Here is a 144179-nt window from a genome sequence, read left to right as displayed (position 1 = left end):
CCTATATTCCAATATTCAGGAGTCCTATGAGAATTAGATTACAAATTAGTCAAAATGAGCTTTTAAAAAGCTTTTAATGAATGACCAAGGATTGTTAAGAGACAGTACACTGCATTAAACCTGGATGCCGGTCCAGCTTTTAACGAAGTCTCTGTGTACAACTGAGAAATGGCCTTTAATTAACAGGTCTTGTCACCAGTGAAGTCCCAGGGCGCCTGTAGGACAGCAGATCTCATTTCTTCCAGTTAAATCACGAGGTGACTCTTACCTCGGGCTGGTCTCACATCTAAACTGACAATTCATCACAGAAAGGACTCCCCAAGCTCGACTAATGAAAATCTGCCTAAAACCAGTACACACATTTAAATGAGCGATCAGTACTGTTTTTCTCCTCTCCGTCTGTGGAGAGTCAAAGTTGGCTTTGGTCATACCTTTGGCTCCTCCTCCTCTATTCCACCATTCACCAAATTGGCAACACTCTTCTACTCCTACAACATTATTCTTCTTGCTCCACTATGTTCGCAAGCTACTTGCTAACACAACTCTCTGAAACGGTGGATGATGCAGTTTGTTGACAAGAAAAACATTTCGCTAAAACCCTCCATAGACCACAGACTGATATTTGTAGGGCGACCTGGCAGTTATGGAACACATTAGAAGATGGAGGCTCGTCCAGGGTGCCCTATTAAAAGTGAGCAGGCCTGGACCCAAAATACCCATCCATGTCACTGTGTGTGTTATGGTGCCTAATGTCATCAAACCTAATATAGATGCAGTATTTGTGTGACCATAATAACTCTTACTCAAAGGCAAACATACTGTAAACTCACAGACTGTAAACTCCAATGTTGTTTGCTTTTGGAGCCATATTCAACTCACTGTACATTCTGTATGATCTTATTTCCAAAGTTGGGAAGTCGTTCTTCGGACTTCAGTGTATGTTTATGTGCTATGAACTCAATGTGGAAAAAAACATGGCCGCCATTAACAAAATGTGTTGTATTTATGTATTTAGAGTGTTTAAACAACATATTGACAAATCCTTCCAATTTTTGCATAATAACAGAGGGAAAAGAAAAGATGTAACGGGCATAAATATTGACAAGTATGCAGATTCAATAAAAAAAATGGGTATATTGGCAAAACAGTTTGGCTTTAGGTGCTTGTGAGAGATGGACATGCAGATTGCAAGTGATGTGATGATCTTCGCAGCGGAACTAATACGGTACGTCCTGCTGCTGCACCAACCATCACCTGAACGCTGCAGAGATTTCTGTGTTGTTGTGAACAAGAGTGGACAATCTCCTGCTGCGTTGTGGGAAAGGTAAACTCCAGACCCAACTCTCCACACATCCTCCAGAGGTCATGTCTGAAAAAGGCTATAGATTGACCCTTGTTATTGGTTGATTTATTTGTCTGACCTCTCACTCAGCATCCTTTTGTCATAATTATCAATATAGATGTTCTTCTCCATTCTTATGCAGATGACACATGATTTTATGTAGAAATGTCAATGACAGACACTTTACATACAATATGGCAGCTAAATGACCCTGATCCTTTATTTGAGACACCAACACATAAATGAAAAACCTCTTCACTCTTGACGCAGGTTGCAGTTTTCATCCAGCATTTCCTCTCTGACAATCACATAAAAAAAAAAAAAGCTAAAATCCAAAACAAGCACTTTTTTTTCTCCCTTCCATCTGGAAAGCATCTCCAGGATTACGCATTTTGTCTTCTTCACTGACCCAGAAAAATATCATCCAGTGCAAGTACGAGTTTCTGGCTCAGCTTTCCTCTGTGTCAGAAATGTCAAATTCTAGTCAAGATTTAATAGCATTGCGATATTACGCCACAGCTCAGGAAACATGAACACATTTCTCTCCCGTCTCTGCCTTAAGAACTATTTAATCCGAGGGGGACAACAAACAATCCTCCTTGTCTTCCGCCTTCACCTGGCAACAGCAGCCCCGTGTCTGGTTCCCTTCTGTCTTCTCTTCTTTCCTCTCCTCTTCTCTTCTCTTCTCTTCTCTTCTCTTCTCTTCTCTTCTCTTCTCTTCTCTTCTCTTCTCTTCTCTTCTCTTCTCTTCTCTTCTCTTATGTCTGGTGGCTTCAGCAGATCAAAACGACATATTCCGCAATAAACAGAGTTTGAGACAAAGTGGCAAAACTCGCAATTTAAATGCTAATTCATGAACGTTCAGCAGGACACCGGATTAGTTTGACAACTGTGAGCCAACATTGCTTTTTTTTTAAAAATTTAAATCAAGAGCGTAAAGCTTTATCCTTATTTGCCCTTTTAACTGGGATTCAACATGGTGGTGCCGACCCATTAAAAAAAACAAAAGCATCTCATTGGCTTTGTTCGTGGGAAGGAAATGTTTAAAGAGGCACCCTGAAGATTTTTCTTGCCATCACATAAGGTAATGTTTACATTCACTAGAGGACCCCGCAGAAATGTTGAATAGAGTTCGATGCTCATAAAGGATTTGCAACAGGAGATTTTGTACATATTTTGGAACCAATTTTGTTTACGTCTGTGATTATTAGCTGGCAGACCTCTTCTTCCTCTCTTGCTATGTTACCTCCACCAACCAATGTAAAAGCAGGAAACCATTAAATTGTCAACAAAATGGAACACACACTTAAACATTGCTCCAACATTGCTTATAGTAAATAATTTAATTTAAATCTCTCCAAAATACCCTGTTTCAACTCTAGTTTGTCTGTAGAGTTCATGGACAAGGAAAGATGGAACAAATCACTCCTGTGTTTACATGGACGACAATATGGCCTTATTTTGAAAATGACATTACTCTGATGTTTACATAAGTTGCAAATTGAATATTGCATTAATATTCTTGTTTTCCATGCTACAGGGTATAGTCTGATTGTGACTCATGTCAACATAACGTCCTGTAGTTGGTAACTGACGTATGTCCCAAAATGGTGTGACAACTCCACATGTCTAAATTCAATTATTGCTTATTCCGTTCAGGTTATTCAGAAAATACTGTTTACATGACAGTGTCTTATTCAGATTGTTGTTTTTCATGTATACACGTCTAACTGTGAAGGTGTTAGTTTAGGAAGGACTAGAGGTTTTAAAGTATCCAATAAACACAACTGGTAACAAGTGTACAATATGAACAGGCAAATACAACTACAATCTCTGGGTTCAGAAACAGACAAAGGTCGCAGGGATCCACTTTTCAGAATCCAAACTGATTACAAATGCAGGAGAAGCAGAAATCCAGACAGAGGGAGGAGCGTGGCGGTATTTTCCAGAGTAAGGGTGTGATACTGTGCACATATAAACAAGGCAGGTTTTAGCAAGAGAGTCTAGCTAAACAAAGTGTTTCATCAGTGACGTGGCTGCAGCATGTGTTGACCACAGAGTGTTACTGACAATGTGGTGGAGCCTTGATGAATGAGCCGGGGCTTTTATACTGTAGGAGGTTGATTTCTGAATGTGGCTCAGGTGAGTTGGAGGGAAGCCCCGCCCAGTCAGCCCTACACACACACACACACACACACACACACACACACACACACACACACACACACACACACACACACACACACACACACACACACACACACACACACACACACACACACAGGAGAAGCAGGTGGGAAATCCAAACAGTTACCATCCATTTGCTTTCTGGGGCAGCTGTGACTCTAACTGAGTTGTAGTCTAACCACAAGGTCAGCAGGTCAATCCCAGTCCTCCCCATTCTGCATGCCAAAGTGTCCTGTAATTTGTTTTGACTGGTCATTGAGACTAGATAAGAGCTATTTCTTATTTTATGTACTGTTTCTGCGTCTGTAAAAAGATTTTAAACAACCTAAAAGCATAATGTTCTGTATTTTACTAAAGACTACTAGGAGAAGCTACAAAAACGTTAACCCGACTGTAAAAATCCCTGTGCATTCCCCTCTTCCTCACAAGGTCCCATTTCCTGAGTTGTGAAGTCGTTGTTCCGCCTACGATGTGTTCATGTGCTTTGAAGCCTGAATGTGGTAACAAACACTGACGCTGTGAACAAAATGTGTGGCGTTTATGTGTTTAGAGCATTTAAACAACTCCCGACACTTCTGTACAAAAGTTGCTTGATAACGAAAAGCAAAGAAAAAGGATCAGATATTTAAAAATCTACCGAATGTTAATCATAAAGAAAGAAAGACTTTCGCGTGAATCTTCCTAATCAGAAACTGATTTCCCTGATTATTCCGACACATTCCACACGAACACACTCCCAGCACAGACGTGTAACATTTGTGAATGCTGCTATATATTTACTCTGTGTGCTGAATGTGATCCAAGTGGAAATATCAACATTATTATTGAACAGAAGAATCCAATGGGAGTAAGACAAATGTGCGTGATTGAAATAGCTTATAGAGGAGAACAAAAAAAAGTGATTCCATCAGGTCTCAGGCCTCTGGAAAAGTAAGTGAACTATTGACTTTGGCTCCTGTGGAGAAACTGTCGTACCAAAATGTCTGGGTTCTTATTTTACTAATGGCTTTTTCTTCCGTCTAAAAATACATGAAAGTGTTATTAAAAGGAGCGAGACTGGCTACTTTGGAATGTTTGAAAAGATTTCAAATGGCGTCTGAATAATCTGTCACTGACACGACGTGGAGCTCTCTGTGATTGTGTTTGCTCAGAGGAATCATGGGGAAAGTTCCCCCTGAGGTTCGACGCAGTCACTAAATGTAAAAGCGATCTCCTCCGTCTGTCTCCATGAGGTTTGAAGTTCAAAATGCAGATTTTAGCTGGTGTTTGAATTCACTTTTCACTATCACAGGAAACTAAAGCCAGATGTGTGACTCTCCCCTATTTCTCGTCTCCTACACGATAAAGCAGCCGGGTGTCAGCCCGAGTCAGAGATTACGTCTTAAATCTAAGGACTACCAAAACATCATTTGATTGTGAGCTGACGCTGAGAATAACAGAGCACCTAAAGGTGCCACACAGATCAGGGCAGATTAGCCTGAGCTGGGAGATCCGTGACCCTGCCTTTGTAGTGAAACCGTCCAGCAGGGGAAAACAATGAGGGGATTTGGATTTAAGGGGAATAAAGCCAAGATTTGGTTTTATTTTTATTCACAACACAGAGAATCAAGAGCAATTGTCTGTGGGTCGGCTGGATCGTTTCGCTTTGAGTTTCGTGTCCTCACAAGATCTTTTTATAGAAAAACGTAGAGTTACAGACACACACACCAGGACTGTGTTGTACTGTATGTGGGTGGGCTCGGGGATGTGATCTTCATGGCTGGACTGAGGTAATCTGATTAAAGTCGGCGATTAGCTGCTAAATTGATCCACTCAAAGCTGTTTTAAACACTTTGGGATAGAAGAGAAAGGAGTCATGTGCCAGAGTTTGACTCGTGGTGGGAGAAGCTCTGGTGGAACTAATGACATTCATGATCCCTCTGTTCCATTAGGTGTCCCAGTAAGTCATAGCACTGAGTCATCATGCATAATGTGGAGATGGATTGTTGCCATTGTAATAGTATTAGTTTCACCAAATGTCCACCCTGAAAGGCGTATTTGTTCTATTGTCGCAATGCAACTTGTATTGACTATCTATCTGTACTGTGTAAGAATTAACACCTTTTTTAGGGCGGCACATTGGAGCCGTGGGCTGGAGCTGTTGCTGCACAGCAAGTTGGTTTGCAGTTTGGATCCTGGTTCACCCAGGGTTGTTCTGTGTGAAGTTTGGACGTTCTCACAGTGGCTATACATCCATACTACTACATTTTAGTCTGAAAACACATCATCTCTGCTATGGATACACCTGAAGTCCGCACTACACCAGAGTTTTAGAGCTGCTTAAACAGAACAGTTCTAAAACACTGCTGGTCCCGTTTTAGCTTGAAAACTTCGGGGCTGCATTGTTGCCTGGACGGGCAGAAACAGAGATGTTTGGAAACGATGACATAGACACTCACAACCGCTGAAGGCTCCTATCAAATGACCCCCTTCCCAAAAAAACAACTGTCATGAGCCTTGGCTACTAATGTTGAACACAGCATGGATAATCAATTACAAGCGTTGCTGACCCTGTTGTATTTGCTAACAGCTGTTGTGCAGTTAAATTCTGTGATTAAAAATGATAAAACTGCTTATATGCATTGGACACAAGCAATTTGCGACAATTATATCTAGTGGGACACGCATGCTTGAAATGACTGTCTCCGATTGGCAGGGACGGAACAATGACACCTGGGTTAACCCGCTAATTTGTTCCTCTTCTTTATTTTTCAGAAGTTGATGGTCATTGAACTTCCAAGCGTAAATAGCAATGAACATTTGTGTAGTTGTTGTTTTTTTAAATCATGGTAACAACATAGAACAGCAATTGTTTTCTTTTTTCTTTGTCTCTTGCAAGATGTGATAATGGCAAGACAGCGCAGTGAGAGAGCTTCTCAGTTTCCGACACGTTCATGGCTGGTATTTGTGTCTAGAGGTGTTTAAAAACCTGCATATACCTGCTGATTTTAGTGTAAAAGAGGTGTATGATGGCTCTGAGATACCCTCAAAGGGTCATCGATAATGGATGGATACTCATTTTTGTTCGAATGATACGATATGGGTTGTATCTTTTTTCCCACAGATATAACTGTGTTTTGTTTGCGGAGGTGTTCTGGAGCGGTCTCACCACGGTCCTCTATTTGTTTGTAATGTTTTGCAGCTGTGAGCAGCTCCTCCATTTCTTAGCTTTTTTTTTTCTTTTCAGACACCCACTTAAACCTGCATTAACTGATTTTGTGGCCGCATTGGGAGCAACAAAAACACGCCATCTGCATTTTTAAGTTGGTACATAGTGAGTTTGTTAGTCGCTTACTTCCACATTCAGCTGACATGGAGAGAACGAGTATTCATTCTGAGTCTTGTTTCTCTCAGCTGTGGAAGTCTAATACTGATTTTATATTTCTCTTTTTAGCTCTTTATTTGCTAAATGCTCCATCAGGTACGTTGTCTGCAGCATACAGCTGTTTTGGGGGATTTTTACTGAAAACAGCTGCCTGCTGCCACATTGGTAAACAACAGTGGGGAGTGTGATGGTGAACCATAGACAGTACACTATGTAAAGATGAGTGACATGATAGCACCCCAAAAGTGAGGCCAAAGCATCTCTTTTGCCCCCTGGTGGCGGACTGCAGTATAGGTCATAAATCCTGCCTCCTCCATGTTAGCCGATGGAACATGGACCAAATTCAAAAGTAAAAGTACATGGTGAAACTGACTCACAATTGATTAAGCGCGTTTATCGTCTAGACCTCGCTACGTGGCTCCACTCCCCCAATCATTACTAAGCAGACTCTGGCTCCATATGCGCAAGATGGCGGCATTCACATCTGGAGTAATTTGACTTCATTTTAAGATAGTGGGAGGAAGTGGAGACATGTCGTCCATCTTTATATAAAGTCTAAGTGGATGTTGTGAACAAAAATACAGGAGAAGAGGAAAGTAAAAACAAAACAATGAGCTGAAAGACTGAGAACTATACCCAACATATTGATTTAAAGATTAGGCATCCTATGACTTTGAGTATACTTTTATTTAGTCACATTTTCATTATAAACATACTACATATTCCTATTCTGTTGAGAATGTAGTGTGGAACTTGAAATATACACAGTTGTTTGTCCCATCAGATTTCAACTGAGCTGGGACATGAGAAAAATACAGAAAAAACATCAAAATAGACAAAAATACAATCAAATTAAAAATAAAATATAATAATAATAATAGCTTGCATTTATAAACGCGCCTTTCAAGAGTCAGTCATAGAAAATAGAAAAGACACATTGGTGAATTGATAAGCTTTGAGATGTAATATGGAAATGAACTTTGGTTAAATCTTATTTCAACACCAACCAAAGGTTCGGATTTCACTATATGACTTGTATTTGGTTCTGTTGTCCTGCTTTAGTCGACAAACATTATTTGAAGTATTTTAGTTTTCTTTACATGAAACAGGATGGTAGTTGAGTCTCTGTCTCCAAGCTTATGTGTGAGGCGCAAATTCCAGTCCAGGTGGGGCGTGTAACTGGGTTAGGGGAAACTCATGTCATCCTTCACTGGTCACCCCCCCACACACACACACACACACACTTTTTCACGATCTCAGCAGAGATCGCAGACAGGTCTCACGCTGCAGACCAGAGTTTACATGGCCGTTCTTTCTCTCTTGCAACTTATTTACAGTGCAGTCGTCTAGCAACCACCACAACACTCACCATCTCCTCCTCCTCTCTGTCTCATTGGTAGTTAACCCTTTTGCACAAAGCCACATCTGCAGCGCACTGATGGTCACATGTTTTGGGATGTTCGAGAACGATTGGTAATTCAGGGCAGCGACATATGTAGAAAGAAAGAAATAGAAATGCGGATCCAATTTTCCACAGGCTGTGGGGTCATTTGGTGGATAAACTGTGGTGGGAGTTCAATGACAAACAGGCTGTGACTCATAAAAACCTTCCCACACCACTAATCAGAGGGAGATAGCTTTGCTTTAAGCGTCGAATACACAGTGTCGTCTGGGAACTTATCGTCAACGCTTTGACTCCTGCTCTCTTGTCTGCATTGAGTGTTTTCTGGAGAAAAAGAGAGGGGATCAGAGTCCAGTGCCTGCAGTCTGCCATGACATCATCCCTGCACACATCTGGAAACGCTAGAGCGAGTGTGTGTGTGTGTGTGTGTGTGTGTGTGTGTGTGTGTCAGAAGGGGGAGCAGCAGAGGAATAGGGGGGCTGGTGACACATCAGCAATATGAAGGAAAGAAATGGGGGAAGAGCAAAAGAAAGAAGAGGAAATACAACTGTTTATCTTAGAAACATAGACAACGTTGAGATGTATAACCAAATAGCGTAAACACCTTTTCGTCCAGAGCACTAATAAATCAGCTATCACAACCTATGCAAAGACAAGCACAGAGTTTTTCTCTTCGAGGAAATACCTCAAGGGGTTTTAAAATAAAAATGTAGTTCCAATCTGAATCAGTTTTTTTAAGATTTGCACTCAAGTAACATGTTGCTACAAACCAAAGAGTGACACCGACATATTTATGCCTCTGTTTTAAATTTATTTCATTATTTGCATTTTGCCTGTTATCTGTTTACATGTTTTGCTTCTGGAAGTTGTGTGATAGGGTGAGAAACAATTAAGGTTTTGGCGGTGTCATGATTTTGTTTCTCATTCTCACCACTAGAGGGAGCAGCGTTTTATTCTCCAGGTTCTTAGTTCCAGTCCTGGGATGTGAGATCAGTTGAGTCAAATCGTGAGAACTGGAACCTTTTCATGACTTTTTCAAAACGGCTATAAGAGAGATATTAAACTAATACTTATCCGACTTCCCAATTCGTGCTGTCGTCGTGTCGTCTTTTGATGAGTGCATTTAATGGATCTAGCACATCCGTTCGGATGAAGGCAAATAAAAAGGGGAGTAGCCCAAAGTACAGCACATGTGCACGGTTCAGCAATATCTTAACTTCCACTCCACTTTTATACAGAGCTGCAGAGATGTGAAATGTTGAGGGAAAAAAAGGAAATGCGAGAAAGAGAAGATGGAGAGGTTAGTGGTTGGAGGGATGAGGGGGAAAGCTGTGAGCCAGATGTTTGTTACAGCTCTGCAACAAGTTCCCGACAAACAAAATTTGAGCCTCATTTAGTTTTTCATGATCAACTTTGACCCTCCCTTGAAGAAAATCAACCGTACAGACTCCAAACTTGCAAGTTAATAGTCAAAAACAGGACTTTTCTCATTTCTTCACCCTGTTGTCTGGCTTTATGCTGTGTTTTCATGACACGACAGGAAGGGAGAGAATTTACAGTAAGGAGGAAAAGACAAAAAGCTCAGTTGATGTGAGAAAGGGGGGAAAAGGAACAAGTTGTAGGAGGGTGTCCAAATGTGTTTCACAAGAAAACGTGAAATGGACGGAGAAACAAAAAGGAGGGAGGGAGGGAGAGCATGTTGGATAAAAAGTCATCTCCAGAGCCCACGTGTGCTGTGAGTTCACTAACATGGTGAACTCTCATTTGGAGCAGTGCTAGTGTGACCCACTGATCCAGCCACGGGAGCCTGTTCCCGTTGTCGTCTCCAGCGGGGCCTGCGGAGCACAGCGGACCACAGCGGTGCTCTCCAGTCAGAACCCTGATCCTGAACTCTGCAGAGTGAGGATGTGTTACCACCACAGAAACAGACACTACTCCGCCACATGACTAGTCTATCACTCCCTCTTTCTCCTCTTCCTCCTCCTCCGCTTCTCCTTTCTCCACCTCCCTCCTGTCTTGTTTGGGGTACCACTGCTTTAACCGAACATCATGACTAACTCGTCTACGATGTTCACGTGGAGCGTTGTACTACATCTTTCTTTCCATGAACATCATCCACCACACTTGATTGTATGACTCCTCGCCCCCAACCCCCCGTCCAACAGTCGGAACAAGGCCTCCACCCCCACAGGGTTATCCTTCCTCCAGTCTGGAAGAGTGGAAAAGGGTCTGACTCACACAAGGTGATAAATTCCTTTCCTATGTTGGAGGATTCCCCAAGGAAACCATTACTGGCATGAGTTAACACAAAGTCGCAACAACTTATGAGTTTAAATAAATAAAACCTGGCTTTCATGCTACAATTAAATAATCAGCCATTGCCAGCTAATGATTAATTTGCTCTGGGCATTTTGAGCATGATGAAAAATGTTGTTCGATTTGGCTCTCAAGCTTGTGCCGTTATTTTGTTTATCGTTTGCTTGAGATTCTGAGACTGTCTCATATTTTCCATGTTATTGGATTTTATTCTTGTTGAATTATTACTCTTCTTCAGTCTGTGCCGTTGGCTGTTAAACTGATGTTGCATCAGAGCTTGGCTTCAGCTGAGGCTTTACACTGTTGTGTCATGCTAGGCAAGATCCTTCATGTAACACTGCTTGAGCTTTTACTTAGTGCTACAGGTAGTTGATGGCAATTTACCGGCACTGACAGCGACACCTTGCATTATTAATGCCCAGCAAATTGGTTTTTGTACTTGTCCTTTTTCAAACGCTGAAACAAGTAATTTCCCAGACATGTTCTGTCTGGGCAAAATGAATATTTTCTAATGGCGGTGGATTTATACACACAGCTGTGAGTTTATAAATCATCTGAGAGTATTAGGAAAGACGGTGGAACAAAATAAATTCTCAGCTGCAGTCCTGACTCAGCCGTACCTTCCCTTGTCCTCAGAACATCACAGTAATGAAGACCAACAAGCTGTTTTCAATCAAACAACACGATCCGCACCTTGCCTTTCACCTTTTTCCACTCCTCCATTCGTATGGGGTTGATCAAAGTTGTAAAAACTGCATTTCTGTTATTGACGGAGGGAGGAAATGGGCAGAGAGCGTCTGGTGTTGACTGTTGAGTCATGCCCAAGTTCAGTGCCACGGGAGAGCGGTCTGCTAAGACTCGCAAGGTGACGCAATCAGCTTTGGCAGAGGGAACTCTATGAGTGAAGGTCCATTACCGCTGTTTGGACAAATAACAGAACCTCTAAATCAAGAATGAGGATGTTTTTAACACATGAGCATTGGACATTGTAGGATCTTTTTCTATGCTACTAGAAACTTTTTCTTTTTCGTTTGCTTTGTCTTGTGCTGTTCTGCTTGCTTGACATTGGGTTGAGTTGTCGCCTATAGAGGTTTAGCAAGTTAGCCAAACAATTCAATGTGATATGATACAACCGATAACTGCATCGGCTACTTGCTCGCTGGTTTTGCTTGTTAGCTTGTATGCTACCGTTCCACTGAGATGAGTGCAGTTAAGGTGAAAACGTTTACTCTCCGACCAAAAAACCTTGTCAGTCGACATGGTTCTTTGGTTTCTGACGTTGCCAGTATTCTCTCCATCTGCTTGTCAACAAATTTCTGTACAGCTGTGTACACAAGGAGGCTCAGACTGCTACTCATATTTATAACAGTGCATTACGCATCCCACCTGTAGGGGGAGCCAGAGTAAAGCCGAGAGTGATTATGTCGCTTCAAAATTTTACCCAAAGAAATGGGCGACTCAGTTTTTAACAAATTGCAACAATTGGCAATAAACAGTGGTTGTCTTTATGTAATTTTGAGTTTTAGACTTGTCAATGATGTAATCAATTGACAGATCTCATAACGCAATTACTACCTTATCTATAACTCCTGTCTGGATTTTGAAGGAACATGCTCCACGGACCACATTGGTTGGACGTGCACTTTATTTCATTATAAATGAGCTAATAGTACATCCAAGTACATTGTGGCCGAGACAGGAGCCGACATTGGTGGTAAAAAGCTAAAAGCGAGCTCTGGGTTTGACTGACTCTCCCTGAAATAATTGCTTTTTTTCCCTAAAGGCACAATTAAACTTTCCTGTTAATGAGCTAATCCATCTTATTCAGCTGCTGTCTTCAAGAAGCAAAAGTTTTTGGTTGACTCTACACTCTAAAAGGCTGAGTCTCACTGTCCAAGACAATGTCCCACAGAAAAGTCAGTATCAACAGTCAGTGACCACAAACTGGAGCCACTGTGTCCACTCTCTTGACCATTGGTTTTCCGTCCTGGTGCTCAGAGCCCTGTGGTTTTTTATTACATGTCTAACATCAGGAGCTGATTTGGACTTAGGATATATAGAACAACAGAAAGCAGCAGTATTCAGGATTTCAATAACAGGGATTGTTGATGTACCAGGAATTAATCTGCTGTCTGGGCCAATTGATGCCATCACAGGAAAAGAGGGAGAGGAACTTGGATATTGAAACTGCCTGAATTCATTTTTTGTTAAGTCAGAAGTCAAAAGATATTTCACATTGTCTGCAGATAAATTCACTTCAATTGTGTTAATGGGTATGTACTGTAGATTTCAGCGTCATCAGCATACAAGTGAAACTGATGTCTTATCTTTAATGCATTCTGGCAAGAGGAGGCATAGAAATATAAAAATATCGAAAGGCCACTCTTTGAATCTTTGACAATCTAATTAGAAGACAACCAAAATCTGACTCCAGAGAAAAACATTTATGGTTTTAATGGGTATGTACAGTAGAATTCAGTGTCATCAGAATAGAGGCAAAGCTGATGTCTTGGAAAACCAAAATCTGACTTCAGACTTAACGAATATCCACTTATTCACTTTCTGCTGGATAGTAAAATGAGAGGGTCCATACCACTTTCAGGTCTGTACCTTAAGTGTGAAGCTACAGCAAGTTGCTCGTTAGCTTAGCTTAGCATAAAGTCTGTCCAACAGTAGTAAAATCGGTCTACTAGCACCTCTGCTCACTAATGAACATGTTATAATTTGTTTAATCTTATTTTTGCTGAGCTAAAAAGTAGTTTGCAGTATATGGTAGGATAGGCGATGGTTTAAGTTCTAGCTGGAGCATTCAAATATGGCAACAATTATCAATCAACAAACATGTGGAGGAGTCCTGTCGACAGCCAAAGCTTTAGAAAATAACCCTTCTCCGATGTTTCCGTGACTTTTTGTTTTTCTTTCCTACACTTTCCCGCAAATCTGTGCTACCTCTCAGCTCCGAGACATCCGAGCCAATGTTTTGGGCCTTTTTCAAGCGCCACTTTTGTTGAGTCTTTTCTGTTGGATTTCATTTCTTTTGAAAATAAACAAAAGCACAATATAACTACTCTTCAAGGAGAACTACCGTTTTACTTTCCTCGTTGTCCTCCAATCCCAGGTCGCTTGTGTAACTTTAAACAGCTTCGGTCGGTAGTTAGATGTGTGTCATTCAACTTGTGTGTGTGTGTTTGTGTGTGTGTGTGTGTGTACAGCAAAATGATGAAGTATGTGTTTGTATGAGTGGGTTTACGCCTGAGGGTAGATTATAAAGATATAAAAGTATACTCACTTTCTTTTGACGGAGATAAAAGCCAGAGGAAGGATTTCAGTGCTTTCTCATTACATGCTGATTGGTAAATGCATGTTATTCACTCCATCCTGACGTTACCCTCAGCCTTCCCCATTTCACTTGACAGCACAAATCCCTGACCTCTTGCAGTCTGGGACCTCAGGCAAAAACAAATGAGCTCACCCCCCTTTCCCACTTTACTACATGTCTGAGGTTGTGTAAAGAGAGATTTCAGTTTCCGCAGATATCAGTCAGGGAATCCGAACCACGCTAAATAAGTCTAAACACCCCACACACACACACACACACACACACACACACACACACACACACACACACACACACACACACACACACCTCTTCCTCCGGACTCCTCAAAGTCTGGTTAAACCCACTATATGTCGACTCACATCCTCTTGTTCTTCACTGAGGTGTGTGTGAATTTCATTGACCGCCTTTGGGGATGATCAGCTTCTTCATGTTGATGTATCAATTACTCAAATGTGGTGTCACGGCTTAGTTTCTGTGTTGCCACATCACGGATTCATGACCCACTTGTCCAGGCCAAAAACTTAATCAGAACCATTTCAGTAAAATCTCGAATGGACAGCAGAACAAGAGGTGTTTTTATTTCCCCCCCCCACTGTTTCACGGAGTTTATGGTTCCCTAACCCTTGCACGCAGCAGCTTTTGGATCGCCTCTCTTGAGCATTAGTCAGTGTCTGTTCATACTGGTGATTACTGGGAGGGTGATGGAGTGTTTAAACCCACAATGAGGGAAATGTCTCCATAAGCACACTATGAGTCACTCCTGTGGCACAGAGCGTCTCTATTCGCCGTCTCATGATGGCTTTAATTCTGTCGTTCCTACAGTTGTGTGTGCGCTGACACGACAGACGGGGAGATAGCGTACTCCTAATAAAGTAAACAAAGCAGCCGAGCAGACTCTTCAGATGTTTAAAGATGTTAGCAACAGAGATGCTTAACACTCTCCAGACCTTAATTATTGCTCAGCTGTAAGAGGATTTGTGAGCTCATTTGTTAAAATAGCTGCTTTCAGACTTGCAGGCCTGGAACGCTGGATAATCTCCTAACATTCTCCAGAGGTGTAGGCTGTATGTGAAAACGCAACTGTCCGAGTGAGATGCTCCTAAGTTTCTCCTACTAGGCCCCTTGTAAAAGCTCCGGGTAATGTCCAAAGGAGCCCAAGTGAGAACAGGCGCAAAACTGAATAAAACTAAAAAAACAAAATATTTCAGGCTAAAAGAGCGTAACCATACTCGTAGAAGACAGATGAAGAAGGGTTGGGCTGATGAGATGAGGATGAGGAAGAGGGATTTGGGGATACAGGTCAACGCCAGTGTCAATGTGTTGTAAACAAAGACATGTGATGTCCTGCCTCCACATGCTGAGCCACCCCTCACCTGAACGCTCAAAGATCTCTATGTTGTTATGTCTGAGCGGAGAATCTCCTGCTCCATTGTTCATATGTGAAAGGCAAACTCCAGAGAAAGTCCAGACCCCATTGTCCACATTTTCTCTGAGGCTCACGTCATAAAACGGACTGTGTGTGACGGTGTTTGAGAGAAAGAAAAAAAACACATGTTTTTCCAGACGTCTGCATTTATTGCAACCGAAAGAGCATTCCCCATCTCCTCATCCATCCCTCAGTCTTTCCATTCTGACCATATCTATCTCTTCCACTCCCCCTCCTCCTCTTGATGCTGTGTCTTGTGTTATAGCTGGCAGACATAAATCAAGTGTCTGGAATGGAAACATTCACGTTACTGCTGTGCCACATGTGTTTATATTTAAAACCTTTTCCTCTTTTTTAAAAAAAAAACTCTTTTGCTGAAGGCACCTGAAAAACACAGGAGGGGGAAACCGCTGGAAAGTGTGATTCAAACGAAAATGTCGCCCCCTCCCCAACCCTCACATCTGAGGCTCCCACTCCCACGGCAGCTTAGCAGCGTCCGATCAGTGTATTAACCAGGAGAGAAGGAGAGAGAGGGGGGGACAGAGGAGAGGAGGTATGGTTCTGCTTGACCCGTGAGGCCGACAGAGGTGGAAAGAATGTGCTGTCCAGCCGGTGAACACGTTAACATAGGAGGGGGGGAGAAAAACTTCCTACAAGCAGCTTTCCCACCGTCCCAAACCCCCTCACCAGACCTTTACACATGGAGAGGAGGAGGAGGAAGGGAGAGAGGAGGAGGAGGAATAAAGAGGATGAGGAGGAGGGGAGTGAAAACGGAATGGAAAAGGTATTGGGTGGCAAAAAAAACAACAGAGGAGGAAGAATTTGGTAACACTTTAAAAGAGTAGATTTTAAGAAACTATTCACTTCTCCTATCTGTTAGCTTAGCTTAGCTTTAAGTCTAAATAAAAGATGATGGAAAAAAGCTTTTGGCAAGAAAACAACTACCTCAATGTCACATTATTCATTTGGACAAAAGAATTTTTCAACCATGTTTTTGTTATTATCAAATCACATGAACATTTTTTTTAGATTTCATTCCAAATACATATCTTTGAAAATGAAGATGCATCACAAATTGAACCTTATCTAAAAAGCGCCCACTATGTACACAACAGAGCCTGATTCCTGGAGTGAGGAATCGGGATCTGCTCCTCAGTACGAGCAACCGCTCTGCAGCTGCAAAATGTGCATTATTCAGGCCTAAGTGATATATAATGATATATGGGGATTTATTGCAAAGTCAAACTGAAAAATGAAGCAGGCTGGAGGAAACTTTCTGCTTGGAGAAGGGGCCTCTTGGAGATGGACAAATATGCGCCTGCCAGTGCTTTAAAGGAGCACTGAGGCTTTGAGAGCTCAGCTCCAGCAGACGGGGGAACACCGTTTCTGGAAAGGCACGTCGATTTTTTTTTTTTAAATGTGGCTCGTCAAAGATTTGAGCAGGATGAATTTTCCAAATTCCATTGACCTTTTTGTAGAGGGACAGGCAGGAATCTCAGCAGCAGATAGCTCAAAGCGTCAGTAGATAAAACTGAAACATGTGCACGTGTGAAATAATGTTATTTGCAATTTAGGTAAGTTCTGTGTGAGGTTAAAGCAAATAGAGAAGACAGACGGTGAACTGAAGACACAGAAACAAATAATCAGAATGCTGAAATGGTGACAGCCATGATGTTTCCTGTTGTTTCAGTAAACAGGCCCACCCAGCCAGCCTGTGTCGTGTGAGTGCCTTCAGTTACACACACACACATGTGTAGGTGTCAGGCCTCCACTGGGGGTCCCTCGCCCTGTTAGAGCCAATTTATGGGGAACAGACCCACACCTGTTTGCCTGTCTGCTGTTTCCAGCAGGAGCCAATGGTCGTCCTCCACCTCCAGGACAGGAGACCCTCTCAAGTTTCACGTTGCCAACTTCTTACCGGGGCGGGGGGATTGACTTGTTGTCATGATTTGGGACGACCTCCCAGGAGGGGGGATATCCAGTGTATCAGCGAGGAATCACTTTGGACAGTGTAAATCAGAAGCAGGGAGGGCACCCGGGGGAGAGCCAGGGAAGGGTCAGAGGGGCCGAGCCTGACCAGGGTACGGCCCTCCCTGCTTGGGATGACTCAACTGCAAAGCATCCCTGTCCAGGCAAAGCATCCACGTCAGCACTCTCCAAAAAGCCCACTGGGATTTTTAATTACAGTCTAAACTAAATGTTCCTTATCTGCATGATTCATTAAATCCAACATATATCTAGGAATTTTGTTTCTGGCAAAAATGTACCAATGTGTCGTTAGTGAGAGAGTTTAATCTGAGTTGGTATGACTGAGATTATGCACGAGCTGTGCTGGAGGCACTGTTAGCTGAGGGGAGAGGGCTCTAATGTCTTTAGCAGACTGTGGAAACGAGGCCTTTCAGCCCCCTGATCCTCTCAGCTCTGCAATCCACAACCAGCTTCCTGTCCTCCTGCGGGACCCTCTGCCCCGCTCTCTTATAATCCATCTTGTGCTTGACCCCCAGACATCCCCACTTCTATTTGTATTATGTTTGCTGCTTTCATGAGATCTTTCTTTTTATGACAAACTCCCGCTGACCCTCAAATGATGGCTACTTTGTGCTGCCAAGGATCTTCATATTTCCACCGATCAATCAATGTTTCTCTGTAGTCACACAAAGCAGAATTGTCTCCATTCAAAAAGACACGTCCCTGCAGTGGGAACAAATCAAAAGTGCTGGTCCCATTTTGTAGTATTTCTCTCTGTGAAAAAGTTTCTATGCCTAATACATATCCCGAGAGGGGATTTTACAATTCTGGAAGCTACCTCGGCTGCAGTTACTTCATGTTTGGCCACGAACGTCACAAGATAGATATAGAGATACAGTGTTAGCATTACAATTTCACTTGTAATGTTCACTTGCACCTATAATGGTACTTTTAGAATCTGCAATGCGTTGACAGAAGACGTCATGTTTGTATTTAGGAAAAAGATGAGCCAAGAAGTTTCAACTTCTCCCCCCCAGCATCTGGACCTCAGTGCATCAATGAACAAAGGTGTCTCACCACATATTTATATTTTTGCACAGAGACACTTTTGACCTCTGTTACTAGGCTGCCAGACTGTCACAATTACTGGCTATGTTTATCTTTATTTGATCCTTATACCTTTTATGTATTTTATTCTTGCACCGTTTTCACTTTTTCTTCAATACCCTTAACATCTGCTCGACCATAATTTACAGTCTATGTCAGTCTAATGCACATCTTTCGTATCATTTCATTTATTTGTGTTTACATTTTAATTTACATTTGAAGTCATTACTCAGGCTAATCATCTTATATTTAAAATATCTGTATTGTCAATACCTCCATTAGCACATACTTCTTTACAGTGAGCACTATGTAGTAGTTCTGGTAGCTAGACTTTCACCTCACTGCAGATTATGTGAATTTATTCTAGACTTTTTATTATTCTAATGCTCTTGTGTGTGACTGTTTTGTGTGCTACTGGATGACTAAATTTCCCTGGGGATTAATAAAGTATCTATCTATCTATCTAGACAGACATGCAGTGTCTGTTTGGATCATTCTATCAGTATATAATTTAACTTTGCGATACTTTCGTACAACCTGATGCACATTTGTAATCTAGCAAGCTGATTGTAATCTCATAGGTCACAGATTAATCATTTACACTCACATCAAGGTGGGCCATTCAAACGTGACTCCATCCTCACAGATTCCTGCTGCACTGATGCTGCCTCACACATATCAAAGCTTTGCCTCCAAAACCACAGCCTTCGCCTTTCTAGTTCAGTTTCATATGGTGCCCACTGCCTTGCTTTAGGCTCAATGTTGTATACAGAGGTTTCTGCATTGCGCTCATTGACTGTATATAAAGATGGACGACATTGCTGCCCCTAAAAGTGAAGCCAAAGTGTGTTCATTTCCCCCTGGTGGCTGGTTGCAGTATAGGTTATAAACCTCCTCCATGTTAGTGACTGGGACATAAAAATTCAAAGTACACGTCAACAGATTTCTCTCATTCTATCATTGCAAAGTTCTTATCACATTGACATATGTTCATGTTTCTGGTAAGTTTGGTTTTGATTAGTTATTTAATGATATAGAAACAGGGTGAAGAGACTGACTCACGATTGGTTGAATGCGTGTATTGCAGGGACCTAGATACCGCGGCTACATCACTGGATTGCTGCTGCAGAGACTCTGGTTCCAAATTACGTCATAGATGCAAGATGGCAGCATTTGTATCTGGGATATTTTGGCTTAATTTCTGGATATGCGTCATCCATCTTTATTTACAGTCTACGATTGCACTCGCTGTTTAGCTTAGCATGCTGCTTGACTAATCGAGGGAGCATCAAGCAGAGCCATCAGCGCCTAGCCTAACTATCACTCCATTTGTTGCAATAAACTATTTAATTACGACTGGATAATCCTGACTGAATGAATGTCAGTAAATACAGAGAAGTTTACTCTAGAGAGAACAAGCATGTTTAGCCAGATTTATATGATGCCAGGAAAAGAACATTGTGTCATCTGCCAACAAAAGAGGGGGAAGAAAAGGAAATACCAAACAAAAGAGCTTGAAACCATCGGTATCAAAATGTTGTTTGACAGGATCTCCTTGATGTAGTTTTATTATTGCGGACGTGGAAACTTCCTTTTTTCTTGTTCAATAATAAATAGATTCTAAACCAATGGATTCCATGAGAAAAGCCATTAATGATGTATTGGTTGGCTTTACAGCTTGTTGCATAAAAGGCAGCTGAAGTCGAGGCTCATTAAGTGGTGCTAAAGACCTTGTCCCGGAGCTTGGGTGAACTTCAGAGTAAGGGCGAAACATGCCTGCAACAGCCCACATCACATAACGCAAATATGTAGCCACAAGATGCCTATCACCTTACGTCAGGGCTTGTAAGTGGGGTGAATTAGGAACAAAAGGCATTTTCAATGTTTGACAGGATTTCAAGTGATTAAAGCGAAAGCAATTTTCAACCATGGCCGTGTGATGCAGCCTCCGGTTGACGGATTTATTTTATTGCAATGTCGCCATAACTCGATTTTTGGAGGCCGATAAAAAAGAACCACCTTGCTGAATGATGGAAGAAACTTTATTGCAGAGAAAGTGAACCCCCCCGAGAGAGTTTGCCACTGAATACAGGATGTGTTTCCTGAGAAAACCTTGGTTAACAGAAGCTTTAAAATGGAAAGTAATATGTACTTTTGTCAGCAGTTGGGAAAATACAAGGGTACATTTGCATAACACGGTTATTTGTTTGGGCTTTGGGTGCTCTGTCTGACACTTTTAGCTGAGATACCTCATGAATACTACACTATGGGATTATGGCAGTGGGGTGGTGGTGCAGGGAGTGAGGGAAGGTGGGGATGACAAAGGAGAAGCTAATGTGAAATGCTGACCCTTGCAGACCTGCAGCACTGTGCCTTGACCTCAGGCTTTGCCGGGGCAGGACCAGATAGAGCTCAGGAATCCAAACACTCACTTCAGGTCAACAAGAGAAGAAGAAAGAGAAAGTCTATGGACGCATTCTAAAAAAATCCATTCTCTCACGGTATTTGCAGCAAGAGATAAGAGACTTTCACATGATTTGTTTTTTGTTAAAGATGTGGTCGGACCCACGTGAAGAAAAAACTTCTCGGCAGGCCCCAGTGTTGCCATAAATCAAATTTAATTTCATATCACCTGACACCTAAATTGAGTGTCACCTACCAAAAGCTGTGGCTCAAAACAAAACAGGCAGCGTCGTGGCCACATCCGTCCTGCACCGTGACCTCAGCTTCAGAGCAGTGATAAAGATAAGCGTGATTTAGAGCCTGGTTTGATTCCAGAAGTTAAAAGTAGTTGTAGTAATGAAGCCTTAACTTCACACGGGTGCGGCATTCCCCCGTCATGTGCTAAATTTAAAAACAGATCCTAAATACAGTAGATGGAGGGTGGTTGTTCTTTTAATCATAAACGTTGGAGGGTTAGGGTTACTACTTGTTTGTCTATGACATTAAAGACTTATGACTAAATGCAAAACAACCAAAGCAAAGATTGTTTGGGGAAAAACCTCCTTTGTTTTTATTGATTAAGAATTTGAAACTTAAAAACTTTAGTAGTGATTGATTAGGACTGCATGGGAGTGGCTTTGTCTAAAAGTCCTGGTAACATAAGCTAACAACCCACCAGCTGTCATCACATTTTGATTAAAGTGCAGCTAAATCCTCACTACAGAAATCTTTCCTTAAACAGAAAAATGTGCAGTTACATAAAGGGCCATTTATGCCAAATTTTTTATACGTATTTGGAAAAAAAGGAGTTTCGTCTGAACTAGTGCACGTCTTCTGAAAGCTTACAGGTACACGAAACAGATGAAATGGAGCAGTACAGACAGAAATCTTGCAGGGGGCAGTGTAGCCAATACTTCAAGCAAGATGACATAGCGCCCAATGAAGTAATTTCAACAATGTCAGAGAGAGACTTTGCAAGTTAGTACAATACGAGGCTGTTTTTGCCTCTGTCTGAAAAGTAACATTACATCACATCCCCCACCATCGACATGTTTGTTGTTGCACCACCCTATAGTGGATGTAAATCTTAACAAACATGCCAACGTAAAGGGCGCCTAATGCCACGTTCCATTAAACCTCGGAAGTTGCAACTGGAACGCCCCCTCAAGCTGGAATTTCGACTTGGAAGGTCGGAGGAATCTCACCACCCCCGACTTTGAAATGCTTCGTAATGCGTTATTATGAACAGTTTTTGCTAACAGTGGCTAGCTGGCTTACGTATTCATTGTTCCTGTGCAACTGTAACGGTATCAACTTGGGTTATTCCGGTGTGACGTCATTCCGAGGGCCGAGCAGCGAGGTGTATGGAACACACAAGTATGTGGGCAGGGATAGTTACATTATTTGAAATTGATGTAATGGCAGCATAAAGGATCCTTAAGACTCCATTGATGAAAGTAAGGAGCTGATTGGGAAAATACCTTTTCAGGGGCTTTCCTACCAAAGTCTCCTTCTTATTTAACACTCACACATGCACTAATGTCTTGTCTTCCACCTTTGCTTACTGATCAAGCCACTTTGCAAACACCCACCATGGAATGTGCACTGCTAACATCAGTTTAATCAGGAGAGACTTGAATATAAACCATGATAACAAGTTAATTAGAATGAAATAAGATTTATTGTGGAGGAGTAGACTTTGGCACTTAGACCCCAGCAGGAAGTACAACACCATGGAGGCAGTGCTATGAATTATGGGCTTTGGATCAAAGGAGACTTCCCCCAGAAGCCTCAAGGTTATGATGAGGGAATCAAGCACAAAGTTGGGAAGTCTCATGAAGGCTTCTGACCTGACGTCCAGAGTTGAGGTGATGCAGGGGTGGAGCTTAGTTCACTCAGTAATCACAGTATTGAATTGTCAGCTGAATGACAGAGCAGCGTTGCCAGATGAGAAATGTAGGTGTCGTAGCATAGAGGCTGAAAATTATCGTATCTTTGGAATAGTTATCGGACGAGTCGTATATCAAAGAAAACGATGACAAAGCATAAACAATAAATAAATATATAACTTATAAACAACTAATACTTTTATAGAACACAAAGCAAATGTTTAGATGCACGAGTATTAGCTGGAAAGACGTCATGTAAGAAGAGATGTGTAAAAAACAAACATGATCCATATTCACAGACATAGCATCAATAGCCTATTTTACTATACTGATTATTATAACTTCCAACAATGTGACTAAAAGATGGAGTTATCGTACATGATGTAAATGTTGGTATTATTGATCGTACATTGTAGAAAGAGCAAAATTATTGTACATCTGGCAAAACTGGATAGGAGGGAGAGAGAGCATTTTAAACTTTGACAGCTTACAGGTGATTGGCTCAAGACGAGCTTGTCAGGTTGTGATTGGATGAAAGGAGAGAATGAGCTGGTGGAGACTAGAGTTGGCGGAAACAGTGCATGTGATGTAAGAGGCATGTGCAAGGAGACTTTCGCTAAATTTAATTTTGCAGGCTGGTTATCTAATGTTAGCTCATGGAACCAGTTAATACCACATGGTTATAAAAATAAAAAGAATGACATGTACATAGCCAACATTGTTTGTGTGTATTGGCTGCAGATTCCTCAGGAAAAAATGGTCCAGTCTGAGCAGAGTATGATAATTACATGCTCAATACAACATAGGACCAAAACTATACATTCACCATAGAGGCCACATGCTGCCAACTAGACAGTAGTATATGAGAACATGCCGTTCTCTCTTCAGAACCTCTGTGCTGCCTACAACACACTGTCTACTCATGCATGCTTATATACGCTGAAGTGCAAGTCGGTTCAGTTCTCCTGTCGGGGCTCGACACACACGGACATGCCCCTTCAGCTGCTGAAAGTAAAACAGGTATTTCTGATATCAAAGAGCTTCTACATCTTCTTCCTCTTACTCTTCTCCGAGGATGTTTAGAAATCACAGTCTGATGCATTATGAAGAAAATTAATCATAAGAATGGCAGTCATGTGGTAATAACTTATTTGTTGCCATCACATTTAACTTATATAAGAGGAAGTCTTGAAAAATGATGACACACTCTTATAAAATGCTGCTTGTTTACATTCCCCCCTGGAACGAATGTTTCTTGTCCCAGAGACCAGAGTTGTCCTCCCTCTTTTTAGTAAACACCCATGCAGCCAAAAAGTATACAGTAATGAGACAGGCTTTAAAGAGAGGAAGCTGCCATCGAGCTACGTCAGAAGTAGCTGCAACAGGCTTAACTCCAATTGATTGAACATCTATCGTCAGTCCGTCCGTCATTATTGTTGATACCTGTTTCCTCTCTGTCTTTAAAAGAGAAATTACAGTCACACACATTCTATCCTGATTTATTTTCAGAAATGGAATCAAACGGTCTTTCGGGATAGGATACAGAATGACAAGAATGGGTAGAGATATTAGAAAAGAGAGAGGTGAGAGACGTGGTGCGGAGGGATCTGGAAGAAAGAGGTCATACAGTAGGGGAGAAAAGAAGGGAGGGAAGAGAAGGAGAAATGAAATGAGGCAGGAGGGAAAAAAATTGTCGGAAAGAGAAAACGTGGGAGCTGTGAGAACGTGAGGCAGGCGGAGCAGCGAGTGATGCAGAAGGGTGGGATGGAATTTTCTCAAAAGAAGGAGCCAAGGCGAATGTGCAGCTGTCAATGACTTTTGTTCTCCTCAAAAAACATCTTTCAGCCTTTTTGCGACTTGTTTTAAAACACATAGGGCAAAAGCTGAGACTGTCAGGGAGGAAAAGAGAAATGGAGAGAGGAGAGCAAAGGAAATGAAGGAAGGCTGCTTCATAGCAAAAGGAAGACAAACAAAAAGGATGAGACAAGAGGCAAAATGAAGATCTACATGTTTGGTAACATATGGAACAAGCTAAAAGTGGGGAGGGAAAAGTGGGAGATATTGTGCACAAAGTCATAAGTGAAAAGAACATCACAGCAGAGAGGAACTTAAGGGGGGAAACAGGAAGAAGAAAAGGGGAAGGAGGAGAAGAATTAATTGTATTTCTGCAGTGCACCATGTATCCCTCTCCCTCCCTGTGGACCCAGGGCCTGCGCACATGTCAGCGCACCACTGCGCATATGTTTCTACTATTACATGATAGGCTGTGGAGAAAATATAGGAAAACCGTATCTGTGTGTGCATTGGGAGGGTGCAGGGAGAGAGAGGGAAGGGGGTGGAGTAATATCGACAAAGCTGCCTCTCCAACAATGAGCTCCACCTTCGTCTGCATGTGTATCTGCTCGCCTGAAGTTTTCCAGTCATGGCTCTGGAGCCTGGCCCCGTCCCACCCCCTCTCCCCTCACTGCTTTTTTCTTAACAGTGACAGAATAACATTACACATCAGTGCCGTTACCTCCTGCTCTCTCTCTCTCTCTCTCTCAGACGGCCCCACCTGTCTGGACCCCAAAAAACTCATACACACTTAAAAAGGTATATTTCTGTTTTGTCAACATGTGAAATGTGGCTTAAGTGGTCATTTCAAATGCCTCTGGGATGTCGTCAAATCCGTGTGAGAACAATTTACCCATCATTACACTGTACATCAACAGTGTGGTCCTGGGGTGAGGACAGCGTGGTGATGTCATTGCATGGAAGCCTTTTTAGTATGTGTCATCCGCATGTCAGTCCCATGATACTGGTGTTTTTTTACAGCCGTGTTACAGCCCGTTTGGCAAAGTATGTTGAGGTAACGGAAAGACAAGGGGCTCACAAAAGTGCTGCTGTGATGTCATTCGATGAGATCATCTATGACCTTATGCAGTGGTTGAACAGATGTGTTGAGGGGGCATCCTGGTGCCGCAGTGGTAAAACACATACTGTAATCATAAAGCCCCTGTTTGGTCCCCAGCACTTCATTCCTTTGTCACTACACAACTTATAGTCAAGAGCCAAGTCAAGATAGTTTCCATAAGTTTACTTATATTAAAGTCCCCCTCCAGGGAAAATCAAGTTTTTAAACATTGTATCAAGTCTCCTTTGTGCTTTTTATATTTTATAACAAGTAAGTATTATTTCCATCTTAACATTGCAGTAAACAAATCCACGTCTGAAAAATGGATTGAGACAGTGATGTTTTGTGATGTCACAAAACTAAGGGAACCAATCCTGTCAACCTATGGGTGGAGCTCAATATAAAAAAAAAGGCTCCTCTACTGCAGGTGAGCTCTGAGGGTGGGGAGATGGGGAGCAGGGCGGGGCCATAGTGGCATATTCATATATCCCTGTCACTTAATGAGGAGGGAAGGTGTTGAGTTACATTTCAGCCATTTTTAGGCCACGAGGGGACATTTTTAATGACAAACTTATACTTACTTTTGAATGTATAAATATGAGGAACAGCGTTTTAGGGGCTGCTGGAGTGGGTCTTTAAGTTACAGTAAGCTAAATTGGAGACACGTGGAAGAACGGATCGCTTTTTTCAAAATACAAATTATAAAAGTTACATTTGGATTATTACACAAACATTATGTTCAGTTTGTACATTGTATTTAGTGTTTCTTGTTCCAAACTTGCCATATTTCCCCACTGTGCCTGGATGGTGATCCAGCCAACACATAAAGGTTCAACAGTACACAATGGAACAGACATGGAGCATACAAAAGCATTCAATTGGAATCAGGACTGGCCATGTCATGAATTTAAGTCCAATATTCTACTTTTAGCTCTGACCTTGGTCTCTAAAAGGGGGAAATACCAGACTCTGTAGCTGCTGAATGCTTCACCATCCTCACCAGCAAGCTGCTGACTTCTACCGTTTGTATTTTGGTGCTACTCAGGTAGAATACAATTGGAGTTTTTTTTCCGACTGAAGACATCTTTACGCCATGTCTGAAAAAGTTTGTAAAACCAAAACAATTTGCTGAAAGATGCTAAAATGGATTGTAGATCTGGGGGGAACTGTAGAGTCTGCAGGTTCCTCACTGCAAGCAACTTATCTTATCTCAAACTTTGGGTTTGTATATGTTAAATCATTAGCGGCAGCTGATCTTTAAAATGAGGAATCCTTCACATCCGCTACAAGGGCTGAATATTCCAGAGGCAAAGGAGAGGAAATAATTGCATGCACTTGTGGTTGATGAGCCTGTCAAACACACTGTGTGTGGGACTGGATGTATACGGAAGAGTGAAACAAAAGTGTCACAAGACAAGGGGGAGAGAAATGGAGGAATTCCAGATCTTGGGATTTTATACCACCACACTATAGGCATGTTGTGCAAGAATACATATTTATTTAATTGTATAAGCACAAAGAACTTTTCTATTTACATCTGAAATTTTGAAATTCCTGGGTAATAAACATACTGGGCGTTTGTGTGTGTGTGTGTGTGTTTGAAAAAAAGTAGGCAAAGTTACTGGTCGACAGTAAAACAGGGGTTAAGGGTGTCCCATGTCAACAGGCTTTATATTAACTAGTACTTTGTATATAGTGTATAGACAGACCATCTTAAACAAATCTGAGCCAACTCCTCTTTTTCTCTTCATCTGTCTTTCTCCTCCATCAGACAAGCAGCACAGGTGGAGTCTTATCATTCAATAAAGGGCTTGTCTGATCTAGGATTGTTCCCAGGGTTGTTATGGCTGTAGTCGGATCTCTCTGTCTTCAAAGGACAGATGGGCTGAAGGCGTCAGAAGGTTAGACCCAAAATAAGGTGTAAGCAACCACTCCTGACATAATGTCTCTACTGCATGCTATTAATGTAGCATGTAAGATATAGGCAGTAAAATTGCATCATCTTAACCACAAGTGTGTGAGGCTGGATTTAGGCTCAGTGGAGGCAGTGGAAGCTGTTGTTTCAAATAAAAAATGTAATTCCCTTTTGACTCCATTTTGATTCCATGTACCACCATGTTCACACTAGGTTTACATGGCTGACCAGTCCTGTAAGTACATAAAGTCCACAGTCTGAAAAACTGCCATCAGCACGGATGTGATCATGATTTAAGTGGTGGTGAGGCAGAGTGTGCAGACTGACCGCGAGCTCTTCGAGCCAAAAAGACCACTGCGTACACACAGTGAGGCACAGTCGCTTTCCACAATGCATGTTCGCTGTTTAGAATCATTACAGGCCTTCGCACGAATGTGTTCTATTTGACACTTTATATATACTTCAAACAAAAACGTGAAGCTTGTAGAGGCAAATGCTTAAGTCACAAGATGATGCGTGGATTTAAAGGAACAGTTTGTTGTTTTGGAAAAAACACTTAAGATGGACTCATGCGTATGTGTTGCATTAAGCTTGATGGTAGGCGTGCAACGCTTAGCGCCGGCTAGATGGTCATAACAACAAATGAAGCTTCAAACGCATACATGTGGCTCCAGCTTTAGGCCATTTGCTTTCTTGTCGAGAGTTAAATGGGATCAGTGGCTCTCTCATACATACAGTATATGTCAGTTGCTGGCTGCGAATTTGTTTTTACCTTTAGACACTGCCAGACAAGCTGTTTCCCACAGCTTCCAGTCTTTGTGCAAAGCCAAGCTAACCAGCTGCCAACTGTTGCTTCACGTTTAGCGTACAGGTATGAGAGCAGGTTTGATCCTCTTGTCTACCTCAGCAAGAAAACGATTCTAGAGCAGTGTTTTTGTTTTCTCAAAAAGCAATGCAGAAACTATAGAAATTGGTGAAAGCCTTCTTCTTGGACTTGTACCAGCCGATGCTTGCACTCATGGTGGTTGTGGGTAGTGTGATGTATTGGACAACTTCAACCATGATCATGGGAAGTGTCTCCACAATGATCAAAGCTCCACTTACTACTTCTTTACCTTTGATCAAGGACTGTCACCCTCATGGACGATGTGGATAGAAACTACTTCTCCCATTTTGACAAGCTATCTGCCATATTTTTGTGCACCTTTGAGCCTTCCACTTCTATTTGCACTTTAGCGATACCAGACACCACTGCGTAAAGTGACTACCTATAACATCCTTGCAAATGGCCTTAGTGAAATGCTGAGGCAGTAGAGGCAGGTGGATACAACCACCATCGCAAGAACATGAAAACATGAGAGCCCTCAATTTGCCATATTGCCGTTGGCTTTCTGATATGCATTCCCACTCTACTCTTACAAACTAAAAATAATGCAAACTACTTCAGAGGGAACCACCCATCCCTTCTGGCTACAGCAAAGCGTCGGGAGTATTTTGATCTTACTTTGATATATTGATTCAAGAGTCAGATTTATGTCGAGAAAACCTTCCAGTCTGATAAAAAAAGAGTCTGAAAAGTGAGGAGTCACAAGGTGGTGGTGCCAAACATATGGTTGTGTGAATAAAAAGGTTGGAGCAGGAAAAAAGGAATTAGCCAATTGGCTATTGCTTTGTAATTCCTTGGTGCTCTTGATGCCATCTTCCTGATGCCTCTATTGATTTTCAGCTAGGTTTGCTCCATTTCCTGCTGTCCCCATCTGCCTTAGCAACAGATTCTACTTTGCACCGCCTTTGCTTTCACATAAGCTAGAATCAATGTTGGTGGCTATTTCAGGGTGATTGAATACCTTTTCAAAGTGACAATTGACACAGAAGTTAGTGATCCCGTCAAGAAAAAGCCAACTGATGCCATATCCTGTGCAAGAATGGGGCTGCATTCCTCCAGCAGAGGTCCAGATGGTCAGGGAATCAGTGCCAGTGTGTGCTGCAGGTTTCTGGCAGTCACAGCGGCTCACAGTCTTATTAGCACACTTTAGATTTTGTGGCTGTGTGTATTGTGATGGCTACCTGCTTGTGTTTAGATAATGTGGTGAGAAGCACAGTTGAGTGGGTTCAGACTGAGTTCAATATTGTGTCACCAGAGTTTATTTGTGGGTCAGTTGTTGTGAGAAGTGTCACTGTACCACATAGGAATGTGGAAACTTTTTTTCCAAATATTGCAAAGCAGGATCATTACAGTGCTTTTACGATCTCACTGAAGTGCCACAAAAGACATCTTGTCACCCAGCCCATAAGCTGACATTTGATGATGATGAGATCTGTAAAGCTGTGAAGAAGGTGAGCGTTGCACGCTTCATGTCCTTTATCCTGTTAACTCCCGAAAGATTAGACTTTATATGCCAGGATAATTACGAACAGAGGTTTACTCTTGGGGGGGTGTCAGGTGCAGAGCTTTACTGTATTGTGTAAGGACATAGCTAATCGGTGGTTAATGTCTGGATGGAAAAAGGTTAATTTACAACAGATTTATCATCCAGGGGGCAGATAATAATGTGGGCCAGTCCCACAAGCACACAGGTCTTAAATTGGAAAATAAAGAAGGTGAAACGACAAGACAAATAATATAAAAAGGACCTTAACACATATCTTTTTTTAGCCCATATGTATCCTTGAACTTTCCCGAAACAATAATGTGGTTACTCCTGATAATAAGGAGACCCTGGTGTGGACAACTTTCTTTAACACTGCTTTCTTTCAAAAGAACAAGAACATATTTCCCTACTCCTTAGCACCTCGCCTGCAAAGCACATGATTTCGATCAAGTGCTTTGGCTGCACTTCAAGGAAACCATCAAGTCGTCCGTCTTTAATCTATGGCTTCTATACCAACTCTTGAGGGAAATATCTGGCAGTGGAGGCTAACAACAACAAAACTGCTGCCTGGGACTGAAAATGGCGCTGTGACAATGGGTGAGACTGAACCAAAACAGTAAAGCTGTGGGCCAGTGGTTTATAGAGAGCTTCAGCTCTGGCTCAAGCCTCAAGTCAACGGGAGCTTGGCATCATAATTCTCTGCAGGTTTAACACTATGAGCAAACCTTTTCACATTGTTTTTACAAGTCACACAGTTTGATTGTTGTTATCATAAAAAATATTGATTATAGCTGCTTTAAGGTCTTGGGTTAGACAAATACAAACTTGAGACTTTCGGGAAAACTTTCAGTTAATTGCAGGTCTGTGAACTCCACTCTACTGGATGAAAGTCTGACTTTTAACTTGGCATCCAACATCTAAACCTCCAAACCTTTAATCTACTTTCTTCCTCTTCCCACACAGTTAAGGGGATTATACTTCCTGCATTTGTACTGAAATGTTGGCCTTCATTAATCATGGATTGCGATTTTTGATACAGATGATTTAAACATGGAATGACAGCTCATCTCCCTCCTTTTGAAGAGACATGCTTTAGATGTTTCAGTGTGCCCAGTCTACTGCATATAGTCTTTGACATGTTGATAAAAAGGGATGTTCTTAGGCTGAGCTGAGCCAAACTGGAGGTGGTGGCAGGGATACATTTCTCAGCAAAAAGACGGGCATGTTAGACTCAGTGACTCCCTCCCTTCATGCCATGCTGTCAATGTAATGAAGCTCATTCGGTTACCAGCTAATTCCACTGAGGTGTGCCAGGAAGCATTTGAGGCACTGATTTATGCCAGATAGGATGATCTCTGTCTGTCTCCATGTCTCTAAAAACATGATAAAACTGAATATTCAACTATATTTATAACCACTCCTGGTTGTCTTTAATTAAATCAGTGCCATCCCTTTTTTATTATCTGCAACTACACATGTTTTATACTTCTGAGTCATCTGTGACTCATCAGTGTTCCACAGGGTACAGTATATTAACTCCTTTATCCATTCTCCAAAACTGTGTTCTGACATCACATCAAAACCCCTCAGTTGTGGGACTAAATGCTGAGAGGCGCAGACGCCAAACTACAACAAAACTGCCCGCAGAAAATGTTAAGTCATCTGAACATCACACACACACCATTTTACCGTACACCCAGAAACTGCCAGCAGCTCCCGCTTGAGAAGACAATCCCTCATGTTCCCCTCCCTTCCTTCTACCGTCCACCCACCCTGCTTGTAATTTTCTGAAGATTCTGGAAAGTGCTACCTCACTCTCTCTATAAACCCCCCATTAAACAGGGCAATGCTTTTTGTGTGACTTGCGGAAATGTTTCCACCACTTAAAAAACGAGATTGTTAAAGACCCCTTTCATTTCTCCAACTACAGTCCTGTGCTGAAGTTATTTTCCAACTCTTTTGTAGCAATGTCAGAGTTAGCGGTGTCAAGAGAGATAAGCCTTATCTTTGCATCTGATCAAAAGTACAATCTATTTCTGTCTTTCACAAAGATACAGTGTGTACGTGCACACATCCAACATCTGCTTGGAATGTAGTGGGGGCCAGTGCTGCAACGAGGATGGAAAATGGCGTGAGGGAGGGAGAAGGGGCGGAGGGGATACGAAGGGAAAAGAAATACGTTGGAAGGGATTTGAATGGATGGAGGAAAAGACGAGGGACCTCAGTTCGATGGGCTCAGAGACTATAAACCCTGAGATGATGGTCTAAAAAAGACCTGAGGATCTGTAGTAAGCCTCATCCGAGCCCCGCACATGTGCCCTGAGAGTGCAGCACGCATCACTGACACACACTTCAAAGAACAGAGCTCAGGCAGACCAGGAACAGTCTAGACACGATTGTCCCATCACACCATCCAGTCCCCCCTCAGTTCATTTTGGCATCTCTCCGCCTCACTTAAGTTTATTTATTTTCCATCTTTGTCATCTTTCAGACTGTGTCACTGCTTCCTGACCTCAGTGACTGATCTGAATTATATTTATATACTTTCTTGAAGCTCGCACACTTGAATTGGTCATGAAACAAGCATCTATGGCGCCGATTGAAGTGACTGCCAGTGGATACTCTTAAAAGTTAAATACCCAACCCCCATGGTTGAAATAAACCTTACAGAAAAAACATGGCCTACATCATCCCTAACCATATCCCCTAACCCCAACCCTGATCCATAGGTCGTAACAAATACTAAATATTCAAATTAGATTTGGTTTCTTTATGGTAGTAGATTCTATCGTCCAGAGCGACACTCTGGTGTTTAGGGTTTGGATCAGACATTGACGCTTCGACCGTTAGTTGGTCCAATTTAAAACCATCCATGGAGTTTGATATCAAATTAATATTTCAATAACTGTATGCTGGCACACCTTTGTACTTGGCATTCACTGTGGGTGCTTGATCCCAGAAGACCCACAGAATCTGCATCTATGTCTATAGCTATATTAGTGCCTCTGTGAGGCTTTGAGCTAAATGCTAATTACAGAATGCTAACATGTTAATATTAAGCTGGTTCAACGTTTACCATGCTCTCTATTTTAATTAGGGTGGTATCATGTTAACGTGCTAATTACCACTGAGGGTAATGTGAAGGTCATTAGTCTTGCAGGTTCTTTCGATTAACCAATGAACACATAATGGAATTCATGGTTCCCATTCTGAGGCTATCCATAAATACCAGCAAAGAATTTCATTGGCAGCTCATCCAGTTGAGATATTTAATCCAAACCCCATAATTTCAACTTCATAGTGATGCAACATGAAATGTCAGAGGATCACCATACTGTGGTTAATAATTTTTCCTCTGGAGAACATGAATGCCTTTACCAGATATATAATTAATTTACAAAATACTTGAGATATTTCACAGGCTAATTAAAAACTTTGATGCGCTGGTAGTATTACTGAAAGGTTAAGTCATAGAATTCATCATCTGGGGACCATAAATATCAGTACAAACTTTCATGGAAATCTATCCAAAAGTTGGTAATTCAGTCCACATCGAAGCAATGGACTGACAGACAAACATGACTACCCCTTCAGCCCCATTGCTAGTTTTGGCTAAATAGTGAAAGTTAAAGCCCATTAGAACAAGACAGTATGAAGGGTGTTAGAAAGAGAGAGCAATGGAAAAGGGAATATAATGTACAAAGAGAGGATGAGTAGTTCCCAGTGAGTAGTGGGAAAGTACCACCTCTTCGTTCCCTCCTCCCTGGAGCTCCACCTCCTCCTCTCTCCCGCCCACACCAGTGGTTCCATTCCTGAGGGACCTGGTCTGAATGGGAGCGCTGGAATGAATCAAGGTTGGACTCAGCAGGCAGAACTGAACACCACAGACACTCTTCAGGATAGTGTTGACTCCTTTATGCCATTACTATTTCAACATCTACAGTCTATGTCTTGTTTATGGAGTACGCTACTCCATTCTGAGTCATTCTATTGTCCTAATTGTATTAGGAAAACCTTCAGGGATAGTTTTTGTTCATTCTGAGTTTTGTGGGGTGGACACGTGTATTTGTCATCAGCCACATGACTCCTCCATCAGCACTGACGTATGCTTTGCCCCCACGGTGCCACTCGCTCTCCAGACCGGCATGACTTGTGGCTGTCTGCATATTTTCAACATCGTTTGTGCTCATCTGTGTTTGAACAAAGACGTAAAAACACTTTTAAACCATATGTGCTTTACCACTGAGCATCGTCCATTTTCAGAAAAACTATCCCCTAACAACCCCCCGAATGACGGACCTCCTCTCTCCGCTCTTCCCTCCCTCTTCTGAAAAAGGTCCTCCTCCCATTCTCTTTTTCCAACTTTGCGCTCACCAGCAAACATCTGGATTTCAACTGCAGACCATTACATAGTAACTCCTCCAGCGTTTATGATTTTATGGAGAGAAGTGGCAAGTAGCAGCCATTAAATGACAGACATCCAAGGAGTGGCATTGCTGAAACAGGCGTGTGATGAATGGACAAATTGTGCCCTTATGTTCTTTTCCTCTACACTTAATGTTGATAAAAATGTTGATTTAAAAATATACCAGAACATCAAATTCACACATAAAAATCTGCACCATGCTGCAATTCCCCTTCCCAGACATTATGCTACAATTCAGAGGAACAAGGACGCTTGTCTAAACGTGTTATCCCAAGAAATCCTTACTCTTCCTATGTGACACCTTGAAGTGAGGCAGGGGGAGGGCGATGACTGGTGCATTGAAATCAATTCTGAGTAGTTCATGTCCTCCTGCCTCCATGCAGCTCCATCTGGCTATTAATGCTCTATTTAATACGTTGATCCGTGCATACAATAAACATGGGATTTTCACCCTCTCACCTCACTCCTCCTGTCTGCTTGAGGACTGAAGTGAGAGGGATTTGTCCCTTAGGCCTAAAACACCACAGGGAAATAGTTAGAATATCTGAGACGGGTGCTCCTGGAATTCAGAAAGGCCCCTTAACTGCAGCGGACATATCCGTATTACATATGGGTGGGGACTTTTTCGTGTGGTGTGAATGTGAACATCTGCCGGGCAGATCTGGGATGGGATTGGTTGAGAGAGAGGCAAGGGTCCATCTGTCCTTGATCTCCATGCACTTTATACTTTTGGTAAAACTTTGTTGCTAAAGTCATATCTTATGGTAGAAGGTAAAATTCATACATACTAGAATCAGTTTTATAGGCAGGGGCTTTCTTCTGGTGAGAAAGACGAGACAGAAATGTTCTGTGGCATTTGAATTGTATATTCAGGGTCTGCATTCAAACCACGAGATTTTGCCGTCTTAGTCAGAGAAGTAACTGAACGAATGACATCAAGACCACTTAAGGGAAAAAGGATGACCACAGGCTGCTTGAGTCAGCACATCTGTGTTTAGAGCATTTCCTGAATATCTTTCAAGGCTTGATACATTGACGTCTAATGAAGCTGTGAGTAAAAGGTTGAACTCTAAGAGAGGGTTGGAATTATAAACAAGACCAAGCATCTACAGTCATGAATGTGTCTCTGTGAGGCTGCACTTAGCATTTAGCACAAAGCACTGCTGTATATTTTGATGTGAAGCAGGTATAATGTTCGACGTTTTCTATCTTAGTTTGTAATGTTAGCATGCTAGCATTTGCCACTTAGAAATCAATACAAAGTATGAAGACAAAGTACAGGCAAGGCTAACGGGAATGTCATTAGTTTACGGTTATTAGGTCATAGAACAAAGTTTTGTTCTACATGAAATGCTAAGGTATTACCAAAGAGGTTGTGATTCATCCTTATTGTGTCATTTCTCTGCAATCCACCCAATAGTTCTGGAGAAATTTTGCTCAAAGCCCAAAAATGTCAACTATTTGTCAAGTTGAGAACAGCAAAGATCAACTAAATACATCCTCATGGAACAATAATCGTCTGTACCAAACTTATCCCAATCCATCTAACAGATGTTGAGATACATTACAGATTGTTAAGAATTTAAACCTGCTCCTGGCACTAAAGGAAAAGTTAGGTGATCACATTAGGATTCAGCCTCTGGAAACCATGAATATCTACACCAGATTCTAGGGAAAACCAATCAATAACTGCCAAGGCAGTTCAGTAAAGACTAAAAAATGTCAATCTGCTGGTGGTGCTAGATTGAAACATGCGATTACCATTATCAGACAGATTCATCCTCTGGTGACCATGCACTGTGAAAATACTTATTTGTATTCTTTGGCATGAATAAGGATTATTAGGCGGTTGAAGGTCAATTTTAAGCATTCGAAGTTACATTCCCTAGATTCATTACAAAAAAGAAAAGAAAATTGTGAAAAGGTTGTGTTTATCTCATCAGCATCTCCCATTATGCACTTTGTGTGGTTTTTATTTGACTAATTTGCATAAAGTTATGATCTTAGTTATGATTGGTGTTAAAGCTACACGTCTCATGGTCTGATCAAAAGGAGAAAACCTTGACAAGGATCCATTTCAACTATCTCCTGTGGTCTTCCTTCGAGACACAAAGCCATAATTAGTCAAGTCATTATTGTTTTAGCAAATCTTATCGTGCTTTGAATGTCTGTAAGATTTCATGACAATCCAACAAATAGCCCCACAGATATTTTAAGAGTTAAAGGGGACATAGCATGCAAATTCCACTTTGTTAGTGCTTCGACACGTTAATGTGGGTATCTGGCATGTCTACCAACCCCAAAACTCTGGAAAAAAAACACTCGCGCGTTTTGTTATGGTTCCTCTAAGTCAGAAACGTCATGCTTGAGTGACTCGAATGAGCTTCCTGGGTTTTGTGTCGTAACAAGGCACTGGAAGTCTCCCTACATGGCCTTGGCCCACCCCCCACCTCATCCCCCCTGCCCCCCCACACTCGTTACGCCGGGTTTACACCGGAGGCAGCGAGGCTGCGAGCGCGCAGCGCCGTTCCCAAGCGCGCAGCCGCCTGGCTGTTCACACGAGGCGAGCATTTCTCCGCTGGTCAGCCCGTGATTCACTCACATGTGGCATTTGTCTGGATCATTGGGACTGGGAGGCTGCAGCAGCTGCTCGGGCGCGACCGCTCGCTCTCCCATGCGTGAGCTGGAATTTGTGTCAACGCCACACAGCCAGCAGTGTGGAAGACTTCCGCAGTGTTCAGCACTACTGTGACACTGGCACAAACAGAGCCCCCCCACTCATTACGCCGGGTTTACACCGGACGCGGAAGCGCCGCTGCGAGGCAGCGCAGCGCTGTTCTCAAGCGCGCAGCCGCCTGGCTGTTCACACGGGACGTGACAACAGAAGGGGAATACAAAGTATGGGATGCATATTTGATCATTTATATCATATAAAATATGTAATTTATATCGTTTAAAATCATGGGGGGAGAGGGGGAGGGGGGAGCTGGCTCACTAGCATTTAAAGGAACAGGCACTCAAAACAGGTCACTCTGTGGAGGGCTGTTTTATACAGGGTAAAAAGGGTGCTGTTTTAAATAATCCTTGTGGTATTTTGACCAAAGTATGTTACAGACATGTCATTAAGACCCCAAGGAACCATATCAACTTGTGGTAAAATGGGCATACAATGTCCCCTTTAACCTGCTTTTACTTCAGTTTTTTCTTCTAATTCTGCTGTGATAAGGGATTCTCACTGAGTTTGCTCGATCATCTGGCAGGTCACTGGGGAAGATTATCTCTCAGAACATCAAAGATCATCAAAGCTACAACAAACCAACAGAAAATGAGAGAGAAAAAAGATTTGATCCAGATTTCAGGATTTCCCCTTCCTACTTCCAGGTGACATCACTAACACTTCAGTCCCACCACTTAAGAGATGTAACTTGGGCATTTTGTGCTGAACACAGTGACACCCACCCAGACTCCAGCTGGCCTCTGCTCTATCAACACTGTAAAAACGTTACTTCTATCATGGACTATTTGATTAGCATATCCTGCTGGCTCCTAATTATTACAGCCTGTGTGTGATGTTTAATTTATGACATCGGTTCTCTAAAGACTACAAAAAAAGTGTGCGGGACAGAGAACAGCAGGACCTGTGTGAGCCAAGAACAGGGGCTGCATGCCACATGTGAGTCCAGGGTAGTGTTCTCGACTGGTGGACTGCAGATCCGAGTGTACACTCAGTTCAGGGGCACAGAGGAATCCAAGCTGTTCCTCAGCTGCTGACAGAGTCATCGGGGCCGTCCAAGTGATGCAAAAGTAACCTTGACATCCTCCAAGTAATTGGAACAGTTTTTTTTTTTTTTATTGGTCATTGTTCAAATTTGTGTCTTGCACATATAATAATAATAGTATCCATCCCACATGGGCTTATAAAACACCAAATGTACCAAAGCAGTGGTGCAACAACACTTTTCAGCCAAGGACATAACAACTTACATAAAACATGACTCTAAAAACAAAGGACTTTTTCTTCTCTCTCAAACTCCACAGACATGAAGACTAAACTACAAGTCAGCAGATATAAAGGACATTTCACAAAAACGACTTAAGAGTCATATGTTATATCATCTTGAAATATAACAAACATAAAATGGACATTATCCTCACTATATACAGTATATATCTATATATATATATAGATATATATATATATCACAATAATGTGAATAATACAGGGAAATAGATGGAAATCAATACAAAAATGTTACGATGTACAAAATGAACATGCTAAATAAAAAGTATGTATAATTTGTGGTATGTAAGACAACCTGTATGGTGACAAGGGGGTCTAAGATTTTGAAAGCAGTGTACGTAGCATACAGTATTGTGTTGAGTTAAGTCACAAAAAATGAAGACTTCAGTGATGAGGTAACATTTCTTCCAATTCATTTCAGTCTGTAAAACCTCATCATAAGTTTAATGCCCTGCTACGTTGCTCAGCATGGGCTCCACTGCAGAGTCGAGGGAGGGGTTTTCCTCCTGAGCGCAAACATCCAGGCAGCGGGATCCCTGCCAGCGGGGGATTTGCACTCAATTGATAAGTGGCAGCTGGTGAGTTCATGACAACGTGTCAAGTGTGTAAGTGGAGTGTAGATGTGTGTGTTTGTGTTTGTTAGGAGAGTGCGAGACTGCGCGTTCGAGTCTGTGTGTAACCGTTGCTTTTATGGACTTGTCTGATGTCTTCCTCTCTTGCGAGCAGCTGCTGAAGACTTTCACATGCGCCCAAGTATTATGTTCTCATGATAATATTTATATGAGCTCAGTTCCAACTATGGGCCAATGGAAACTCTCCGTGTCTTGTGCGCTCGTATCATCATCAAAATCTACAACAAATACCAAAAGAAGGGGGTGTACTTTTGGGGAGTTTATCTTTGCCCATAGGTGCCTTTGTACACCTTCGTTCATAATCAGCAATCTGTGTGTCTGCATGCAAACAGGAGAAACCTCACATTCAGCTTAATTCCTGCACTGATACTTGTTATTTCCACACTCCCTTCACTTGTCTTACAAACTATTTAGAAATAAAGCAAACACTCCTTAATTATAGTAGCATCAAGACCAAGCTTACAATTCTAAGATGCAAATCTGTGTAATTGTGTTTTTTTTCCCCATTTAATTTTACAGACAGCAGCTGACAAAAGCATTTCAGTTTGGCTGGTTTGTAGGCTCGACATGACAGGAGGCGGGTCCTATCCAAACCACAGACAACATAGTGATTCTTTGCAAACTTTATTTTGGAGAGGAACCAGAGAGCAGAGGTAAAATACACAATCCCGTCGCACTTCAGTTGTCTTGTGAAGTATAATGTGCCAACTTTATGTAATAATATGCTAATAGGGCCACTGCAGTGTGGTATGTTTGCCTTCATACACAAACAAAAAAGGTCCAAAATATATAATTGCCACGAAAAAAGGAAATATGCAATAAACACTGCAAAATTAACTTATTTATGTTAAGTAATTGGGGCTGCTTTCAGACCTGCATTGACCTCTAGTTAATCTCCTGAAGTTACCCAGAGGGACAGTAGTAGGCAGGGGCAGAGTTTCACTGGATATTGCCCGAATGAGCCAATGCGAGAATACAGCATCGGAAGCTTCTGATGGTGTTTCTAACACAGGACGCAAACCCGCCCCCCAAAAATTATACTAATATCTCAAGATCAAAAAGATGTGCCATCAAAGACATCGACAAATATGTCAACTTGGAAAGATAACGAGAGCTTTTGGTGATAAGGACCAACGCCTGTGTTGATGTGCTGCATATAAAAACACATGAACCCGGCAGTGGAATGTATACGTTACGTTATGCCTCCTATATGCTGCACTACCCTTCACCTGAGTGCTCTGAAGATTTCTGTGTTGTTGTTAACGCATCTGAGCAGAGAATCTCTTGCTGTGTTGTTCCTATGTGAAAAGTAAACTGCAGAGAAAGTCCAGACTCGCTTGTGCTGACATTTTCTGGAGTTCATGTCTGAAAACGGCTTTGTTAGTTTTTAACTTAACTTGCTGGAACAAGCAGCCAACTCTGCAGCCACAGCACTGCCTGCCACTTGTTTGATGCAGACTGTGTGCGGACGTAACCAGGACAAGATGGTTGGAGCCATGGCACTGAGCACAGGACACATTTTGGGTGGTTCAAAAGGGAGGAAAGTCTACAATGTCAGCAAAAATCTAAATACGTCTCATTCAGAATATGTTGCCATGTTTTCCTTTTTAATTTAAGAACCAAGCTCGACTGACTGTGTAGTTCTACTGCCACAGGGTGCAGATCATCAAACAGTGTGGGCTCCCTGCACAATGGCCGGTGGCTAGTTTCGAGAGGCAGCCGGCCTCATAAAAGACGACCCTGACCCGGCGCTGTCTCGTTTGAATGCATCCCTCAAGCAGAGAGAATGTGGAAGGATTGAAGGGAGCAAATTAACTCATGAAACAGCATATTGAGGATGCCTTGTTATGTAACACTTCACAAGTTACAAGCAGCACTTTGTCTTCAACACATGCATTTAAAAGGAGCCAGTGCAGAGGGGCCCAAGCACAGGTTATAAGTTCATTTTCTATTCTTCTGCCAGCGTGTGTGAGCCTATGATGCAATTACACATTAAAAGAAATTGCTATTGCATAAAACACAAATTCATCAACAGATGTGAATGCTTTTTGCAGTAATTTAATTGCCACAGAGTTTTGAAGAAGCTGACAAAATTCGTGCCAGCTTTGGATCCAAATCAATTTTTAAAAAAATATTATTAATATTATTATTAATTATATATGTTAAACATATTATTTTCATTATGGAAGAGAAAGAACATTGATGCTACTAATCAGTTAATTCCTTAATCAGTCTTGTAAACTCATAATCACAATAACTATTTGTCTAGCATATTTAAACGACAGCCATTACAAAGTGCTTCACAGAGAGAACAAAAAAAAACAACACAAAACATCAGAGGCAACAAGCTAAATAATACAGCAGCATTTAAAAAAGACAAAGACAGCAAATGCTATATTTGGTTGGTCTTCAGTTAACCTAAGTTTTGGAGCCAACAACAAAAATAAACTACAGAAGACAACTTGTATTATTCTGAAAAGAAGTCAATCGTTACTTTGATTTGATGTGTTTCACTGCAGTTTAGGGCTCTGGTGTAACTTCACAGATGTTTGGAAAGGCTTCAGGTGAGCTGCCAGGCCTCGCCCACTTTGAGTGCGATCAAATGTGAAACGCTGAAACATAAACTGGTCCACATTTTTCTGATTCTGCTGGGTTGTCTTTGGCTGACAGAAATATGCCATATTTTTTTATTTTTAAGCGTATTTTCAGTTTCAAAGACAGCTTTGAGCCCTGAGTCAAACTAAAGATCAATTACTAATATGAATTTCAAACACTTTTACATCATCTTTAAACGTTGCCATGTTGAAGATACTCAGCTTAGTTTCTGCAAACATTTGAAGAATGTGTGGATTTGAGCATCCTCCGGAGAAAAAAAGGCTTGGCAACTTACTAAAGGACTAGTTCTCAAACCCATGCATGGATGGATTCCCTAACAGCCTCACTGAGCCCCTCAGCCAGACCCTGTGTATGAAGTAACTGTTAATATTTCTCATCTGAAAGTCATACAGCTCAGTTAAAAGACACTAAACGAACGGAAACAGATAGAAAACAAAAAAAAAAGAGAAGTTAAACAACCATAGATATTCAAACTACATACAAGAGACAAAGTGAGATGCTAAATGACCAGGAAAGAACACAAAACTGCCACAAAGAGACACAAAATACCTACAAAACACAAAATGATACACTTACAATAACATTTCTTTTTTAAAAGCCATAAAGCTTTGTTTAAAAAAACTAAATGACCACAAACTGATGTAAAACAATACCAATGTAAAGCGAAAACAACTATAGAGAGACGTAAAACAATCACAAAAGGAATCAATGACAATTAAGAGAAACAAAATGAAAAAAGTGATAAAAATGTCAACAGTAAGATACCACACAACTACAAAGACTCTAAATATGACCATGAAGAGATACGGAATGATGACAACGGGACACAAAACCACTACAACGACACAAAATGACCACAAAGAGAATCAAAATGTAGACAGAGATGCAACATGACAACACCTTGACTTAAAATACCAAGAAAGAGACAACAAATAACTACAAGACACACAAAAAAATGGTCATGAAGAAATGACAAGACTAGAACTGACACAAAGACATAAAAGGTCAACAGAGAGACAAAAAAGTTCCATAGAAAAAAAAAAAGACCATAAAGAAAAAACACAACCACAAAGACACACAAATGTCCGCAAAGTAACTAGAAAGAGATCCAACATGACCACACATAGACTGAAAATAGCAAGAAAGAGACTCGAAACAATTACATATGACGCATCTCTTTCAATCTGTGGGTCCTAATATAGGAGGTTTTCCGGGACCCATTTAAACTTAATCAATTCAAGCTTAAAAAGTAAACCACTGCTCCGGTTTTACAAGAATACAGTTTTTATTTTATTTTGTTTGTCGATCGATATAACAGTATTGTGCCTTTAATAAAATCAACTCCGGCTCAAACCTCTAAAAAACTTCTCTACATGAACATAGACCAGAATCTCGTTTGCAGAGCTCAGATCACCTGACGAGCCACCTTCAGTGAGAGAGGAACATAACCAGTGGGTCTTGTTAAAACACGTGGGTAAGAAGTGCCTTCCATAATTACAGCCACCACTACAAACAGCCGACAGGGTGGAGCTGAGCTGGGGTGGGGAAGGAGACATGGTTAGTTTATTCTTTAGACGACAGGCGACAACTTTGGCACTTTTGCTCCCACGGCTTAGGTCGAGAAATTTAACTTAAGTGAGCGTTACGTCTAAATCTGTAAAGAAATCATCTGAAACAGCAGTTTACTGAAAGAAACAAACCTTTTCTCTTCCAAATGTCCCACAGTGGATGGTTTATACTGATGTTTGGGGAAACCTTTGCCGGTTAGATTGTCCTCTTCATACTTGTTTTGTTGAAAGGATAATTTAATCATTATGTAATACATTTCTTAATAGTAGAACCCCAAACACCAATTAACACACACATCAAATCAAGCGTGAAGCCTAATTAATTCAAATGTTCTGCTCACCCCTGAGATGAAAATATGTTTAAACTCATCATCTGGAATGTTTTGGCAAATCCACCTCTTTCGTTCATCAGTCGTCACGCACACCACGTGTCAGAGCTCAAGGCTTTATCAATGTAATTAGACATTATTAGTTTATTAATCTCAATGCTATATAAACCTTGCAAAATCTAATAGAGCACAACAAAGTAGGAAGTCACCTGATTATAACCTTTGTCCATCCATCAACTATACTGCTTATCCTTTCAGAGGGGTCACGGGGGCCAGTAGCAAATCATAGGGGACATTGGGCATAAGTTGGGGCAGAATATGGACAAAGGGCAACATAAAGAAAGAAATGATGGCTGTCACTTGAATCTACATCCTGACATGACTGGATATACTGTATTGTAAGTAGATGCTACATGTCTCAAAACACATTGTGGGTTTTCAAATAAAAATCTATATTCCTGATTATATTAACGATATAATGCAGCCCAGTGTCTCTGTCCGTGAGTGTCTCTGAGTGTTCTCGGTCCTGAGCGTGGGTGTTCCGAGGCAGCTCCGGGACAAAATTGTACCCAAGTAGAGTAAAAGTAACTGACTGACTTTTCTACTTGGCTTAAAGTACTTGCTTTTAATAATACTTAAAGTATTAAAAGTAAATTTACTTGCAGAGTGGAGCCTATAGACCCTGACAATGACCGCCCACTGTAATGGCTCTGGAAGTCAATTTACAATTCGTTTTCTCCACTGACGTTTTAGAAAGTCCTTGTAAAAAGAGATTTAAGCCTGGAACCAGGCCAACCAGCTACGAGATGAAGTGTGACCATAACACATTTGCTTCAGAGCAAAAAGAAAAAAAATGCAAAGGTATGAGACTGTGTATATAATTATGTGTGTGATGGATAAGTGTGAAGGAACTACACATCCCATAAACCATTACGAATGATTCGGCGCTTGTACTTGAATTTAAGCTTGTTAAAGTGATTTTCACCCCTTTAAAAAAAAATGCAGCATGTTGTAATGTAATGCTGAATGGTCTGATTGTAGCTGACATGATTTTCATGTAATAAACATTTCCATGTTAAAGGCCAGCTCCACCAATAACAGATGTCTCTATTACAGCTGAGGATTGTGGGTAGTGTAGTGCTTCCCTGCAAATAAAACGTGTTTTTCTTCAAACGTAGGTTAAATACAGAAACGTGGCCTCTACAGGAGCATTTAACATAATTTCATTCATTTAATTCAATCTTGTTGCTTGTGGTAGATCTACCTTGGATGGTTAAAATATTGCGGCTGGATGAATGGGATTTTTACTTCATGAACAAGCTATTGCAATCTTTTCCCTAACCCAACAGTCTGCTCCATCATTATGGCAGGGAGGCGTGGTCTAACGCTACCTTCCGATGCTGATTGGATCAATGGAACAATTCCTGTCTGATTATTGATCACTTTAAAAGAATATAAAAAAAACAACAATGTGAACATGTAATGCATTGTATTATAAAAATGTAATGTAGCAGAAAATAGAGGTTTTTGTAGATATATGTAGTGGAGTAAAAGTGAAAAGTACTTGAAAGTATACATACAGATACATGAAATATAGTTACATTCAACCGTACTGATGCTAATGCTTTCTGCTCCTATTTCACACTCCTCTGCACATATATGCAGTTCACACAAGGCCATGCCTGCATCATTGTCTCACCCTGTTAGCTTTCATTAATGCCAATTGATTGATTCATGTCTGGCACAAGTATTTTTTGGCTTTGATTATCTATACAGGAGGAAATATGTGCTTGCAAATCTTTTCCAGCATAAAATGTCAAAGCAGAGAAAAGCTGCAGCTGGGAGCGTGAGCAGACAGGTGAGACTGACTCATTAACCACCCGAGTGTTTTTCTTCTCTGATGAACAGGCACCGTTTAGTCATCACCCCAAGTATACGTGGACTCAAGAGAATGTCATCCTCTCCAGACTTAACACTCCACTCTCCTAATGCTGCAGATTTCCCTCCACTGTGCTTTGTTAGTTTTGCCATGAACCAAAAAACACTGGCACAGGATTGCGTTGCACATCCTGAAATGGAAAATATAGTGTCATGCCATCGTGCGTCGTGCCAAACAGGCTTTAATGATGCCACTGGGTTCATGTTCTGTCAATGGTTCTACTGCTTTCATCAAGATAACAAACACTCCTACTTAAAAAATGTTCACGTTTTTACAACCGCTTGTTCTGCAGAGCGGTGATGCCTCACTTGGAAAAACATCAGCAATTTGACCTGAAGACACTGGAAAATTTATACCGTCTAAATTAAAAACCCTTTGATTGTGATTTCAGAGCGTAAAACTGGTGTCTGACTCATTCTGACTTTTTCTTTTTTTTTGGAAAAGACAGTAATCTGCTGGGTTTCCCCCTCGCCTCTTGCCTCTTTTTTATCGCAGGACTTGCGTCTGTGCCAGCACACAAAACGGAGAACGAGGCATGCAAATGTGCACGTGCATAAGTACACACACGCACACACAATGAAAGTGTATTTCCAACACACACTCCTTTAGTTATACTCCCAGATTCATGATCTACAGTAAAACATCCTTTGTTGTGTAAATGTATAATCTGTGTTTAGAGCTGCCAGGAGCTGCTCCTCAGAGCCAGGATCCACAATTTATCTGGTCTTTTGGTTTCATGTTTTTGAATTTCCTATTTCTGGCACACTACGAAGCTATCATTTGAGAGAAATGAGACTTTACTCCATCACAACACAGTTGAGCGATGTTTTGACGTAGGAACTGTGAGAAATTATTGGGTGTTTGGGAAATGACTGAAAAGGTTTAAATATGTATAATTCAGCTTGTACAAAGTTTACAAGATCCTGACAAACGAAATGCTTTTGTTTACAAGGAAGCTAAAGAGGAAGAAGACGTGCTGATGCAAGCTCCTGTCTGTGTTTTCTCCTCTGGCTTGCCCACAAAATAAATCCCTCTTAAACCCACAATGTCAGATTAAAAGCAACACATTAACCTATATAGCATTTTTTTTTGTAAAAATACAAAGAAATAATAAGTATAAATATATTAATTTCAAGTTGACATAAAAAGTTTTAAGAGAAGGATTGTAGGCCTAATTGTGCTCTGATGTTAAAAACTACAACTCCCATATTTTTAGTGCTTTGGGGGGATGTAAACAGGAAGTAAAATGTTGCTAGTCAGTTAGCTGTGGGCAACAAACTGAGCCCCATTCTTTTGAGCCTGGAGCTGAGGGTAAGTATTTTAAATCTAAAAAAGAGCTGTTCATTAAAGCATCAGTTCCTTTGTGACAAACGGATCACATCACTGATTTTCTATTTTAAATGTGATTGTGTTGTGCAACTGGTTTTACTGATTGTGTAGATCTATGAAAAGCAAAAGAAGAAAGAAAACATTGTGTATTCCTATAAATTATGATAAGTTTTTTACCAATCAAACCAGTGTTTTCTAACCTTAATTTGCTGTTACTCTGATATCTTTTACTCGTAATGGAGTATTTTTGCATTGTTGTTTTGGTAATATTACCCAAAAATCTGGTCATATCCAGCCTGACACTTGATGAAAGTGGATGCAGAAAAAGGGCCTGAAGAAGGAGCACTGAGACAGAAACCCTTCTCGGTCTGTAGCTCCTTGTCTCACTGGGGCGTCTTCAGTCAAAGATTATTCTGCCCGAAAAGTCCTCTTATGTTACAGAGCTGCCAGCTTCAGATACACCACCATGTTGTTGGTTAGCCGACACTTTGAGGGAGCGAGGCCTCGTGCAGGAGTTGTTGTGAGATTAGTGCGGTGTAGGTATAAAGCCACACTAAACACAGGGCTCAGGCCATAATTTGACCCATATATCTGACCACGTAACCATTATATGGCTAAGTGGTCAGTTTAGAGTGGTGAGTTTACTCTTGATGTAAATATCTTCTTACCCTCTGAGGAGAAGCTACTTATTTGGCATAATAAAATTGTAACACCTTTAAAGTGTACACATATGGAGATGAGGGTTAGCTGGGGTGTAACTGCCGGGCTGAGTACTGGTTAATATGCTTAAACATGGACATACAGCACATGTAAATACAGCCTGTACACTGAATGCACCAAAGAGGTGGGATTCTGCTGTGCTTTTCTTTTTGGTTAATGCCCATCATAGAGCGACGCCCCCGTCTGAGTGTTACATAAGGGTCTGTTGAAGTATGAATACAGATATGGACCATGTGGTGTCACAGGTGGTCTTCTTCTTGCACGTTGAACCGACTTTTTAACAATTTTTGCCAACTAACCACCAGGAAATTGACGCAGCGCCTCTCGACAATAGCTCACTCTGTAACAGCAAAGGTCACCGCCTGTCGTGTATATTCAAGACGGTCCAAGTTTACAGTAACCACCGGGCGTCCACGTTCAAACTCGTCTCTCACACAGTCAGATGTGTCCACAACCACTGTGGCGTTTGTTTACTGTGTTTAAAACTGACTTTTACTGGGCAGTTAATGGAAGTCTGCACCCCCCCACCAGAGCAGCCATATGACACATTATAAAAGACAGCTGCCATTTTTGTCTTTTCTTGAGACGACGGCAGCGAAGGCTAGTGTCTGAAGCTCACTGTGGATTGAACAAAGTTTTCTTTTTGTTTATGTATGTAATGAAAATAAAGACGACAATTACAGATTTTTGAACTCCAGCAAACCCTTACCCTAAAATGAGTGTATGTATGTTTCATTGATCAGTTGGTTGATTTAACAAACACCTGATTGCTTAAAAAAGACTGTTCTTATATTCATGATTCCTTTTCTTAAAATACTCACGGTCCACATACTAGTTTGTGCAGACTTTATTTGTCCATGGAATCTGAGCAAAACATCTCAAGTTAATAACTTAAGAATTACATTTCATGCTCAGCTTAGTAACATTTTGCCCAGGGACGAAGAAACCACCGTCTGCTGGAATCACAATATTTTTTCTAATCATAGGCTTTTGTATGTCAGCTCATTTGCAGGGTATCACAAATTATTTGGGAATATGCACCACAGCCTGATACTAAGGACAATATATATTGAGGTGACACAAATCCCCTTTATAAGCTATGGCCAAAGGTATGGTAACAGTACATGAATACACGACCATATATCATTTTGAATGTTTGTTTAGTATATTCTAATGGTATAATGAAGAAGTATTAAACAATAAATTGTCATTGTAATTTTTCTGTTTCATATCTTAAATGATCAACTTTTCCATGTAGAATTAAATGATGATGAGTTGGCAAAGCTAAAAACAAATGCTGTTGGTGTTAAGTCTAGTCAATTTGATCAATGCAGCACAAAATCACCACGCTTTTTAATCACTATGGCATTTAACCCCATCTACAGTATATTTGATAGATTAAATACAAATATTGAGTACAATATCATGGCCACCAGGTTATAGATGCAGTCCATTGGTGGCAGCAGCATTTGGTGATATTTTATACAGTGGTGGAAATTCTGGGTGGTGGTAAGCATTGTTGCCACACAGCAAAAGGGTATGTTCACACCCAAGCTTAGCCAGGGTCGTTCTGTGTGGAGGTTACATGTTCTACCCGTGTGTGTCTGTTTGGGTTTTCTCCGGGCGATTCCCCCCACAGTCCAAAGACAAGCGGTTTGGGGGTAGATTTATTGGAGACTCTATATTGTCCATAGGTGTGAATGTATGTCGACCCTGTGATGCACTGGAGAGTTGTCCAAGGTGTCCTCTCGCCCATTGTCAGCTGGGGTTGGCTCCAGGGTCCCACGTCCCCCTCAAAGGATAAGTGTTAGGGATAATGGACGGGTGGCGCAAATTCTCAGAGCAACTTGTAAATTAATCGAGCACTAACAACAAAAAACTAAAAATTAAGAGAATTTATGGAGCTTTTGAAGGCCTTTGTGGATCCAGGGGCTCAGCGCCAGCTACCAGCACTTAAGATATGATAAGATAATCCTTTAGAAGTCCCACAATGGGGACACTTGCTTATGATTAAATAAAAGAGAAGGTAATTATTAAAATGAGTTCATGAAAAAACAAGTAGCTATTCCACATTTTAAATAAATACATTTTAAGTACAGGCCTATAGATATGTTAAACAGTGTTCAACATGATGCTGGTTCATATACATTATAGCCTATCACATTATATTTATATATAACGATGGGCAGGCCCCTCCAGCTTTGAGAAGCAGTGTTATCTCGGTTATCACCTAACTACATTTCTTCAGGACTTTCCCGCTCTGATCCTCCTCTGGTGAAACAGACTCCATGTAAAACCATTGAGAAGCAGTGAAGCTGGAGGCGTGAAACTTTCTCTCAACTTCTCCTCCCTCCCCCGGCCAATAACAGGGCGTCCTCTCGTGTAGGGCCTCCTCTGATTTGTCCAGGCCTCCTGTCCGCGGTGTGACTGACAGCCCGGGGGAGAAGACTTTTTTTTTTTTGTGTGTGTGTGTGTGTTGCCCCGTTGGATTTGAAGCGGGGGGGTGCTCTATGTGACGACTGAGGGAGGGGGCAGCACTTGTGATCGCAGGGAGCAGCGGTGCAGGACAGTCGAGAGGAGCAGAGAGGAGAGGAGCAGTGCGGGAGAAGACGGTGTCAACCATCCGTCAGCCAGCTGGAGGAACCCCACACTCACAAACCCCTTATGGCTGCTTGAGAAATAACGATACACCCCCCCTCCCCCTTTCTCTCTCTTTCTCTGGGACTTTTTCGGACTTTTTTTTTTTTGAAGTTGTCCAAGAAGTTGTTGCGCGTCAAAGTAGTTGAAAGTTGAGAAACAGTGAATCCACTTGCCGTGGACGTCTCTGGCGGTCATGGATACCCATATAAGATGGAAAGTTAAACGGAGGTTAAGGGACGTCCAGATCACTTTAGCGGTGGTTCTGCTTTTTGTCACATCGCAAGCAAGTTCAGGTAAGACGCAGCTGGGGAGGGTTTGTGGATGCAGATTGTTCTGGAGACGCGCTGCGCTGTGCGTAAAAGTTTGTCTTCTCCGTCTTTTGGGTCACAGTGGACCCCCCCTCTCCTCCTAAATCATCTTTGTGCCTTTTTTTAATGTATTCAACGTGGTCTGCACAAAACCTAGGGGGCTGTAGTGTTAGTGTGAAAAGACTGCAAGTTACTGGGGGAAAGCGCTTTCTTATAGGATTGAATTGGCTTCTTCTGTCTGTGATCATATGGAGCAACTCTGCAGGGAGGTGTGCATTTGCAAAAGTATCAAAAATAGACAAGATCTGCGCCTGAATAGAACAATATCAACTTGCTGTGGCAAAGTTCACAAGCATAAGAAAAGTTAAATAATAAACCTTATGCTCCAGCCAGACAAATAAAATGTGTTTTCCAGATGTCACTTTAAGATGAAATCCATTTTACTTTTGCACTCTGCAGACTTGTCACTGTGCTGTAACTGTAATTTGGCTCTGGTGCAGCTGAAGCAGTTTTTTTCAATCTTTTTTCTTTTTCAGTTTTTTTTTTTCTTCTTTTAACTGATGAGAGGGATGAGCATAAGAGGGCGGGGCTGGAGCTTGTCTGAAGTGGCAGGGTGGAGCTGCCTTTAAGGACTCAGACACCAGGATCAGGACACAGCCTCTAAAGCAGTGGGCCCTTTATGCTAAGACGGCAACAACCGCATATTTCACAAATGTATTCTATAGAAACTCCACATGCTTCTCAGTGACACATATGTAAAAGTTTGGAATTTGTAACTTCAAAAGAGTTCAAACCCAGTCCGAAGACAGGATTGATGGAAGAAAAAAAACACATTATGTACTCGTGTGGGACTGTTGTGTCCCATAGGTGCTCAGGGGCCATGCCGTGCTGTGACAGTGGGGCTGGGGTCTGGCCTGCATTTATTATTAGCACCTTAAGACCGCCTGGCATGGTTGGTGGTCCGCTGTGAGTCTCTGACACAGGACTTTGAGGTGAACAGGTGGCTTCTTCTGTCTGTGCAGGACAGTTTGAAAGTGTCTGTGTGGAGCGTGTAATGCTGCCGCCTGAAGACAGAGACATTGAAATAATTATTATGAAAAACAGATGGAGCTGAAATGGTTTTACTGGCTCACATTGTTGGTGCTGTTAAATGTATATGAGGGAATTCGTGCCGCTTGTTCCCACGTTGCCTGTAAACACTGGTTGTAAGCTGAACAGAAACTTGGTCAGCATATAGGCTAACAGTTGGTTCAAGATCTGGGTCATTTTTGATGACAGGGGGAAGTTGGAGAGGAATTTAGTTGGGACATTACAGAGCATGGAAATGATTGTGATGCTCCAGGCTAGAGTTAATCAGCTCTTAAAACTGACACAGAGCAGCCAGAGTCTTGTAAGTGATTTTCCAGGGGGCTGGTACACTTCCTGAAACTTGACACGTGCTGAATGAGAAACACTTGATGAATGAGCGTGAGCAACGTGCCAACTACATGACAAGTTCTATGCAAACTAATTCGATTGAATGTAAATGAGCAAAGCTTTAAATATCATGGTGTTGGCTTGAATTAAAAATTGTATGCAAGATTTGCACGTGTCTTCCCCATCATTGTGGAAGAGGACCTGGATATGCTGTACATGCATCTGTACATTCAGCCAGCCCATAAGCACCACTATTGGTTATATGGATTTGTCAACCATACAGTATATCTGCATGCCAATTTAAAATGGTAAGATTTATAAGCATTGAACAAAGTATTGTGATTGAATTAAATATTTTGCGCATTACAAAATGAGAGATTTGGCAACTCAAATAACATTCTTCATTTACTATATACTTTGTGTATTGGGTCCAATTATTAGTTCCATTATGGATACAATCCAAAATTGTCAAAATAACCAGATTTGCTAGCTCCAAGTGTAAGAAATGCCTCAATCAAATTTAGTAAGATTAGTTTGTTTTAGCCAATAGAATTGTTTTAGTTGATATATTTTTCACCACCCAGGGCAGTAAAAGGAGCTGAAAACACAACACATAACTCAGCACAATAACCTTGTATTTACAGCAGAAATGGAGAAACCTTATTGGTCATTTGGATTCGTGCTTCTTTCAACCTATTGAATGTAAGATAAATATTCACTCTCCTTTTAGCTCGGCTTTGGTCTCCACCAACTCTATAGACAAAAGTCTCAAGGTCTGTAGTTTGCTAAATGTTTCACCGTGCTAACACACGCTAGTTGCTAACTTTGCCTGTACACTGTACACCAAGCGACTGCTTTATACAAGAACCGAGACCAGGACCAGAACTGCAACAGGGAACCACAACTGCTAAATGCTAAAATGCTCTGTAGAGCTGAGTGTGGTGAACATCTGCTGTGGCTTTGTTACTATGAGTCACTCATTTCACATCAAGCAGCCATTTGTTAATATAAAACATAGATGAGTGCAGTTTTAATGTTGTACTGATCCTCAGAATCACTGACTGGTCTGCAGGGAAATGAAGCCTGGCCTGCTCGCCTGCAAAGCTCTAATGGAGAAGAATGTAATACTCTATGATAGTATTTTTGCCACCGATAAACTCAAGAGAAATATTAAAATGTGCCTCTAACACTAAAGCATATTCTCAAAGTATATTTTTTGCACACTACCAGGTAGTTTAGAGTTCACAGCAACCTGAGGTCAGAGAGGATCCAGACAGTCTAGCTTTATTAGAGAGAGTGAGGGAAGTCAGAGTCCATAGACTTTTCAGGGAGGTCATCTGACTCTGGCATTAATGAGGAAACCTCATTTTAAACATATGTGAACAGTGGTAATACCAGAAGGCTCATAAGACATGGAGGTTAAGAATGAGAAGAGGGGTCAGAGTTCAAAGGTGAAGGTCAGGACGTTGGGATTGCCACTGCTGTCAGGTTTACAGTTTCAGTGCCTGAAGATACGAATTCTTGCTGCAGCTCCTTGTGTCAGTAAATCCTCCTTTGACTGATGGAGGTCACAGAGAAAGATAATGAGTTTCTGTCAATGTTTTATTGTGCTTTGTATAAAACCTCTTCTTTGCTCTTAAACAGTCCCATTGAAATGGAGAGTTTTTAACTATATACTAAGATTCAGAATTAGCTTGATTTAGTTAATAAAAGGGGTTTTGGCCACCAAACCTCCAGCTAGTAGACACTTTCCTCCATTTAAGTGTAATATAATGCCCTGGCCTCCCAGTGTGGGACCTCAGTAGTTGAGTAGATTTACGATCAGCATTTCTGCAGTGGACCAAATCTGGCTTCTTCTCCAAAAGGTTTCCTTCAGGTTTCTGCTGAGTTGATTTTCTCTTAACTTCCTTCAGATCAATGGACTCTTTTCACGAGTCTTGGAACGTCTGTTTTCATTCTTTTTTTGCTGTGGTTTGTTATCATTAATTAACCAAAACTTTTTTGGATGGTCTTCGTCCATGACAAATATTCACACAGGACCAGAACCTACTTGTATAGAGTACTTTAGTCATCAAAAATACTGAGAAAACATTCTTTGAATACCATGTGCAAATGAAAACAAGGATGGATTTTGGCCAAAGTCACTGATGGTAACAGAAGACGGCGTTAAAAAAGGTACGCAAAAGAAATTAAAAAAATTATTCCAAACTTTAGGAGCCGATAGTTGTTTTATCCTCATGTACGTTTTAATGGGATAAACAGAAGAAAGCCTCGCTGTTTCACCGATCGCCTTCACATCTGGATTCGATGAGTTCCATTGTGCTGTCTGCTAAGCCCTCTAAAAAGCCAGAGAAATGTCTTCCAGATGTTTTCTTCCCATTCTTGGTGAAACAGGGGACCATGAAAGAAAAAAAAAACGTTGCATTTTTTAAAAGAAAATACACCGTTCTGGGCTGGTTCTAGTGAAAAATTCCTAATCAAATAACATCTGCAGCCTTATAGCTGAGTTAGTACCTTTTGCGATTCAGCCAGGTTTGCACACACACACACTTTCAGGGTCATTAAAAGGTTCTTTCTGTTGAAGTGAGTTGACTTTATGACAAGGTTAAAGGTCGGATACACCTGGTCCACAGCTGTTTCTATATTTACAGTCTCTTTATATCTGGACAACACTCTTTCTTAAGGAATTTATAGGGCTCAGCCAAGTCAGCCTTTTTTGCCACCATGTGTTAAGTTCTTCATGTGGCCAATTTAAAAAGCTTAAAGATGTGATTGAATTCCTACAGACCTCGCAGAACTTTCCATGTGCCAACTTTTTCTTTTCTTCTTTAACACAATGCTAACAGCCAGTTAGCCCTGAATGATGCTGTAGAGCTCCTATAGTGAGAGGCAGACACAGTCGTACCTTTGCGTTACCATTGCTTTCAGAGCCAATACTACCATTTCTATTGGTAATCATCTTTCAGTCCGACGGTATTTCTGTGGGTGGTTTCTTAATCACCTTTAAGTGGCGATCCCGAGGTCAGGTCCAGCTCAGTCAGATAAGTGGCGTTGAGAAAAAAGAAGGAGCGTCTTGTGTGTGCCTATATCGCCGTGGCTCTGAGGAAGGAATCTGAGCCAGCTGGACTGTGGAGAGAAGCAGTGACCCTGCAATCGCATGTGCCACTTCACCCTGCAAATGCAGACTTTGTGGAAAGGACTCTGTAAATAAGCCTCTAATGCCTGATAACAGCATTGGAGATTGTACAAAATATGCAGGACAAGGTTTTGACCCCGTGTTGGAGTTGAGAAGATTCTTTGTTCGCAACGAATAGTGCATTATTTGCCATGTCCTGGCCAGGATATCATCTATCCCTTTCCAGACTCATTAAGGGTGAAATAATTGTTTTGCACTGCTCAATGGTCCTCTGTGCTGAAGACACAGTGGAATTGAAGCCAGCTGCAGATAGTTTTATCTAAAAGGTGTTTCTTGCACAAATCTTTTATCTGCTGGAGACACTCAGACAGAGATGAATCATTTCAGCTTCAGACAGAAAGGGCTGAGTTGCTCTTTATCCTTACAAAAAGGAACAAAATGGAGGCAGTCCCGTTTGAAATGTCAACACGGACACATCGGTGATGTAAAAAGTTGAAAGTGTTACCTCATGATGCAACTTCCACCCCTGAAGTTGATTTTTTAACAGTATGCTTTGTATGAAGCGCATGGCTTGAGTTAAACGTTAAGTCTGGTCCTGGCTCACAAGCCGACTATTCACTTGAGCTGGGAAACAGTGCTTTTCTCTGTAATGGGGTATTATAATCATTGAGCATGGAAAGCAATGTATGACTCATCCTTTCCAACCCCATTCCCCCTTCCCCAGCCCGAGCTTAGCCACAGCCTGGGCAGCAGAAATCCTGAGTGTAAGCACTTTTTTCTTCTAAAAGGGAAATACAATGGTTTCTGGTCAAAACTTTATTGAAGTCATGTGTACTATTTTTAATTGTGACTTTTGCAATTTAATAATGTAGCAATTAAATAATAATAAAACGTTGTAATGGTTATGTTTGCAGACAGTACTTAGTCAAGTTTGGGAAAGACTGCAGTCTTGGAAGTTATTAGGATTTCTCCTGTAACATAATTTGCAAAACAAAGTTAATAGTTTTTTTCTCCATTCTAACCTGGGACATGGAGTCAGTGGCTTATTTCGATTTTGTCTCAGGTAAAGTAGACTACCGTCAGTCAAAATCATTTCTGTTCACCCACAGGGTTGATGTTGCTCAAGTTTGACACTAGTTAAAGTGTCAGGAGGAGATGAATTGATGGTTGACTTGGCTGTCACTGCAGCTCAGGCAGATTATTTGGCACTACAGGAGATGGTAAGCTTTTCCTACCCCCAGGCTACATTTACAGTGTATGTTATCACAAGAACATTACCTTCCTTATGGTTTTTCCATTTCAGGTTTTCATCAATCTCTCCTATGGTTTGGGTTAGGGTTGGTTTCAACCCTCAGGTGTGCACACTGAGCTCATCAACATCTTTTATTGATGTCAGCAAGTTTTTCTGACAGTTGCAGTCAAACTCAAAACACAAATGAATCAATGCAGAGAGGAAGAAACATTGATGACAGTGATAACGTCTGTAAGAAGGTCTTTTTGTTGGTAAATTTGCTGAAACTAATTTCCACACAGCATCGGCTTGAATTCCAGTAATACCATGTATTTTATGGACACTGTTGGAATAATATTTCACGCAGGTAGACTTAGCTCGTTTCATCCTCGCCTGATCACATGCATACCTTTTGCCACTCTGTGTTCAGACTGTTTAAAACTTGTGTTGGACTGCTTTTTTCCATATGAGAAATTTGTCAGGAACTAATAAGCATAAGCAGATATTTTAAATCTTATAAATTCCCATTGCTACTCTTTACTGAAGCTGTGCCATTACTTTAACATTCTCCATCCTTTCTGGTTGGTTTCTCTTCCCTTTAGACACTGTTAGCATAGCTATCTATATGCATCTTGAAATGGTGTCGCTTTTGATGCTTGACTTGCATCTTTGAGTCGGAAGATGTCAGTATTCAATTCACACAACTCTAAAAGCATAACTTCGAAAAAGATAAGCTTGTGAATCCGTTTTTGGACGTTACACTTTTATGTGGGATTAATTAAAGCATTTCTTTGCACATGTTGACAGGTCACTAATGATGATGAAACTTTCTTTGTCAGAAAACAACATGCAGTATTTGGATCTATTGCCATCATTAGCTATGAGGCACAACACCTCAGTGAAGAGTTGGAAAATGTAATACGTAGGTTTGATAGGCCTGGGTGTATCAGTGCTGGAAAGCCTTTAACAAGAGGAAAGATTCACTACTGTGCAGGATTTTATATTCATAAGATTCAGTTTAATGATATTTTTTTTGTCAGTGTATTGGTGCTGGAATAATGGTTATCTGGGAGTGGGGTTGAGAGGAAATGGTTTTGTAATTTCAGTGCTGCAGGGCCATCTTTTATCATAAATTTCTCAGCAGGCAGCCATCAAAACTATATCTGCTGTGGGAGAGACAGAATGAGGGAGAGGCCTCATTGCAGGAAAAGATAAAATAGGCAGAGGGGTATAAAGCAAAAGGAGGTTTTAGAATGAAGCTGGTGCAAAAAAAAGACAAGGCCACAGAGGGTGGAAGGCGAGATGAAAGACAGAGATAATGGTGATAACACGTTCCTAAAAAAGGGAGCATTTGGTATCAAATGTGCATTCAGAGGTGCACCGTGGAATCTTGACTCGGTTTTTCCATCTTCGTCTGGTGGACGGCAGACTGCGATTTATCCAAAGTGCTGTGAGCTGCAGCGTGGAGACAGTGAAGTAAACCATCTGGTATTCCCTCTGTTAAAGCAATAAGACCTCGGCTGAAGCTCACAGAAGAGTAGCTGTGGTCAGAATAACTCTCTGTTCTCTGGATCATCTTTCACATCTGAGGGCCTGTCATCTTGTGTCTGTGTGTGAGAGACGGAGACAGTACATCTGTGTGAATATGCAAGACTGTATCTGCAGATCATGCTGGGTGCATTTTGTCTGCATGAGTCTCGGTCTGACTGACTGCCATTTCTTGCCGTTTCCTGTCATTTTGTGATTGGACGTTAAGGCTAATCTATCTCATCATCATGAGCTGGTCGTCAACAGGGAAATGAAGGCATTAAGTGCATAAACAAAAACATTTCCCTGTTTGTATTTCTTCCTGTGCTGCCTCTTCCTCCCCCACTGCGGCGTTCACGTGCCGCTCTCAGTGGAGGTCACTGGGTCAGTGTCATGTAAAGTCTAGATCAAAGTCAGCCGATTAAATGAAACTTAATTGATACTGGCACGTGAGGTCATTCACAGACTTTGTTTGGCTCATGTTGCTCAGAGCCGTTACCTAAAACTCGTTATTTAATCAGAGATACCTGCAGGCATTCATAGTTCTTACTTCTTCTTGAATCAAATCAAAGCTGCTGACAATGTGATTACTGCTAATGCTAATAGCTTATCATGTTCAGAGATACTCTGTGACCTTTGTTGAACTGCACCCACTATGGCCATAAGTAGTAATGAACCGACTCATCAATGTCAGTTGGTAATATCTAAAGTTTAAAGTTGGTGTCATTGTTGCTAAGAAAGAGTGAGTGGGTTTTTGATTGTACAATTTCTATTTACTTTTTTTTTTTTTAAAGGAGTTAGTATGCTTAAATTCCTTTTAATCTCACTTCACACCATCTCCTCTCATTAAACCATATTCTCAGGAAGATCTGATTGCATTTACTCTACTCAAGATTGATTTCCGGTCAAATTACCCAACCTTGGCAGGGTTTTACAGATGTTTACTAAAGTATAACTCACTTACAGCCACTCAAGTACGACTTTTTGCCGGGCTCATGTCCTCAGAACTGTGTGTATGTGTGAGCACAGCACGTCGTCCATGTTGGTGCAGTGTTATTGCAGAGCGTGCAGAGGATGTGGAGATTGCCAGGAAATCTCCCTGGCAGTTGTTAAGCAGTCAGTAGATTTAATTAGGCTGCGGTGCTCAGGTGTGTGTGATTGCTTGCCATCTTGCCAACAGACGTCTGGGTCGCGCCTGCGTTGGGTTACTCATGTGTTACGTGACCAGCGATCTCCATGCAGTGTATATAATGTGTTAAATCTAGCAAGCTTAATACCTGTGGTATGATTCCCAGGTCTGGTCACATGAAACCCAGACGCAACAACTCAAGGTCAGTTTTGATGAGTGTGTTTTGAGAGGTTTTCTGCTGTAATAATCCTGGACTCTAAACCTTGATGCTTTTGTATTTTTGCCAGAATTCTGTTTTAACTCCACCACACCTGAAACAAAGACCCTTTCCACAGATTTGATAGAAGCTGAAACACTTTTATGAGAGGAAACATTTACCCTAAAGGGAGAAAGGCACTATTTCAGATTATAAATGTCACGTATTTACAAAGTGGTCGTCACCTCAGCTAAACAATCCTCCCTCCTGATGGTTTACACTGTAAAACAAACTTTTGTAACTTTTGCTGAACTGTGGCTATGGAACATGATAGGCTAATATCGTATAAGGGTAAATGCTTTAGAGTAAGCGTAACAGTAGTGCATATAGAGAATGCTCAGTTACACTGTGACTTCAATATAACAGAGTGCTTTAGTTGCTTATGAATTCAACTTTTAATTGGAAGAAGAAGAAGAAGAATGTTGAACTCATTCATCCTCTTCAGAAACTTACATAGTCTCGCTTTAAGTAATTAAAGTCAGGGCTTTAATGATAACCCGCTGTATTCACAGTGAGACTCCGGCTTCACAACAGTTGCCTTCAGTTAACTTTTTATAACAGAATCAGGTGGAAAGAAAAAAAACCTTACACCCTCTCTGTCGGTGATGCGCTCTAGGAGGGGGAAGTCTTTCATTGGACATTCTTGTTTTCAGCTGTGCGTGGTTTCCAAGAGGGGCAGGGTCCTCCTTATGGCTGCTAATTACTCCTTGTCCTCAGCACCAGGTCAAGCATGTGCCTGGAGAGTCAGGCCTCACTTCAGGAAGGGCCAGAGGAGGAGGATAGGGGGCAGTGGAAGAGGGAAGAATGTTAATCCCCGCCCCCCATGATAAAGTCCTAATTCACTGGTCCTGCACCCCTCCTCCTGTCAAATGAAATGGTGCCGTTTGGAGTCAGTAAGCGTTGTTACAGACAGGGTGTGTGTGCGTGTATGTGCATTTGTGGAAATCAAGGGTAGATGGATGGGTTAGGGGAATGGGATCCACCACAGTCTTGGCACTGAGCCGAAAGTAGGATTATGAATCTGGCACTTGAGCTACTGTTCAGAGAAAGGGTGCAAAAAGGTAGAAAGAAAATGTAGTGAGGTAGGGAGGGGAAGATACTTGTAAAATCACATCATGCCCACTTTTCTCTGTAACTGCTGTAATATAGTATGTTTCATCACGCTTTTTAAAAAAAAAGTAATTCACACTTTTACTGCATGTTTTATGAATTCATTAGCCTTTACGGTGCTGTAACCTCATCCAGACCCATGTCTGACAAACAAACCCATAAAAGGCTTTAATCAAAGTTAAGTGCTCCTCTTTTAGCACATCACTTCAAAGATACAGCACTTTACTCGCTAATTTTAACATTACACTTAGAGTTTCCACTGCATACATGACTTTAGTAAAACCCTAACAAGGGGAGTAGAAATAGATATACGTTATGCATCTAAGAGTTTTTATAATAAAGAGTTTGGAAACGTTGAACACAAGTCTGCTAAGTAGGGAGATGCACGCTCTCGACCAATCAGGTTTCACCCTGTTTTTATGAAATCAAAATAACCAAACAAAAAATGATTAAAACCAATCTTACAGGAAAAACTAGCACTTGAAAATACCTCAGTGTGTTAAGAGCTACCTACTGTACAATGACAAACAATCTTTGACTTTTTAGTTTGAGGGGAGGCAGGGTTTATGACCTGTCGCGCAGCCAGCCACCAGGTGGTGATCAAGACATTTTGGCTTCACTTTTGGCGAGCGGTCATGTCATCCATCTTTAACTAGAGTCAATGGTTTGTACAGTTTGAGGAAGACAAGTGTACATCAACTAGGACAGGATGAGTGAATCCTGTGTGTTAAGTTTTTCAACCAGACCCGATCCCCCATTTTCAAATTTCCATTCACGAATTTTATTGCTTGCACATTTGTAATTGTGTTGTAAATGAATTTCTGAGGATAGTAGAGGGTTTGTGAATGACGGAAGCATTGGTGAAATGTAGAATAGTGCCCCTGTCTGTTGTTCTGTTAATATATGGATTAAATGAGATTAAATGAAGGGGTTTTATTTATACATAAATGTATTTTGAAGGGATCTAGAGGTGAAAGGATGCTCTGTAATTACAGTATAACTTTTTTGTATCATGTTCCATTGCATGAGAGCAGTTTACGCAGCAGAGGAGGCGGGGCTGACCGGCGGTGTGCATATGTACACAAGGCCGTGTCATGTAAACAGCTTCTATGTATGTGTGGAGAACCTGCCATCGAGGATGTGAAGGGCTGTGGTCGCAGGGGAAAGTATTTTTAGCATCATGTGCCAGAGGTGTTGGCCTCTCGAGGGAACTGCCGTGTTAAGTGGGTAAACATCTCAGCTTAACAAGGTGGGACATAGACCCGCACCTGTGGCTTAGGATGTGGTCAGGACGGCTTCCGCTGGAAGGTCGAGTGCCGGTGACAGAGGGCCATGAATGAAGGTGTGTGGGAATACATCGAAGAGGGAGAGAAATAACGTTGATGCTTGTGTTTGTAACTTTCTAAAGTGTCCGATTTCCTTTATTAAAGGAGAAAATGGTTCAGTTGCTAAATCACGTTTGAGCAGGTTTTGGTTGCCCGCAGGTCAGCAGTGTGTGTAGAGAGCAAAAGAGGTGGAACACATTGATGGAAATTCATCGGCTATCCGTTTTTTAAATTTATCCGCATTCATATGCATATAGCTGAGATTATCCAAAATGTTGTCTGGACCTAAGACACCTACAAAAAGTAACCCTGTTTGGTTTTTGTGTGGAGAAACGTTTGGCTTGTGCGATAAAAGAAGCTAGTCGGACTGTAAATTGTGTGTGCTGAACAGAAGACAGAGTCTTGGCCTGAATATCAGCTGTCTACACTAAAAGCCCAAATATATGGTCAGTTGCCCACAGAGGCTATAATTTGTAGTCAGACGATAGCCAATGGGCTCCAAGATTGATTGATTGTTTTGTAGTTGGTGTCTGGATACTGTATCATGCTATCTCTTCACCTTCCCCCTGCTAACTGGCCCTCTCCACCCAGCTCATCTCTCGCTAAAGAAGAGGCCCTGTAGTTGCTTATAGGTCCTTGAACTCAACAGATTACACATGAGAAAAAAAGGAAATGAGAGAAGAGAACAGTTTGATAATAGAACTGACTGACCGACGGAGGGGAAGAGTGGTTAACAGGTGTGGAATGAGGGGGCATCCTCATGTCAATTGCTTCCTTTCTCAAAAAGCTGCTGATCTTCATGGGATTAGCTGGTGTCAGTGTGGATTAGCAAAAGCAACTCTCCTCAGCAGGGGTCGTGAGAGACTTCCCCCTCTTTCTTCCCTCCTTGTGTTGCTGTTATGATGATGTTGTTATTGTAATCGCGACATCCGTATTGTTATGATGAACTGCCAGAGTGTCGGCGGCTGTAGCCCAGAGGAACTGCTTTGAATCATTAATCACTGTTTGTGTGTTGTTGTCATCTATAAACTAATAAAACGGGCTGCAGCTTGTTGGAAACAACTGATAACTGTTTACCAGTAGTCCCTGTTTGTTTGTGTGTGTTTAGACATTCTGGTGTGAAGACAATGAAGTGATTGCTACGGCTAATGCGTTGCCATGTTGCTGAATGATTGCGAAGTTGTCTAACATGGAGGGATATAATATTTAGCGTTATTACAAGAAGTACGATTTGAGGTGAGTATTTGTTCGTGTCATCACCAGAGTGTCAGGCACCATGTGCGGTTGTGGGTCCTTATAAGGTCCTGGAGTGAGTGTGTGTGTTGTGATGAATTAAGAGGCGGTGGAAAAGGGATGCAACGGCTCGATGGTTTGTAACAGTCTGAGAATCACAGACTCACTCGTCATAAAAGCGAACGTGAATGTTGCAGCTCGGTTTTAATCCGACCACTTCAAGCTCCGTCATTTAGACAGTTAAACAGTCGCGGCATTAACCAGTCCAGTCCTTGTTTGGATCTCTGCGTAACTGTCAGTGACAAAATTGATCGGTCTCCCAAGGGATGATGTGCAGCTGGCTGTTGGCAGGTTAGAGGGAATCACTGCAGCAGAAGAGGTTGACTGTGGTTGTCTGAGAAAAGGGCAACGATTAATAGTTGCCTTGATTACTTGTTAAAAACAGTATTAAATTAAAATGCTCTCTCTCTCTCTCTCTCTCTCTGAATGTCACTTATTGCTGCAAGGCACTAGCAGGGTCTAGTCAGCAACAGTGCAGCGTTTAGAAAGATTTTACTTAATTAAAATGCAAGTTGTCATAGCCTGTTATAGAAGAGTAGGTGCAGACGAGTTCCATCACATCTCTGAGACAGCCTCATCCTACTAGAACAAATTATAAACAGCTTGGTAGAAACAACCGAGGCGTTCAGGCGCCTAACTGCCTACAATAAACTCCCAAAAAGTTAATTGTAGGCTGTTAAAACGGTCTCTACAAGCAGTTTATCTTTTGTTGCCGGTTTGATGAATAAATATAACATTTTCAGCGCAAAAATTTTAGACGCTGTAATTAAACAGACATAGCTTCATCTCGCTTCCCTGGGTGCTTGTCATGTCTTTTATCTTGAATCTTTCAAACCCTTCATTTCAGAATCATTACGTCTAATTGATGTTGGATAATCATTTCAACACGATCTCGTCTTTCCCCTGAAACAGGACTCCCTGTGCTTCAATTACTGTATCTTCATGCTCCAAGCTGCTGAGTGTGAATAACAAACATTTTATTCAACTTTTCCGATGTTCAATGTAGGCATTAAGGCCTCAGTTGCTAAGAGACGAACTCTGCAAATAAAGAGGGTCCATTTTCTCATTTTTTAAGATTAGCTCCCATTTGCAAACAATAACAATGCAGAACACCGACTTTGATTCATGGCAAAACTACATTTCCCAATGTTAAAAAATGTTAACGGTATTTTACTGACCTTTAACGAACAGCAGCTTTCTTGTTTTGGCCTCTGTGGGCGTTTATTAACAAATTTTTCCACAGACAACTGGCAAAACCACATTAGTTTTAATCCCTTATGTTGCTGCCATCACCATGGTTACCCATAGCTCCTTACTGGAGTGAGTGACAGTACAAAACAACATTACAACAAGAGAGTCCAATAACCTCACAATATGCTGAACCCATGCCCAACAAGCTTCGGTGAATCATGTGAAAGCATCCCATTTCCTGTGGTGTCTGGCGTGCTGCAGAGTTTTGGAACCCGGAGACTTGAATTTGAGTCTGGATGGACTTTTTGAAATTATGATGCTGTCACTCACATTCACTTCCTAATTGGCTCTCATCAGTCAAGCCTCGACTACCAGCTGCTAACATTTATTGTAAGTTACAGTTACGAGTTCCACCTCGTTGTTGGTCCAAGCAAAGAAAATGCCGGTCTTAGTTTTAGTCATTTCTCTTTCTCGTTTGTTGCCAACAGGACAGTAGAAAATCTGGTTCCTGTTTATATCGGCATGCACATGACTTGTGCCAGAACACTGGCTTCTCTCTTGCTGCAGCTACACCCCCTGATCAGTATAGGGGGACCATACTTAAAGAGAATACTTCTCCTGGCTCCAATTACACAATACTGTCAAGCTCAGGTGCAAAATCAAACTAAAATGTTACACCTAATTCAACTTCCTACAGTCTCTACATCCAGACCATCTGTATAGCACAACAAAATGAAAAAAAAAAAAAACTGCCTCCATTCTACCTAATTGAGGAGCTCATTAAGTGGACCTCTGTCATCATGGTGAATGATAGACATTTTCTGGCCCGTGGTTGAGTTTCTGCCTGTCTCTTCATTATGACCTGATGACAGACAAAGCTTTCTCTTTGTTTACACCCTTCACTTGCTTTAGAGGCTCTGTCAGCCTGTGGTATGCACATCCAGGAATATTAATACAGTTATCTGTTTGACATGCTTAAAGGATGGACTAGATGGCTTTTTTTAAACAGCTGGGTGTGGTGCTTGGATTACTGTACTCTGATTAATACGCCCCTGAAGCCATGTCTGCAGAGTGCCACGTTTGTGTAGACTTCCTGCATGAAGGAGGAAAAAGGCAGAAAGATTGAGATGAGATAGGAAAGCACCACTCAGCACATTTATATGACTAAATCAATTCTTGTCTGCTGAAAGAAATGTCTTCGCACTCTTGTTCCAGACTGCGATGGTAATATTTATGAGACAGGTATAAACTGTTTGACCTTTGTGCACATGCACTGTGGAAAACGCAGAGGACACGCTCACACACAACAGAGTGAAAGAGCAAAAGACAGGAGAACTGCTTTGAATGAAACATAAGGAGCTAAAGCTTTGAAGTCTGACTGTCTGCGTGGATGGTAAAAACGGTATGGACCATACCCCTGTCCATTGTTTTTGTTGGTTGGTTTGTTTATAGCCAAGATTGAACAACAGAAGAGATCTACACGAAACATGGGGGAAGAATGTGATATGGGTCAAGTATGAACCCATTAAAGTTTGGCACAGATCTGGATCAGAGGGCGGATCAACTTCAATCAAGTTTTTTTACTTTCTTTAACATTGTGAGATTGGGTGTTTTTTTTTTTGTTAGGTCTTAGCAGAGGTATGCACTCAAATGATTGCTATTCTTATTTTTTTTTTTGATGGCATCAAGATACATAAAGTCTGATTTCTATTTAGGTTTTTTCAATAAAAGAACTTGATTACCTTCAAGCATCTCTTGGATTTCAATGCTCTCAGCAAGCTTTCTTTAGTTTAAGCTAAGCTTACCCTTTTGATAAGATAATCAATGCAAAACGTAGGAAGCTTTGTTTCCACAATTGCTGCACAGCTGTAGAGGAACATTTGCAGCCAAAGTGTTCTTAAACTGAGACCTCTGTCTAAGAATGTAGAATTTTTTTTTTAATTGACCTGATCTGCATGTGAGTCAGTGTAATGACATCCAGCTGGAGGTGGCTGCAGGGCAGCGCACAATGTACAAACTCTTTTTTTTGAGCAGCCCACTTGCCTTTCCGCTTTTCCCAGCAACCCTTTCACTGCCCGATGGATGGAGCTATTGAAAGTTTTTTTCTGAACTTTTTGTGTGGTCTTTGTAGCCTGACACTAGCACTGCTGTACCTGAGTGTGTGTGTGCAAGCTTTTATACTTGGCTGATGGGATGCCTGCCTGCACAAAAAAAGCGCCCTAAACTCCTGTGCCATAAAATCCCTTTGTTGTCTTCTGTTTAGTTCTCCTGGACTTTAGTATTTGCCCTCCTCTAAAGCATCCTGACGCCCCTCCTTTTCCTTATGCGACTTGTCCCTAAAGATGTGACCCGGTGTCCTTTTCTGGATGCTAATGTGTGTCATTGTGCAGCTTGTTATGTGTGCATCTGGCTGCAGGAACAGCTGTTTGTGCTGGGTGGTTTTGGCGTGCGATTGTGCGGTCCAGGGTCAAACCCTGTGTTACATTGTTCTGAACCAGTGTGCTCCTGTGGTGGCCTGGTGACAGCCGGGACGACCGGCCTAAAAGTGTGTTAATTGCACGGTTGTGGCCAAACGGAGGCAGCCGTAGAGTCAGCGTAGCCGAGGAATGGAGGGAAGGATGGGTTTTGCTGCAGCTGCAACCCATGATCATGGTGATCTATAAATGGGCACAACTCTGTTTAGTGTCTAAATGGATAACAAAAAAGAAAATCCTCTGTTAACCAAAATAGCAAAGTCTAGTGCTTCTGAGTCAGCAAAAGACAGACGAAGGCAAACAGTGTTCATAATGAAAGCTTATCCAATATGCATTTTGTCAAAATGTTGGTAATTTGTGCTTTAATGATCTTAACCTTTACTTTTCTTTGTGTCTCTTTTTTTTATTCCTGTAGCGGAACCAGCAGACCTCTTGAAGATTTTAGATTTTCACAGTTCACCCGAGGGTGTTACAAAAACAACGGGTTTCTGCTCACATAGGAGGTCAACACAAGGACCCGATGTGGCTTACAGAGTATCCAAAGATGCCCAGCTCAGCGCCCCAACCATACAGCTGTATCCAGGTGAGTACGTGACTCGGCACACATACCACGGTCTCTTTTTGTCTCTCTTTTTAATAACATCAAAGGATCCTCAAAGCCATTTTAATCCAATTTTACTTTTCCATACTGCACTTGAGGGACTGTAAATGTTGTGGCTTTTCCAAGATCTTTAACGTATCTTACTAGTTGTCTCTGCTACACAATCTTTCCATCTGGTCAGCTTGATGACATGCTCTCACCTAGTCTGTTCCTACCCCCCCCTTATCCCCCCAGCTGGACGATTTATTGGCTCGTATAAATTGATTATTTATGTCAACTATATCTTTAGTTTATGGGATTTTAGGCAGGGGACCCCTGCAAGTGTTTCACCTCCCTGTTCATTCCCCACAAACATATACAGTATGTCTAAATCTTTTAGCCCTGTAAAGAAGTCAGAGATGAGCAGCACATCTGGAAAATTAGTCAGTCCTTAGTCTCACACAATAAAATGTCAAAACAATAAAGATAATGCATGCTGACTCCTCACACAGCTAAACATTCCAGCTCTGTAATATTTGATTCTGGAGGAGGAGCCAGACAGTGGAAAAAACAGTGAAAATAGGGGTGGTAGAGGGGCGGGAAGTCTGGGGTTCCACTTTCGCCCTTGTTCTATTGTGCTGACGTGGCTTCAGGCTGCTGCTCCGTTCTTTCCTCTGTCTCATCCCTCTGCTTGCCTTTCTCCCTCCTTCACGTTATTTTCCCTCAAGCGCAGTAATTTTCCCCTCTGTCATTGCTTCTAGACGGCTGCTGCCTCACAGTGTACTTTTCTCTCTCTCTGTATATCATCTAAACTGTCTGGTGAGACATGCTGAGCTCCTTTCTCGGTACACTTTTTTTTTTTCTTGCTCCAGTACAGAAACTCAATACCATATTTCTGTGACAACCACTTTCTAAAATATAGATAGATTGGTTTCTCCGCAGCTTAAAGATACAAAAAGTCACAAAAAAAGAAAAGAGCGACGTGGTCTAGAGGGAGAAATGATAACCCTTCCTGTGAGCCAAGTCTCCACAAAGCTTAGTTTGGATGATGGCCCCATTCGTGGCCCTCTCAGACGTTGCACTGGCCTTAGCGGACCTTTGATCCATATCATAGTCCTTTTTTGGGGCTTAAAGCTGAGCCACAGGGCTGCTGCGGCCTGCGTGCCCTATCATGCTCTCCAATCAAACAAATACTGCTCCACTTTGAAGCTCTATGTCAGCGGAGACCTCTGTTTAGATACACGTTCTATAATTACGCACATGCTACTTCGGATCATCCAAAATAACAGTCTTCATAAAACAAACCAACTTTGGAGGAGTTCATAACAGGCACCACATACTCTTTAGGTGCAAACAGAATAAGTTGCTGCCTGGAGCTCCAAGGCCTTAAAAGCCAGTGTAAGTGTCTGTGAATGTGGTCCCCTCTCTCACCTCACCATTAAGAAAATGTACAGCGAATATATTCCAGAAGGCAGCGAAACGTGTGAGATCATTTTATCCATCTCTTTTTTCCCCCCTTAAATTAAGTTTGCTACTGAATTTTGACTCTGGCCCAAAGCCTGGGAGGTACAGTTCTCTCTCAATTATCAACCCAGCACCCTTTCCCCTGAGGGAAAATATATATTATATGAGAAAAACAAAGGCGTGTAAACTCATTCTGTTATGACTAACGTCAGTCATAAAAAAATATATAAACCTGCAGAAGCTCCGATTGAGAACACACTGGCCCATGACCCCGTAACCACAGTCTGTGATGATGTGTTGGAAAACGAGCGAGTACAGACATGCAATCATTAGGCAAACATGTGGAAGGGATGATTCATGTGAAACTACAGAGGCACTGAGAACAGAGGAGTCCTTTCTTACCTATATTATGTGAATGAAAACTGAAGAAACAGGGAAACGGAGACATATCAGGCTTTAATTTTTATACCACACACTTCCCATGGCTTAATAGTCAATCCTCCTCTAATTATTGTCTCTTAATACAGATAAGTCAAAAGAAATGGCATGTAAGAGCGCATATATACAAATAGACACAAATCTGTACGGGGGGGGTCTCTGCAGTATCTTAAAAAGTATCAAAATTAATAATCTTCAATTCTAAAAAGTGTTAAATACGCTAAAACATTATGGGCTAGGTCTTAAATACATTTAGGTAGGTCTAAATTATGTGAACGTTCATTAAACACTTCCACTGTGTTTTAAAATTAGTTTTTTATTTCGCTGGCATGCGTAGTTTATAATGTCTCCTTGTGTTGTAGGTTTTTCTCGACGATACAGATATTGGCACGCTGTAACAAGACCAACGTGGAACCAAAGTCTATTGATACCTAGCGTCTCTGTGTGTAGTTATTCTCCACGAAGCTACTTCACCTTATCTTTATCTTATTATAGGAAGATATAAGTAATTCCGGGACTCAGATTCCTTCATATAAGTCACACTTGACATGTGGTGCATTTAATTTGTTATGCTCTGAAAAAAGCTCTTAAAACGTCTCAAATTTAACTTGCTGAGAAACCCTGCTGTAGCTCAGACAATGTGAAGTCCAGAAGAGATTTCCTCCCCCGCTGTCTCTGGTGACGACAGCCTGCATCAGCCCAAACAGCAAGGAAAGATTGATGCAGCGTCTTTCCCTGATTGAGGTTATAGCTGTCACTTGGCATGTGTACTTGTAATCACGGCCGCTGTGGCTCGATGGCACTGGCCATGTGATTAGGGGCTTCTGCTTGCAGCATGCGGTGAAATTCAAACGGCCAAGCTGAGCTCAAGAGCTGTAGAAGCAATCTGGACATGGCTCACAAATGACTCAGTCGGTTAACTTCATAAAACCTTGGGTAATAATATTGATGTTATTTATTATGATAGGAAATATTTCCATGCCACATGAACAGTGAGTCCTGAAATTTTGGTTTAGTACTCGTCATTCGAGAGACTGTGGATGCAGAATATGCATCATGATATGACAGTAGTAGGGAAACATGATTGTTCTGATATCCAATAACCAGTCATTAGGTAATTATTATGGTTATTTTAGCTGATTGAAATAATTATGGGAATAGATAATAATAAGAGTAGTTTATCTTCATGTCTCTATAAAGTAAATACAAGCAGCTCTATCCACTGATCTGCATGTATACAGATTAAAGCCACCATTAGTGACATCAGTATAAGATGTAAGAGGTGTAACTCTCTCTCTTCAGATCTAATCCTATCGCATCCTATCTTATTGGAGCGTATCTTATCTGATCTTATGTGATGTGATTCGGGGCTTTAATTTAAATCATTTCTATCCTGAGTCCTATTACGCTCACCTGTATGCAATACACCATCCATCTTCCGCTCTGTCCGGGTTTGTCAACGTTTTTGCAACAGTCAGGTACACATCTCTGCAGCAACGCGCAATCCCACTGGAATGTTGCTTGTCTTAAACATAAGGAGGGATTTGGACACGGCGATGACTGAAAGACCAATTACTATAGGACACAAGACTTTCTACCTCATTTACCTGCATGCACGCACGCAGAGAGAGAAGATACTGCCCTTCACTCCCTCCCTGACTGTCTGTGTGTTCTCAGCCATATGTTTGGTTGATGAAAGAGTAAATGAGGTGTAAATGTCAAATGCCAGCGGTGAAAAAATTGAGAGGGGGAGGCAGGAGACGCTCTAGATCTCCTTTAACTTCTATATCTGTATATCATACTAGATCAATATTTTATGGCGATACAAAGCAGTTTTAGTTTAGGGTAATTAATCTGAGGGAAAATGATGGATGTTGCCTCATTTGAGATGTTTGGACTTGTTTTTGAGTCTCTGACATCCCCAGACCTTTTTAGTCTGATGCCAGTATAAACGACCAGCCTCTCCATTCCCACACACACACACACACCAAATGAGGAATGAGTTATCTCTCATCTGGTGGCCTAAGTAGCAGTGTGAGAGACACATTCCAGAGAAACCCGAGCTTTTCTGAATGACCCCCCCATCCCCAACCTTCCACTCTGTTACACGGTCCAGAGGAGAGAGTGAGGAGGAAGGTTTTTTTTTAAAATTATTCAGGGGCATCTCAGTCCTCGATGGCACAGGGGATAAATAGTGCATTTAGCATGAATCCACATATGATAAACCTTGCTGTGTAAATGCTGCATCAAAATTTAGAGAAAGTTTGATTTTGATTCTAAAACCACTACTTTAAATTTGGAAAAAGCCATTCTCTGTTTTAATAAAGAAAAAAATTGTAAAATTAAAATAAATTAAGTTCAATAATAATATATAGAAAGTACATTCTCATTGCTTTGCTCCCCCACTTTCTCCCTCTGTGCCGTGGAGTCCCTTTTGCCCCTCAGCTGACCCTTGACCTGCACACAAACAGCCCGTCCTGAGCCAGCGCTGAGTCAATGCCTCTGCGACAGAATGTGACTCATGTGCAACCGGATGTAGAGACAAACGCTCACTCATGGTTTCTCTTCTGATACTCCCCACCTTTCTCTTTTTGCATCAGACAGTAACACGTTTCATATTCTGCATATTCAAACTCCTCCATGTTTCTGAAGGCTTTTCTCTTCTCTCTCTTTCACCGTCCCGCTGTCGAAGCATCTGTCAATTAGAGACAATGTTTTTCATATGATGCCAAGCTAAATTCCTGAGGGAGCACGCCGCCAAGGCATGTGCTCTCCGCATGATGTGATTTGGTGCCTGGCAATAATGAAGGGATGATGGAAAAGGCAGGAAGATAGGACAGGAAGGCAAATGCCTGATGCTGACCAAGAAAAGAGAATAAGTAAATGGATAATAGTGGCAAGATATTTTTTCTCTTCTTTTTCTTTCCCCTTTTTCCTTTTCCACTATCTCTTCCCAACCTCAGCTTTCCTCACCGCATTCCCTCTGAGTCGTCCTCTACATTTTCTGATTGGCCACCTAGTTGCTCCAATTTCGCATTTTCCACCCCACAGCAGAGTAAAAAGGGGGTTTAATGGCTGCACGAGGTGCTAGAAAACCACTGCAACCACAAACCCTGCCTCTCTTTTCCGGTCGTCTGGAAATCTGCTCCGTGCACTCTGAACAGCAAGGAGCTGCTGCTGGAGTCCCAGTCGTTTCATTTGCTTATGTTAAACATAATCCAGATAGCCGCTAACTCCTAACAGTAGTGGTTTTGATATAGTCAAGATCGCCTCTTTCTAAAAGATTAGAAACCAGCATTTGCCTCAAGTGAAGTCTGACCTGGTCGCAAAGTCCCATACTCTTTCTGGGGTCCTGAATGCCCCAGGAAGAGTCTGTCTGGCAGATGTTCCGAACACTTCAGCAAAATGGAGGAAGTAGTTGAGGCTCCACCAAGCAAATGGAGGAAAAACATGTCTTTTTCATGTCTGTGCCTGTACCCTTTTATGGGTTTAAATACCAAATTATGATTTCCATTTCCACTCATGTCTTTAATTCTTTCTCCTGTAAAAAAAGTTTAAATCATATTTCCTTTTTTCCTCTGCTGGAGCGTTTCAGTGTCTGTTAGATCGATCATCTGAGGGGAGGGGTTTGAAGGATACTTCAACAAAGTCTCTCTGGATCACATGCTTTTGTCATTATGCTTCTCATCCTGCATTATGCTGGAATTGCTCCCACTTTGCATTTCTGCTTCAAACTTTTTTTTATTTTTTCCTCTCTTCGGGCCTTTATCCATTTCAGATTAATCCTCTCATGTTACAGTCTCCGCACTTAACAAATAGTTTCCTTTCGGAGCTCAAAGCCATCAGTTATTCCAATCTAAATTATCTTTGTTTATTTAGCAGATCTTTCGATTAGAAGTAACAATAATAACTTTTATAGTCGCTCTTGACGCTGAAGAGCACACTGTCTCCTTAAAAAAATACTCGATTACAACATCCCTACCAAATAGTCTAGGCCTAGAAGTATTTGATTCCTTTTATGATGATGAACAACTACTAATATGTCTCCAAAACATCTGTCTCTGTCCAACCCACCATCCATCCTGCCAGGTGATGTGTTCCCAGAGGACTTTTCCATCTTGGCCACGGTGAAGCCCAGGAAGGGCAGCCAGTCCTTCCTGCTGTCTGTGTACAACGAGCAGGGCATCCAGCAGCTCGGACTGGAAGTGGGACGATCCCCCGTGTTCCTGTACGAGGACCACACAGGGAAACCCAGCCCCGAGGACTACCCCCTCTTCAGAGGAGTCAATCTAGCTGATGGAAAGTAGGTTCACCAGTCGATGAACGCGCATGAAGGCGTGTCGGCCTGTTTTTTTTCTTTTGCATCTTCCCCCTGTAATCAGAGTCCAGGTGGATGTGTCGGGCTTTAATGAACTGATGTGTTGTGTCTCTGGATAGTTTAGTGTGTTTGCACTAAACCCCATAATGCATCACCTGAAGCAGGTGTACCTGTTGCAATTGATATTTATTCTCTCTATTAGATATTACACATGATGTAGATTGCAGTATCCTCAAACGTGTATCTAGTGCAGAACCCATCCATGTCAACAAAAAGAGTTCTAAGATTCTTTTACTCTCAAAAACTAAATGGGATATATTTAGATTTGAAGCCAGACACAAAAGGGGCCTTCAGCCTGTTGGCGGTGTGTATGTGGGCAGCAAGTAACCCAGTAAGCGTGTGAATTAACTCCTCCTCCCTTTCTAGGTGGCATCGAGTGGCCATCAGTGTGCACAAGCAGACCATCACCCTCATTCTGGACTGTAAAAAGAAGACCACCCAGAAGCTGCTCCGTAGCCCCAACCCCATCATCGATACCAAAGGAATTATAGTGTTTGGAACTAGAATACTTGATGAAGAAGTCTTCGAGGTAGGCATTTTGCTCTTTATCTACATGTTGGTATTGGTATGGTGCATTTAATCACCAGGCTATTAAAGGTGGAACGCATAATTCATTGTCGTAAATACAAGTTGCGGTCTCAGCTCCACACATCAGAAAAGGGCCATGTCAAGGTTTTTGTTCTTCACTCAACTCAGAGTAGAACAGTAGCATACAAGCTAACATGCTGAAGCAGCAAGAAAGCTGCCGACACAGTTATCAATGTCTGACCATGATGTGTATCAAATTACATCTGATTGTTTGGCCAACTTTCGAAACCTTGATGGAAATGGGTTTGCTTGATGTTAATAGCGAGTCGACAACTTCACTTACGCTGTTTTGAGTCAAGCTAGCATAACAGCACAAAACATAGCAAACAAGCTAAAGCTATCGCACAATATCCACAACGGCAGGTCGGCTTCTGTCCTGGGTCCTTTGGCCTCTTTTATCTCTCGCCAACAAATGAAATATTAACTCTTGTTTAGTTTCTTAATTTGTCACCTTCACCTATCCTCCTCTTCAATTCCTCCGACAACATCAACTTTGGTTTCTTCGGAGGCTCTGCCATGATGTCCACACTGAGAATGGCGAGTTGCCTCTTATTGCTAAGTGCTAGCTCTGGCTCTGGTTGCTAGTGTGCAATGTATGCCTAAAAGCAGGTCGTCATGTTCCAGCACTGTACACCAGAGTTACATGGTGCAGTTCCAGGCGTCCAGGGGGCGCTGTGGCAGTGACAGACGGGCCTTTCTTCCAATTATAAATTTATTTACCATCAGAAGGACTGTGCTGTTTCTGTTGCTTGAAGAACTATTTGTATGCTTGATTAGAGTGATTTCTGCCAGGTTCACACTAGTTTTCCAATCATCTTTGTCCATTTGGTTCCATGGTAAATTGCTGGTGCCAAAGTGGGATGAGTGAACAGATTTATAGGTTTCATAACTGATGCATTTTGGTATTTCCCGTCACATACTATTTACAAGGCCGTTCTAAACAAGTCAACACAGTCTCTCTCAGACCAATTTGACTTTGATTGAAAGTCCTAAAGAAAACAACATAAAAGTAAATGTGATTCATCTTTAAAGTACAGTACACACACATGGCAGTGGTGCAAAAGATGGTCGTCACCAATCCCCGTTCTGTGTGTCATGGAGGACAGAATACGGATTATGGTGGCGCCCACATCCTCCATAGAAGTGTGGATTTAGCTTTTGGAGCCCCCAACATCTACCCACTCGTACACACCCACACAAGATTGCAAATCAAATTTAATTTAAAGTGCCAGATATTCCACACTTTCCACAAAAGAACTTAATGTCCTGCAATTCTATTCCCTTTCCATCTGTGCTGCATTTGCAGTTCAACTTTGCATCTGTTGTTACGGTTTGAAAAGTTTTGCCTTATTGTGGCTACTAAGCAACTAAAAAATATTACTCAAACTGTTATATTTCTTTTATTGTTTGTGGTGTCTCCTCATCTAAATGGGCATGGGCAACATTTGTGTTTACAGAGCTTTTTAGGAAGCGATGGCAGGTTTTGATTGTTCAACTGAGGGGGTTTCCTCTTCCTTTCTCCACTTTTTATGTGTATAAAAGCTTTGTGGCAGGAGATGAAAGATTAATCATAACCTGACCAGACAGAACAGGAAGCCTTCACCTGATCTGCATCATAATATAAAATACAGTTTGCTTTTACCTAGTGTGAAGAATCAGAGTTTGTTTGGATACTGCCTATAGCGAGCTTTTGTGTGTATATTTGTCGCTCTTTAACATCACACACACATGCACACACGTACAAAAATGCACAGAGCGGCACAAGGCACAAGGAATAGTGTTGTCTTTGTCCCATCGGAGTTGTGTTTGTTTAAAGGGGGATTAGTCTGTGAGGCTGAGGCCCTCAATAATAATTAGTAACAGAGGCTGACTGATGTGACTGATGCTGAGCCAGCTGACCTCTGACCTCACTGCTGCTCAACGAGAACAGACAAAAAGAAAGAAACATGACATCATCCCATGTACAATCCCTAAAGTCGCTCTGCCAAGCTATAGGGGACATGAATAAATGATGATAGACTAAGACTAAAACTTTCCCTCATCCATAACCATTAATGACAGACTTGCAACTAAATCCAGATTTCTACATTGAAAAAATGCCATATCTCAGTATGTACGATACTTTGTGTGCATAAATCTTTCCCAAGTGTCAGATGTGGTTCTGGAGTGAAGAAAAGAGGGGAATTTTTTAAGGTTATACAGATTATGTTTACATTTTTTGTGAAAATGTTGCCTTTAACCATTTGATAACTTCTCGTTTCCACACAGTTTTGCTTCGTATCAATTATTCTGTATCATATATGGACTTTGCCCCCTAGTGCATTGCGAGAATGGAAGGCTTATTTTGTTATTATGTAACCTTCAAATTTATTTATCTTGTAGCAAAATAACATTATTGAAATTCACAATTTGTTAAACTGATTGAACCTGTTTAATTATACAGTTACACAGTTTCACTGTCAGTTAGTTTTATGCTAATTTTGTGTGGGACAAAGTGCACATGGTTTGTCCGAAATCCAACGTGAAAAAAAAGGTCCCAGACTGAAAAATACCAGATGGGAGGAGCTTTACAACAGATGAGATCACAGAGGTTGCCATAGGAATGCATACGAATGACTTGCATATGGACACAGAGCGATGTGGAAAAAGGAGGCGTTAGACATAAATCCTAATGTTTTTTATGTGTGTGCTATAGCTACTATTTAATCTACATCTATGGAGGTGACTGCTTTTATCCAGCACAGCTCTACTATTTGCTCTAATTTTATTGTTGCCCAGAGAAAACTGATCTTAAGGTTAAGGCGACACAGGAACACTTTAAATCATACCGAGCTATCGGAGCCGCGGTAACAGTCCAATGGTTACTGTGGGAACAGACGGATATTTTGTGAGAGATGTTTAAAGCCCTCCTGCTGTGCGTCTGCCAGTTGGGAGACAGGACAGGCTCCAGTGCGTGCACAAAATGGAAAATATGCCACATAGTTTCCAAATTATGCTCAGCCTGCACTCTTCTCACTCTCTCCTCCCCTCACTCCCTTCTCCCCTCTGTAGTTTAGTCGGATCCCATGTTGACTTTTGCCAGAGTCAGTTACCACCAGGAGGTGGTGAGCATGAAAACACACACACATGCACACACACACTAAAGAAAACACGTTTGATTTCACCAGCAGGCCGATTAGTTCAGTTGACTTGAGAGCCTGCAGTTTCCACTCAGTCTCGGAATGCAAAAGAGGAAATAATAAGACAAGAGAGAAAAAAAGAATCAGTTTGGAATTATCAAATTTGAGAGAGCTGTTCGTGATGGCGCTTATTTGATATCTCAAAACTTCTCAGAGGAGAGGATTTTATGTAAAGAGGACAAAACATTAATAGTCAAAAGCAGAGATAAAATGATGTGACTTTACATCTAAGAATTGGAGTAAATGTAAAGTTCTGTCTGCCTGTGAATCTCTTTACTCGCCCGGGTCTTTTCTTTCCATACCGCAGTCAGGAGAGACGTATACTTGCTGAGGGGGGTTTGTGGTTTGGTTTCTGACATGGTTTTTGTGGTCACAGAGAGAGCATTTGCCCTCTAACTACCATAATGTTATTTTTTTTTTCTCAGCGGTTTGCAAAAGAGTAGTGTGGCTCATGCCAGTAAAGATCATAAACGTAGTCAGAGCAGTTATTATGGGAGAAGACGGGTATTTTACCTGGTAATCACTGCTTATATGTTGCAATGAGATCACAATTACTCCATTATAATGTCTAATGCCCCTAAAATCTATTCAAATCAGTCCTCAGACCTTAAGCAGTGCTGTTACACTTCATGGATGTGTAGAGCATGTGGGTATATTTTTGTGTTGTTCAGATAGTTGGTGCCTCTTTGACATTGTCCATCTGCAGAACGTGTCCCCCCCCGATTTGTCTGTTTTCCCGGAGAGTGTGCCAAGAAAAACTCACAGAGAATTTAATGCCCATCCCTCAGTTTAAAGTGCTGCTCAGTGAAACAAATGGCTGGAGTTGGTCTGAGAGAACACAAACAGGGACAGACGAACCACTTGGCCTCACTCAGAGGTAATGTGGGAGGGGAACCTCCTGGAGTGAACCTGAGCAGCCGAAGTGGAGCCATGCGAACACAGCAGTGTCTGGATCTCGAAAGTCATCCAGTTTTGATACGTGTGATTTTATAGCGCAGTTTGTGTTACAAAAAACACATACATTTTGTATATTAGTGAGCTGGAGGATCAGAAAAAAGTCCTGGTGTCGAGAAAACAAGAGGTTGTGGTTGTGTAAGCTGAAACCTTTGGGCCATACTCTGGAAATTATGAGGAGATCTTTTCCCACTGATGTCAGACTTGGAACAGCACACATGCCACGTGACATCATCCAGAGGTTTCCTTGGTAGCCGCTGATAGGCCGTCCCGGGCCTGCAGCAACACGGGGGGATGAGGGTGTCCGTGTGTCAGGGTTAGTGGGTGGGGATATAAAATAGCAGGAGGACGAATGAGGTTAGATGTAGAGAAATAAAGGATTAGAGATGGCATGAGTGGGGGAGTATAGGCAGTGTGATACGAGTAAGAGTTGGGACTGAGGCATTTAATGGGGCAGGGATGATGTGGGGCTCCCATGCTGCATCCACAGCCAGGAAAAAGTAGTAAAATCACGCAACACGTGAGCTTGATACTTGTTAAAAACAGTGATGTTGTGATTTCATGATGAGTTTAACACATCCTGTTTTCCTCTTGTTTTTCCTGCCTCCCATTATTTAAATTTAACATGTTTCAGTCATTTAAGGTAAAGACAGATTTACCTCAGTAGTTATTCCTGATTTAGGACTTGACAGTTGTCAAGGGGGATAAACTGCAGAGAAACCTGACACCACCTTGTTCCATTTGGACAGAAGATTTTTCAAATTCAATTTAAGCTCATTTTGGCTGAAGTCTCTGAGGCAGAGGTAGAAACAGTTTGGCTAATGTTGCCAGGCCTTGACTGGACCTCTGTTTTATTGTTATAAGATATATTCAGTAACTTAAGTTCAGTTCAACTTTTTTCAAGAGTACCTGACTCTTTGCTCTCAACTTGACAGTTCCAAATAAATATGGAAATAGACCTGAGGAGGCACCACTAAAGCCACATTTACATTGTGAGCACAAATAGTTCCTTGGCTTCATGAAACATCACTGAAAACCCACTAGAAATGGTTGGAAATCATACTGCAAATGAAGGTTATGATTTTTTTACCTTTTGTCTGCCATTTGTTGGCAAGATTTCACAAAAACAGCTCAACGAATTTCCACGAAACTTGGCGGAAGGATGTGTTATGGCAGAGGAAAGAATACATAAAGTTTTGGTGTGGTGGGGGATGGATCCAGGATCAAGATGTGGTGTTATTATAACATGCTTTCCCAGGGAATAATTTATCAGGTATATTTAGGGAGCTGTTTTGCCTTGGCGGAGCACCACTGAGTGCCATAGTTTCCCTGCAGTGTTTGTATGATTTTCAGTCAGACTTGATTTTTCACACAGATAAAATCCGGTCATGGGGGAAGCGATGCATCTGACATTAATTTAAGAGGCATGCAGACCCCATATGCGAACTACAATGTGTCCCATCTGGGAAATATACGGTGATCCAAATGTTTCTGGGCGCATACCTTTTTAAAGAAATGTCCGTTATTGATAATGGGTTATTACAGATCCAAGTGGCTTACCTACGAGGATTTGGCCATAATACATTTATTGTATTATCTTGTCCAAGGCAAACGTCATGCTTCACTCTCAAAGCACACTCTATACATTTCAGGCAATGAAATCGACTCCAGTAGCCTCAGGGAAGATGGAGTTTCCACCATGGATAATTAAGAGAATTTCCCTAATTCATGTCAGATGTTTGTCTTTCGCCACCTTTATTCCCTCCGTTCCTCCTTTACCGCGTCAGCAAGCCCTGAAAGTGTACCCTCAGCACTTCAGCGAACGGCCAAGCCAAACACTCATGAGACTACGTCTGCTAGGTGAGGTGAGCCGCTCCGGTTTCCACCACCCCAAGGAGGACGGGAAATGGGAATATGGCCGCCCGTGGCCTTTGGTGGTGTGGGATTAAAATCTTACACAGATGGGAGCACGGTGGGGGGAGGGCAAGGGGGGAGGAGACCTAGACGGGGGTCCAAACACAGGGATAGCATCAAAGAGGTGAGGGGATGGTTAAGGTGCTGTGTAGTGGATAAGTGGGGTGGCAGACGGGCCTGTTGCTCTTGGCAGCTGCTCTGAGCGTTGGGGTTGCACAGTCTAGAGGGGAAAGTGCATGTGGGTGAAAATGTACTTGATGTCTGGTAAAGGTAATTATATATTTGTTGGAAGTGCAATTCCCTTGTTGGCATATGTGTGTGTTGCTTGTTTGTACTCAAACAGCTATGTCGATGATGTGCATCTATTTTGTGGATGCAGTTTTGTGTGTGTTGGTGCTGATTTATGGCCCCTGTGCAGTGGGCTGACCTCTGCAGTGTGTGTTTCTGTGGTCAGGCTGGAGAGCGCCCAGGCACTGGGACTGCGAGTGTTGCCAGTGTGGGCTGGCAGTGGGACCGAGACCTGACTCAGAGCTCATGGGTGACTGTGTAAATATGCTGTGAAAAGTATTTCACCTTAAAAACGCAGCCAGATCTTGGACCTCCCAGAGTCTTATCCTGCCCTGTGGGACCCTCCCGCACCCATTTTCCCTCTGCTGACACCTGGTGAAATGATGACAAACTCAAGACTTAAATTTTCCTTCTTTAAGCCGCCGTCTTTTTTTATTGTGTGAGGCGAAGAAGGTAAACAGAACCTGTGTGAGCTGTCCCTGGTTTGTTTTATCTCATGCTGCTCCGAGCCAGGAAAGTGCAACTTTGACATCACCTCCAGAGCTTAGTCTAATAAAAAGGCCTTTGTTGGTCTCCTTTTACTTCATGCTTGAAATATGTGCGTGTATGAAAAAAGAGAGGAAGACGAAGAGTGTGTGTGTGTGCATGTGTGTGTGCGCGTGTGGTTCATGTCGTTTCAGCAACATTCAAGGCCGATCATGTTGTGATGATCTTTGAAAAGGCACCAATATTTGCTGCTCATGCATCATATCTTTTAATTCACAAGAGGGAACGATGAGCTCAGTCCACTCTTCGTGATTGTGGGTCAGGTTCAGTTGGAGACAGATGTTTGTTTCTGTGCTCACTGGAGCACTCTCCTGCCACCATTTGGACACAACCAGAACATCCAGCAGGGATTGATATGTGGGGGGGGGGCGAAACAGGGCGAGGTTCTGTGTAATATTTAAACAATAGATTATTATTGATCAGAATCCAGTTGTTCTGCTTCCGTAATCTTGTTACAAGTTGCAACCCTGCAATCACATATCGTGTCTTTCACACGAATGTGATGTGGAGTGAGGTCTTCCATCGCTCGCAGCCACAGGCGAATGGCATTTCAGCCAGAGCGCGACAAGAGGAGAGCACTGGCCAGGAGCTGAATCGTATTTCAGCAGCGTCCAGGGAGATGCTGACAGCCGCAGCCCTGTTATTGTCTGAAAATTCTGCCTTAAGCACCACTCTGATGTGCCACATGACATTGCGGAGTGAAAAATGTCACTGTCCCTTCTCAAAGAGGAGAGCTGATTGCTTGTCTTTTATGGCTCCCCTCTTGGGTTTGGATGTGATTCTATAATTCCAGGGTTTTTTCTTTTCTTTTGCGTTTGCTGTGATTGGGTCTGGGTTTGCTTATGCCTGTGTATGGTGCTGCATGTTAAGGCTAGTGTATTTTGTTTTGCACACCAGCTTCCATCTGTGAATTCTGAGGTGAAGAATAATCTGTACCGTGTTGACCAGAGTGCCAGAAGACTAAATACTTAATAACCATTTAATACATTTGCATTAGTATGCAGTTGGGTACCGCATAGGAATATTTACTGTTTCCCTACATCTGTAAAACAGCAGCTTATATAACATTTTGGCGCCACAGTCCGTCTAGTTCCGTGCGGTGAAAGGAGCAGCTCTGGCTCGACGGGAGGAAATCAGAAGCGGCTTTAGCGCTTGTCGGGGTGGATCAAGACTTCGACAATAGTTTCACTGTGAAGGTGTAGCAGCTTTCATGGGAACAAATGCACTGTAGCCTGTGCCTTTTTATATCATATGTGTGAAGATGGATAGAAATGAAACAATCAGGGAAAACTTTTGCATCTTTGCATACACTGTAGATTGCATGATTTCCCATCATTGTCTATATTCAAACAGCATCAAAAAACATAATTAGTGTGCACATCCAATTAATTATATGGCTTTACCAATACTACCAATACCTTTTTGAAACCAGCCTGTTTGGAATGGGCTACTCTCTTGTCCTGTGTTAATGTTTCGGAGCTACTTCAGAATTATTCCTCATCCTTAGTGAGTCCTCCTCAAACATTTCTACAATATACTGTCACTTTTTATTGTTTGTGTGTTGGACGTTGTGTGAAGAGCTTTTTAATAAACAGTCAATGGTGCAGAGTGGAGTGAGGGTTCATCCAACCTGGTTTATCTGCAATGAAGATTTTACTGTCAATGTTCCCATACATTTTAACTAAATATGGTGTTGTCATGTGTTGCTTATATAAGTTCAAATTATTTACTTAATTGTTGCGTTCCATCTACAGACAGAGACGTTTGTGGAATTAGTAGGTGAATAATATTTTTAATTATCTGTAGAAACCTTTTGCTGAAAAATAAGGGTGCACCATTGATTTTACTAGTTGCGGTGAGGACCACACAGCCTGTGAATAGACCATACATTTCAACAACAGAAAGTCTGTGTGTGGAGGTTGATAGCATTAGCTTTAAACTCGCAGGGAAGCTCTAATGAAGAGTCGCTAATAAATGACATTAAGGGAGATTTAGGAGCCCATGTTCTTGGAGATTAACCCACGCTAATCGAAAAACTGTGGATAACTCTGAGTCTGCTGCATTGATTTTGACCCATTAAATCTAAGTGCAATCTAGTTTTGTATCCGTCTGAAGTTGGTTTTGTGCAGTGTTCAGTTCTTTTTCTAGTCGAGAACTTTTAACAGAGCAAAACACTTCAGTACATTCTCTATCCAGCATTTTCTCATCCTTTTTCCCCTTCTCATATACCTTCAGCCAAAGCCATCAGCTTTTCCAGCGTCAATATGACCCATATAACGCAACTCTTTTTCAGGCATCCACATGCCTCTTTCCTTCTCTTCTCATGTCACACATCATTAAACACGTTCTTCCACACTGCTCCCAGTGTTGCTGGGATGTTCTCATTAATTCTTAGGTGTATGATTAATTATCTCATCTTGGTGAAATTAGGATCAAACTGCTTGTGGTCAGGATCCACGCTGACATTCCCCCGGCCGCTGTGGGAGATGAAGAAAAAAAAAAGAAAAAAAAAGAGAGCATAGGGGAAAAATTAAGGCAGAAGAATGGCATGTGAATAGGGAAACAGTCGCAGTGCTCCAGACGGCAGGGCTGTTTTGTTGTACGCTGGGCCTACTCCTAATTCAATGTGACCTCATTTCAAACAGTGCACTCCCATCATCCCCTTTCGGTGCAGCTGTGACACACGGTCTGGCCAGCATGAGGAGGACAGACTGTTGAAAATGATACCAAGTCTCTAGCCTCCTCACGCATTGCGATTTTTGGACAAATGGCTGAAAGGTAGCCATTTGAATGTTTCCTGGGAGCTCAGGAGTTCCTAGCTGGGGGAGTTGGGTAATGGCCAATCCAGTCCTTCGGTCTTGGAGGAAGTAGTGGGATTTGTTTTCTTGCGTTCACCATAAAACCCCACTGATAACATAAGCCAAGGACGGAGCAGGAAACATCATCTTGTGAAGTGTTCTGCAATGTTTTTTTCTCTCTTTTTTTTAAGGATGCCAGACACAATGTTCTGTGTGGTACCTCCTACCGAAGCGCCGGGATTGGTTGCTCTTTAGTGAACTGTCACTGGTTAGACCACAAATGCAATCAATTTCTGTGTGTCAAAAAATACGAGAGTCATCTGTGGAGAATTTCAGCTGGAAAGACATGTTGAGCGATTTCAGACTTTTGGCAATTGCACATAATAAAAAACACTGCATGCTCTGCGACGGGCTGTTCCCAGAGTTAAGCCGCTTCATGATTCTCCTACCACCACACCCCCCTGAATGTATATTCATTTCGACCCTGTGTTTGATCGATGTGGAACAACATCACTGCATTTTGGAAGTGTGATCAGTACATGTTTGGAAAGATACATTACAGCATTTTTGGTGCCATGAGCGTTCTGTTAAGAAAACATGTGGCAAACACACACACACACCCAGCTCCCCATGTTGCCCGGGGATCCTTCGGAGCCCTTTGCTCTTTTTCTCAGTTGTTCTTTTTCTGTCGACCTCCTCTTTTCCGTCTCTTTCTTTAAACCTCTCACCTCTGCTACTGTTCTTCCTCCCCCCCTGCACCTCCACTCAGTGTGCGCACGCACACGCACACACACACACACACACACACACAGTCTCAGGTCAGATATCTGTATCTGCAGGTCTGCTCATGTTCTCCTTGTCACTCGAGCTAAGTTTATCCATTCATCTCACACAATCAGCTTGAGGGTGGAATCACTCATGTCCCATTCAGATCTCAGGCTGGGCTTATGCATTTTGTTTAAACTCATTCATCTTGTTAAAGATCTACTCGGAGTGTGTGTGTGTTTTATTGTTTGAGTTAGCTACATGAAGTCAGTTGTTCCATGTTCTGCTTGTCTCACTCCTGGACCTCGGACAAAGTTCTTCATCATGCAGTCACCCTGAGATTCCCCCTGCCTCGACCTAGTTTCAGGCCTGTTTTGGATGCGATAATGCTGCAGGCAGATGTTCTCCCTCTTTATTTCCTTTCTTTCTTTTTTCCTCACCCCCCTCCTCCACTGTGAGACCGCCATGTCTCTCACTAATGACTGTTTGCTTGTTTATTTACATGCATGACTTGTAACTGCGCCCGGCAAGTCTCTTGACTTCCTGTTCTGTTGTGATTTCCAGGGAGACATCCAGCAGCTGATGATTGTAGCAGACCATCGTGCTGCCTATGACTACTGTGAGCACTACAGCCCTGACTGCGAAGTGCCAATGCCCGATCAGCCTCAGGCCCAGGACCCCAACACAGATGATTCGGTGAGTAAAATCAACTTTCTCAGCTTTAGTTTAACTTCTATAAGCTCAAAACTTACAGTTCAGCTTTGTAAACACAATACAGGCCATAGAGATCAACAGTGTGGTTCCAGAAGTAAAAATCCCATTCATTTTCTGAATTGAGATGTTTATTATTAACCATAATGTTTTAACCATCCTAGGTAGAATTAGCACACACTATGAGATTGTGAAACAAAGTTATATTCTCCTGTAGAAGCCACAAGTCTGCATGACTACCGACAGTCGCGAAAGATTGGCTACAATCGGATTGTTCAGTGTCACTACACAAGGTTATTACACTATATGAAACTCTATATGCAAACATTGAAGATACAAACTACAATATATTACAACACTATATAAACAACAATGTTCAATTTCAAGAAGTAAAGGATGATTTCCAACGGCTTATGGGATGCGTAGTTCCTTCACTGTACACAGACATCTACCTCTGCTGTCAAGCTTAATCTGAACCCTAACCCTAACGGAAAATGTTTAATGGTCATGTTCAATTCATCGTGTAGCTGGTCAGCCTGGGTCTAGTTTTAGACGTGAACCTCTTTCTGAAACGGCAATAGAGAAAATTAATGGGACATTTATGTGAAGGTACCAGAGCAGTTATAAAAGTGGGCGGTCACTGTTACGCTCTATTACTAGATGTAGTTTTGGTGGATATTTGCATATAGCAAAATACAGTACATTGTAGAGTCAAGATAAAAGAGACGCATGTGCTCTCATGACTGACCCTGCTCAAGGAAGTTCATTTCCCTTAATCTATAATTGTCTCTAATGCTCAGATCTCTGCCAGAGGAAAGAACTGAGTGGAAAGAACGGTGCTCCCAGGCTTTGCATTCACTTAATAATGTTCAGGAATGATGACAGTGCCTGCCGAAGCCTGCACCACGCTGTTTTCCACATTAAATACCAGCACACTGTGCGCATGCTAATTAAAGGCGTGTCAGAGAAGTGTTACAAGATGGACAGGAAGCTCTTCCTCTTCTCGTTTTTCCTTTTGTGCTGGGGCCTGTCAATATGCCTGCAAGCTACACAAAAACTTGACCTGTTTTTTCTTTCTTTTCTAAAGATGGGTGACATATTCGTTTAGAAAAAAATTGCTGTGGAAAAGTAATTTGTCATTCAGTCGTAACATGTTGCAACAGGGAGATAGAGCATGAGGTTTCAGCATGTGTAAGGCATTCCTGTGTGCTACTGATCGATGGCCTGCCTGGTGCACATGCATCAGCCAGCCGGCAGCAGCAAAGCAGTGGATCATATTTAAGAAATCATGTTTTTAATAATTGATACTGATTCTTTCTCCCTCAGTCTCTTTGTCTCAACCCCAGTGTAATATTTTTCTCCTTTAGAAACCAGAGGACGCCTACTATTATGAATACCCTTACTATGAGGACGTGGATGGCAAGCCTTACGAATCAACCGGCGATACAGAGATCACAAAAGAAGTCAAGGTAGTCTCCTGATGCACGTTTTGACCCAGATGGATTTTTCTATTTAAAATGCACCAAAAGTGGCTGACAAGAATATCATCTATGGCCCACAGGTGACAGAAGCAGATGGAGACACAGTGGTGACCACAGTGGAGGAGGTTCTGAGTGGCGGCACTGGTGGTGGCATCGACCACAAAGTCCTGGCTGGCTCATCCGCTGGCTCATCCGCTGGCTCATCCGCTGGCTCCTCTGCCGGCTCGTCCTCCAGCTCATCGTCCAGCTCCTCCGGCACTGCTGCCGGGGGAGGGGACGCCTACGGAGAGGAGACCAGCCCTTATGACGGCTATGGCGACTATGGTAACTACGGGACCTACTACGACGAGTCCACGGCGGCACCGGACGGTGACAAGACCCGACACGTTACCCTCACCAGCATCGACACCGGGGGTGAGGTGGATCTGGGCGCAGGGGGAAAGATCGACTTGGGCACAGGCGACACAATTGAAAGGAGCGTGAGCACCAGGGGATCTGGAGGTGCTACGACCATCATCGCCAATGAGACATTAGTACGTTGACTTTAATGACACTAGCTTCTGGATGTTGTGACCTGTTAGGTTAATAGATGTATTTATGTGTTCAAAAACACATTTAAAATAATACTTACTTTAGTGTATCCTGAATGCAAGGTCTACCTGCACATATGTTAATGTTTGAGATATTTAAGTGGAGCCCTTCATTATGGAAGCAATGCCAATGTGTATTTGAAAATCTCACTGTAAAGGAATAAATGCTTGCATATAATTTCTTATTAAGTCAATCAAAATATTAACTGCAACCATTTTTGAATTGTTTGTGTTGTGTATGCTTTTATCCATTTATATTATCATCTTCATTTTTATCCTGTTATATTTTGTCTCTAAAATATATCTGTTTTTATAGGTGGAATCGTCGTACGATAACTATGGCGAGGGAGATTATAATGTGGACGACCATTACACCACTGGTGGAGGTGGCAGCAGCAGCAGCAGTACAGTGCACATCGGTGGTGGCGGCGGAAGCAGCAGCAGCAGCAGCACTGGAAATACCGGTGGTGGAGGAGGCGGAAGCAGCAGCACAGTCCTCGTCAGTGGTGGCGGCGGCGGCGGCGGCGGCGGCGGCGGCGGCAGCAGCAGCAGCAGCTCCACCATCAATGTTGGAGGTGGCTCTGCTGGAGGATCTTCTGCTGCTGGAGGCGGATCAGCCAGCGCGGGCACTGGAGCTGGGGGGTCCATCGCCACCGGAAAAAACCTTGGCGTGGAGGGTGACGGAGACTACACCGACCAAGATGAGTTCACGGAGGAGCACATCCCCGACTATGATTTAGACAACTATGACACCAATGACGCCTATGGCGACCTGGATTACGAGAAAGGGCGCAAGCTGCCTGCTGAGACCGATGAGTATTACGGACAGGTGAAAATTTCATGGGAGAACAAGATCTTCAAGATGAGGAGGATTGCATGATGATGGTGACGAAGAGGAAGGGCGCTGATCATGTGTGTGTGTCTGTGTGTTTGGTGTGCAGGTCGACGGAGCTCGTGGCGAGAAGGGACAGAAGGGAGAGCCTGCTGTTATTGAGCCTGTGAGTAGATCGCTGTTTGAACAACACAGTTGAGCAGCAGATGTAGGCTGCATATGGGCGCATGTTTATATCTACAAATACATATGTGTGATCCACATCTAAACACAACCCACCTCTCACTTCTGAATCCCGAGGCCCAAAACACTCATACAAGAACTTTCCCATAGTGTCCATGGGCAAGGCCTGGTCATCGGGACTCCAGCATAAACATCTCAAGAATGGCCTTCCAAGGATTGTCAATAATCTCAAACACAGAGTGGGTAGTGTGTAAACAGAAGAAGTCCAAGCAGAACAAAAGCTTTTTTCCCTTCCTCTCTTAGGCTTTGTCTAAATACAAACAGGTGGAAAACATCCAACCCTCATTCTCACATACAGGTGACATTGTGAACATGAGGACTCCTCTTTTGTGCATCAGGCGCAGGAGGAATTTACATTTACATGCACAGCTACAGTATATACACAGCTACAGCTGTTTCACTTCAAACAACTGTCACCGAGCTCCACTGAGTATACAAGCCTCAGTGAGTAAGTGTCTTTGTGTTTATACGTGAGAGCAGGACGGACGGCCATATCCTCGATGACCGCTTGCTTATGCGTGTGAGTGTGTTTGAGGACTCCAACAACTTTGAGTTCACATCACCACCCAGGCTCTCGTCTCTTTTTCTGCCTCCCTTGAGGTTTAGCCCATTTTCCCAGCACAGACTGCAGGCAAAATATAGGCATAACCCAGGGAGTGTCAAAAAGATCAGATGGGGTAAGTTTGATGATGAAATCGCTCACGGGTGCAGTAGAGCTTGGGGGTTGACTGAAAAAAAAGGCAGAAACAAAAGCTGAGATCACATAATTGACATGAGTTTGGATAATGTGCGGGTTTCGGTCCTCCATAACAAAGCAGGAAGCCAAATGTTACCACAAGCACAAACAAAGCAATATCTCTGCAGCCGCAGAGCTGCGACAATGTGCCTGCAAGTCCACGCCGAGCCGAGATGGCCTGCTGTTTTTCACTGCAGGGACCGTGCATATGGTAGAGGAACACTACAGTGAATGTATTTCACATAACAGGCACATGCCTACACAAATTAATTACAGTATTAAAACTAGAATGTCACATAGAGTGCATACCTCTGCCAAAGCCCAACAGTCCCCTTATGAAACACATTTAAATTCACTTAATTTGAATCGGCTAGATCTATGAATTATTCTGACATATCAAAGAAACGATAGGGATTTAGGGAAAACGCCACATCTTGCAGGGATGAAAAGTGATTTTTTTAAATTAACATTAAAAATCACTAGATCTAGATCTGCACCAAGTTGCACACATTCAAGTCAGTCCCCTAAACTGATTTCTTAAAATCAAGATCCATGAAATACTCTTAGAAATCAATGAAAATGATTGGGAATAGGGAAAACGCCCTATTTTGCAATGTTAAAATAAGTCAAAGGAAAAAAAAGAAATCCTGGTTCCAACTCCTGATCTGAATCTGCACCCAAATTTTGTGGGTTTTTCCCTGACCCATAATCACATCATTTCACCAAGTTTCGAAGTCATCCAATCAGTAGTTTATGCGGGCGAGCTCCTGAGGGCGTCTTCACCTCGGCGTCTCTGCAGTCACTCTCCTGTTCTCCGTGGATTAATTGCGAGCATGAAACTGAAATGACAGGCAGGAATGTCTATTAAGTCTGCAAAGACACAGAGGTAGAAAGTTGCCAGGCAGCTGTGTTGGAACACGTATTCATGGACATTTAACGGCTTTAACCGAAGCTGTGTTAATGGACAAGGGCGATGTTGAGGACATGAGAAAGTTTCAGGGAATTTTATGGTTTCTGATGATTTTTTTTGTGTTTTTCTGTTTCAGGGTATGTTGGTGGAGGGTCCGCCTGGGCCTGAAGGGCCAACAGTAAGTCAATCTGTCACAAATTATGTCACCCTCAGCCTCTCCCTCTCCATTTCCTCTGTTTTATCAAATCCTCCTTTTCCCCTCTGTGCCTTTCAATCACTGGCATTTTCTTTGTGATCTGTGTCCATAAAATAAAAGCTGATAACAATTTATATCCGCTATTGTTTTAGACAGTTTACACATTTGAATTTGCAATTTCAAGTTTAAAGCCTTCCTCTGAAAGAATCTCTGGCAGCCTGATTTCTCATGCAAAGGGAGTGGCCAAAGCAGTTTCCCCTGAAGAGATATGGACTTTCCGCAGATGTTGGAGGAACTTAATTATTTATCTAGGAAGATTTTTTTTTTTTCCAGACACAGTTGCTCTTGACACCCTGCAGATGGAGTCCCACAGAGGCGAGCCACTCAGGCATCGTGTTGTAAACAAATAAAAGAGCGCCTCACAAAAGGATTTACAACTCGACAGGCTGCCCCACATTGCCTCATGCATTCCTATCCCCCATGTGTGACCACTTTGCAAGATAAAGTCGAGAAACTTTAGCGGAGCGAATATGACTGTTCACTTATGTATGTATGGGAGTCAAATGAGATCTTTTGCTTGGAAATAGGGTCTGCCAGGACCCCCGGGTTCTTCTGGCGCACCAGGCGGTCCTGGAGATGTTGGAGAGAGGGTGAGTTTGAACTCTAATGTCTCACAGATTTGCAGAGTTATTAAAATACAGAATTCATTGTCATTTCTTTCTCCCCATCAATCTCTGTGTGTGCTGTTCCCCGTCTTAGGGTCCTACGGGTCGTTCCGGTCTCCCTGGTGCTGATGGTCTGCCTGGACCCCCTGGCACTGTCTTGATGCTGCCTGTAAGTGAATTACAGTTGTTAAAAATTGGTTTAAATTAGCAAAACAGGATTCCCACTCTGTTATTACACTCAAAAAACTGAAACATTTTTCCTGGTGGTTTCATATCCTTGTTGGCCGTGTTCAAAGCCTTGTATGATGCATGTTTCTCTGTTTTATCAATAACTCTTGACTGTGGTATACACAGTCTCCTGGAATGAAGGGAGGCTTCCTTTGAAATCATTATTGATGGATGTCCATGGCTGTGAAAATATTGTGTAATGTAAATATGTGCTCTAGCGGCCCCTTGTGGCGTGTTTAATAAGTGACCTATAGTGTGTTCTGACTCCATGTATGCAAATCTACATATTACAGGACTGTCTGTTTTCCACATTCCTCAGCCAAAATTGAAGCTATCAGGTGGCTTCCAGGAAGTTGTCGAGCTTTAGACAGGAAGCAAAGCAGCGCAGTCCACCGCAGCACTTACACAGACGTCCTAACTACTTCCTATGCCGTCTGCCTTCTTGCTCTTTCCTTTCTTGGAAGACTTGACACCGTCGCTGTCGGACCTGATTAGTTGTGCAGATGTGAAGCTGTGATTTCAGGGCTGCACGGAGCTGTCTGGCCCGAGCCATGTGGCGAGCTCTGTCTGGACAGGAACTCCAGTTGTTCCTGGTGCGTCCACTGGCAGGGAGTCACGACTTGAAACCCGATTCCTTGAGCTCCAGGCCTAATGAGAAACATGCATTGTTGTTTCACCAAAGAAACTTTGTATCTCGGAGGATTAACAGGATTAATTGGCAAATCTTACCAATGCGTTTTTCCACTGTTAAATTCACGATTTATACAGCAGCGATGCATCCTCTGTGCTATGTGGAAAAAACATAATGTAATTCCCACTAGAGGTTTTTTTTCTCTTTCTCTGCTTTTCCAGTTAACAGCTTGCTGTGGAAGAACATTCTGTTCAAAGTTTGATGTTGCAGAGGAACATTTTTAATGAAATGACGTAAAGAATGAGTGAGACAGAAACAATCATATAGAGAAAAAGATTTAGGAATAATAACAAGAACTAGTCAAATACTGTAGATTTGATCTGAAAGCAAATAGCCGAGACCTAAACTTATAAGACATTTCTATCGGAGAAGTATCTGTGGGATATAGTATGAAAAGTTTGTGCTCTGGATGAGTTTGCTTTGTGGTGGGGGAGCTGCAGTCGACTCAGCCCTGATGTTCTGAATCAACAGTCGTGTATTTGATTCTTGGTAACAATGCTTCACTGATTGTGAAATTCACAGTATTCCTCTGGCGTGCTGCTGTACATCTGTAAACCAACCAGCAGTCAGCCTCCCGAGGACTGAGCTCTGTAACCCAACCCGAGACGCCTGGTCTCTGAACATTTTCACACCACCCAGCCCTGGATATTCTCCTGTGGTGCAGTGCCTGCTCATCACCACCAGATGCCAGTAGAATGTGAAGTTCATGGCTGCAGAGGCGGCCTTTGATGCTGCTGCTCTGGCATCTGGAGGCCGATGCTCAGTTCAACATCTGTTGCATAGTTTGAGATGGGAATTACTGACGTTATTGTTGGAAATAGATGTTAAATATTCAAAGTTCAATATTTAATTTGCTGCAGGATTTTCCAGTATTTTAGTAACTCCAAATGTTGCACTGGTTTTTATTTTTGTGTCTGATGTGCTGGCATGATTCTCACTGGAATGAAGTCTTGACACGCTTTGATTCCCTCCACAGTTCAGATTCAGCTCTGGAGGTGACTCCGGACAGAAGGGACCTGCTGTATCAGCACAGGAATCCCAGATGCAAGCGATCATGCAGCAGGCCAGGGTAACAGTTCACACATAAACACACTGCAGCACTCAATATTATTCTCCAAATTTGATTATCTTGTTGAAAAACTTGTCTTACTTTTCCTTATTGTTTTGATGATCTTTGCCGTACAATGTGCTGATAAATATAATTTAAAAAAAGATATTTATCATTTACTTTTTTGCATTATTTCAAACTGTCTTTTTATAGCACTTTTCAATCATTTTCGATTATAAAACATGTGTAAGGACGCTAATACACGTACAGCACACACAAATGGATAAATACTTGATATATTCAATTATAAATCTGCTAAGAACAGCTTTTATCATCTTATGCATGTTCCTGACTTTGTTTTAATCCTGTTCATCTTTTCCCTCCTGTCATCAGTTGGCGATGCGTGGCCCTACAGGTCCAATGGGTCTGACTGGCAGAGGTGGCCCTCTGGTATGTATTTCAAATCCTCTCACCGCAAAAACAAATCAATACAAATTCCTTTGTCAAAGATTTAATCAGCACCTATTATAGTCCGCAGCACAGACAAATGCATTGGACATGTGGAGTCTGAGGCCAAGTTGCAAACCTATATCTTGAATCTTTTTCCTCTCAGGGTCCGCCAGGTGTATCAGGACTGAAGGGAGAGTCTGGAGAGGGAGGACCCCAGGTACAAGATACTAACGTTATTATGTTATAATAAGTCTATTTCTTAAAAAACTGAAATATCCAAAGCTAAACAACCCCCTTCTGAAACCAATGAATATATTATATACCTATTATAGTAAAATAACAACTATTTAAAGTGGAGCAACTCTTTTGTTCATTTCCAATATGGTTTTAGAGATATTAAATGCAGAAAAATAAAGAAATGCTTCTGTGTGTTTCTTACAGGGACCTCGTGGGCCCATTGGATCCCTTGGACCCAATGGAAAGCCTGGCAGAAGGGTAAGAGTCGTCAGCAGCATAGAATGCAATACATACTACCTGACACTCGCTTTTGGAGTGCTTTAAAAGTCAGGTGTATTCTAGCCATTATAGTATATTCCTTAATACGAATAGGCCACATATTGTGAAACTTTTGTTTTGTATTTTTGAATAGGGTCGCTCTGGAGCCGATGGTGCCAGAGGCATGCCTGGACAGCCTGGAACCAAGGTACCTTGTCCATCATAGTCACTCCCTTAACACTTTTGACTTTCTACTGTCTACTTTCTACAAGTTTTTTGACGCCTGGACAGGAAGTTCTAACACAGTTTTCTTCCTGCTCTTCAGGGAGACAGAGGGTTCGATGGTCTGGCTGGACTTCCTGGTGAAAAAGGACACAGAGTAAGCAGATTTTATTTTTTTTTTATATCAGTGTGGTGGCAAATGTGTGGGTTTGATGTGACACGTTTAAATGTGAATGTTTGTTTGTTCTATAGGGTGAATCTGGCCCGTCGGGACCTCCTGGAGCTCATGGCGAGGATGGAGAGAGGGTAACAGAGAAAAAACACACATTTTTGATTTATTGTTGTATTAACCTAAGTCGGCTGATAGAACTAAAGATCTAAAGGCGTGTATATGCTTGTGTCTGATGTACATCATCCACTAACTGTTAGTGAGCTGAACTTCTCTGTCAGACCAAATGCTTCTTTTTTGTCAACTTCTAAATATCTATTCCTCCAGCTCATCTCCCCTTTCTCCCTCAATACCCTCTTTGATACATATAATTTTTTTATCTCTGCACACCTTTATCTGTGTCTAATCTCCTTCTCCGCCCTCATTACCAAGATCAGCTGATGCAACCTGATCCCCTCTTCCCCTGCTTTTTCTTTGTGCCTTCTCATTATCTCTCGCTTCCTGTAACACACACACACACACACACACATCCTCACTTTCTCCTCCTATTATTCTTCACTGTCTGTTCCACATTCTGACCCGCTCTCTCTCCCTCTTTCCCAGGGAGATGATGGAGAGATCGGACCCAGGGGGCTTCCTGGTGAACCAGTGAGTGATCACATGTATTACCGTTCAGCCTCATACTGAGGGGTTTTCGCGATAGAGCCGCGGATGTTGGCATGTTGGGGAACGATCATGGTCTGATGCAAACATCTATCATTCGCAGACTGCAGACGCTGTTCATATTCACAGATATTTTTTTGCAGTATACTGCTTAGAGGTACATGCTGATCAGGTTTCATCTGTGCAAAAGATTCATCGGAGGTGGTGAAATGGACGCAGCCCACATCAGGCTTGTTATAATAGGTTCCCACTCTTTCAGGCAGGCTGTTCCCAACGGAGCGGCAGAAAGACAGGGAAGGAGAAACCATCAGATAGCCTTTTATATCCCCCTGTTATAATTGATTTTGTCCACCAGGGTGTGCTACATTGGTTTGAATTTACTCTTGCCAGGACTACACGTCTTGTTAGGTAACTGTAGCTGCGAGCCAAAGCCCAGAAATTCAAAGCATTGTTTGATAGGCCTAGCTGTGGGGAATGCATGTGTAGTAGAGGGGGGAAAAGAAAGGGGCTTTAAGCTTTCCCCTCAAAAAAAATAAATTACTCTGCAGAATATCCTCAAGGACATTTGGGGAGTCGCGTTGCTTCCTGGAGTATAATTTTGAAACTTGATTTAGCCGAACATGTTCAATAATTCATCATTTCTTTCACAGGTGTGATATCATTCTCAGTGTCATTTCCTTTTCTTTCCTAGGGGCCCCGTGGTTTGCTCGGACCAAAGGGACCTCAGGGACCTTCCGGACCCCCTGTGAGTCCCCATGTCCTCCTCTCACCTTTTCATACCCACCACAGATTTACTGTTTCAGAGAGCGGAATCTATTTTTTATGATCTCATAGGCAGTGGGAGCAAAAGATGCAGCGAACAGCACCCACAGGAAGATACAAAACTCAATATGTAGCAGACAGTGTAGACAAAAAGCGTACGTTATTGAGTTTAACGTCAGTACTTCAGACAAATGTCCAAAACAATTGTTTTTATTGTTTCAACAGATTTAATTTAACATGGACAGTGTGCATCAATACAGCGACTCTGTCTAATTTGCCATTGCAGGATGTAGAGACCTCACATTGGTTCAGTATGGTTTGATATGCATCTGCTGAATGTTGTGTTCATCTCATCTGCTGCAGGGTGTCACTGGAATGGATGGTCACTCTGGACCCAAAGGAAACATTGTAAGTAAAGCTGTAATTGATGAAGTTGTCAATTGAAGAGATACTCTCCACTTGTATGTGTTTCTTAGCTGTAAACTAAATTATATGACTCTTGTCTGATGAAATACATTAACACTGGTTGTAATATCACATTTATTATCAAATATATAAAGAAATCTACGTTAATTGGTTGAACTTGGCTCATAACGCCACCTGGTGGTTCATATCCATATCGTCTTGGCCAATTTTTACATGGAGTCAACCGTCCTTTCATTTGTATATATATTTGAAAAAGTCAACACCCTCCCAGCAGTGCGTTCTCAAGGCATTTTTTGAATTTCCAGGCAGAGACACTTAATCCTAAACTGAAGGAAGAAGTTACACTTTAATTATACAGTAGACCATTCATTTTCAAAATAAAACCCCACAAAAAACTACCCACACAGCCATCACAGAATCCCCAAAATACATCTGTTTTAAACATTTGTTTATTTCACCCTCAAATCTGCAAAACAGCCTTGTGTGTCCTCTCTAAACCACACAGACACACACACACACACACACACACAGTGTTACAATCAGAGGATACTTAACGGTTAATGAAGAACAGAGCGGCTGTATTTAGATCCATTTAAGCAGTCCACCACTGCCAGTTGGATTTCTCCGGGTCAATTTCTGGTAGCGTCTGGCCGTAATGAGAAAATACCTGGCTGGAGCAGCTTGTCTGTTGTCTGGAACAGCGTAATTGATAGCCAGTTTTCTCACAGGGGAGGTGTTTGTGGTTCAGCAGTTTCTTTCATTAGGGAAGGTGTGAGATTGTGTACTAGGCGTTAGTGTGTGTGCATCTTCTGCTACGAGTCAGAGCAAGCTATTGTGTTATTTGCTAAAAAGTTGTGGCCTATTTAGGAACAGGAGTATAATAATCCAGTGATGCGTAGTTGGACAGTTTTAATTTATTTCTCTTCAGAGCAACACCTAACTTTTCATCGACCATTTGAAGCAACAGATAACCCTCAGACGTTTTACTCGTGTAAATACAGTAATCAATCTATGTATTTATAATGAGATTTCTAAAATTAGCCTCATGTCTTTTTCAGGGACCTCAAGGAGAGCCAGGACCTCCTGGACAGCAAGGAAACCCAGGTGCCCAGGTCAGTGATAAACGGTCTGTCTGACATTCCATTTATTTATCTCATCCATCAAATACAATGTCCTGAGCCTTTTGTATCCTCTCTACAGGGACTTGGAGGGCCCCAGGGAGCCATCGGGCCCCCAGGAGAGAAGGTAAGATATGACATGATTATTGACTGTAACTAATGTGAAATATGTAGTTCCTGCTAATCCACAGAGACTAAAAAACTGATGGATTAATAAAATGTGAATAATACGGATCCCACAGCTATTAAATGGCAAGAGACACTCATTCATCTGCATGAATTAAAAGCTTCCGTCTTATTCAGTTGAATATCAATTTACTTACCTGCTTGTGTCGCGCCAAATCACAGCACACATTTTCCTAAGGCAATTTAGATAGTGAGATTGAAACCTTACAAGATCAGAGAGAGGAAATCAGCAGTTCCCAAAAGAGAAAAATTCCCTCAGATTCCAAATGCTTGTCACAATATTAAACAAACACGTCCCCTTCCCCAACGCAGAGAGAAGCATTGTAGACAGTACAGAGATTTTAATCCCGATCAATTTTAATCCAATTTCTGCTAAAGGACATTTGCCAGCGGGTATTCAGTTTATTATTGAACAGCTGGAATCTGAGAATGAATAATGCAGGTGTTGTTTCTCCTGGTTGTAGATGAAACATGAGAAAGCTGTGGTATTTGATGTAATATAATAGAGTGAGGGAAAGAGTGATTTGAAAACACTGGTACAAATTAGGAATCTGTTGCCCAGGTACCATCAAAACACAGACAATACATCAATAAACCTTTGATACAAAGACAGAAGCATTTCTAAATGTTGCTAGTCTACATTGTCATGTTTTACCGAAACCGTGGCTGAAGTTATACAAACGATAATTACAAAGAACGCTTTCTTTACCCACATACCCATGTGACCCCTTCGCTTTAATTAATAGCAAAACTTGTCGCCATCGGCCTCAGTTACACATTTATGTTAATTACCACGTCGGAAACATTAGCACGCTAAATATTGAATGTTAGCATTGTTTCCTGGAGCGTACAAGCAAGATGATCTTAGTGTGTAGCTCCAAGCAACATTGTGCGCTGCCAGTATGGCTGTGGACTCGAGACAAGGAGATGAAGGGTCATAAAAGTCTGACTTTTATGACCCTTCATCTCCTTGTCTTGTCTTGTCTTACTTTGTGATGTCTTATTTGCAACCTAACAACAAAACAACTTGTCGTCTTCTGTCCAGGGTCCTACTGGAAAGCCAGGCTTGCCAGGAATGCCAGGAGCTGATGGTCCACCGGTGAGTTTATACAACACAGATCCAAAAGAAATGTATACAAGTGGAGCAGCTGCTCTTTTTCTCCCTCTCTGTCTTTTAAAAATCAATTAAGAATCGGCATAACTCTGGTAAAACAACATTTCTGAAGCACTACATACAATCTTAATGTTTGAAAACCGCTGAACATGCTCAGCGAGATGTTTATTAGACTGAACCATATGTATGCCACAACAGATGTGTAACAGTGGAGCAACCCGCCCACACAGACACATACATGCAAACACGCTCCTTCCCATCTCTGCACAGAAGAAAGACACGTGCACTGATGGCAGCTGTGTCTCGGAAGCCACAAGGTTGCCCCTAAAGGGACAGGAGATAAGAGAGGCTGTGAAATATAAATAACTGTCCTGAAAGAAAAAGACACAGGGAGATGGTTTGAAAATGGGGGATTTAGTAGACGACAGGAAAGCGAAAGAGAGGATACATCTGCAATCGACTGCAATGTTCTCTCTCTCACTCTCAATGCTCTCTCCCTGCTCCTCATCCCTGTCCTCTCTCGTGTCTCTTTCCTCCTCCTCCCTCTCTCACACATCACTTAAAACCCATCAGAGGCTTTGCACAGCTCCTTTGTCTCATGAGAGTGAAATCAATTTCCTTCCAACAGTTTTTTTTTTTTCAGACATCCATGTGTGTATTAGATGCGTTTTTTGTGTCTTGTCCCTTTTGTTTTATACAAATCTCAGAGCAGCAGTCTTGGCTTTTAGAGTCCAGTAATATCCGCTGGCGCCTCAACAACACTGTGCATTAAAGGATGAAAATCTCAAATGAGATTGAACTGTAAAAGGTTCCGCCTCCAATTTTGCGGTTTGATATGTCCTCCAGTAGTTTAACAACCTAATCCTCGGGTTATAGTGGGTGTTGTAGTATTTATGGTGGTAATTATCCTGAAATGAGATGCAATAATATTTCTCTTAATAATTCATAGGGTCACCCTGGAAAGGAGGGGCCTAATGGAGACAAAGGACACATGGTAACTTCAACGTCTTACTTTTGGAGCATTGTCTGAGTTCACACAATTTGCAGTAATGTACAGTAACACTCCCATTGTGGGTGTACTTGTGTGATGTATTTGTGTGTGTTACAAGCTCTCACCAAATATCTTTCACCCCAGGGCCCTGCAGGACCTCAAGGACCCATTGGTTATCCTGGGCCCCGAGGCGTGAAGGTGAGTTCATCATCATCTAGTAAGAAATTCACGTGTAATATTGTCCTGTCCTTGTGCTTTTGCAATTACCAACTGTTAGAGGCTAATTGTTTACCACTTTCATTGAAGGTCCTCTGAAAAAAAAAGAAGCTTATTATTATTCCAAGGTTTGTCCAACCGACCATGATTTTGTGAAAAGTTGTGTAACAAGTTAAAAGCCACAGTTTCCAGCTAAATTACACTCCCTTCAAAGAGGAGCTGTATTAATTGTTAAATAGCCTCTTTCTTTGTTAAAAAGACTTAAGAAGTATCTCAGTGATGCAAAGATTAAGACAGGAGCATCAACTTCTCAGATCTTACATCATTTAGCGCCCATTAGACACAGACTGATAACAGCTCAGGGCAAACAGCTCTTCTCTTTTTTTGGTGTCATTAGAAGCTGATGAAACCACGACAAAAGAAATCCCATCAAATACAGTAATTCCTTGTAGAAGGGTGTGACTGATCCGATCATTAAAAGCTTCCACATAGAGGGGATCCCACAAGTGGCTTGATTTGCAACTAAAGCTGTTTTCATGAATTCCAGGAGAATGTCCACAGAATTAGATCTGGACTCTCTGTCCACTGTACATGTTTTCACACATTTCATTGCTCTATTCTCAGACGTATTAATTCCGCTGTGGAGATCACATGACTTTTTTAAGACACAGAGTGTCAGCTCGCATTGAGTCCAGCAGGGCATCCCCTGCTTTGTTCTAACATCGAATTCTCCTGACTTCATACAGACTTTATACCAGGGGCTATGCAGAGAAAGTCAGCAAGTAATCCGGAGCCTCTCACTCGGATATATGCGTTTACACTTTTGCAGAAATTTGCAGAAAATACATGTCTGAAAGCAGCATATTACTTTTGCGTTCTCACATGCAGCATGTCTGAAAGCATCTTAAGTATCTTCACCGTCTATGAAGATGTTAAGAGAGCGACAATAAGGAGACCAAACACATCTAAATGCATCCCTCAGGGTTTATCCTCCATAGCTCACTCGTTTGATAGGGGGGGGAAAGCAGTGACAGTTTGTTGCATCAGATACCTTTCCTGATTTTATTTTGGAAAAAAAAACAACTGTATCCATCACACTGGTGTGAGTATCTTCATGTCACAGTTGCACTTAGTACTGTGAAATGCACCCCCCCCCCCAACTTAGTCTCTTTTGCACTGTACTGGCCTGTAACGTCTGTCTGGTCTTGCATCACAGGGAGCTGATGGTGTACGCGGCCTTAAGGGACACAAGGGTGAAAAGGTAAGAGTGCACCGCCTGTTGACTTACGATACATTAAACTATTTGTATGAATTGTAAATAACATTAAGAGAGACAATAAGGAGATGATGATGATGAGTGGTGGTAGTTTTTCATACCAATGATAATGTCAATGAAATCCTGTAAAACGCATCCGAGTTTCGCTGGCTCACAGAAGGGAAAAAAAGCAATCAAGAGTTTCTATGGCAACAGGGGATCTTGCCAAGACTCCATATATCTGTGTGTGTGTGTGTGTGTGTGTACTTGCCTTTGAGTGTGTGTCTGCGCATGAATACAAACCACAAACGGTTCCAACATCTGTATTATCAAATTATTTCTTCGTTACATCCTCATCTCTCTTTACTCTCTTCCTAGGGAGAAGACGGCTTCCCGGGCTTCAAGGGAGATATGGGTATCAAGGGCGACAGGGTAAGTTGTCTTTGTTCATGTGTCAATCACTTCTGTCAGAAGCATCATCAAATATATCAAGCTAATTGGATAACTCTAACTTCTGCATTGTGGTTAGTTTTTGGGGCTAGGTTTTACTTTACATGTTAGCCCCCTTTGGGCCCATGCCTCTCACCGCAATGGAATTGTGGGTAATAAGCAAACACAAGTTGTTCCCAATGGCCTCTTTTAGTGTGTGCCCCTGCGATTGTGTTTACGCGAGCAGTTCTCAACTCTTTCCTATTCCCCCCGTGCCATTTCCCAGTCCGTCCAAAATACAGCAACTTTAAGCACAAGTTTGACAGGTTCACCCATCAACCAGCTCCCTTCTGTAAACTGCATTAGAGGTTTACACTGTCAAGTCGTACCACCTTTTTCCACAGTGAGAAACATAACTTGAACCAGGCCCCTACTTCAGACATCAAACACCCAAACCCTGACCAGGCTGTCTATAGAGCAAGGAGAAATCAATGCCATTTAAACCCCTTCAAGCCTAAGAGAGGGACATGGGGCTCCAGCCTGTTTTCCTCTGGCGATGCAGCAGATCCAGATGAAAGCAAAGATTTGAGGAGGCCCTCTGTTCTGGAGGAGACGCACATGGACTAGAATCTCAATGACTAAGTTGTCAGCGTGCCTATGGAAAGTGTGTGTGCGTGCATGCAAGTGCTCAATTTAAGGTGTTGTCTTTGATGAGCTTGCCGGTGCGAGTCAAGTACAGTTTGCTTGACGCCGTTTCATGTGCGCAGTGCACTTGAGTGTGGGTGTTTGCGCGCGCACTCGGGTGCATGTGTAGCTGTGCACCAGCCCTTTAACTAGATACCTTTCATACACCACTGGGTCTCCGCTGCAGAGACTGGTTGTCAGCGCGAGTTTGTACTCTATCATTTAGCGTGTGTCCTGCTCGAAGGGGAGCACACTTACAGAGAGCAGCCATAATAGGATTGCTAACTGCTTTGAGGGGCAGGCAGCGAGGGAAAATAGCCCGACTTGACTCCATAAGCAACATCACACTCAACCGTTTTAAAAAAGGGGGTGACCTGAATTGCCCAGAGAGGACAGACCTGCTCGCTAATCAAGAAATCCTGTTACCCAACTCCCCATGTGACCCAAATGAATATGAATAAGATTGTGTGGTTGTAAAGGAATGATTTAATACAGTGTGAGTTATTTCCTGCCACGTGAGGATAGGACTATAGCCCCATATATTAACCCGAAATAAATGTAGCAGTTCCATGCTGCAGAAAATGCCCCCCCCATTGACTGAAAACATAGAGTAGGTTGTTCAGATCTTTAGTTTCTCACCACAGATGTTGCTGTAAAGCAATGTTTTGATCAATTCACCACGCGACTGAAAAGGAAGATGTATGATGTGTCTCCACTTCCTCCCAATATCCTGAAATTAGGTCAAAATATCCCAGATAGGATCGCAGCCATCCTGCGCAGTAATGTATTATGGAAGCCAGAAGTAGTGGTGCAGTAGTGATCGGGGAATGGAGCCACTGTAGCAAGGTCCCGCTGAAACACGCACTCGGCCAATCGTGTGTTAGTCTCAGCTGTCAATCAAGACAATTCACACCATTTTTATAGCATCAATTAACAAATTAACAGCAAACTTATCAGACAAATTAACACTTTAACATAAATGTATCTGATGTGTGATCTTTTAGCTCGGCCCATGTCCCATTCACTAACATAGAGGAGGTGGAGTTTGACCTACAACTACACTAAGCCACCAGGTGGCGATCTTAACACTTTGGCTTCACTTTTGTGGAGCTGTCATATTATCCACCTTCATTCACAGTGTATGGGTGCACCAGGCTGTGCATTAGCATCTGCAAAATACAATAGACATTCTTATCACCTGTCTCGCTAATATGCAATACTGTATTTCAGGCTATTCTACTACTTTGTTACTTTCAGTGGCTGTAATGGGTGTAGAAACATATTGAAGACCCTCTCTCCTGACATGCAAACATCAAACATTAGTGGAAATAATGAATGTTTTAATGAAAGAAAAATGTATTTAATGGGAAGTAAAAAAAAATGCTTCCTTTTAATCAAAACTTGGTTGTAAAAATTGAAATTCCACTTGGCTTAAAGGACAATGACAATGTCCATACAAGCTATTCAGTTACAAATATATGTGTTCAGACCTAAAGATAACAGTACATAATAGTTGTGTTTAAGAACAAGGCATGTGATATTTGTTGCTTGTGCTCTTCGTGTTTTCCAGGGAGAGCTTGGACCAGCAGGATCCAGAGGAGAAGATGGTCCAGAGGGGCCGAAGGGTCGCTCAGGTCTCCCGGGAGATGCTGGTCCTCTTGGAACTACTGGAGAGAAGGTAAGCTCCTTTTGAGAGTTTGGCTCCTGTAACTATAAAGACGGGATATCCCACGAGTACTCTGACTAAATTCTACTCGGGCTGATAAAATAGAATAAAATCCCTGGTAGTTATTTTGTATCATCAGGCTTGTTTGATCGAGGATGATGGCTCAGCGGGGCTTAACAAGGAAAATTGTTTTACCGATCAGTCTGGCAACTGATTTTTCTCTGCTGCTGTGCAGAAACCAACTGGGAGCAGAAAATGGATTCAGTTCTCATCATTGTCTATTGTGAAATTGAAAACCGTTTTTTTTGGGGTAAAGGAATGAAAAACATTTATTCTTCTAGATAACACTCCCTCTTATTGTCTTTCACTAAAGGTAAATATTGTCTTGAAAACAGTTTGTAAATGCGGTTTTGTTTTCCAGCCTCTTTTGCACAATATATGTAGTTTTTACTACTGGAATAAAACCAATATTCTAATGGTTTACATGCTCAGGAGGAGCAACATTGTATAAAACATCTGATTATTTTTTCATTACCAATACCCTGTAAAAATAACAGTTCATATACAATGCCACATTATTAGTAAGTGTTTAATATATTTTATGTATCAAAAGCATCACATCGTATTGAATTACATGATACAGGCATTAAACCAAAAAACTGCTCAGCCAGTAAACTCCATGGATCTGGAATGAGCTTTTTGGTGTTAAGGTTAATCTGGATTTGTGTTACTCACTAGAGTTGTGCAGTTTGAAAGAATTTGGCTGAGGAGATTAACTTATTGACTTGCATTATGGGAACTGTAGGATCCAGCACCTTTGGAGTTTGACCCTCACCATGGGCGTCAATTTTTACCATTGAGTTGTATGTTTTTTAGAATTTTTCCTAACCTTCTGGAAGTGCAGCTGTCAGCAGCTGGTGTAGCCTTTCGATGAAATCTAATAACACATTTCTCATTTACAGGGTAAACTTGGAGTTCCTGGGTTGCCAGGATATCCAGGAAGACAAGGACCAAAGGTAAGCTATCGCTAAATGATACTATCAATATGATATGAAACAATTCTTCATTAAAATGTCTGAAAACGACCCAGCCCATGTTATATAGTTTGACATGTATATTAAAATTATCCAAACTAATATTCAAACTCAGAATAATCCCCAATTTTATTCAAGGTATCAGGACGTTTCATTTTTGTCACCTTTTGATTGTTTCATGTCTGCGATAACTTCCCCTGCAAACGTCTCATTACGAAGGAGAAACTCACTGTTAGCCAGTTATTTTTCCCTTCCACTCTTTATATTGGCCAATCAGAATGGATTGCAAATTTTTATGGCAGTTTGCTTGTGGGTTCTGTTGCTGAATCTCTCCTAGTAAAGTGCAAACGCACAGGAGGAACACTCAGCCCAAGGAGATGGTGGTGAAACCAAAAACTCCCATGTATCTGCTTCATGACATCATCAAACTAGGACTTTTTTTAAATAGTTTTGATTGAGACCCCCTTGTGGCGAAGTTATATATTAGGGACACAATTTCCCTGAATTCCAACTACACACACACACATTTCTGTGTGCATTTAAAACAAATTGAAAAATACACACTGTACATGTGCATGTGAATGCTGCTCTTCCTGAATTTGTGAGGGTTTTTGAGGCTGAGCCGTCGTCTGACTGCTGGACAAGCTTGAAGCTCCCTGATCAAAGAGCCGGGGATTTAAAAAATGCCTTTTGGTGTCAGCACTCAGCTCCTGATACAAGAATAAAACATTGCTTTATTCAGAGAGCATGCAGTCCCCCTTTTGCATTTAATAAGCGGGGGATGTGTCAGTGAATAAACAAGGGATATAATATTTACAGTTTGTCTCTCAGATGATTAATCGCTGTCTTTCTCGCACACAGGGATCTCAGGGTTTCCAAGGCTTCCCTGGCGCCAATGGAGAGAAAGGAACTCGGGTATGTCAGATAGACTTCTTATTATTCTTCTCATTCCTACAAGGGCTGGATCAATACAGGCGCAGCGGTGGAGACAAACTCCTGTCCCAGCTCCAGATTTATCAACCTAGAGGAAGTCGCATAGGATCTAAAATAAAGATTTTTTTTTTTTTTCAAACCAAGAGCTGAAAGACGATTGCGTTCCTTCTTCATTATCACTTACACAACTCATTTCATACCACCAAAAGCATTGTTTATCACTTTGAGGTAGCCGAGCAATGTTTCATTTTCTTTGTTTAAGGGATGGGCCATTAGCTCGGTGGCAAGAGTAATGGATTGTCACCACGGATGCAGCAGGGCACGCAAAGCTTTTAATCTTCACAAAAACATTTGTGAGGTTTATGAAACCAAGCTGCCAGACAAAGAAAGGAAAACAGTGCTATTAAAATAAGTTTCACGGCACTTGTTTGAAACTTCAAAAAACGCACAAAAGATCTAATTGTTTCTCTCATTAAAGTTGTATGCAGCCACTGGGATTGCAAGATCTCTGTAGAGCCATTACATTGTGCATTAATGTTTATCAAACTGTCCTACTAATGGATGTAATATAAGTGAGGACAAATACTGATCATATTGCAACAGCTAATGTCAGAGGTTGCCCGTTAAAATCTGCTTGTAAATGTGTGTTGGCAATAGATTTGCTCTTGTAGAGGATTCCACCTCTTCGTGATGCCACTGCTTTGATCATCGTGCATGTTCATTGTGTCCACAGGGAACAGCAGGGAAGGCTGGCCCACGCGGACAGAGAGGACCAACGGTTAGTCTTACTCAGCAGACTCGTGCCTGTATACAGATGGCAAAGCTTGGCACCTGAGTCAAAGTGGAGGTTCAACCGGGGGGAGATGCTGAAGCTTAACAATGACTATGTGTACATGGACACTAATATTCTGATATTTACCTGATTAAGACAATAGTCTTTTTCTGATAATCTTAATAATTTCATCCTCTGAATAAAGAATAATCCACTTAAAATATGTGGAGTATTCTGACCTTAGTCGCATTATGGTAAATGATCTGTATTTATATTTTCCAGTCTGATTAACCACTTAAAGCACTTTACAGAACAAGTCACAGTCACACAGCACATTTTCCATCACACCATTCATACACTGTCAGCACACTTTGGAATATAGGTGATAAGTTGAGGATCGAACCGCCGACCTTTTGGTTAGTGGACGACACTCTCTACCTCCTACAGGAGTTACCAGCTGCTTGAAGTCAGGCATATAAGTAGAATTAGCAACTCATGTAAACCTCATAATTAATATATTATCTTATTCAGAATGAGGTTGATTTTCAGAATATTGATGTCCATGTTAAAAGAGTCATTTTCAGATCACAAATAAAATACAAGGAGCTTTTCTAGGATTTTAATTGTGTTGTATTTTTGGAATCAAGGGGCCTCGAGGAGAGAGAGGGCCAAGAGGACCAACGGGAAAAGCTGGACCAAAGGTGCGTAAAAGATATTTCACATGCTCGTTAACACACTCAACCATTAGTCCATAAATGCACCAGTTTAATTCATCTTTTTGTAACTTCAGGGTACCTCAGGAAATGATGGCCCATCAGGACCTCCCGGTGAGAGGGTACGTACCATCAAATAATCATAGTCATCAAGAGTCGTTTCAACCATGTGTTGCTTTCGATTAAAAGATGAATGATCATTGATCAGCTTTCATTTGTGGTTTGTTGCAGGGTCTGCCAGGGCCTCAGGGACCAACAGGTTTCCCCGGACCAAAGGGTCCTCCTGTAAGTCCAAACTCAAACACTGTACCTGCTCCTCCATAAACCCATCCTCTTTGTACTGTGTATTCATGGGTCTGGGTATGTTTCAGGGACCTGCAGGGAAAGACGGACTGCCTGGACATCCCGGACAGAGAGGAGAGACTGTGAGTGAACTGGTGTGATTACTCAGCTCTTTATGTTTCGCACAAAATCCGCTGTTGTTGACAATCCTGTTTTTTCTCCTCCCGTAATGAACAGGGATTCCAAGGCAAAACTGGCCCTCCTGGTCCTCCAGGTGTGGTTGGACCTCAGGTGAGTCTGTCCATCACTGTCCATCATGTTTACATGATCCTTGACAGTTTCACTTGAACTTTTTGTATAGATTTGGTTCCACAGCTTCCTCTGCCAATACAAATCTCTATTCATGTGGAGGTACTTGCATTGAAATTTGCACTATTAAATTTACCATTGCACATTCTTTGCATTTTGTTTGTCCGACCACAACAACATCCATCCTCATACCTACATTTCACGAGCTGTGAACTGTAAGTGTAGTTTATACACGTGCATATTTGCATCAGGCTCTTCATCCATTATGCATGAACGTTTAACTGACTTTCCCTCCCAGTCACCCTGCTAATGCCATTGATGATAATGGAGTGCTATGTGGCCTTAATGACTAGTAGTCCTCCCACACAGCAAATGCTCAGCTTCTCCACGCCATGGTTTCTAATGGCTGGAGAAATTGAAGCATCCTTTTTGTATTTAAATTATCTTCCTCCTGCCGTCCTCTCGCTGTAGTTTCTCTTCCTCGCACCTCCTCTACAATGGGGCTTTATGATGTAGCGTTAATGATTTTATTTGTATTTATTTTTTCCTCCAATTGTAGGGACCAACAGGTGAGACTGGACCAATGGGAGATCGCGGCCACCCTGGGCCCCCAGGCCCACCTGGTGAGCAGGGTCTTCCTGGATCTGCAGGGAAAGAAGGAGCCAAGGTGAAGCCTGAAGCTTTGATTATTATCTTGTGTTATAGGCAGCAATTTGGCACCCCATCAGTATAATGCATACCTGTATTAGCACTTACAATATTAATTTCCCATCAATGCAACCTCAATGTCCAACATTTTGGAACATGCATTTATAGAACTAATGTTTTCATCCATCACACAGGGTGATCCTGGCCCTGCTGGCCCAGCGGGTAAGGATGGTCCTCCTGGGCCACGAGGTTTCCCCGGAGAGAGAGGTCTTCCAGGCCCAGTGGTTAGTATTGCCCTCTAACTCCACTTAAGTACAATAGCTCAACACAGGTTCAACGTCTTCCACAGCTTGGTTATTGCATAATAGTTCTGTTATTAAATCCCTGTAAGACTGGTGAACCTCAAGAATCAGACATGATATATCAGATCCCTGAGTGGGCTTCAGCGGAGGAACATTTTGCTCCAGGCTGTTTATTTATTTATTTTTTTTATTCCAACTTGACAAAGTCATGTACTAGTTGTTATGCAATCCACACTTAGTTGTTGGCAGGAGCAGCTTCTCATTTAACTTTCGGTTGCGGAAATGATGGGATTCACACGTTTCCTTTGTAAGGTGACGGATGGTTGCAGCGTTTTTGGTAAATAACTGTTGTTCCCGTGTTCTCTCAGCCTCCACTTTGGGGACTATAGGAGGTTTTTCATCTCACGCTGAGCCTGTTTGAAGACGGGGAGTCCAGTGTAAGGCAGGATGTGTGCTTCCCCAACAGATGTGTTTGTTTTCTGAAGCCTTCATTTTTTTTGTTCTGCAGGGGGCTCATGGCCTGAAAGGGAATGAGGGTCCTCACGGCCCACCTGGCCCCGCTGTGAGTACAATTGACTGAATCTCTGCTTTCAACCTCACTTGTCCATACAAAAATATACCAATTTGCAGTTTGTCTAAAATAGGATATTGTGATTTTGTCTTTAATGGTCTTATGTCTGATAACTGATAATATTGTTGTGCGTCTGTGCTGTAGGGTTCTCCTGGTGAACGTGGTCCTTCTGGCCCAGCTGGACCCACAGGCCTTCCTGGACGTCCAGGCCCCCAGGGACCTCCAGGTCCTTCTGGAGAGAAAGGTGGACCGGTAAGAACATCCCAGAGATTACTATGACATACGGAGAAAGGCAACTTAAGGATGACTTATAACATGGTGTTGGACTATAACAAAACAACCTATTATAGGGAGAAAAAGGACCTCAAGGACCAGCTGGAAGAGACGGTATTCAGGGACCTGTGGGTCTGCCAGGACCTGGAGGACCTCCTGGACCACCTGGAGAGGATGGAGACAAGGTAAAGTTTAACACAAATCACTAAAGCTGCATTGAAGCTTTCAGCTTTTCACACAGACACACAAATATACAATTCATACACACTTACCACTTAACAAAGACTCTAAACTTAACAGCAGAGATCCAAGCCAGAAATTCTCTTGTCTCTTTCCCCGTGGCCTTAAATGCTCTGAGGGGAATTGGCCTGACAGAGTTTGCATCAATTAGCAGATCTTCAAATGCAATCCTGCCTCGTTGCCGCTCTGTACCCTTCTGTATAAACAGGCAGAGGAGAGGGGAGGACTTTGATGGCAGTGGCAGCTTGTGTGAAAGTGACCCGTATTCAGTAGCGAGAATAACTCCTCATCCCCCTCGAAAAACATTTGCAAGAAGATCAGCCACGGAGATACTCGGAGGATAATCTCTTATCCTCTAAAGAATGCTTCAGTTCTTAACTGGCCTCACGATAGTCCCCGTGGTGCAGACGGATACAGAGAATACAGAGGGTATTTGCTATGCAAACAAAAAAGGATCTAAAGAGCTAATATTTACACATATTCAGACACTTTCTCATTAAAAAGTTCTGTCCACAGGAAGGGAACAACTCCAAGGGCTTTATTTAAGACCAACGCTGCCTCACAAATAGCATTGTCTGACTTAAACCCAAAAGTAAACGCCTTTGGCTTTGCTAGTTATTAGCATAATTCCGTCAAACACCCACATCATGTGGAGGTGTTGAAAGCACTGTGCAAGGTTCTGGGAATAGGTTGAGATAGGACTGATTATCTATTCTGTTTTTGGCTGCTAGTACCAGTGACTCAACCATCACGATAAACCCTCTTTAGATGTGAGCTAAATTTATCACGGACAGAAAGAGAGTGATGTAAGAAAGTGTCCTTTCAGAGGCAGGGTAAACTTGTAGTGGAGTTTTAAAGTGCTTTGACATATCTTTTGTGATGATTTAACCTGAATCATATTCTATCTTCCTCTCACTTGTATTATTTGTAATTGAGATGTTCATCTTTACACTGTGATGCTTTCATTCCTCAGGGAGAGCTCGGAGAGTCAGGCCAGAAAGGAGGCAAGGGTGACAAAGGAGAACATGTAAGTGGCTGTTTATCTCAAGCTCATCCAATTTTCTGGTGAATGCATACATTTTAAAACTGTTGATTGTGGATTTTGATTTTTTTCCATCTCCTCTGCAGGGCCCACCCGGTCCCACTGGCCCTCAAGGTCCTGTCGGAGCTCCCGGTCCTGCAGTAAGTTACATCATTCAATGCCTGATTTATTACATCCGTTGGCCCACCAGCGTTTGCATGCCTCTCCCGTATGTGACCCCTTTATCTGTGGTGTTGCGCAGGGTGCAGATGGTGAGCCTGGTCCCAGAGGTCAGCAGGGTCTGTTCGGCCAGAAGGGAGACGAAGGATCAAGAGGATTCCCCGGACCTCCAGGCCCAGTCGGGCTGCAGGTGCAGACAATAATGGAAAATACAAACTGTGGTCAAATGTCATTAAGAAAGACACAGAGGCTAATAATACAATTATTTGCACACTCCCTCAGGGTTTGCCTGGACCTCCTGGTGAGAAAGGTGAAACTGGAGACGTTGGACAATTGGTAAGAGCTTACTGGAGAAATGATTATTATAAGAAGTATTCTAAATATTTGATCACAAGCAGTATGTAGGTGAAATGCATTTTGAAATTAAACTGTTTCGTCTCTTCTCTATAGGGTCCACCTGGCCCCCCTGGTCCCAGAGGCCCCTCAGGGCCCCCAGGAGCTGACGGCCCACAGGGACCTCCGGGCGGTATTGGAAACCCTGGCGCTGTTGGAGAAAAGGTAAATCTCACCTGTTTGGTAACTGGCTTGCACAGATGTGCAGACGTGCAGCTACAGTCTTTCTATAAGCACATAAGGAATGCACCTTCCATCTCTTTAGCAGGTACAAGTGTAAACACAGACATTTCTAAAGTCACATTTAATTCCTCTCAGCCATGTTTTTGTTTCTGTATTTGATAGAAATTGTATCTTATTGACAACTAAATGAACGATCACTTATTTAGGGAGACAGAAACACTTTTCATACTTTAATTCCATAGCCAAACATTGATATCTTTGTCTAGCAAAAACAATCTATTTACATACTTACACACAGAGATTGGGATTTTATTGTCTCCTGAAAAGTTTGAAAAAAGATCTTCAAACTCGCCTTAAAGGATTTGTTTGCTGGTGATGTTTGATCATCTGCTGGTGATGCTGGTGATGCCATCGTAAAAGCTTACAATGCATTTTTGGGCAAATCACGTGATGTATCAGCACCACAAAATATATCATGGTAGATATCATAAAATGTACATAGACAAATAGTACAAAATACAAAATAAAGACTCACATATAGTATTCAAGTCACATCAATTGTTGGAATACCATTAAAGGTTCAGGCTAAATGGCTGTCATAAATACTATTACCAACCAATAGTATTGGATTTGGTATAGCTCTCTTTCTCAAAACGTTTTGTGATCAGTACCCCATATTTGATGTGCGTGTTATTCCTATTTTTCAACATTTTATAGTCTCCTGGTATGATCTCTGCCCATGTGAACACCATATTTTCTCTGCTGTATGATCATTTTTGTGCTGCCTTGTGTTTTGGGGCCCTGCTCTTTCCACATAATAGTTTTCCCTCGGAGGAGCCTTTGTGTTCTGAAACTGCCTGTGGTTTTTAACATGTATGAAAGGAGCTGCTGTGCGGCCATTGTGGAAATCCACTCCACCTGCTAATATTCATTCAACTGATAATTTATTCATCCTGATACAAGCCTCGTTTCCATCATGGCACCTCTGGAACACTTCAGAGAAATTGAGTTCATTGTCTCTGTATTTTAATTTTAGTTTTTAGTGTATGCAAATTCGCCTACACAACAAAAAGGTCCCCAAGTGGGCTCGATATCGCCAATCCCAGACCACAATGGCAGCTAACATGTTTTTCATTGTACCCTGCGCATGCATCAGGTGTGATACAGTTTTTATCCAGCTCACTGTTTTTCATAACACTTTGAAAGAGGCAGATTCAGTGCGCCAGCAGTTTGTCTGAGTGCTCTGTGGTGCAGGCTGTCAATGATACCTCTTTACCAGGCTTTTGCAGCCATTAATATTTCACATGCCTATTTATACGATACCCTTTTAAATGGGACATGATCATTCCCCCCCCCCTCCGCCGCCGATTGACGGACATACAGAAAATCTAACGGACAGGCTGCCACCCCCCCAACAGCACTGTTGCTGAGTGGAGGCAGGATGAATAAATACTCAGCGGCACCATGCTTGAAAGTCCAAGATGATAAATCCATTATTAACGGCAGCTCTCATAAAAATCAACTCCCGCTCTTATTTGTTGCGGCTCTTTCATTATGAAAAGGCCTGCTTTGGCAGCTTTTGCCGCTGCCAGACTGCAACGCTGTGCACCTTCAGCTCACTTTCTGTCCAAAGTGATGGTGGGATTTACTTTTTTTCCTCCGGCTTCGAGTCTATAGAATCACCTTTTGCTCCTTTATAATATCCCCGAGGATTGCTTGTCCTTCTCCCATGCAAACAAACACATGGCTTTCCCGGCTAATTGTGCCTCAGCTGATCTGGCATTTTATTAGCTGGCCAAGGGACCTGGCAGGCGACCAAGCTCGGGCTTTTTCTCGAAAACGCATCCCTCATATAACGGTGATTAGCAGCTGTCTCTCACGCTCGCGGTTCTCCCCGTTGTCAGCAGATTCGAGCGGTCGCCCCGTGGTGGACATGAGCAGCTTGTTGTTCGTACGGACTTAGCCAAGGCCTGAACAAAGCTTATTAGATGCAACATTTGCATAAAGTCAGCGTGCGCTCCTAAAAAACAAGGATCAGTCACGTTTTTATATACAGACAGCTGCTTACAGTGGATTTCTTGACAGCAGCAGCAGGATTGATTCTGGAAAACAGCCTGACGCTAATTTAGGAGCATCGGTTGATGTCCAAACACAGACCTGTTGTTCACGCTACAGAGAATCTGGATATGCTTATCATAACACATCACTGTGCAGCTCCTCATTGCAAAGTTGCAGTATCAACTCGTGCCATCTCTTCTAAATGCATCATTTTAAAACCTGAAACAGGTGTTGCATCTGCACTCGAGCCCAGAGGGCGGGAGGGTACGCTCATGTGACAGTGAGTAACGACAGCGCCCGGCGTATAGGTGAGTCAACAGGGCAACTATCCAATAAGGCAGGAGCAAGGGGACAAGATATATGTGCAGGGCCCAGGAGAACAGTGAGGTCAGCACCCTCTTTACGCCAGTCGTCCAATGTACCTGCACTTGATGGATTGAAATGTCTTGTGTCATCTCTTTCCGTGCCCATTTGGGTGACAAGGGCACCTGGACAGTGCGAGCAACTATAAATGATGGGATTTTTAGAACCGCATCGCATCAACAAATCACCGATCTGATAACGTACATCTCTGTCTTACCCTCTAATATCCCCTCTCTCTCTCTCTCTCTCTCTTACCAGGGCGATTCCGGCGAAACAGGAGAACCAGGTCTTCAGGGAGAAGTTGGCCCACCAGTGAGTTAGCTCATTTTCTTTTCTCCATTTTTTCAAAAGATCCAACAAAGACTGAAAAATACAAAGTATTTCACCACTTAAGAAAAGTTTTCAATTTCCCACTTTTTTCCCAATTTTTACCAGTCTCTCTGAACTGAAATTTCTGCTAACTGCTTTTTATTCCAGGGTTCAAGAGGAGAACGAGGAGAAAAGGGAGAGGGTGGTCCGGCTGGTGCAGGTGGACCTCCTGGCCCCAAGGGTCCCCCCGGAGATGATGGTCCTAAAGGCAGCCCAGTACGTTTTATTCTGTAATCATCTCATGAAAGTTTATTTTATATGGTGTCTCTAAAGTGTCTCTAAATCTCAGAGAAAAGAAATTAATGCAGCTTTTATTGGTTTTCAGGGTCCAAGTGGTTTCCCTGGAGACCCCGGCCCTCCTGGAGAGCCTGGTCCTGCTGTACGTATGGCATAACTTGTGAAGTGTGCAAACTCTATTCCTTACGGGGGTTTTTTTTATATAATGCAGCTTGACTGAGGATCTGTTTATTTCCTATACAGGGGTTGGATGGTCCATCTGGTGACAAGGGAGATGATGGAGAGGCTGGTCAGCCTGTGAGTGTCACTTTTTTACAGCACTATGGAAATTTTCTGTTAAATTGCAAGTTGTTTCATTTTGATTTAATCTTCACCCTCTGAAATTTTAAACTAGGGTTCACCTGGACCCACTGGAGAGTCTGGTCCCTCTGGACCACCAGGAAAACGAGTGAGTACCAGCCTTTGCACTCTCCTCCCATCGCTGCAAAAGTGTTGTGTTCTGTGTCAAAATGTTCTGTTTATGTATTCTTCTATTTTAATCTTTGTCATCTATGTGTGTTTTTAAAACAGGGCCCCCATGGAGCAACAGGACCTGAGGGAAGACAAGGAGAGAAAGGATTCAAGGTAACACATCCAACAAATAATGCAAAAGACACTTCATACCAACAGTGTCAAAAAACACAACAAGAAATGAGCAAGAAACAAATGTTTATTTGTATCTGTGTTTCTGTGTGAAAGGGAGAGTCTGGTTTGGAAGGTCCCCAAGGAAAGACAGGCCCTGTTGGTCCTCAAGGATCACCTGGCAAGCCTGGTTCTGAAGGTCTCAGGGGTATCCCCGGCCCAGTGGTGAGTAAAACGCTTTGTGCCTTCACACCAATTCATCACAGTCATGCTGAAGTTGTATAATGTTGTTAAATGTAAATGCATGTAAAACAAGGCTACATAAACAGTTTATGATAAACAGCAGAACATAGGATATGTGATATATATTTAAACTTAAAATGTATTGTTTTTCTGTGCAGGGAGAGCAAGGTCTGCCTGGTCCTTCAGGCCCAGATGGGCCTCCTGGGCCTATGGTGAGTTGAAGTGACCCCTGGCCTTCGGACTCAAGTATTTTCATACACTTATATATACCTGATCAGAAACTGTATTCATCTGTTCCCCCTCTCACAGGGCCCTCCTGGTTTGCCAGGTTTGAAAGGAGACTCAGGTGTCAAAGGAGAAAAGGTGAGCCCCTCCAGCACCTGCTCCACAGCTCCGAATGCTTTCATGTGCAGCATAAAGCTACAGTAAATACTTCAGCAAAGACTAATGAACCTATTTATCTAGATATTGATTAGATATGTTGTTTGCCTCCAGCCATCAGATCATTACCCTAATGATTAGAGGGTGTGCCAGATAGATATAGGATAGGGCTAATGTTTGTGATAGTGCATTTTTGACTAACTGACTTTTCCCTCTGCCCACAGGGACATCCGGGTCTTATTGGTCTTATCGGACCCCCAGGTGAACAGGGAGAGAAGGGTGACAGGGGTCTTCCTGGTCCTCCAGGAACACATGGTCCCAAAGGAGACAACGTAAGAAAACAAAACTAAACATGGAAAAAAAAGTCTCACATCTTTATACAAAAACTGCATGTGCCGCAGAAGCTTAGCGCCATTGGTGCCAACAATCTGCCCAATGGAAGTTATGGATAGTCTTTATGTTTGTGGTCTTTAGTTAAGCAAAAGGCAAAATGTGGTATCCGGTGTGATTATCCCTCATGCTAATCAATACTGTTGCATCAGAAACAAACGGCGTTTTCTCTGTTGTCTCACTCTCGTTTCTACTTTAGGGTATTAGTGGTCCATCAGGTCCCCTCGGTCCCCTGGGTCCTCCTGGATTACCTGTAAGACTAAATCCATTATATATGATTGTGTCCAACTCAGTAGCATGTGATGTTGAAGCTGACATTGATTACTCTGTGAACTTTATTCTTTAGGGTCCTCCTGGCCCCAAAGGAGCTAAAGGGTCATCGGTAAGTGTTTTTAATTAAAGATTAAATCCATCAGGAACGATGAAGAGCATTTCATGACTCTCTAAAACTATTCGATGTTAAAGATAGAGTATGTCTTCGTCCTCTTCAGGGTCAAACTGGACCAAAAGGAGAGACTGGTACACCTGGACATCCTGGCCCTCCTGTAAGTCAATGCATCGTCCTCTGGTCATTATTATTGTTATCGTAAAATGCAAGTCATTATCTCTTGGTATTATGGACATTAATCCTAATTACCATCCATACCTCATTTGTATTTTTCATTTCATCTCTCCTCATCAGGGTCCTCCTGGCGATGTCATCCACCCGCTCCCCATGCATGCTCCCATGAAGGGCCGAATGCGCAGGAACATCGACGCCAGCCAGATGATGGACGACGCCGCTGTGGACGCCAACTACAAGGACTACGACGACGGCATGGAGGAGATCTTTGGCTCGCTCAACTCCCTGAAACTGGAGATCGAGCAGATGAAGCACCCGCTTGGCACACAGGCCAACCCCGCTCGCACCTGCAAGGATCTGCAGCTCTGCCACGCTGATTTCCCAGATGGTTCGTATCACATTCCATCTAAATGAGTATCTGTTGTCTGATCCCCAGGGGCTTTAGAATATCTTTTTCTGACCTTTAACAGACCGAATATTGGAGATAATAATTGCCAGATTTATCTATAATGAAAATAATCAGATGCAGCCCGGGAATCATTCTGCAGTTTGGACATTTCAACCGCTAATCCATCATAGCTGCTCGACACTTGTGTACATATGGACTAGATAATAAAAGTATTTCAATTTCCACCTCAGCAGCAGGACTCACTTTTGGATGGATTTAAAAAAATATATATATATACTTTAGACTATTTTTAAAGGCCATTTTGATAACTTTCCCTTTTATTTTCCAAAAATGACGCAACACACAATTGTGTAGATATAGTCATGCATGACAGTGTCAGACATGATCTTGACCTGGAGGATAACAGGATACGTGCAGCTCTTCAACTGCATGCCCTCTGTTTTCTCCCTCTCTCTCTCCTCTTCAGGCGAGTACTGGATTGATCCAAACCAGGGCTGCTCTCGGGACTCCTTCAAGGTTTACTGCAACTTCACAGCAGGTGGAGAGAGCTGCATCTACCCTGACAAGAAGTCTGAAGGGGTACGTCTGTCTGCGCAAAAACACACTCACACTGAACACTTTCAGCATCCTGTTTGGGATTTGATGACAATAAATGAACTTAATTCTAATTCAATTCATTTTAATTCTCACCAAATCGTCATACATTGGGCATCATACAAAAACATGTTTGTATTCTTATCCCAAATTTCTTAAAAATGTATTTGTTCGCATGGTGAGTTCCTATAAATGTGAATTCCACCTGTAAGCATAATGAATGCCCCAATAATACCATGAAAGGATCTTCCTGCCCTAATGGCAGAAGTGTTAATATAAGATCAATGAGTGGAAAATTGCTGAATATTGCAGAATGTATTTTTTCATACCTGGGACTAACTTGAACACAAGAATAAATAACTTGCATGCAAGAATAAATAACCCGTGCATCTCCAGACAGCGATATTTGGAACTCTGTTGTACCTCCACATGTACTCGTATAATTAGCCTCCATGAGATTACCTTGTGTTGTCATGAAGGAAGCCACGGAAGATGAGTCACCACGACTCCCTGGATTTCCCATGAGGACAGTGACTTATTTTACGAACATAGTAAATCTCAGTTTGGTTCTGACAGTCGCTAACTGCGGGGAGACAATCTTTCAAAACACACTCACACAATCATCTGAATTCATCCATACTTTGGTGCCATTTTTAGATAGAATGTCATCACCTGAGAAAGCATTTGGCAGCTGACAGGCACATCGGAGGAGATTTTTGCTTCATTATGCATGGAGCGTGGAGAGGAGAGTAGCAGCAGTGGTGAAACACTTGGAACACTGTCTTTGACAAGTCGAGAGGGGAGGGGGGAGTTGGGTTATAGCACAGTGCTACAGCCATTTTAATGATCGCACTCACCAAGCCTCAGAGGAGCAAGAGTTTGCTTAAGCTCAGAATAATGAAGCAAGACTTTTTATAGCGTGCTGGTGATGGGCTGCTCTCATCATAAAAAAAAAAAGCCTGTGAGCTGCCTTGTCTTTGCACTGAGGCTGAACACACTAACACACGTTTAGATTGGCACAGTAATTATAAGAGCACACGATCTGTTTGAAAACCGCATTTTCATTCTGTATCAGTTTTAATCCCTGTCCCTGTGACCACTCGCATACACTGGGCATGCATGTGTCGGTGTTAACATGAAGGCATGCGTGTACAGCTGGACAAGGTAATTGTCTCAGATTGCTCCAATAATAGCTCGTCTCCTATGCACGTTAGCAGTTGTATCTGTACAACAGCTGTTAGCTAAGACAACACGGTCAGCAACACTTGCAATTGATTATCCATGTTGAGGGGGTGGGGGGGTCATGTGATGAGAGCCCGATGAATCAGTGAAGGCTACATCGTGACTGATAATACTCAGGTACTGTACATCATTGTTTCCAAACATCTCAGTTCCTCTTCTTCCGTTCAGACTAAAACGCTCCGCTTAAGTTTTCAAACTAAATCCAAAATTCTCTAAAACTGTGGAGTGGTGTAGACGCTAGACTTATCCAAAGCAGAGTTGATGCGTTTTTTTTAAACGAAAACGTAGCAGTGGGGATGCAACAAGAAAGCCTGGCGTGCTTTCATGGATTTTAGAGAAAGAGAAAGTCACTGCAAGGATACATTCCCTCCTGTGCTCCGTCCACTCCGGTGAAAACAACTAAAAGGTCACCTTCAAGGCAGCATGGGTCTAATGTATGCAGTCTCCCAACGCTGAGTGCTCACATTCCCATCATTCATTCATTAATGCATTAAGCTATTGACGACACTCTCATATCAAACCCTGCTATCTAATTATGGAGAATTCATCATTGTCATGCCTGAGACCATTAGAGCTGTGCCCTGTTGGCCAACTCACAGCTTTTAATGGCATAACAAAGTTACGCCATGGCTGCACAGCACAAACACCACACAGCGGGGAGAGAGGCCGAGACGTAAGAGCTTGTTGCAGGCGATCATTTCTTAATTAATCACTGTGTATTCATGAATTTTTCAGCAGCAATTTGCTGCCAGCTTCAGTTCATACTGTACAAAATGGCATAATGGCTTATTAAAATCGCCTGTCCTGGTCTGTTGTGGTTGATCTCACCAATACCGTTTCAGGTCTGCAGGATTCCTCAGAGGACAAACGGGAGGAGGAAGAGGGGAGAAGGAGAGAAAAACTGTGGATGTGTTTCTGTCAGATGTTTCTTTTCTTTAACGCTGCTGTTTTTTCCTTCCCCCGGCTCCACCTCTCATTTGATCCATACCCCAGGCTAGGCTCACATCCTGGGTAAAGGAGAATCCCGGGTCCTGGTTCAGTGAATTCAAACGTGGTAAACTGGTAAGCCAGACTCCTGACTTTCCCTTTCCTAAACACCTCTTATATTTTGCAGAGCAAAATGGCAAAATGGCCCAAAGACTCGCCAGGCACATGGTATAGTCACTACAAGAGAGGTTCCCTGGTAAGTTTCCCCTCGCCTGCGGTCCCAGAGTCCTGGCTGAGGCCCGGACTCTGCGTGGCCGAGGTCCTGCATGTTTCTGGTTCTGCTCTAAGAAGTATGTATATGCACTGGCACCTTGCTTGTGGGTTATGCGTTTGTGGTGCATGATTCGGCACAAGCTGCTCTCACGCTCAGTCCAGCAACAAAGCTGATACTCTCACGAGGAAAATGGAGAAGAGGTTTGTGGACCATGCAGGCAGGATTTGAATATGCTGATGCAACATGTTTGACAAGTAATGGAGGTTAACCCATTAAGGCTTCAGGCGCCAAATAACTGAGACTCGGTTAATTATTTAGCAGGAACATCACCTTTTTATCATTTATTTCATCTATGACACTCACTCATCACTTAGATCATCAGCCATTGTCTTAAACGCTACACATTTTTTAAGCAGGAACAACATGCTTACAAACAATCGACATTTCCCATAATGCATTTTAGCAAATTACAATTAGTCATTACATTGCGGATGAGAAGCACACATCTCATCCAGTGCTAAACAGGAGAAGCATTCAAACGTCGCACCTGGACTCAAGGTATGTATAAGCATATGTTGCATCTGGTCTTAATGGGTTAATAAACAGAAGTACTTACTGAAGAGACTCCTGGCTGGATACTCCACTCTGCCACACCTCTGCTGCATTAAGAGAGCATCTCCCAAGGGTGACTGTGTGCCTCAATACTCTCATGATCCAGGAAATAGAAGTATCCATAGGTGTTTTGTTCTGAATAGGAATACATCAATTTACACTTCTTTCTTACACATTCAAATGTTCTAAGCTGTAGATCAACAGGGTCCAGCCTCAGTCATCTATCCTCCATAGGGGGGTGAAACATAAGCAGCCATTCAGCTGCGCTCACATTCCCCCCCATCTTCCTTTAAACACTACTTAGATCTGGCAGAGTAGCTCCGAGTCAGGCACAGGTCAGGCACTCAGTCACCACCCCAGGGGCTTCTGGGTACTCAGCCACTGTTGACTTGCGGCTGTGATGGTAAAGAGGTAATGTTTTCTCTGGTGATGTCGGGCTACATTCACAGACTGTGGGGGATGACGACTGGTGGGGGTGAATCAGGAAATGCATGGGGACTCTGCAGACACTACAGAACACTTTTCTTTTAACCTGAGCCACAGTGTCAACACTCAAACATAAAAAACAGAATAAACTGTTTATATCAGGTGAGTAATTAGGCTTGATTTCGTAAATATAAAGTTTGAGTGTTGGTACTCCGGGTTTGTATATGCATGTGTGCTAAGGTGAGTGTGTGTGTGCACAAGTACAAGTCGAGAAAGAACACGCACTCAGACAGGTCTGCTGCTCTGGCTGCATGGCATGGACGCTGCATGCGCTCTACTATCAGTAAGTCCCGCTTGTCTGAGAGACAAAGCGACCGTGTGGATCTAATGGATTCCTGATGGTTGGTATATGCTGATAGTCACTTAACGGACATTAAACCCGACTGTGACCTGTTCCGAATCTTGTGTCTTCATCAGTCAGGATTACAAAGAGCCTGAAATCATTTAAATGGATATAACAAAATGAAAAAAAGAGAAGTCCTAGGTTAATTATAAATTAATTACCATGTAATTATCATATTACTGCAATGCATTTCCTATTCAGATAATTACATTTTCATGGTTTAAACACTTCTCACACATTTAGACAATCACATAATAGGTCTTTATTTGGGCAGGTTTTTTCCACATCAGTGCAGTTTACAGGCATTATCCTTGGAAATACTCTTCATCACTCTATCTAATGTCATCGCTCGATATAATTGGTCCATGCTCATCTTTCCCTGGAGAGAAAAACATAAATGCTACTTAAGTGTGAGTCTAATATTCAATATTGTCCACAAATCTCCATGAAAATACAAAAACAACATGAAATGAACAACAACAATTCAACAGTATGAATACATAGTATCTGTATCCTGTGGAATCCATGTGCAAAAACTGTTAAAAATGCTTCAGCGAGCCGCTGTTCCACAGGCTGACATCTTCCTTCATGATGATGAATGTGGGCTTTGTAGTTAATTTTGAGAGCATCTTGGCTTAACCAGTCTGGCGTTGAAAATGTTCAATGGTGCAATTAATTTGTATTAAACCCCCGCTGAAAAAGAAAAAAAACTGAATGCACCTTTTTAGTAAAGTATGCAGCAAACTATACTGTACAGTTTGTTTTAGGGAAATACTGAGCCTCACCTCTGCCAAGTCCCAACAGTTCCCTTAAATTCAATCAAGCTGCACCAAAGTTCGCACGCTCATAAATATCAGTCCTCTAAATGTGCCTGATATTTTTCATCAAGATTCATGAATTGTTCTCTGGGAAAACTAAAAGTTGAAAGATGCCCTCTCTATCGCATGCTAAAGGAAGTGAAAAAAATAATCAGATCAATCCCCTAAACTGCACCAAAATATCATGGGTTCTCCTCTGATCCATAATTTATCCTTCAACCAAGTTTCGTGAAAATCCCTTGCTCAAAAACAAACCAACTGAGAGACAAACAGACCGGGGGTGAAAAGATAACGTCCTTGGCAGAGGTAACTTTATATTTGTGACCTGGCTTTAAATATTTACAATGCTTTGAATTAGGAATGAATGGGCTGAAATTAATAGGATAGTTAAATCAGACGGGCAGACAAACTCTAGCATGGAAGGTTCTGGTCTTTTCATGGAATATGTCGACAAAAAAATATAATATCACCACTGTTGTCCTTTAATAATCAGGTTAATGTGTTGTGTTACGTGCCACACACACTGTTAAGTTCTGTTTGCCTGTGCTGCAACAGAGCAGGGTAGTGTAAATAAATTGTGTGTATCCTCAGATGACACCTGGATTCCCACACCATTGTAAATAAGAAACAGAGAAATCCCAATGCAGCAGTGAAACAGGAACAGAGATTACAAGCCATAAATTAATTCAGAACGACTCCCAGGAGACAGCAGCACTGCACAGTATAGACTTGACAGTGTGTTCACTAAATCTATTGTATCTTCAGGACAATCCTTCCTCTCTTTTTACTCACTCATTCTTTACACCGCTGCCTGCCCCTGGTTTTCAGTCTACATCCCTTTATTTTAAATCGCAGCTCTCCTACGTGGACGCCGAGGGCAACCCCATCGGCGTGGTCCAGATGACCTTCCTGCGGTTGCTGAGCGCAGCAGCCAGACAGAACATTACGTACAACTGCTACCAGTCGGTGGCCTGGCACGACCAGGATCAAGGAAACTACGACAAGGCCGTTCGTTTCCTCGGCTCCAACGATGAAGAGATGTCGTACGATAACAACCCCTACATCCGCGCCGTGGTCGATGGCTGTGCGGTAAGTCAAGGAGATGTTTGTGGGAGTGTCTCTGGGTGGTTGGCGATAGTAACATCTGGCTATTGTCTGCAAAGAGAATGGATTCAATTGGTATTCACTCCGGGGTCAAATTACACTGCATTAGACACAAGTTTGTATCTGCTCCGGTTTCTGGAAACATGACACCAAGGTGAACGCGCTAATGTGGTAAGACAACGAGGTGAGAGAGAGCCTCAGTTGTGTTTGCGTTTGTAGCGCTGAACATGACTGAAGAGAGGCAAACTCCTCTATTGTCAATGTTAAAGGAGTTAATCTCCTCTTTAGCAGGTATGTACTGGCTAATTTAAGTGTGAATGAGCTATTTGATGAACACTGTCAGAAACTGATGTTGGTTGTATTTGTAGCCGCTCTGTCTTCTACAAAAGAACGTGATGTTTAGCTTCAATGCACCAACTCTCCTCTCCGGTGTTTCTTTTTCGCAGTTGAAAAAGGGCTACGAAAAGACCGTACTCGAGATCAACACGCCAAAGGTGGAGCAGGTGCCGTTTGTGGACCTCATGTTCAACGACTTTGGCGGCTCCACGCAGAAGTTCGGATTCGAAGTGGGCCCCGTCTGTTTCATGGGCTAAGACTGTTTACTGAGCAAATGGAGAAAAAGAAAAGCATATTTTGTTTTCTCAGAAAAAAAACATTTGAAAAAGAAAAAGGACAATTCTATTTGTAAAAAAAAAAAAGAAAAAAAAGTCTACTTTTTTTTTTCCATAAAGCAACCAGAGTAAAAATGAAATCAAGTTGAGGATGCAGTGAAATTCTTTTAGGAATAGAGGAAAAACGAAACAACCTCAGTGGGCCTTCTCCATCACATGCAAGTTTTGAAACTGGATGTCAGATCCTGCCTCCTACGCCACACACTCACGCAGACACACACCTAACCCATCACTTGATTTAGACGTCCTGGTCCCAAACAACGGACGCGACCCTGAGAGCTGCAGCATTCCAGACGAGTGCAGTTTTTTTGCCATGGACTCCATCTGATTTGGCTTTTTTTCCCCCCTCATCTTTGGTTCTGATCTCGTCTTCCTTCATCTCCCTGGCTTCTTCCACTTTTTGTTGGGTTGTTTTTGCTCTTTCACTACTAGGAGCTCTTGCTTGTGCATAATTGTCCCCTCCATTCTTTTGGAATGGATCCTCTATATAGATATATATATATATATAAATATATATATAAATAATTTTTATGTTTGTAAGTACATTCTGTATATTTTTTTCCTGATAATGTTTATTGCTTCTGGCTTCAAAACGTGCATGTGACTTTATTAATTGTAGAGGTAGGAGGAGGAGGAGATGATGGATACAGGGATAACACCGACAATTGCAGAGATATTGAAAGTGAGGAAATTCGACTTGTAAATTGAAAAAAAAAACTAGGAAAAAAACTAATTGGGAAGTCCTGTCTTGTTGAGGTTGTGGAGCACATCTTGTTGTAATTTAAGAACACAATGGAAATAAAAAAAAGAGACGAAAACAAGCTCTGTGATATTATGTGACAGTTGATTTGCAGAACTAATGAAAAGAAAAATACATTCCTCCTTTTGTGCCCTCGGAACAAACCACCTACCTTGGTGGCAATTATCATTAATTTAATAAACTGCTTCTATTTTCCTTTTCCTGAAATACTCATCTGGCTATGCAATGGGAGATGATGTCACATTTGAATGGAAATAACAATCAAAGAACCCTGGTGCTATATTTCCTCTCATCTGTGGTGCTATGTATTTTTCTAGGTTTTGTTTGTTTGAATGAAAGGAAATTTGTGGCAATAATATTCTGTCACCAGCAGCCCCTTGACTCTTAAACACCACAGTGGACGCAGGTGGATCTGAGCTGCATCCATTTTTCTATGTTTAGTGTCCAGCAGTGGTGTTTGCATGCTCTTTCCCCTGCTTGCAGATCAGTGCAGCATGGCGGCGTTATGTTGCTTCGGCGGACCGCACACATATGAAAAATATGTCTTGTACCAAATGTTGGGATGAGAAAAAAGGAAACCAAGATGGTGCTGTTGGCTTTGCTGCTGGCTTTTGCCTCTCGCTGCTGTCGGATCATCTGTGCCTCATCAAACGGACGGAGTTGACGAGTGGGAAATGTTGCGATGGGCGTGCAAAAAGGGTTATGATCCAATGTCTGGTTTGGTGTATGAAACTCAACCCTTCCACCAAAGGTTATCACATATTTAGCTTTAACAGGCTTGAATTTTCCTTATTTCCTTTGTTTTGTATGGGAATGTTTTTCTTGATTTATCCAAAGTAGAGGCAGGTAATGAAATCAGCCAGATTAAGCAGTTTGCTCCTGCAGCGTCAGAAAATGTCTTGTTGGTCTTTTATTTTTGCCCTAATTGTAATTATGCTCTTTGTTCAAACTATGCACTCTCTTTGCTTATGACCACTAAGTATCTACCACAGAATTTTTTACAGCCCTTAATACATAGATTTGTTTCCTCTTTGTTTTTAAATCTTCAAATATGTGACTTGAACCATTTTTCTGTCAAGACAACTCAATATGCTTGTAGATCTCTGGCTTTATCTTTTCATCGTCATGCAGTACGCCCAAATTTTTAAAACACTCTGCTCTCAACGCAGAAGACAAACAATTTCTTGTAAATTTCCAGAACCAGCAGAAATGCTGCCATTGTTTTTGTTTTGTAGATTTTCCGTTTTTTGTCCGTCTTTGTCACGTTCGTTTTTCACAGTCTTGTCAAAACCTGTGTGAGGATAAGAGGATAGAAGATATATTGGTTTTTATGTCAATAAATTCAAGTTTACTGTGGCCATCCACTCTTGTATGTCTTTTGAAGCATTAAAACCTATCTGTATGCATGAAATTGTAAAGTTTTTTCTCTTGTTATGATTCTGTAGGGGGACATGATCTGTAGTCCAGGTTTTTATTCATCGGGATACGTCCGTTTTTTTCATGAATGAAAGATAAAAAAAATTTAAAAATAAAAGGTCATGTCCACTATTGTGAAGTGGAGAGGAAATGATGAACTTGTAACTCTACCAAAGCCAATGTTCGTTTGTAGTATATTTATTGTACTATTTAAAATAAAAAAATAAATGTTAAATGATACCATAGTGTAAGTGTAAGAGGCCCCCTCTTTACGTGCACACCAGAAAAACAAAAGCTACTGACTAAAGGTGATGAATTCTACACATGCTGGTAATAGCTCCTTTTTTTAAAATGGAGCCTTTCAGAGTACGTCAATATAAACAGACGGATATTTTCATGTTTGCAGCATCTGGATTGTTTGTGTGTGTGTGCGTGACAGTGTGTGTTTGTGTTGTCAATGGTGTTTAAATTCTAAATGAATAATTGGACGTGTGTTTAGCTGCACAACAGGTAAGAATATACTATTAACTGCTATACACTGTGTCAGTAATGTCAAACAATCCTAGCTCCAAAGACTCGCCCCAAGAAAGAAGTTCCCAGAATGCATCATGGTCAGATATCGCTCCTGATATATCCAACAGAGAATCCTCCTGGCTAGAGACTTTTTTAATGGCTGGCTAATGTCAGTACTTCCTCTCACTCTAAGCTCACATTTCTACACTGCCTGCATCACATTAAATATGTATTATTCACTGTATTGCATGCAAGCTTTCCTCAGCGATGATTATAAAGAAATAAATCGGAGACCGCTTTAATCCCACTCTTGCACTCGTTTCAATAATCTGCAAAATTTAAAGATTTGATCAAATCGGCGGTGGAGAAGATGGCTTGCAGAATGTCAAGTGTCTCATTAGTGGTAAATGTTGCACAGTACACATTAAGCCTAGCGCAGCAATTCGAGGGAGAAAAAAAGTTGTTTCGCATGATATGATGATCAATATTTAATGCAATGTTCACAGAATGGGTTTAGTTGAAGGCACAGTCAGAATGCATCCTGGGCGAGTAAAGTAGAAACCAGAGTGAAAAAGCTAATCAAAGGATTACAACAGCAGCGGAGTGTAGTGAGCTGGTGAAACATTTCAGAAGAGGAGTCGGGATGCAGTCAGATTTGGGATGAATAAGGAGGGCACTGTGGGACACGCACAATTACACACCACTAGTTTGTAATGGAGGAAAGGTGTTGTAGACACACTGAAGTGAGCCAGGTAAGACAGAGCAGCTGAAGGAGAACCCAAAACATTTAGATCAGTTCAGTTCCTTTAAGTAAAAAGATACCAAAGAGTAAAAATACCCCAATAAGTGACAGTCATCCAACACAATTATAGCCTGTAGGGGTTAAAATGTCTTTATTTCATCTCAAAATGCTTTATTATGAATTATTGAATTGGATTGTAAACCTGTAGTGTAAAAATATTTGAATTCAACATGAAAATGTGTTTCGTCAACCCACATATCTACAAGGTGTTATTACTAATTGAGGACCTGCTCACTGGATTCCAAACCCTTTGTTTCTGTAGATTCAAAATATATATATTTAAAAACGTAAAGGTTCGATATTGTGGCAAAAGTACTTTGTAGTTAGTCAGCTACTGCCTGCTGCTACATATTGAACATATTAGAGTGCTTCAGTCATCTTATATCACATTTTTCCTTTTGATTTACAGCAGCTGACAAACAGAGAGGAAAACATTTGGGGGAACTGCAAACAACTAAGTAATCTGATACTGCATCAAGTGGCCTTGACGAGACACCGCTTCTTTTTGAGGGGTCATTAGCAAAGAAGGTTGGGAACTAACCCACACGCCATTCAGGAAATTGCACTTTCATGCATTTTATGTTACAGTCAAGCAAATACATTTCCCCTCAAGCTACACTCATTACCCAAACATGTAAGCAAAGATGGGAAACAAACTCTGACATATGTACTCAAATCCTGTGCTATGAGACTTGAAATCCATCGCTCAGAAGCTTCCAGTTTCTGTTGCGATGCTTCTACTTCACTGAAATTGTGAAAGTGGACGTGATTCTATACCAGGTCTTTCATTTCAGAACAAAAACCGAGGAACAGATCTGGAGAAGGCTACAAAAAGGGAAGCTTGGTTATACTAAAGTAGCAGCTAAAATTGAGGAGGAAGCTGGAATACACGTCTTCCATGGATTCATTGACATGTCTGTTACTGTAACGCATGTTTACCAAAAACGGCCAACATTTGCTTTGGAATATTTGGAACACATTTGCTATTTTACAACTGGTCCACTTTAGGCTCACATCCATTTTGTTCGAGGCACAAGAAGCCAGGAGTGCCGCATCGTTGCCTGAAGTGGCCCACGTCCACCTGCCATATTGCTGTGATTGCTTGTAATGTTCAAAACTTGCAGGATGAATATTTAGTGCTTACTGAGGATGTAACTCTTGATTGACCTTTAGTGCGAGTTGAGGATGAGGTCCATTCTCAGATTATCCGTGAAGGTTGATTGATCTGCTCAACAAGACATTTTCAAGAGGATTCCCACCTCCCTTACCCTAATACACCAAAGTCTAATTATTAAATGTTACAGACTGCTGCTGCTGTGTGGTCTGGGCTGGTGAGGGGAGAACTGAAGGGTCAAGCTTAAAATAAAAGGAAGTCTGGGACAGAGCGTCTTCCATGTTAATGTGTAATTGCTCCGAGCCTGTGGATCTGCAGCTAACAGAGCCCATTCATAGCCCGGCGCTGCCGCCACTGACCTACTTGCATATGAATCAAACAGGAGAGAAAACGAGATAGTGTTACAACACAGGGACTGTCATACAGAAATATTAACACCAGGCTTTTCCTCTCTAATAACCTTTGAGATTGAGGAGTGGCTATAATTGAAGATATTGGGTTTCTAATGCGATTAGAGGCGACCACCCAAGCATTACATGTGGCTGCATCTCTCAAATATCAATGTTACGTTTCTACGTTGTTGTATTAAGCCTCATAACAAAGTTTTCATTTGAGAGTTAATCAAAAAATTAATTTTACAAAACACGCTTTTCATACATTTTCCATTTCGACACGCTAACAAATACAACATTGGAAACCGTCGTCTCTGGCTTCATCTTAATTTAGATCAAGAAGAGAAAACCTACCGTCTAAATCTGATAATGTGATAAACTAGTGCAGTGCTTGTTCTAAACCTGCCTGTATGGATTGGGCTGTTCTCTTGTCCTGTGTTAATGCTCCAGAGCTACTTCAGAATTAATCCTGGTCATTAGTGAGTCCTCCTCTAACAGTTCTAGAATAGACTGTCACTTTTTGTTTATGTTCTGGACATTGTGTTCAGAGCTTTTTATAAAACAGTCTGTGGTGCAGAGTGAAGTTAGTTTAAGTTTATCTGCAATGCAAATATAGTTTGTGTTTTTCATAACATTAAACAGAATTTTCTTTGTTACTCTTCATGCGTGTGGTTTATATATCATTTTGAATGATTTACTGAACTGCTGTTATGTTTTCATACATTGCATGTCGGCTTTTTCAGAGGTCTGTTAAGCAATTGACACAATCTTCGGACCCAAGTTCACAACTTCAAAATTAAGAAGCTCTGTAATTTAGCCCAGTATAAAACATTGCAGCAATGAAAAAATGTGTGCTTTTAGTTTGAAGACAAATTACTTAACAGGAAGTGATTCTGTGAATGTTGTTGCCATGACGGAGACCATGGTGGGCTGTTTATTTACATTTTGTTAATTTTGAACATATTGCATGTCCAAATCACACAAAACTGGATACTAAACTTTCTCAGGTAATTTACAAGAGACATGGTAAGTGTTAAGTAGACACAGACAGACAGACGTGTGGAATTAGGAGGTAGACAATGAACAAAGTTGAGTTCAACCACCTCCTTCTGTCAGCTATTAGTTAGGTGAACCAAATGATGCGAGGACATTGTCTGCGCTCGCGGCAAAAACGTCTGACAAACTGCACCGATAAACTTTGCAGCGAATTCAATTCAACACCTCAACTTCTCAGTCTAACAAAGCTGCTCTGCAGACGCTGTCAAACAGGAGTCGCAGAGAGGAACAAGCTTTATGTGGACAGGGAAATTCATCACCCAGGTGATTGGGATCTGCATGATGGAGAGTCAGTCCACTCCACCAATCAGAGCCGAGCTGTGGAAGCACTCTCAGACACTCCTCGTAGTTTAAAAAGCATGCCTCTATAGAAAAGATAAAAAGTGGAAAAATACAATAAAGAATATAGAATTCCAAAACACATTTAATCTAATACATCAAAAAGGCAAACCTCACATTTATCATCCAAAAAGAAATGATCATTTAAGTTGCCATAGAGAAAAAATTTGTAGAAGTAGGGTAGAAAACATGGTGCTTAATCAAATAAAGCACAGAGTTGCAATATGTGAGAATTTATACTGTTATCAGAAAATGAATGCATGAGGCAATTACTTGTGGAGAGATTAATATTCAAATCCAAATAAAAAGGAAGGATAAGATCTCTTAATTTTATTTGTTCCAAATGTTACCGCTTACAAAAAAGGTTGAAGATCTAAATATGGATGCCTTCAGGTGATAGGAGTAAAAACACAGATTTTGTGTTTATTGTTAATATAAGTTTTAGTGTTTTTACCGTATATATCTTAATGTGGAACTAGTGATGTGCTTTAGTCTTTTTCTTTCCCTCTCAGCCCAGGTTCTTCTGTTCATCAGGGAGTTTTACTTGGTTACCTTTACACTCTGAAATGCACAGAAACAACAATTTACTACTAATATTACAACATACAAATATTCGATGTAAATATTTCAATGTCAATTTTGACTTTCTCCCTTTCTTCCTTTAGTCTTAACATCTTTAAGAAGTTATTTTTACAATAGGTTTTTCAAGTTGATTGAATTAAATCAAACCTATTTGAGCAAGCAACATATTATAATTTCCAGTCAATTCCTACCTCATATCTGACATACATTATTTTTGATGTATTACACTGAATTTGTTTTTGCACTGTGTATTTTAATGTGTTTTTCTATAGCTATATTTTCTACCGGGGCATGCTTTTTCCTCTATATGGTAGTATCTGACCGTGTGGTGCAGCTCTGCTCTGATTGGTCCATTCTGAAAGTAGATTGAGCCTCATCTTGCAGATTGCAGCCACCTGAGTGATGAATGGGATCACCTATATAAAGCCTGTTCCTCCCTTGCTGTCTGTTTGATGCTCCCTGATCAGTCTACCAGTGCAGTGTGTGTTGATCCAGCAAATCTGTGTTCTTTAGACTGCGTTAATGAAACTGGCTGCAGAGCTCCAATTTCTTTTAAAACCTTTATTATGAGCAAAGACTGAATGAAAACAGTAAAAACATCTCAGCCTAAAGCCATGTTCAGTGTCCTTTAACGTCAGTCTGCAGTTTGATGAATGACTCCACCAACCAGCTCACAGCAGGAGGCTCTCCGGCTTTAAAGGATCAACTAGATGATAATGAAAATGTAAAGCTGAGTAGAGATCTGCTGAATCTACTCCAGCATCGGAGCATCATGAATGTACATGAGGCACAGTGAGCTTCATGGTTCATCCAGTGGAGCAAATCATCTGTTTTTAAACCCTCCTTTTTTTCTTTTTTTTTAAACTGAAATGTCAGGCAATTCACAAAGATGTGGTTTGACAGAAAATAACCACATATCTACAATATGATCAACAGAGCGACTACAAGGGTTCATTGTGGCTGTGAAGGATTTAACCTGGGTTACAATCATTAAAATACAATTTAATATAAGTCAACTTCTCCAATAAACACCAATAGTTTTATAATTTGACATGTACTTCTTTATTTATTCCCTTAACTGTTGCCTTTGAAATATTGTCTGTACATTTTATTTCCCGATGTATTTGTTAATTTTTAAAACTGGTAAAACGAATATTTGTCTTTTCTATGTCTCGTAAGAGCAGGAGACTTAATCAGAGATATTAACCTGACCAGGTTCTTCTACTGCCGTCATTGGCTTCTCAGTTTTCCCTAGTCTTGAATTTGATCACTGAGAAATGTTTCTGATATTGTTTAGGCTCATGTGTAAACCAGTCAAGTTTTCTTTAGGATCTTAACTTTATCTCAATCTTAATTTGAAATACATCAACATTAACAGAGGGAGAAACTAACGGGAGCATTTTAAGATCTTCAATAAGGATCAAGCTGAGGCAAGAGGAGCTAAGTGTGAGAAAAAGGTCTAAATCACATATTGATCTTAACTTGAGCTCAGTTATGTTGAGGAGAAAAAGGCAAGACAAAGAAGAGGTGTTTGGACTTTCCAACTAGTCTGCCAATCTTAATTGATATTGACCTGAATGACATCTCAAGGGGAAAAATGACCTTATGGTGTTGCTACAGGAAAAAAAACCCAGGGGGATCAATAACGTAATTTGGATTTAATCTTTGGGCACAATGGACATCTGTATTATGTTTAATAATCCATTTCATATCTGTTGAGATATTGCAACTGGATGTCAGGGTAACATTTCTTAATTATAGATAGTAAAAGCTCTTCCTAATTTTTACCAAAATCTCTAAAATAATGACAATAACCTCAGTTTGGTTAATGGCAACAATGGGCCTGGAGTCATAAAGTCAATATATGGTTAATGTGCTTTTAAACCACTCAAATTATATTGTTTTGTGGTTTTTCCAGAGTTTTGATGCTTTAAAGCTAAAAGGCTGCAGTTGTAGAAAAAGAACAGGCTCTGATCAGACGCAGGTGTTTTCTGTAGTTCTGTATGATCGGACCTCAGGGTCACGCTGACATGACGGGAACCAACGTTTGGTGTGAGGTGCCGAGGACAGAAACCTTCAAGCACAGAAAAACAATTACATTTTACTTTAGAATCTTAACGGTGCAGCAAGGAGAGTGGCTTAGGTGTCACTCAAACGCCGTGTGTGCACGTGCAAGCTCTGACAGATCTAATCTGCAAAGGGATGGCGTGTGTGTGTGTGTGTGTGTGTGTGCGCCTTTCAAACATGCCACAGTCTCCACAATGTTATTGTTGTAGTTGCTGGTAGTATGTTCTCTGCAGCCTTGCATTCATTAAATCTTAAGCCTGGGAGCATGTGTACCAGATGTAATGAAATTTAAGCTGCAATCTGATTCTGATTATAAGATAACGATGAATTTGTCTTTGGGCACCTGAGCAACTACTGTAGAAAAGGGATTAGAGATGGGGTGAAACCTGAGATAAGAGCAGATGGGAGAGGATCGCAGGAGAAGTGAAAGAGCGCATGTGATGAGGAAGGAGATGTTTGATGTGTAAATGCCCCACACGCAGCCAGTGATGTTTTCCCTGCAGAAATGCAGGTAAACAACACATGAGTTTGGTTCATATTTAGGAGAATATTCAAATAAGTGTCAGTGGATATTATTAGCACACGGAGAACGGGTTGGTTTAGTCGTCCTGTGAATCGGCTTTGTTCCTCTATCGTCACGAGGGACGCAAACACCTGGGATGTTATTAACTTCACTTCCTCAGAAGATGCGAGATCCTCATGGGTTAGAAAAGCTCAGATGTCTCAAGAATTAAAAAAAGAATTGTTGAAAGCATGAAATTAAGGAGATAACATTCAGCCACATTCACACAAATAGCACATTGTCTATACCGATGTGTCAGAGTAGGTGGAAAAGAAGTTTAATTAGTTAACTAAATAACTCTTGGCATGGAAGTGATGTGTGGTATTCTGTGCCATAAAGGAATCGCTAACAATCTGACTTTGAACCTTCTCTCAGCAGGAGAAGCTTTGTCCCACTCATGTAAAACTTAGCACTTGATTTAATTAGATCATCTTGTTTCGCAGCCAGAAGGAAGAGCATATGGTCCCACTCTTTTTTCCCCTCTTCACTCATACAGTAGCTGTGTTCTATTTTCAGGTTGCCGGCGTGTCGGGTTTGAAGCTGCAGGGCTCTCCTCCACACTTTGTGCTCCCCTGTAGAGAGACAGGGTCAAAGAGACCCGTGTGGTACAGGACCCAAACAGCAGCCAAGGACGGTCCCACATTAACAGCATTAATTATTATTCCTAGACACAGTGAGGGAGCCGCTTTCCCCCCCCTTGATGTTAGTCAAGAGAGACACAAGGGCATGGTAAATTACTATCACTTTTGAATATTTCTGCAGCCTTAAACACATTCTGCCCTGATGCCATTTGTAGGACAAGTTGCGGCAATTAACGTATAATTAAAATCTTGACTTAATTTTTTTTAGCGATACTTAAACCGCATAAGTAGGTCCACCCTGAAATTACAAATCATGCTTTTATAGTAATTTACAAGAACATAGCATACTTGTTATGGAGAATAATTGTCTATATTGGGTTTTCTATTTGATGTAAATCGAAAAAAATATTGACATGACCATATTAGACAAATGTCCTGACATATTGCTATATGTTATTACGATAACATGAATCCAACCTGACCTTCACCTTGACCACTGAAATCAGTTCATCTGAGTCCAAGTCCCAACTTGTCAACATGTGAAAAACAAATCCTATAGGCAGACTTGAAACATCAAGAGGCCAATCCCATGTTTAAGGCTGAAGTGACCTTGACCTTTGACCTCCAGGCACAAAAATCTAAACTATTCCTTTTTGAGTCCAAGTGAATGTTTGTACCAAATTAAGAAATTATTTTAAGATTTACCTGAAATGTTGTGTTCACAACACCAAAAACATGTTTGCAAGGTCACAGTGACTTTTGAACGTCAAGATTCAATCAGTTCATCCTTGAGTCCAACTCAACATTTGTACCACATTTTCATAAATTCCTTCAAGGTATTCTTGAGACATCGTGTTCACAAGAATGCTGTATATGAATTTCATTACTTGGAGACAGGATTGCAGCAGGTTTTTCCTCAGATTTGAAGCTCCTGAAAACTTCCTTACTAATCCACAGTATTTTAAAATAAAAGTTATTATATAAATGATATAGTGAAATTTTGGGGAAATGTTCTTGAAGTAATTACTTGACAGTGCTGGCAATCTAAGCAAGGAACTTTTTACCGAAATATTTATTCAAATGTCGAGATGGGACATTGATTTGTACCAACTGAGCCCCGCCCACTTTAAACCAACAAGAAAAGCCAAGACAGAAACAAATTATAAAATGATCATGTAAAGTAGACAAAACTGTTCAACCTTTGGCAGATGCAGGTGACTGGAAAAATAGTTTTTTTTAGAATGTTATAAGTTGGCTTCATCAAATAAAAGTAAAATCATAAGGAAGCTGTGCCACCTGGCAAAATAAGGACCTGACACCAACAAATCTTTTTTCGGGGCAGGATTCAGAAGACATGCTGGTATAAATCCTATTAAAGGTATTTTGGCAGATTTATAATGTTATTGAAGATTGTATTTCAGGGGAGAGGGAGAGAAAAAAAGGTTTGGTGGCGGGAGATGGGAGTCTTTTGTGGTTTGACATTTGGAGACAAAAATGGAAAAAAAATAAGAAATGGGGGACTTGTTATTGGACTGAATGAAAGGAAGACCTGCACAGTGCCAACATTGTTCAGTTGTTTAACATGCAAGTGCGCACCAAGCCCTGCAGTCGCATTAGTAGCTCAAGGATTCAGCCAAAAGGTTGAAGACACTGTATGAACAAAGCTTTTTTTTGGGGGGGGGGGTGTCATTATTTCTTTTATGTGCTCATAATTGTCCAGAATAATGTGCAATATATTTAAAATTCTTGGTTTAAGAGGACATTTTATTCGTTAAAGAACGGAGCCTCACTAAGAATCCATTTATTACAAGACGTTAAGTACATACAAGTGTCCGGAATTTGCTCATATAAATACTGCATAGATAAATGTCAAATCATATTACAAGCATTTATTAGCAGTTTCCAACAATGTGGGGAAAGATATTATTAGGAATAGGTCCGTTTTATTCACTCAACGTTTCTTCTGTTTTCCCGGGTCGGGGTGGGGACCACGTCTCTCAGCTCTCCATCCGCATTGTGTGCAAGACATTAAAGTGAATCAGGTGTTAAAATCATTTCAGTGTACGTGCACTCAACTGAATATTTCATGACGCTGGCAAAAGCTATCGACAACACAATCTCACATCCCTCTCCTGCGCTTTTATTCGCAGTTAAATCATTTCCCTAAACGACAAGATCCACTCCAGGCTCTGGTCATTTGCAAATGCAGCCGCTAAAAGGCATGCATGAATTAGCATAGAGACGTGCACACCCCAGCATGTGTTTACAGGTTCTAATACTGGCTTTACATGCATGTTTTGATGTTCTGCATATCAAAATCCGAAGAGAAATCCCAAGGCTCTGTCTCTGCAGCTTTCTGCAGACACTGACACTAATGGCCACTAAAACAGTAAATGGCTGTCACCTTGCACTTGCCTTGACCGCATTCAGAGCCTCTGATGTTTCAGGCTGTATCATACAACTGGTGGTTTAAATGATTTGTAATCCTGTCTCTGCAATGCAGGGATTGTCAAAAATGCAGGTGTCTGTCATAGGGCGTCTGAGTCTCGCTGTTTGAAATCACCAAATCAGAACAAAATTCTTGACTTTGATTCCTGAAATTAAGTGTGACAACTTCCACCTTTTCTAACTTTAACATTTTGTGAGATTCTGGAAACCAATGTGCCCAATCTTGATTTTGCATTAGTCACCTGAATCAACCCCCCCCCCCTTACTGCATCCTGAAAAATACAAAGATATCTTTAAAAAAAGAGAAGATTAAATTATGCAAGTGTGAATGTACCACCTGAGGTCACAGCACATGGAGGTAATTCATCACTGTCATTTCAACATTCAACACCTTTCCGGCAGGTCAAAAAGCTTCCTCTGATTAAACATTGAGTGGAGACAGTGATGCCAAGGAGAATCAAACTGGTGAAGCATGTTTGGCCCGCAGGCATCTGCAGAGCAAAATAAATCTCCAAGCAGTCCTATTAAAAACAGTTACAGAATAATGAGGTTACATTGCTCGCAGTAGTTTAACATGTTGTTTTTTTCTTGCTACAAAAATAAAAAACACTGCAAACCCTGTGTATAATGATGCGGTCAATACAGTAATGCCACAAGCTGGCGCGTTGATTTGGCCACCTCTTCAACAAAGGTTGATCATTATAAGCTTTGCTATTACACTTGCAAAAAGTGTTGTTCCATTGGGTTACATAAAAAGTGCATAATAGTCCAATTTTGTTCTGTGTGTTAATGTCACAGTTACTCTTTTTAATCATCGAAAAAGTCTTCAAATGCCATTCGCCTCTATGTATGTGGTTACATAGTTGGGATAATGATGATGCTTGTAAAACAGGATAATTAGAAAGAAAGGGAATAGGTGGTTAATTAGATCAGGCATTAGATCCTGTGGAAGTAAACTTGGACTAAATAAATGAACGTATATTAAATTATCTCTATTGAATCGGACAAGTACCTGTAGCTGGAATGCCATTTTTTTCTATATCTGAGTGTGCTTTTTTTCAACTGTATATCAAAGACTAATTTCCATAGACTTGAAGTGGACAGTAAATTAGATTTATGGGAGACATTTCGACCTGTCATATCAGGCTATCCATGAGCATAATCGGTAACCTTTAATAACGTACATCATCTAGGTTAATTACATCCAGGACCCTGGTTTTATGTCTCCTTTTAATGCCATCAAGGGATGGTCTCAACAGAAAAATAGCTCAGCTAAATTTATCTGCATGTCTTCACAAGATGGCTGGTTCAGAGAGGGGGTTTCCAGCATAGACTGTATACACAAATGGACTAAGTGAAGCCAATGTGGAAGTGTCTGAATCCCGCATTCTCCTGAATGACCAGCAGAGGGCCACTCCACTGTTTCCAAAAAGTGACATTTTACAATAGTCTGAGAAATGACTGTACTTCTCACTTTATTCACGACCTCAAACATCTTGAGGCATTTGTTATCAATTTGTTATTTTTAAGTCTCCACCACGAAATTATGATTTTGTAAATTATCGTCCCATTCAGAATCTAATAAAACAAGCATTGGAATGTGAAATGCTGGTGTGACTGGCTCATTGCTGGATCACTTAAACGTACTACTCAGTCTCTCAGTCCCAACAATGATAAAAGTTTGAGGTTGTGAAGCTGCATGGAATCATGGGAGTTTCTGTCTTCACCAACATTGCCACTGAAAATTTATGACAACTCGGGCGCAAATCATGACATGAGACGATGTATGAAAGTTGTATTCATGTTACACAGCAAAAGGCAATTATAAATCGTGATCCATTATGAGTGACCAATACAAAAAGTTGAAGGGAAAAACTGGCTAGCAGCGTGTTTTTCCATAATCTCACGTTGATAGCCCCGGAAGTTATAGCAGAGACATTTTAATGAAGGATTATTAAACATCTTTATACAAGCAAAACAACTGTGCAGTTACTAAATAAAGAAGTTCATCTTAACATGCAGTCTTTGCAGTTGTGCTCTGTGAATTGGAACAACATCACAGAGGATTCGGTGAGACTAGGTTGGCTGTTCCACTGCTCGTTTCATCAAGCTATTGCTATCCGCCGACTCGAGCCAGACTGACTGATGGGGAGAATAATTCATCTAATGGCGAAACGTTGACACTGTTAACTGCTGTCACCACTCGTCTCCCCTGTTACCAGCAGCAGCAGCACAGACCGCCGGCTCTTTACTCGCGCACACACTGAATACACATACCTATATCCTTGCAAACAAAAACCCAGCTTTTTCACAAAGTCCAGGAGAAGAAGAAATAACTGTACCATCTTCTGTTCCTCTACTGTCATTGTTCAATCTGTTTCCCTCTGACCTTGAGTACCTGCCAGTCTCACAAGAGTGAATCTATTAAACTCAGGACATTTCGTACCAGGTTAAAAATGGCAGAATAAGCCCTACATTTTTCTCAAAAAAAAAACAACCTCTCAAACGAAGTCTGGAAAGCATCTCTACCTGTTGTTCCTGAGCAGCACGACTCGTCACCCTTGATTCAATCAAACTGATTCCGTTTGAGAGTCGACTTCACGTTGCTTTTGTCGGCGCCAGGTGTCATTAACAGTTACCCAAAATGACAGCTGGATTAGGAAGTGCGGAGCGCACCGCGTTGGAAGAACAAAGATGTTTCATCATCAAAACGCCGCTGGATCAAATAAACTTGGGTGATACATCTTTAATGGCGCTCAGGCAGACATCAGGAAGCATTAAGTTTTTCAGGAATAATCCACCCTCAGGTATTCTTACACTGTTAGTTACCGTCAATCCATGACACTCCACTTTACCTCTACCGCTCTGATTTCCTGTTTCCCCTGAAAGGCTTTCAACAAATCCTAGAGAAGGAGCTTTCATTCAAAGGTTTAAATAACATAAATAGAGCATGCTTGCTAATTACTACATGCATTTTCATTTCAATTGAGAAAATGAACAAACCTGCTCCCTCTGTTAATTTTGTTGCCTCTGTAATGGTTATGGTATTACATGTATAACCAGCAAAATGAATGTGTTTGTCATTCAGACAAAACTTTGGAGGTGAAGACTACAAGTAATCCTCCTAGCATCTTCCGCTTCTTCTATTGTTTAATGCTGTGTCAACTTCCTGCAATTGGTCCAAAAGTCTGACAATTCCAAAAATCTTTCACTCTGCAAATGATATGAACCATCGTTTAGTTTGATTCAGACAGAACACCTAAGATGTGCCGGTCTAGACGATGGTCCAAGGCACCTTTCAAACCTAGTTTAATTCGGTCTGGACCAAACTATAAGTTAGGTGTGAAAGCTGCCGCAGACCTCGTCTCCTATTTAGACATACCCACAAGAACTAAGAGCTTCCAGGAGCCATTCCCATTGTTTGTCTCAACCACCTAAAGTGACTCCTTTCTGTGCCAAAGAGCAGTGCTTCCAATTCCTCTTGAGTCTTGACCTGTTTCTAAAGATGATCAGAGGTTTCTATGAGGGAGACTAATTTTGTCCATTTGCATCTATAATACTATTCTTTTGGTCACTAACCAAAGCTCATGATCACAGACGAGGGTTGGAAATACACTGACAATCCCCACTTCGCCACCACTGTCTGATACAGCACCAGCATCACTTCTTGCTTACAGATCCTGAAATATTCTTCACTCGGGGCAGCAACTCTGACCCGGAGGGAGCAGTTCAGTGTTCGAACACAGTAGCATGTCCTCTGTCTCTTGTTTTGTATACTTCACAAACTGTCCCAGCGCTCCGGAGGGTCACAAGTCACCGAAGCCAGAAGGACCACGTCTTCTGCAAAAAGCCATTCTCCTACCCCCTCCTGCGCTTTGAGATTCTGTCCATGCAGATCAGAAAAGGTGACAAACAACCCTCGCTGAGTCCGACACCCACTGAGCGTTACACACTTGACTTCCCGCTGAGGATACAGACACAACTGTTGATGGCTATCGATGCAAAATCATGAGCGCCGAGGCCCTGATTTTGAAGAGGGTCCCTATTTCAAGACTTTCATGATAGAATTTCCCGCCTACATGTCTAGCCTAATTGCAGTTTAGCAAATTTGGGGCCTGGTAGCATTACAGCACAAACAGACACACAGAAGGAACAATGGGGGCTTAATAGACTCACACAAGCAGCTAATGTATTTACACTGAGCCACCGTGCAGGGTAGAGGTGTCAAGGTGTGGTGTCACATCGAGTACATTAAGTCATCAATGAGAATAAGACAAATCTACCGTCTCACAACATATGCAAAACGCATAGTAAACAGCTGTTGTTGAACATGATTTATTGTATTCATCAATGCGACAGTATGTTGTGACAAGATGTTTAATGTATTTTTGGAAGCAATGTGTAAGACTGTAGGAGTCTATGACATGTGTACGCAGGTAAGGCGGACCTGCAACAAGCAGTAGCATTTCTCTGGTGTATGCATTAATCATAATGGAAATGCACATTTGACATTTAGCGATCTATTTTTTACTTTTGGTGTCAGATCCCAGCTGATTTGAATGTCACTCTTCTGAGTTTAGAAGAAAATAACCTAAAAGCAGCTCAGTACAGGCAGACTTGGAATCTTCACATTAAATGGGTTTTTGTTCCATTTTCATTTCACGTTCAGCTCGTTCTCCTGCTCTTTTAATAAATCTAACTTAGTCGTTTAATCTTCTTGATCCTACTTTACTGATTAACCTCTGTTTCTTCTTCTCTCTCAGACTCTCTTGCTTACATATACATCCATGTCCCCAGTTTCCTGTTGTGGCGAATGAATTTATTCCATAAATGATAAATCAAGAAGATAGATTTCTTCTCGTTCCTTTTCCTTTTTTTTGTTAGTTTTTTGCCCTATGTCGCAAACACACAAATCATCCCCTCCCTCTATTTTCAAGTGTAACTTCTTGAGATAAAAAAGGGGGATAAATCTCATGAGCATATGCTTTTCCTTAACTAATTAACGCTCTAAACGTTAAATTAGGAATCCAGTCAGCCACTCGTTTGTCATGAAGTAGCAGGCTGTCATTAAAATCCCCACGCTCCCTTCTGCCTCTCCAAACTCCTCACCATTTGTTGTTGTCACTAACTGTTCAGTTCAGGCACTTCTCTTTTTTTTGAGGAGGGTGCAGCTATGCCTGTCAGACATGTAGATGCTGCTGAATGCAAGCACAGGTGTGCTGTTGGCATCTCGAGCATCATGCAGAAACCGCTCTGACAGCTGAGAACTCGGCGTGATATTTCAGAAGCCACTTCACAAACATGAGTCGACAGACTTTTAACAGCAATGCAATATGAAGCAGAGAAAATGTACTGAGCTACACTGTTGCAGGTGTATTTTATGGAGTTTAGGAAGTTTCTAGAAGTGAAACGTGACGCATGACCTCTCGGTACCAAAAAAACTAAACAAAGCTGGTTGTTCACTGTGAATGCTGATTATGCTGTGGCCTAGTTTGCAGGACAACTTGGGGACATATCATGGGGCCCACGTTTCCTGCAGTAGCTGGTAGCTACAGACTTTGCTGTGGCCCAACTGTTGATGGGATGAAATTAAAAAAACTTAAGGCGATTAATAATGACGTTATACTGTGTATATATAATATATAGGATAACGTACAACAACTGATAAGTGGATTTGTTTACCTTTTGGACTGGGTCAGGTAAAGCTGCCTCGCCCTGTTTCCGGTCTTAAAACACAGATGTCAGAGTTCTATTTGCTTCTGCATATCTGTGTCAAAAATATAACCGGATTAGTCGTGGATGATGATTGGAGTTAGTAGGCTATAGCTCTCTCCACCACTTTCGCCAATATGCCTGAGATCTGAAGCAATGAATTGAACAGCATAGGTCCATGTGAGCCGATTGGTAATGGGCAGAATTTCTAATCATGGAGTTAGAAATTTGAGAAAGTATTGCCATTGAACAAAAAACTATTAAATGCAGGATGACTCAAATAATACAAGATTAAAAAGATTGGATTTTTGATGTAAAAATTATTACAGATAAATACACTAACAATACAGCAACAAATTAAATGAAATTGTATATTTTTCATAGGTTAAGTTATACCATTTATTGGTTGTAGCATCATATCAATTGATACCACTTGCATGTCTGTCCATCCTCATCGAACTCTCAGGAGCAAGAAAGCAAATAAGCCTATTTTTTAAATCCATCCATCAACCTAATCCGCTTATTCGTTGACATTTTGGATAGTAACCCTCAAAGCCAAACAATGGTACATCTGCAAGCAGATATTTGTGTGTGTGTGTGTGTGTGTGTGTGTGTGTGTGTGTGTGTGTGTGTGTGTGTGTGTGTGTGTGTGTGTGTGTGTGTGTGTGTGTGTGTGTGTGTGTGTGTGTGTGTGTGTGTGTGTGTGTGTGTGTGTGTGTGTGTGTGTGTGTGTGTGTGTGTGTGTGTGTATAAAGGAAAAATCATTCAGCCACTTTTTTCTCAGTCATTTAATTATGTCATAGATCCACTATCTGTCCTCCTTTCTCTAGTTTGCTATTTCCCCACAACAATGTCCACAGTGCCTGATGCAATGGGCTGGCATCCACGCATTAATGCCAAAGTCAATGGGAAGACGAAGGGGTCGAAATGATTTGCACAGGACTGTGGGAATTAGTTGCACAGCAGCCAGATACCCTGGGGTTACATGGGAAGGAAATTGGTTCTGGAGGGAATGAGAAGAGGCCGTGTGATGTCATTTATTACGATGCTTCTGTGGAGAGAGGTGGAGTATATCTCATTACTGCGAGCAATGAACACAGCTGAGCTGCTGCGTAACATGACAACCGGCTGCAGGAGCCCAACACTCTAACAGGCTCTCGTATGTAGGTGGCAGTCGCTAACTGAGCAGCGTATTGTGTGGGCGTGATCCACTGCCACAGCAATGAATCTGCACTGAAGATGAGCCTTTTAAAAAGGCAAGGCACTCTTCACATTGTCAGTGTCTCGGTTGTCGCAGCATTTGTCTGCGTGACCTTTCTATTTTTTTTCATTTCGTTGATTCCCTGCGAGAGTGGCAGCAGCGGGTGAACCAAACGCTGACGGCTGATGATTGCCGAGTGGTCGACATTTCTGCTTTGAATAAAAGGGGAATCTGTATTTGCTTTGACACAGAAACAGCGTTTGTGTTGTGGCCTACTTGGTTCTCCGAGTCGATGCATAATTGATGATGTTGTGCTGCCATAACACTGTAAGTGTCCAGCACATGATGGGCAACGACATAAAAATCATTTGGCATCAGGATGCTCGGGCGTCCAGGCTCAATAACATCCCAATACTGAGATAATTGTG

General features: G+C 41.8%; 1 protein-coding gene across 2 annotated transcripts; it reads left to right on the top strand.

Annotated features, from left to right (window-relative positions):
• Positions 1 to 50081: 50081 nt before the first annotated feature.
• On the top strand, positions 50082 to 126372 carry col5a1 (procollagen, type V, alpha 1). 2 transcript variants are annotated; one of them, XM_035184173.2, is made up of 66 exons: positions 50082 to 50476; positions 66995 to 67162; positions 73151 to 73364; positions 73806 to 73968; positions 85036 to 85167; positions 86550 to 86651; positions 86744 to 87196; positions 87570 to 88082; positions 88195 to 88251; positions 90111 to 90152; positions 90758 to 90820; positions 90930 to 91004; positions 92731 to 92823; positions 93196 to 93252; positions 93416 to 93469; positions 93694 to 93747; positions 93902 to 93955; positions 94073 to 94126; positions 94222 to 94275; positions 94742 to 94786; positions 95493 to 95546; positions 95927 to 95971; positions 97048 to 97101; positions 97190 to 97234; positions 98339 to 98392; positions 99357 to 99401; positions 99543 to 99596; positions 100831 to 100875; positions 101248 to 101301; positions 103553 to 103660; positions 104611 to 104664; positions 105544 to 105597; positions 106349 to 106393; positions 107035 to 107088; positions 107178 to 107222; positions 107332 to 107385; positions 107472 to 107525; positions 107620 to 107673; positions 108251 to 108358; positions 108534 to 108623; positions 109150 to 109203; positions 109357 to 109464; positions 109563 to 109670; positions 110699 to 110752; positions 110854 to 110907; positions 111009 to 111116; positions 111209 to 111262; positions 111377 to 111484; positions 114182 to 114235; positions 114401 to 114508; positions 114618 to 114671; positions 114773 to 114826; positions 114924 to 114977; positions 115100 to 115153; positions 115268 to 115375; positions 115552 to 115605; positions 115703 to 115756; positions 115999 to 116106; positions 116364 to 116417; positions 116511 to 116546; positions 116656 to 116709; positions 116847 to 117114; positions 117602 to 117714; positions 120086 to 120154; positions 123287 to 123520; positions 123982 to 126372. In XM_035184173.2, the coding sequence occupies exons 1-66, from the start codon at positions 50377 to 50379 to the stop codon at positions 124126 to 124128; spliced, it is 6042 nt and encodes a 2013-aa protein (XP_035040064.2). In that variant the 5' UTR covers positions 50082 to 50376; the 3' UTR covers positions 124129 to 126372. The 2 variants fall into 2 exon arrangements, with proteins under 2 accessions (XP_035040064.2, XP_047200333.1); XM_047344377.1 differs by lacking the exon at positions 120086 to 120154 and adding an exon at positions 119965 to 120033 and having other exon boundaries at positions 50083 to 50476.
• The last annotated feature ends 17807 nt before the right edge of the window (positions 126373 to 144179 follow it).

Source organism: Hippoglossus stenolepis, chromosome 18, assembly GCF_022539355.2.
Source record: "Hippoglossus stenolepis isolate QCI-W04-F060 chromosome 18, HSTE1.2, whole genome shotgun sequence".
Lineage (NCBI taxonomy): Eukaryota > Metazoa > Chordata > Actinopteri > Pleuronectiformes > Pleuronectidae > Hippoglossus > Hippoglossus stenolepis.
Note: the sequence above shows the minus strand (reverse complement) of the source record. Positions and strands in the feature narration are given on the sequence as shown.

Bases quoted from the DNA above. Each gene is read 5' to 3' on its own strand.
- col5a1 (XM_035184173.2), top strand. From the start codon at position 50,377: ATGGATACCCATATAAGATGGAAAGTTAAACGGAGGTTAAGGGACGTC. The intron at 92,824-93,195 runs GTAACAGTTCAC...TCCTGTCATCAG, and splicing joins CGATCATGCAGCAGGCCAGG to TTGGCGATGCGTGGCCCTAC. The intron at 115,154-115,267 runs GTAACACATCCA...TCTGTGTGAAAG, and splicing joins AAGGAGAGAAAGGATTCAAG to GGAGAGTCTGGTTTGGAAGG.